At 40.4% G+C, this 136,716-nt stretch overlaps 16 protein-coding genes and 1 long non-coding RNA gene across 33 annotated transcripts; 9 read left to right on the plus strand and 8 right to left on the minus strand.

Moving 5' to 3' along the window:
* Window positions 1-23,410: 23,410 nt before the first annotated feature.
* On the minus strand, window positions 23,411-26,685 carry LOC104454176 (zinc finger CCCH domain-containing protein 21). Its single transcript, XM_010068947.3, has 8 exons — window positions 26,292-26,685; window positions 25,965-26,049; window positions 25,651-25,791; window positions 25,447-25,535; window positions 24,756-24,944; window positions 24,477-24,607; window positions 24,291-24,393; window positions 23,411-23,849 (listed from the first exon to the last, which is right to left on the minus strand). Exons 1-8 carry the CDS (start codon window positions 26,460-26,462, stop codon window positions 23,664-23,666), a joined length of 1,095 nt encoding a protein of 364 aa, XP_010067249.1. The 5' UTR covers window positions 26,463-26,685; the 3' UTR covers window positions 23,411-23,663.
* Window positions 26,686-28,238: 1,553 nt separating this feature from the next.
* Window positions 28,239-31,529, plus strand: LOC104454175 (probable adenylate kinase 6, chloroplastic). Its single transcript, XM_010068946.3, has 4 exons — window positions 28,239-28,772; window positions 28,989-29,129; window positions 30,585-30,857; window positions 31,121-31,529. Exons 1-4 carry the CDS (start codon window positions 28,488-28,490, stop codon window positions 31,262-31,264), a joined length of 843 nt encoding a protein of 280 aa, XP_010067248.2. The 5' UTR covers window positions 28,239-28,487; the 3' UTR covers window positions 31,265-31,529.
* Window positions 31,530-37,262: 5,733 nt separating this feature from the next.
* On the plus strand, window positions 37,263-47,885 carry LOC104454174 (two-component response regulator-like PRR37). 4 transcript variants are annotated; one of them, XM_010068945.3, is made up of 9 exons: window positions 37,263-37,614; window positions 38,842-39,347; window positions 40,162-40,323; window positions 40,439-40,572; window positions 40,859-41,017; window positions 45,449-45,632; window positions 45,752-46,154; window positions 46,239-47,046; window positions 47,524-47,885. In XM_010068945.3, exons 2-9 carry the CDS (start codon window positions 38,975-38,977, stop codon window positions 47,629-47,631), a joined length of 2,331 nt encoding a protein of 776 aa, XP_010067247.2. In that variant the 5' UTR covers window positions 37,263-37,614; window positions 38,842-38,974; the 3' UTR covers window positions 47,632-47,885. The 4 variants fall into 4 exon arrangements, with proteins under 4 accessions (XP_010067247.2, XP_010067243.2, XP_010067245.2 ...); XM_010068941.3 differs by having other exon boundaries at window positions 37,264-37,614; window positions 45,746-46,154; XM_010068943.3 differs by having other exon boundaries at window positions 37,264-37,453; window positions 45,746-46,154.
* A 3,143-nt stretch (window positions 47,886-51,028) lies between these two features.
* LOC104454171 (elongator complex protein 6) lies at window positions 51,029-53,131 on the minus strand. 2 transcript variants are annotated; one of them, XM_010068939.3, is made up of 5 exons: window positions 52,866-53,131; window positions 52,636-52,708; window positions 52,007-52,209; window positions 51,768-51,914; window positions 51,029-51,463 (listed from the first exon to the last, which is right to left on the minus strand). In XM_010068939.3, exons 1-5 carry the CDS (start codon window positions 53,097-53,099, stop codon window positions 51,341-51,343), a joined length of 780 nt encoding a protein of 259 aa, XP_010067241.2. In that variant the 5' UTR covers window positions 53,100-53,131; the 3' UTR covers window positions 51,029-51,340. The 2 variants fall into 2 exon arrangements, with proteins under 2 accessions (XP_010067241.2, XP_039172595.1); XM_039316661.1 differs by having other exon boundaries at window positions 52,007-52,205; window positions 52,623-52,708.
* A 199-nt stretch (window positions 53,132-53,330) lies between these two features.
* On the plus strand, window positions 53,331-56,809 carry LOC104454173 (CDP-diacylglycerol--glycerol-3-phosphate 3-phosphatidyltransferase 2). Of its 3 annotated transcripts, XR_727218.3 has the most exons (8): window positions 53,331-53,868; window positions 54,923-55,020; window positions 55,104-55,154; window positions 55,250-55,363; window positions 55,749-55,805; window positions 55,897-55,982; window positions 56,089-56,303; window positions 56,427-56,809. XR_727218.3 is itself a non-coding variant. In XM_010068940.3 (7 exons), exons 1-7 carry the CDS (start codon window positions 53,364-53,366, stop codon window positions 56,207-56,209), a joined length of 1,032 nt encoding a protein of 343 aa, XP_010067242.2. In that variant the 5' UTR covers window positions 53,331-53,363; the 3' UTR covers window positions 56,210-56,809. The 3 variants fall into 3 exon arrangements, 1 of the variants encoding a protein (XP_010067242.2); XR_727219.3 differs by having other exon boundaries at window positions 55,883-55,982; window positions 56,089-56,809; XM_010068940.3 differs by having other exon boundaries at window positions 56,089-56,809.
* Window positions 56,810-57,197: 388 nt separating this feature from the next.
* On the minus strand, window positions 57,198-62,986 carry LOC104454170 (probable protein phosphatase 2C 38). The gene is made up of 5 exons (XM_010068937.3): window positions 62,539-62,986; window positions 61,641-62,132; window positions 60,569-60,936; window positions 57,904-58,140; window positions 57,198-57,695 (listed from the first exon to the last, which is right to left on the minus strand). The coding sequence occupies exons 2-5, from the start codon at window positions 61,963-61,965 to the stop codon at window positions 57,465-57,467; spliced, it is 1,161 nt and encodes a 386-aa protein (XP_010067239.2). The 5' UTR covers window positions 61,966-62,132; window positions 62,539-62,986; the 3' UTR covers window positions 57,198-57,464.
* Window positions 62,987-64,554: 1,568 nt separating this feature from the next.
* LOC104454169 (deaminated glutathione amidase, chloroplastic/cytosolic) lies at window positions 64,555-68,676 on the plus strand. The gene is made up of 9 exons (XM_010068936.2): window positions 64,555-64,846; window positions 65,274-65,410; window positions 65,605-65,733; window positions 66,495-66,553; window positions 67,094-67,206; window positions 67,282-67,374; window positions 67,479-67,581; window positions 67,906-67,988; window positions 68,231-68,676. Exons 1-9 carry the CDS (start codon window positions 64,571-64,573, stop codon window positions 68,270-68,272), a joined length of 1,035 nt encoding a protein of 344 aa, XP_010067238.2. The 5' UTR covers window positions 64,555-64,570; the 3' UTR covers window positions 68,273-68,676.
* Window positions 68,677-68,797: 121 nt separating this feature from the next.
* LOC104454167 (hypothetical protein) lies at window positions 68,798-70,075 on the plus strand. Its single transcript, XM_010068934.2, has 2 exons — window positions 68,798-69,270; window positions 69,369-70,075. The coding sequence occupies exons 1-2, from the start codon at window positions 69,253-69,255 to the stop codon at window positions 69,849-69,851; spliced, it is 501 nt and encodes a 166-aa protein (XP_010067236.2). The 5' UTR covers window positions 68,798-69,252; the 3' UTR covers window positions 69,852-70,075.
* Window positions 70,076-70,126: 51 nt separating this feature from the next.
* Window positions 70,127-76,510, minus strand: LOC104454168 (protein bicaudal D). Its single transcript, XM_010068935.3, has 6 exons — window positions 76,250-76,510; window positions 75,866-76,010; window positions 73,848-74,308; window positions 71,730-73,719; window positions 70,749-70,955; window positions 70,127-70,630 (listed from the first exon to the last, which is right to left on the minus strand). The coding sequence occupies exons 3-6, from the start codon at window positions 74,204-74,206 to the stop codon at window positions 70,313-70,315; spliced, it is 2,874 nt and encodes a 957-aa protein (XP_010067237.2). The 5' UTR covers window positions 74,207-74,308; window positions 75,866-76,010; window positions 76,250-76,510; the 3' UTR covers window positions 70,127-70,312.
* A 1,886-nt stretch (window positions 76,511-78,396) lies between these two features.
* LOC104454166 (serine/arginine-rich splicing factor RS2Z33) lies at window positions 78,397-82,447 on the minus strand. 5 transcript variants are annotated; one of them, XM_010068929.3, is made up of 7 exons: window positions 82,359-82,447; window positions 81,501-81,612; window positions 80,907-80,946; window positions 80,645-80,740; window positions 79,936-80,132; window positions 79,740-79,820; window positions 78,397-79,115 (listed from the first exon to the last, which is right to left on the minus strand). In XM_010068929.3, the coding sequence occupies exons 2-7, from the start codon at window positions 81,605-81,607 to the stop codon at window positions 78,650-78,652; spliced, it is 987 nt and encodes a 328-aa protein (XP_010067231.1). In that variant the 5' UTR covers window positions 81,608-81,612; window positions 82,359-82,447; the 3' UTR covers window positions 78,397-78,649. The 5 variants fall into 5 exon arrangements, with proteins under 5 accessions (XP_010067231.1, XP_010067230.1, XP_010067229.1 ...); XM_010068928.3 differs by having other exon boundaries at window positions 78,397-79,112; window positions 80,633-80,740; XM_010068927.3 differs by having other exon boundaries at window positions 80,633-80,740.
* A 4,820-nt stretch (window positions 82,448-87,267) lies between these two features.
* Window positions 87,268-94,934, plus strand: LOC104454164 (hypothetical protein). Of its 2 annotated transcripts, XR_727217.3 has the most exons (5): window positions 87,268-87,442; window positions 88,299-88,514; window positions 88,592-91,359; window positions 91,463-92,930; window positions 93,084-94,934. XR_727217.3 is itself a non-coding variant. In XM_010068926.3 (4 exons), the coding sequence occupies exons 2-4, from the start codon at window positions 88,491-88,493 to the stop codon at window positions 92,784-92,786; spliced, it is 4,116 nt and encodes a 1,371-aa protein (XP_010067228.2). In that variant the 5' UTR covers window positions 87,268-87,442; window positions 88,299-88,490; the 3' UTR covers window positions 92,787-92,932. The 2 variants fall into 2 exon arrangements, 1 of the variants encoding a protein (XP_010067228.2); XM_010068926.3 differs by lacking the exon at window positions 93,084-94,934 and having other exon boundaries at window positions 91,463-92,932.
* Window positions 94,935-99,177: 4,243 nt separating this feature from the next.
* Window positions 99,178-107,223, plus strand: LOC104454163 (SAC3 family protein A). The gene is made up of 14 exons (XM_010068925.3): window positions 99,178-99,545; window positions 99,685-99,756; window positions 101,246-102,091; window positions 102,410-102,850; window positions 103,217-103,318; window positions 103,729-103,826; window positions 104,307-104,469; window positions 104,744-105,229; window positions 105,328-105,468; window positions 105,681-105,740; window positions 106,034-106,164; window positions 106,298-106,431; window positions 106,508-106,743; window positions 106,944-107,223. The coding sequence occupies exons 2-14, from the start codon at window positions 99,697-99,699 to the stop codon at window positions 107,043-107,045; spliced, it is 3,000 nt and encodes a 999-aa protein (XP_010067227.1). The 5' UTR covers window positions 99,178-99,545; window positions 99,685-99,696; the 3' UTR covers window positions 107,046-107,223.
* An 884-nt stretch (window positions 107,224-108,107) lies between these two features.
* On the minus strand, window positions 108,108-109,096 carry LOC104454162. Its single transcript, XM_010068924.3, has one exon. The coding sequence runs from the start codon at window positions 109,027-109,029 to the stop codon at window positions 108,412-108,414; it is 618 nt and encodes a 205-aa protein (XP_010067226.2). The 5' UTR covers window positions 109,030-109,096; the 3' UTR covers window positions 108,108-108,411.
* Window positions 109,097-111,487: 2,391 nt separating this feature from the next.
* LOC104455829 (ABC transporter G family member 6) lies at window positions 111,488-113,822 on the minus strand. The gene is given in 3 exon segments (XM_010070553.3): window positions 111,488-112,884; window positions 112,887-113,252; window positions 113,255-113,822. Coding segments are annotated over 3 exon segments (2,073 nt in total). The 5' UTR covers window positions 113,733-113,822; the 3' UTR covers window positions 111,488-111,655.
* Window positions 113,823-117,530: 3,708 nt separating this feature from the next.
* LOC104455828 (ABC transporter G family member 6) lies at window positions 117,531-120,461 on the minus strand. Its single transcript, XM_039317938.1, has one exon. It carries the CDS (start codon window positions 120,459-120,461, stop codon window positions 118,269-118,271), a length of 2,193 nt encoding a protein of 730 aa, XP_039173872.1. The 3' UTR covers window positions 117,531-118,268.
* An 8,946-nt stretch (window positions 120,462-129,407) lies between these two features.
* On the plus strand, window positions 129,408-135,131 carry LOC104454160. Of its 3 annotated transcripts, none has more exons than XR_727213.3 (6): window positions 129,408-129,944; window positions 130,025-130,096; window positions 130,250-130,484; window positions 133,041-133,145; window positions 134,177-134,376; window positions 135,097-135,131. It is a non-coding gene; the product is annotated as an uncharacterized LOC104454160 (long non-coding RNA). The 3 variants fall into 3 exon arrangements; XR_001989128.2 differs by lacking the exon at window positions 135,097-135,131 and adding an exon at window positions 134,470-135,076; XR_001989126.2 differs by lacking the exon at window positions 135,097-135,131 and having other exon boundaries at window positions 129,412-129,944; window positions 134,177-135,076.
* A 12-nt stretch (window positions 135,132-135,143) lies between these two features.
* Window positions 135,144-136,497, plus strand: LOC120295422 (insulin-degrading enzyme-like 1, peroxisomal). Of its 4 annotated transcripts, none has more exons than XR_005552796.1 (3): window positions 135,144-135,454; window positions 135,537-135,677; window positions 135,955-136,497. XR_005552796.1 is itself a non-coding variant. In XM_039316558.1 (3 exons), exons 1-3 carry the CDS (start codon window positions 135,434-135,436, stop codon window positions 136,051-136,053), a joined length of 243 nt encoding a protein of 80 aa, XP_039172492.1. In that variant the 5' UTR covers window positions 135,144-135,433; the 3' UTR covers window positions 136,054-136,497. The 4 variants fall into 4 exon arrangements, 1 of the variants encoding a protein (XP_039172492.1); XM_039316558.1 differs by having other exon boundaries at window positions 135,555-135,677; XR_005552798.1 differs by having other exon boundaries at window positions 135,148-135,219; window positions 135,307-135,677.
* Window positions 136,498-136,716: the final 219 nt, after the last annotated feature.

A 136,716-nucleotide genomic window follows, 5' to 3' on the forward strand; every position in this document is an offset into this window, starting at 1 on the left:
ATGAACTATTGTCAAAAGATATTATACTTGAGATCTCATAATTTCCGCCAAGTATATTGAGGAGAGAATCCCGCGCTAATATGATGTTAGTGATGTAAAGTCCCTTAATATAGACCCACCAACAAGACTTACCGAACAAATCCCCTGAATTATTACTAATTAGTTAAGACATTGAAGCAAGTGACATTCTCATCATCTTTGCAGAGAAAGAGTTCCACGATTCTGTCGCACGTGCTTTCATATCCCCTTGCAACATTTTAAAGTTGAATCTGTGCTGTTCACATTGCATGCGAATGATTGCCATTGGTTCAATTGTCACATCTTGTTTACTCCATTAAAAAAGGAAAAAAGAAAAAGAAAAAGAAATAAAAATCGTAGCAATGGAACTTTGCATTGACCCACCTCTCCTCCCTCTTTCCCAGTCGCCTTCTCTTTTCGTCTCTTTGGTCCATATTGCAACCAACTAATCAATTGTCTTCTTCCGGTGAACACAACAATTATTTAATATAATTCAAAACGCAATCTCCGGCAAAAAAATTCGATTGAATTAAAAATGTGAAAAGTAAGATTGTATTCAGACATGATTTATCGTTATCGTACAATTCAATGGACCTTTCTCTATTAAACTTCGACTTTGCATTCGTCTGGATTAACATTTGAGGTCAAAAAAAAAAAGATTAACATAGATCAATGGTTAACAACATGACAAAATGTTCTTGTGGCCTCAGATATAATCGGCCATAATTTATTTGACTTTGATAAATACAAACTTCATATCCCAAGAGAATGATACCTCGAAAATAATTTCACTAGATAATCAATAGTTGGCAAGCTAATTTTTCATTACTTGCAGCAAATTCGATCTCCATTTAAAACTTCTTATAGACATTCAATTGAATTGAAATTGAAACCATCTATAGCGAAATCATTTGACAATCATGAAACAACTGCATTTCACATCTCTGATCTCAACTTAAAATTGACCTATGTCAACAAAGAATTCTGCTTGGTCCTACGTTGTTGTCAGAAGATCTTTATTAATGTCTGTGAAGGAAATAAAACTGAAGAAAATTATTTTTCTTGGGTTATGAGAATTGTACAAGGTAACGATGAAGGAAATATGGGTAATCTTATTACAATTTTTCGGGGGTAAAAAAGGGAAAGTGGCAAGGGAAGAAGAGCATGCCAGATTACCATTCCATCTTTTACGATTTTATATTTTGGTTTTACATTGAGGGCATATTTGGAACAAACGTGAAATGTTCAATTTTTCTCTCCATTTTTTATTACCTAATCCTAATAATTGAGAATTGTGATCCCGACTGGTTTCGTTTTCTCAAAATCAACACTCACATTCTCTTTACTTCTCCCAAACGGTAAAATCCAAATTTCCTTTTTTAAAGAAATATGTGAAGGATAATATAAACGCATAATGATAAAACTCCACCTTTCATCTAGGAACGTATTCACTTTTTCCTATTAAATTTTCAAGCTTTTAATTTGTCTAATTAAATCTTAAATTTTTATTAATTTTATAATCAATTCTCTCATGTACCAATTTCATTTCTGTTAATTACAGCTGACATGCCTGTCGAAAATGCTAAAATATGGCACGAGAAAAATTTCGTCTCCGTGAACACGCCAATGTGGAAAGATCTTGCCTCCATGAATTTGCATAAATTTTCTTTTCGGTTCCGCGTCGTTTCCCACTATGGCTTGGTCCCCGGTATCATACCATGACATCGTTTGATGACTACGTGGCTTGAATTAATAGGGATCGTTGTGGGAACGAGTTGATTAGAAAATTAATTCAATCAAAGGCGACTTCGCACTGGTTCATTGGTTAAATTATTTTCTCCCTATGGTTGGTGAGTCATGGATGCGATGCTTTCCAATCTTGATCTCCGCTAAAACAATGAAAACTCGACCACGGCAGAAAATATAGTCAGGTCAAGCTTCTTTCGTTCCTGTTTGTTCTACGAAAATTAAAAACATTTCAAATTTTCCGACGTTTAAATTGTTTTTAAAAAATAAATCAACGAAAAATCTAAATTTAAATTTAGAAAACTGACTTCCTCTTTTTAGAATTAAAAATCATTTTCCAAATATTCAATTGAGCCTTGATGTTTGAACACGACATTTGTGGTGCTCGAGCCTGAGGTCCCCCAAGATCAAGCCGTTTCCCTTGAATCTAGGCTAGGATCCTTGAAGCCTTAAGTTTGGGACCCCAGGGCTTGTGCCAGAGTCCTTGGCAGCGAGGCTTGATTCCCGAGCCACCGGGCTAGGGACCTCAATCATGGGGCTAGGTCCCCTAAGGCAAGGGTTGGGTCCCTAATGCCCAAGCTGGGGTTCTAGTCCCTACGGGCCAAGTGCAGGATCTTAGGGCATGAGCCTACAACCCCCAAGTCCCTAATCCTTTTAAGATTTTTTAAGGGTGCGTATAACAAAATTTCTAGAACAAAAGTCAATTTTTGGTCACAAATTGATTTTTCAATTTCTATTTCCTAAACGAGTTTCTGAGTAAAGAAACACATTTGATAATGACTCAAAATTTCTATTTTCAGAATAGAAATCGTTTGATAACATAATAAAATTTATATTTTTAAGGAGAGTGGCGGTTGGCGACCAACATTCGACAGCAGGAGACCAATGGCCAACAACCGGCGATAGGCATTTGGCGTCCCACAGGCAGTGGGTGGGCGGTGACGAGTGAACGATAAAAAGAATTTTCATTTATCACTTTTGTACCCGAAATAAAATAAAATAAAAAAGTTAAAAATTCTAACTTTTGATTTCTGTTTCAAATCTATTTTTAAAACAGAAATCTGTTCTAGAATTAGAAAAATGAAATTGTATTACTAAACAAATTTCTATTAAAAACCTGTTACGAGAACATAAAAACCAATAAATAGAGAAATATAAATTTTGTTATGCGTGCCTTAAGTAATTGGATGAACAGTCAGGTGATTGATGATGCAGAGCACCAAATAGTTTCACCATTTTGTAAATCTTCGGGACGATACTACTTACACAGAGAGCATATTCTCCATTATCTTTGTCTAAGCATGTGACTTGATTAGTTCTTCTGCTTAAATTATTTTCTAGTCGAATTCTTGCATAAACTGCTAAATACTTAGTCACAAGCCATACCTTAATTAGTGTTTTTTCTTGTCTGTTAACTTGAATCGAGTACTGCCTTCTACGTGGGTCCACTTCTTCTGCTCTCTTTTCCATGCCATCGTGATTTCTCTCTCGATTCTACAATCTCGAATCTAATCCAGTTTGCGTGATTCCGTTGGCCTACCCAAATTGTCCGTCATTATCGTATGATCAAATCGTCATCTACCTACATTCCAGCTTTATGAAAAGAATATCTTGGAGAATGATAGCCAGTCCTAGGTGGCCCCAACCATGAATGGAGTTATCCTGTCTCCTGTCGAGATATACTTCAAAATCATACCTCTTCGTCCTGGGAAAAATCTTATCTTTTGGACTCCTTTTGTTTCCCTATGCACACATTCTACTACAACGTCGCAATCAAAAGCGTGTTCTTTAAGCCCGGATTAAGGTTAAATGGATAGTGGAAATCTGTTCAATAAGTCTTTCGAGTTAGTAGGAAAGACAGACCAAAAATCAAATTAAGATCTTCAAAGAGGGCAAATGATCATGAATTTTTTTTGCATGTAAAATTAAAAGATTTATAATCCAATAGATAAAATTATAACAGACTGAGGACTTAGGGGGTAATTTTTCTGGATACAATGTGCCACCCCTGCTGGGTTGGGAAAAAGAGAGAATCATCTCGGCAAAGGCGCCACAGCTCCTGTCCATCCGTTCGTCCTTTATTTCCTTCGACTCCTGAACTGTAGTGCGCAGCTTTATTACAACTTTTTGACTTCAAGTCGTTTGCACCTTCGAATCAGTGGACTCGACTCAAGGGCGGCATCATCATGGGAAATTGGGAATCTCTCGTCGATCAGTGAAAAACTTCTTGCAATTTAATTCTCGAAAGAAATCATTAAAAAGGTCTACTTGGAGACCACCGTTGTTGTCGATAAACTCACGTTATTCACATGGACAAGCATTCCGCAGACAGATGCTTATCTATTAAGGTGTTGCATTTGGGTTCTTTAGGATTTAACTAGCACGGCTACAGTCAACCAAGGACCCAAAAAAAAAAAAAAAATCACGTTAAATATTCAGGTTGCATTTGGGAAAGGTTTTGGGAAGGGACTTTAGATGTCTAAAACTCTTTGGGCCAAATATTGGATGATTGGTAAAAATTTTAAAACCCACCTTTAGAAAAGATTTGTATTTGAAAGGCTGAAAGCCCAAGGGAAGTCTTGGCATGCAAGAAGGCAAGGGGAATCCTCATTGACTTTTTGGTTTTCCAATCTTGCTCTTATTTGCGACTATTCATCTTCTTCTCCATTGGGGTTGGTCGACGTGGTTGATGTGGCTGCAAAGGGCCGACAACCAGCTAAAGAGTGACTGGCGTAGTTACAACGGCCCAAGCGACCATCACCAGTGCAAGCAACTATCATTGGGGGGTCGCACGACCTAGGCGAGTGCCGTTTGGATCACGTGACCCTCGCAGAGCGGGCTAAGGTCACCCGATCCAAACAATAGACGACCCTTGGTGGTTGCGTGCCTAGTGAGGGGCTGCCTAGTGTCACGCGACCCAACTGGCCCTCATTGAGGTCTATGTAGCACTAACACAGACATGCAATGTGACACAATACGACACACCGACAAGACATGCCGACACATCATTTTTCAAAAAATAAAGAATTCCAACACGTTATATATTTTTATATAGAATTTCAAAAATAAATAAATAATAATAAAAAGAGCATATAATTAACTTATACTAAAAATATTAATTCAACATTTGCTAATATCATTTATTGTTTTAATTTGACAGAGATTAAATGAGAAATTCAAATATTGCAAACACAAAAGAGTAAATTTGAATGAACATGTCTAGTTTTCTTACACTTGTCGAAACTTAGTGAGATTTCTTATAATCTCAAACAGAGTTCAAACTTCATGATATAGATTGGCTTGGAGTTCCTCTGCAAAACAAGGTTAGAGAAAAATGAAAATCCAGGACAAGAACTCTCAAAGTACGACCAAAAGAAAAGGAAATAACTAAATTCACCATGGAAAATGTGACCAAAAGAGTTAATTCGGAGGTGATGCCTGCGAGAGGCAAAAAGAAGCAAAAAAAAAATCATAACTTTAAGTCGTGGGGGCAACGGAACGACGCCGGCAAGAAGAGGGGCATTCCATCATCACTCACAGGAATGTCAAAACTTATAAGTGAAAAACTTGAGAGTGAGAATTTTCTTCTTTCCCCTTTATTTTTGTTATTTTCATTATTTTTCATATATTTATATTTTGACCCCTCAAGTATTGAAAATTTTTAAAATTGATCATGTGCGTGTCGAAATCATGTGTCGGAATTTCGAACTCGCATATCAGGAAGAGTTGACCGCATGTCGGATTTCTCGACACTCATTGACCATGTGTCAGAACGTGTCAGAGCATGTCCATGAAGGCTTCCAAAGAGTGTCAGTGGTTATTAGATTGAGGTCAAGCGATCTCCGCAAGGGTCGCGCTAGCGAGGGCTACTTGGGTTTGCGTGACCTAGCTAGCCCTTGTCGAGGTTGAGTGACCTCTACAAAGGTCGCGTCGGTGATGGTTGCTGAGGTTTGCATGACCCAACTGGCCATCACCGAGGTCAAGCAATCTCCATGTGGGGTTGCGCAAGTCGCACAACCTAGGTGGCCCTCATTGAGGTCGAGTGACCTCCGTGAGGGACTACCTAGGTTTGCACGACCCAGCTAACCCTTGCTATGGTCAAGCAACCTTTGTGAGGAGTTGCAAGGGTCATGCAACCCCAAACAACCCTCACCTAGGTCGCGCAATCCTCGTCGAGGGTTGCTCAACCCCAAGCGGCTCTTGCGAGTGGTCTTCGGGGATAGACAATGTCTGCCGGCGACAAATCAGGATCGCCAATGGCCACCTATTTTTAGTCTATTAGGGCCAACTATTTTTTCTTTTCTTTTTTTTAAATAATTGAAGTCAGTTGTAAATATAATTTTTTCAAACATTATTTTACTAAAAATTACTTCACAATGAACTTTTAGATAACAAATACAATTTGCATTTTGAAAGTGTCTTTTAACTTAAAGTCCTTTGCCTTTTGCCAAAGGCTTTCCCCTAAAGTCCAACAAAATGCACTCTCATTGCTCCTTGTGTATGTGCACCCGTCTTTTTATTTTATTGCCTTGTTTCTATATTTTCGAGCTGGATTAAATTCCGACCGAAATTCCATTTGACTAAAGAGACGTCGGATCAATTATGCAAAACGCCCGCCGTAAATTTTCCATAGGTGTTTAATCACCTTATGTCAACACCGAAAAGAGCGCTATAACTCTTATCAGTTGGGAGTTAGATGGAAAATGACGAGCTCAATCGTTGCTTATGCGTTTATCATGGTGTCTTATAATTTCCCATTATCAGAAGTCCCCTATAGATATTCTAGAAATTGCATGGAAACAGACACGGCTCTCCTTCGTACGTCGCACCTCCACATTGCTTAAACACCTCTCAACCGAATATGCTTAACTGCTTATCATGCTGGCTTTCAGTTTCTCATTATCAAAGGCAACCTAAAAAGATCCTAGGAATTGCATGGAAACAAACAGCTTGCCTTCGCATCTTGTGCCACCACATCAATCACTTCCCCAAGTACCACCTAATATAAACCCGAACCCTCTCTTCCTCTCTCTCTTTTTCTTTGAAGAAGGATGAATCATTTTTCTCGGTCGGTGGCTCGTAGATGAATTTAGATGCTCGTTCACGAAATTGGAAGCCCACTTTTTTCTTTTCCTTTGCCTTTTCGCTGAGAAAAGATGTTAATCGTTTACCGTCAGTAGAAAGAAAGGAGGAACCGCATCCTGGATCTCGCACGATGTATGTGTAATTGGGCCGCGTGTCACTTCCATGCAACTTTCCTGTAGTAAAATAGAATCCATTTTGTAGTCGAACGGAATGGATTCTGTCTGACCCACTTTCAAGGACGAACGGAAACAGACCGAAAAAGAATAGGCCGGACACGAAGAGAGGGAAAAAAAGAAAAGAAAACAATAAGAACGCGCACTCCTTTTCACTTCCTTGAAGGACAAGACAGAGTTCGCTGCATTTCCGACATCTATATTATGGACCAAAACAAGAATTTGACCGGCTGAGAATCGAGAATGAGAAAGGTTGGAATAAAGGTTTTGTCTCTTTATTTTATTAAAGGATTAATATTACCAGTGACGCTTCTATTTTTGTCTGAAAATAAAAAATCATCCCTTATATTAAAAAATGCCCCACAATAGTCCTTCTGTTATACTTTTTCTTTTGCTAGTGGATTTTTGTTGATATGAATTGCAAAGTTGATTACACGGATAAATACATGTGTCATACTATGATTTGCTCCACATTATAATCTCCGGCCAAATAGGCGCTGTATCAAACAATATAGAAGAAAACAAAATAAAGAGAGATAGAGATCTGTCATGGCTGCCATAGCCACAAGCTCAAGCTCTAAGCTTGCAAGTAACCTTGAATGTACAAGTTCACGGGCACGAGCTCAACCTGCATTGGTCATGTCTGCCAAATCTTTTCATGCCGCGAAGCTTGAGGCTGCCATGGCCACTCAACTTGAGCTCATGGTCATGGTCACTCGATTGGTGGTAATGAATAGGTCCTAATCAAAAAAAAAAAATTATTGTTGTATATATATAAATGGAAATCCCACCAAAGAAACTAGACAAAGAAGTCGTCCGTTTCCTTAGAAAAAAATTATGGGGTCAAGATTGCACCATTACTCTTAGCGGAGTAAAGGTGGAGTCATCCAAGCCTTTTTCCTTTGGGCAATGATAAAAAAAAAAAAAATTCTTTAGTTATGTCCAATAATAGAAAGCAAAAAGTTCAATTTTCCATTGTATCAGAATATATTAGGTAGTTGCCCTCAATAGATCACTTCCATGCAACTTGGAAGTGACGCAAGTATTAAAATCAGAATTCCGGGAAAAAAAGGATTCAACTCATTTTCATATATTAACATAATTCGAGAGCGTCGGTATTAAATTAGAAGAGCATGTGGGTCTATTTTGTCCCTGGATCTATTCGAAAATTCATATTCTTTCTTTCTAGTTGTTTATTCTATTGGTGATATATGTTCTAGAAAATATCAATGTGGAGCATAACATGAGATCAAATAAAGCTCATGTATATATATGTGTGTGTGTGTGTGTGTGTGTGTGTGTGTGTGTGTGTGTGTGTGTGTGTGTGTATAGTGATAGCAACAAACTATGGAAGGATATAGGCCAACCTTAATTTTTCCATGGATAAAAACCGACTTCAGGCCAATAAAGAAGATGCATCTATTATTTTAGGGGAGATAGTTTGCTTGTTGTCTCAAAATTGGAATGACAAGTGGGGTCAGGACGATAGCAACTGTTTCCCACTTCCCCAGCATTAATTTGACTTGAGTTTTGATTAGAGCAATGTGACTTGATATATAGTTTTAATTAAGGCATTGGAAAATTTCATGTCATTAGCAGAGTTAGGTGGGCAAAAGAGGAGAAAAATATTAACCAACGGACGGGACAGATTTTCGCTGGATCTTGTGTAAGATCTTTCTTTAAGGTGAAAATATATTTTTGTTGTTAGCTTTCAGAGAAAATCAATTGCTTAGTGTCAATATTAAATTAGAGGAGCATGTGGTCTACCATATCCCCCAAAACTAATTTATTTCTTCTTCTTCTTCTTCTTTTTTCATTTTCTTTGTTCTGTAGGTGAAAGTATACTAGAAAATACATATGCGGGGGCACCGATGAGATCGAACAAAGCTCATGTACGTATGTTCTTGAACATGTATGTATATAATGATTGCCAAACATTGCATGAACCTATACGAGCAAATGTTTTTAATTTCATGACACGGGTTCAAAAGGCCCCATAAGATTATTCATAAAGAGGAGATTCGTCTTGATTAGAACGGGTGAACTAATTGGGCAAGCTGCTCTCGCACGATTATTAGTCAAATCTTACCAAAAAATAGATAATTAGTCAAAGATGTAGTAACAAGACATAACAGTTTTTCAACGTGGTCGTTTGTTTTTTTTGGGACATTTTTTCCACTTCTGAAAAGAATTATTCCAGCAATGATACCGAATCATACCCAACTTGCCTTCGACAAGAATTTGTGGGTAAGAGAGAGAGAGAGAGAGAGAGAGAGAGAGAGAGTAAAAAATAATGTCGTTTGATGCAATGCCACGTGAACAGCATTTTTTTCCCCCCAATCATTTGGGGTAAACAAAGAACAAAGATTAGCAACCGCAATCATGATCCAGTAGTGACTTCGTTTATCCCTATGAAGGAAAGTAAGATAGGCAAATGTATAATCTCTTTTATATACATGAATCATGGTGGATAATAATAAAATTGAGACTAGTTAAGATTTAATGATCAAATTCACATTAAATTGAGAAGATGGCTCGGATATTTCGCTTGAAAAATGGGTAAGATCAACGAAACCCCACCCTTAAAAAAAATGGAGATATTCTATTTGTAGATTCGACCCCTGTTAGGAGGAGCCCGTAACACATACTGCACGATTCCATTGAGAGTATACTTCTAGTATCTATTTAAGGTCGGATTACATCAATCATGAATGTTATCACTTAATTGCACTATGCACATAATATTAAACTTTCATTGCATTTTTTTATTGAGTTGCATCTCATTTAAATGAATCACGATTAATCTCAATATCGACAATTTATTTTCAATGACAATAAATGCATGACATTTATGTTCCGCACTAAATTTTATTGACTATGGAGCATATTTACATAGCTAGTACAAGTACTGAGGGGGAATAACGACATTAAAATGGTTTGCCTGCCTTCGATCTTTTTCTGATCCTTGGCTTGATCGGTATATTGCACATTCACATTACAAAATGAAGGACAAATGGTGTGTGAAGGGATCCCAAAGAGTAATGAGACACTCGCAATTTTGGGTCTCCTAATAATCGTCGATTGGTCAATGGGTTGGGTTGAACAATCACGACCATTCGAGTTATAGAGCACATGGCCATGATTGCGAGTTGAGCTCGAGCAACCACACGCTTGAGATCTAATGATGAAATGATGAGAAAACGCATATGTTCTTTTTTTTATTTTTTTTATTTATTCAAGTCGTTTCTTCTCTCTTGTCCTTTCTGGAGACCTTAGACCAAAGAAAGGGGCGAAACTTCTGTGCTGGACTTCCTCGGTTTGAATCCAATCTTGGTCATGCAATCAAAGGCCAGCGCGAATCCTTTAAGGCGTCCTTTTTCGTGTTTGCAATCCGTATCGATTTTCTTTGTCGGTCTAAAATCTCTTGATCTTGAATTCATTTGTCAAATATTTGAATTACGATAAAACTGAATTAATGTGTGTCAATATATAAAATTAAGTTGTTGGGTCGTGTAATATTGAGATTCTCTCTCTGTAATTAACATTTTACTTTGTGCCGGACAAATATATATCTTGGCGCACAATACTCATTTATATTTTATTATTAGATTTTCAAACTAGATAAACAATCAATTGACTAAAGTGAAGCTCAATAAAGTAGCCCACTGTAACACTGAAAATGAGTGTTGAATAATTACCTTTACACCAACACCAAAAAGAGCGGTAAAAAACTCATTTCGACCGTGAAGATGAATGACAAGCTAGAAAAAGGCTTGTATAATGACATTAGATTTTCCAAGTCCCTTTCTTTGCTTATAAGATAAAGTTCTCTTCCTTTTAACCCCCATTTGACTGTAGATGCCGAATTGCTTATTCTGCTTGCTTTTTAAATTCTCATCAGTCATCATCGAACAGTATCCTAAGAAGATCCCAGCAATTGGGCGGAAGCAACAGCTGTTCCTTCGTACCTCGTCCCTCCACATCACTCACTACCACAAGCATCATCTAATTCACTCTCTCTCTCTCTCTCTCTGTTTTCCTCTGAGATCTCTTTCACACTTTTCTGACTATGTATATATGTTAACCAAATGCACATATGTCTCCGCCAAAACACGGTGAAACACACCTCCCCCTCCTCTGCTTCCTTCACCTCTCTCTCCTTCCTCATCTCTGATAACCCTCTTGAGATTTCCGTCTCCTTTTCCTCACAGACAGAGGATCACTGAAAATGGCCGGTGCGTGCTTGACGAGGAAGAGCCCCAAGAAGAACTCGAAGGCAAGGCTGCCCCCGAAGAGAGGGCAGGTCAAAGTCGGGATCTTCAGGTGGGTCGCGAAGAAAGTGGCCTGTATAGCATCGATGGCGAGGCTCGGGAGGAAGAGCAGCTCCGTCCCTGGGGAGCCGGCCTCTGCAACACCGCTCGAGATCAGCACGTGCTCGTTGGCCAAGCAAGACTCGCTCTCACGTTCTTCTGACCCCATGAATGTATGATTCCACTCTCGAATGCACTGAAAAATTTGATAGAAGCAGAGAGAGACTATGGATACGGATGATAGTTATTTCTTCCCGGTGATTATTATTATTTTCTTGCTTCTTATGTTGTGTAGTGCTTCGTGGGTTTGCAGAAGAAAAAGAGAAAAAAGAAACACGGTGATTATGTAGTAAATAATTCATTATGACCATATCAGTCGGTGGATGATAGATTTTCAGTGTCTCTTTCTGATACAAGCACAGGATAGAAGGGATCGAAATGCAGGTCGAGTTCAGGACCCCGTTCTGATTGTGCATGTCAAGCAATAGTGGCTGGCGATAACTTTTATTGTTTTTATATTTCCAAAGGAAGACATCTTGTATCTCTCTTTCTTTTAAAAAAAAATAATAATAATAATATAAATGGTTTCTGAACTTAGACTCAATATACAAAGTGATCCATAAACTTTAATTCGATATGCAATGTTGTCCTTAAATTTTTAATTTGTTCAATTTAATCATTAAATTTATGGTAAATGTTTAATCTAATCTCTAGATTATTGTATCCTTGAATTCAATTTAGTCTTTAAATTATCTAATTCAATGATTAAATTGAACATTTACCATAAATTCGAAGACCATATTGAATAAATGAAAATTTTAAAGACAATATTACATAATAAGTGAAAGTTTATATATCACATTAAATAAATCAAAAGTCTAAGAACCATATTATATATTAGATTTAATTTCATAAATTATTTGTATCATTTTCTCTTTTCTTTTCATTTTGTTTTTCCACTTTGTTTTCTGTTGTTGGAGATTATATGAAGGTCCTACGAACAAACGCGTGTGGTGACGTGTGTTTTTCTCATCCTTTTTTTTTTCTTCTCATAAGTCACATTATGGTGAGAACTCTAAGTGGGCCACTTGTCACTTCTGCGGCACTTTCTTCCAGTAAAACAAAATCCATTTTGAAGTCCTCGTAATCTCGTCCATAAATTAATTTTAAAAAAAAAGTCTTCGTAATCTATGGGTTCTCTCTTATCTCCATGCCCACTTGCCTTTCTTGACTAAATTTTCAAGGAGGGACAGAAAGAAAAGAAAAAGAATATGTCCCTCACGTCTTTGATGAAAAGTCCACCCATTTCCGACAGAGTGGCATATCCTAATGTCGGGGAACAAAATAAGAATTTGATAGGCTGAGAATAGACCCCAATTAGGGCATGATCAAAATGTTTGTGTAGGCAGGAATAACATTAGAAAGAAAAACTTACAATGAAGTCATTATCCTCAATGAATCACTTACATGCAACCCATAAGATCATAATTCTAAAAAATAAGTTTCAACTTGACTTCGTTTATCAACATAATTCAAAATTGTCGATATTAAGCTCGAAGGATCATATGGGTTGACCTTATCTTTAAAGCTAATCAAAAGTTCCTCTCTTAGAAAATAATAATGTGGAGGCACTTATGAGATCAAATAAGGCGCATGTACATATGTTCTTTACCTATATGTTTTTAATGATTTCAACAACTTAAAAAGGATATAGGCCAACTTTAATTTTGTAGAGTTAAAACCCACTTGAGGCCAAATGAGAAATGCATCTACTCTTTTTTATTTCTTTTGTCTTTTCTTATTCTGAAGAGTAGAGGGTTCGCTTGTTGTCTTGCAAAAGAAATAACAAGTGGGGTCAGGTCGATGGCAATTGTCTCCCACTTTCCCAGCATTGACCTGACTAAGGTTGGGAAGACATCAATTTGACTGATGCATAGTTTCCGTTAAGGCTTGAAAAATTTCATGACATCAACTCCAGCTGATGCTTTAGTTTGTTAAAATCAAATAACCGAGGGAGCTAGGCCAGAGGAGAAAATGTGTTCGCTAATGGATGGGAGAGAACCTTGTTAGATCACGTGAACACTTTTCCGTATGCTAAAAGTTTTGATTTCGTTGTTAGCTTTTTAGCAAAAATCGATTGCTACATAAGTAAATAAGGTAGTGGATATGATAGAAAAATGAATTTTTGATAGGTTTCAGTGCATTAGCATTGATCGTACTCTCGAATGACCACTTAACCGAGACTAATTGCTTAGCGGTTAATAATTTCACATGCAAGTAAGTGGAGACCCATCAAGATTTGCTTTTGAGAAAATATGTATATTTTACAAAACATCATATCACCATCTAACCAATCAATAATCGATCACCCTATTGCACGACCTCCCATAACTTTCCTTTAACTAAAAATTGGTCCATACATTTAGGGTTTTTTTCACTAATTGGGTAAATAGCCAAGTGATCAATGATGTGGAGCACCTAAGAGTTTCGTCATTTTGGAAATGTCCAAGACAATGCTACTTACAAGTAGAACACATTCTCTATTACATTTGTCTAAATATGTGACTTGATTAGTTCTTTTGCTTGAAAAAGGTTACTCCACATTATTTTCTGGTTGAAATCTTGCATAAACTGCTAAAAACATAGTTCTACGCCATACCGTAATTAGTGTTTTTTTTTTTTTAACTTTTCGGGCTAACTTCGAATCAAGGATTGAGTTTTACGTGGACCGTCTTCTTCTGCTCTCTCTTGTCCAAGCTAATTGTGATCTCTCCCTTGATTCAACAAATCTCGAATCCAATCTAATTTACGGGATTCCGCTGGCCTGCCCAAATCGCCGTCCAAGCTTTATGAGAAGAAAAATCATGGAAAATGATAGCCAGTCCTCAACTATAAACGGCATTATACTATTGCTTGTCGAGATATACTCCCAAAAAATGGCTTTAAAAAACAATATTTTGCCCAACAATTGTCAACTTTTACTATTTCTTGTCTAGATAAAGTCCCAAAAATGACTTAAAAATAATATTTGCCCGACAATTGTCAACCCTAATGCTCCTTCGTCCGGTAAGAATATCATCTCTTTTGGACTATTTTCAATTTTATTTTTTTTTGAACAGGGACTATTTTCAATTCACTAAGCACATTTTATACTCCACTGTCGCAATCAAAAGCGTGTTCTTCGAAGCAAGATTAAGATTAAATAGATTGTGAAAAATCCGTTCCATCAGTCTTTTCGAGTTCGGGAAAGGCCGACCAAGAATCGAGTTAAGATCATCAAAGAGGGCAAGTGATCCTGATCTGATTACTTTTGGGACGATGATTGTAAAAGACTAGCCACTCAGTCCAGGCAAACTTATCTAATTACCTGCTTTGTCCTAAACTGGGGTCTCTCTCGTCCACTTGACTTTTAAGGCTCAGTTTGGCAACTTTGCCAAACAGTAGTAATTTCTATTTTTTTATTCCGATAGTAGATTTAGAATAGAAATTCATTTGGTAAAAATTTTGTTTTCGGGAATAAATTTTTATTTTTTTGTTCCCAAAAGTAAATTTGGAATAGAATCGAGAAATAAAAAAAGAAAAGTTGATTTTTTGTTCCGGAAACAATTCTAGAATCAACCAACCTATTTTCTCTCTTTTATTTTATTTTTCTTGTTCTTCAACTTCTTTCTTGTTCTTCAACTACTGTTGCCGCAACCATTGCCGTCCGTTACCACTGACGTCAATTGCCGACCCTCCTCTAGCCGGTCACCGGTCATCCCAAGGCCAGCAACCGGTAACCTTGAAGAAGAAGAAGAAGAAGAAGAAGAAAAGAAGAAGAAGAAAAAAAGGGGAAAAAGAAAAAAAAAAAAAAAAAAAAAGGAAAAAGGTAATAAAATTATTTAAAAATTAAAAGAAAATGATTTGAAATATAAATTTTTAGGACCATACCAAACATAATTCTATTCCGAGAATTGAAATTTTGGATAGTTATCAAATGGTTTAAAATGCTTAGAAATTGTTCTTAAGAATAGAATAAAAACGTATCATTTCTAATCAGAAATTGTTCCCGAGAATAAAAGCGTTACCAAATGCACCCTAAGAGTTCAAACTAGGGAAATTCACCTACTTTGTCCTAAACTTATTATATAGATGCCAATTTAGTCTTAAGTTTTTCGATTTTACCAATTTAGTCCTAAATTTTTGCATGAAATCTCAATATAGTCATTCTAGTTAATTTTCGTTAGAATTCACCAATGTGGCAGCCCAATTGTGGCCATCTATCCTTTATGGCAAAGGTCACCAATTTTGGATGAAAATTGGATGAAGAGAGTACATTGGAATTTCATGCAAATGTTTTGGGACAAAATTGAAAAGTTTGATGCTAAATTGACATATATACAATAGGTTTATGATTAACGTGATGATTTTTCTACTCAAACTATTTAAACTGTGTCAACTTGGTGCAATAATCGGCTTCCATGGCGTACTAGATTAGGTTATTGGTCACAAGTTTAATTTGGGTCTCTTGCATGATTTTTAATACACTTGTTCCGCAAATGTCAAAAGATATTAAACTTGAGATTTCCAAACTAATCTGATGTTAGAGATATGAAGTTCACCCACCAATAAAACTTATCAAACAAATCCCCTGAATTATTACTAATAAATTGAGACATAGATGCAAGTGGCATTCTCATCATCCTTGAGGATAAAGAATTTCGTGATTTCGTCGCACGTGCTTTCACATCATCTCGACGTGACCTATTTAGCATCCTAAAATTAAACCTACACAACAAATAAATGATGAAGATTTAAATATAAATTGCATGTAATAAAAGTTGTCGGGAAAAAATCCTGAATACACCACGACGAAGCGGGGAAGTGCGCTCTTGAAGTGGCCTTGGGGTGCGCAAATATTATGTTATTGTTGTACGTGGAAACAGACAAAACTCTGTGCTGTTCACAACGCATGCGAATGCTTGCCATTGGTCCAGTTGTAAAGAAACTAGAGAAAAATCGTAGCATTGTAACTTTGCATTGACCCACCTCTCCTCTCTCTCTTTCTCAGTCACCTTCTCTTTCCATCTCTCTGGCCCATATTGCAGCCAAGGAATCAATAAAATATGTAGAGGGTAAGAGCGTATCCAGACATGTCCGAACTTATGATATGATTTAATAGGCCCTTTTCTATTAAACTTCGACATTGCATTCGTCCAAATTAACATAGATTGACAGGTACTAATAGAAGGACAAAATGTTCGAGTGGCCCTGATTTTGATTTGGTAAAATCATTCAAATCTCATATCCCAAGAGAATGATACCCCAAAAATAATTTCGTTAGGTAATCACTAATTGGCTAGCTAAATTTTTCATTTACTTACAACAAATTCGATCTCCATTTCCAACTTCTTAAAGACATTCAATTGAATTGAAATTGAAATCATCTGTCACTAAATCATTTGATAATCAGGAAACAACTGCATCCCACATCTCTGTCTCATCTTAAAATTGACCAATGTCAACAAAGAATTCTGCTTGGTCCTATATTGTTGTGAGAAGATCTATGTTTACGTCCGTGAAGGAAATAAAACTGAAGAAAATTATTTTTCTTGTGTTATTTATAAATTATAGAAGGTGACAATTAAGGAAATAAGGTTAATTATATTACCATCTTTTGGGGGTTAAAAGGGGGAAATGACAGGTGAAGAAGAGAATGCCAGATTACCATTCCATCCTTTACAATTTTAGATTTTAGATTTACATTGAGAATAGATTTGGAACAAATGTGAAATTTTCAACTTTTCACTCAGTTTTTTTATCACCCAATCTTAATAATTGAGAATTGTATTATGTTTTCTCAAAATCAATGCTCACGTTCTCTTTTCCCCAATAGAAAAATCCAAATTTCCTTTTTTTTTTTAAAAATAAGTGAAGGATAATATATATGAGTAATGATAAATTGACCTTTCATCTCTGAATGTATTCACTTTTTCCTATTAAATTTTTGAACTTTTGATTTGTCTAATCAAGTCTTAGAATTTGCATAAAATTTATAGTTAAGTCTCTCATGTACCAATTTCATTTCAAACCATGTAGAAATATGAGGCAAGAAAAATTTTGTCTCCACGGACAAGCCACCAAGGAAAGACCTTGGCTCCATGAAAATTCATAAATTTTCCTTTCGGTCCACATCATTTTTCACAAGAAAATTATCCAAACGAAAGACAATTCAATCCTAGACTTATCAATTATGTCAATTTAGTCTTAAACATTTTTTGCCAATTTAATTCTAAACATTTCAATTGTATCAATCTAATTCTAAACATTTTGATGATTTGCCAATTTAATTTTAACTTTTTGATAATTTATCAATATAGCCCTTCTAGCCAAACATCCAAGTAGTAGGTTTAAGACTAAATTAATAAATTTTTAAAAGGTTTACGACTAAATTAAGACAAAAAAATATGTATTACTAAATTGGCACATTAAAAGATTTAGGATTGGTTTGACTATTAAAGTTCATGACTTTTTTGACAATTATCTCCATTTCCCACTATGGCTTGCTCGAGTATCATACTTTGACATTGTTTCAATGACTACGCACCTTAACCACTATGGCTCGAGCCTGAGCTCCCTCGAGATTGGGCTGGTTCCCTCGATTCTAGGCCAAGATCCTCGTAGCCCTAAGCCCAGTGCCTATGCTAGAGTCCTTGGTAGCCAAGCTCAATTCCTGGGCAACTAGGCTAGGGACCTCAATGTATGGCCAAAGGCCCCTAGGGCCGAGTCCCCCAAGGTCAGGCTTGGGTCCCTAATGCCCAGGCTTGAGTTTGAGTCCCGTAAGGCCAAGTGTGGGACCTCAAGGCATGAGCCTAGGACATTAGGGTCCCCAATGCTTTTAGGGTTTTTTAAGTAATTGGGTGAATAATCCAATGTTCGATGATGCAGGCACCCAATAGTTTCACCATTTTGTAAATTTTTGGGACGATGCTACTTGCACAAAGAACACATTCTCCAATATGTTTGTCTAAGTATGTGACTGATTAGTTCTTTTGCTTAAATAAGTTACTCCACATTATTTTTCTAGTCGAATTCTTGCATAAACTGCTAAAAACATAGTCCTAGGCCGTATCTTAATTAGTGGTTTTTTTTTAATGTACTTTTTGGATTAACTTCGAACCAAGTATTGAGTTTACGTGGACCGACTTCTTCTGCTCTTTCTTTTCCATGAAAATCGTATCACTCCCTCGATTCAACAAATCTCGAATGCAATTTAATTTACCGATTCCACTGGCCTACCCAAATCGTTTGTCATGATCGTATGATCAAATCATCATTTGCTTAGTGCTTAACAAGTTCGCGTGCAACTAAGAGGAGACCCATCGAGACTTACTTTTCGAGAAAATATCTATTGTTTTTGAAACACTACGTCACCTTCTACCCAATTAGTAATGGATCGCCCTATTATAGGACCTTTCATTGCTTTCCTTTAACGAGAAAAAATCGGTCCCATACTTTTAGGGATTTTTTTTTTTATTAATTGGGTGGTGAATAGTCAAGTGATCAATGATGAGGAGCACCCAAGAGTTTTGCCATTTTGGAAATGTCTGAGACAATTCTACTTACAAAAAGAACAAGTTCTCCATTTTGAATCTTCTTTCGCTTAAAAAAGGTTACTGCACCTTATTTTCTAGTTGAATTTTTGCATAAACTGCTAAAAACATAGTCCTAGGCCATACCTAACTAGTGCTTTATCTTTTCCGTGAACTTTGGATCAAGTATTGAGTTTTATGTGGACTGACTTCTTCTGCCTTCTTTTCCATGCCATCAGTGATTTCTGTCTCGATTCTACAATCTCAAAACTAACCTAGTTTACGTGATTCCGTTGGCCTGCCCGAATCACCTATCATTATCGTATGATCAAATCATCATCTACAATCAAGCTTTATGAAGAGAAAATCTTGGAGATTGATAGCCAGTTCTAGGTGGGCCAATCATGAATGGAATTATCCTAATCTTTGTCGACGTAAACTTCAATCATGCTCCTTCGTCCTAGAAAAAATCATCTCTTTTGGACTCTTTTTGTTTCACTATGCACATGTTACACTTCAGTGTCACACTCGAAAGCGTGCTCTTTAAGGTCTGATTGAGATTAAATAGATCATGTGGAATCTGTTCGATAAGCCTTTTGAGTTCGGGGAAAGACGGACCAAGAATCGAATTAAGACCTCCAAAGAGGGCTGGTAATCATGAATATTTTTGCACGTAAAGCTTCTAAAATTGATTACTTTTGAAAGCATGATTGCAAAAGACTTCCCATTCGGTTTTGGCAGACCTATCTCCTAAAACGAAGGCAACCTTTTGGGATTGGTCTCCCTCGTCCATTATCGGAAAATGACTATTAAGAGCTCAAATTATTTAAACTATGTTAAGTAGGTGCGAGAATCGGCTTCCATGGAGTGCCAAGCTTGGTTATCAATTACTTATCTGAGTCGGGTCTCTTGCACAATTTTATGGACGCAATGGTCTCGCATATGTCAAAAGATATTAAACTTTGAGAGATCTCATAATTTTCGACCTATATATTGAAATAAGAGAGTCCAAACTAATCAGATATTAGATGGATGCTTGAGAACCCAGACATAATTAAAGTGCAATTTCACACTACTTTTGAAGTTATGGCACGATTAAGGATTCTGATCTTCAAAATAATGTCTCAATATTTAATGAAATTAAATTATCCCACTCATTAAAGGTGTAAACTCCCCATATATGTGTGTGTATAATCACTGATATGACTTATCAAATTATTAACGCAAGGGATATACTCATCAGTTTTGTGGTGAAAGGGTTTCTTAATTGCATCAAATGTGCCCTTGTATCTATTTAATGTTTCAGAACTAGACCTACACAACAAATGAGTAAACATGAGTTTATACCCAAACCTTGTGTAATAAAATATTGTTCGGAAAGATAATTCAAGATAAAGCAGGCCAATGTATGGGAGTACATTCTTAAGATAGCTCGAGATGATGGACTAATCGAGGTGCGCGAAAACCAACGTTGACACGACTCGGCCAGCTGTATCCAGAAAATGAAATAGAAAATAAAAAGACCACATATCTCAATTCATAAATTTCTATGTACTGTAGACTAGAATGCGAATGCCAGCGATCGGCTCAATGGTCACATCCTGTTGTCCTCCTTTTGGTTGACCATGACCCACATAAAGAAAATGAAGAAAATTTGTAGCGATGTAACTTCGCATTGATCCACCCCTCCTCTCTGTTTCCCACTCATCTTCTCTTTCCATCTCTCTGACCAACAAAGAAATCAATTAATATCCTCCTCGTCTAAATACACCAACAAAATTTTTAAAATATCCAAATAGGTACTTTGCATAATTTCGATCAAACGAAAAATACGATAAAATTTTATGTGTATTTTAATATGATTCAATGGGAACTTTTTTCTATTAAACTTCGACATTGCGTTGATCCGGATTAACATAGATTAATGAATAATAAAACAACAAGATGCTCAAATGGCCTTGATTTTAATCGGGCTTAGCACACTCGGTTTTTATGGACACAGATCTTGTATCCCAAGAAAATGACGCCTCAAAAATCAATTTGCTAGGTAATCATTGATCGGCTATTTAATTCTTCACTTACTTCCAACAAATTTGATCTCGTTTACAAGTTGCGCAATCATAGATGACCGTAGCTCGAGTCTTGTGGACGTTCGATTGAATTGAAATTTTGTCCATTGACAATCAAGAAACAGCTGCATCCCACTTCTTTGGTCTCAGTTTAAAATTGACCAATGTGAATGCATAATGCCCCTTTGTCCTACAATGTATTTTCAGAAGATGTTCTTTGAAGTCGGTGAAGTAAATTGAAAAGTCAAGAAAATTATTTCTCTTGTCTTATTAGAAATTTATAGAAAGTGAAAAAAGGAGGGAATATTGGTAATTTCATCACCTTTATTGGAGATAAAAAAAAAAAAAAAAAAGGGGAAAGAGCCATTACTTGCTTTACGATTTTATTTTTTGTTATTATGTTGAGGATAAATTTGAAACAGACACAATTCTGAACTTTTCTCTTCATTTGATCTCCTAATAACAATGATTGAGAATTGTGATCTCGATTTTTCACTTTTCCTAGAGTCAACACTCACATTCTCTTTACTTATTCCAAATAGTAAAGAAATTTCGGATCTTATATGCTTATAAAAAAAATACGTGAAAGCTGATATAAATGATCAATAATAAAATTTGACTGTCCATCTTTGCATTTTATGCACTTTCTTCAATAAAATCCTCAAGCTTTTAATTTCTTTAGTCGAGTCTTTGAATTTGAATAAAGTCTTTCACATATTAGTTTCAGTCAATTCGAGCTAACAAGGTCGTCGAATCATTCAACACGGTATAGATTGTCTCTATGAACAAGCCCATTGACGAAAGATGCCTCCGTTAGATTGCATAAATTTTCTTTTCTGTCCATGTCATTTCCCATTATTATCGACCAAAAAAAAAAAAAAAACCCACTATGGCTTGTCCAGGGTATCTTACTCCTATATTTTTTTAAAGTAGAAAATTGCTTAATCAATCTGGTATGCCTGAGCTACAATCCCCAAAGGCCACGCCCGTATCCCAGACACTGGGCCAGGACCTAAACACTTGGGATAAATTTAATTATCCTCCTCATGTTTATACACCAATCGAAACAGGTATACCTCCTAGAATTTCGATTAAACAAAAGATAAAGTATAAGTTATATGAATTTTTAAAAGAATTCAATAGCATTTTTTTTCTAGGTTAGTATTATAAAGAATCTAAATTGATATGCATATGCCAAATTTACCTTAAATTACATTTGTGACTACCAAAAATCTCAAACTAGTATATTCATAACGAATTTACTTTCGGTAAGTTTTCACTAAATTTTACCATTAAATTTCTGAATTAGAAACACGTAATAGTTGATTTTTACTTTTTCATTTATCATTAGTGTACTAATTTATGATTTTTCATGGAATTATTTCAATTTAATGGAAATTGATGGAGGGTAATTTTGTCACAACTACATCAATATGAGATTTTTAGTGGTCAAAAAATTAATTTAGAATAAATTTATAACGGGTTAATTAGTTTAGGATTTTTATAGTAAAAAAATTAGTATGAATAAATTTATCACATGTATACTAGTTTAGGGTTTTTCATAGTATTAGCCAATTTTTTCTATTAAACATCAACCTTGTGTTCGCCCGGATTAACATAGACTAATGAGTAATAAAACATTCATATGCTCAATTGGCCCCTACTTTAATCAGGTTTAGCCCACTCAATTTTTATGAACACGGACCTTGTATCCCAAGAAAAAGACACCCAAAAATAATTTTACTAGATAATCACTAATTGGCTGTCTAATACTTCACTTACTTTCAACAAATTCGATCTCATTTTTGAGTTGCGAAACCCCAGGCGACCTCACGCGGATCTTGTAGACATTCAATTGAATTGAAAGTGAAGAATATTAATGCAATTTAATGGAAGCATCTTTCCTCAATGGGCTTGTTCGCAGAGACAATCTATCCAGTGTTAATTGATTCGATCGACGACCATGTTAGTTCGAATTGACTGAGACCGAGAGGCTTGATTATAAAATGAATTTAAATTCAAAGGCCTGACTAAAGAAATTAAAAGCTCGAGAATTTAATTGAAGAAAGCGTGTAAATGCAAAGATGAAAAGTCGAATTTTACCATCATCACTTACATCGTTTTTCATGCATCTTCTTTTTTTCTTTTAAGCCCATACGATATTTCGGAATAAGTAAAGAGAATGCGAGTGTTGACTCTGAGGGAAAAATCGAGATCACAATTCTCAATCATCCAGATTAGTGTAGGACCAAGAAATAGTCTCTGTTCACATAGGTCCTCCATGCCCTAGCTCAGGTTCGAGTCCCCTAGGGCAGAGCCCGGGACTCCGGCATGCGAGCCGAGGACACCGGATGCCCCAACCTGGGTCCTCGGTTTACCAGGGGCCTATTTTTTTTACCCTCTACAAATAAAAGCATCATTAGGACTGACGAAAACGATAAAAGAAAACAAGACAGCACCCTAAGTACCTTCCCAAATACAACCTTGAGCAGTCGGTCTTTCATATGTGAATAATTACATTATTCAGCTACATCGGGACGACTAAATCAAAACTCGTACCACCCCTAAATCAGAACAATTAATGACGCATAAAACGGGTCCCCAAAAAAGATGAGTTGACCGGCACATTTAATCTCCTCTCGAGTAAATCTAGGGCAAGCTTCCGGAGCAACCTCTCTCCCACTTGATCTTTCAGGATGAAGCTTCAATTCCCGGCTCACGAATTTGAATTGAGGTTTTCGACAAACTAGCTTCAAGTTCATTTAATTCATCCATGTCCAGCTCGTCGTCGTCGTCGTCGTCAAGCAGGACCTCTTCAGATTCGGCCACCGCACTTCTTGATGTGCTTGGTTGCCCCTCTGCTGATTTGCCTCCGGCCTGAAATTGAACCAAGTGCAAAGGTAAGGAGCAAAGATAAAGAACCGTAGGAACTCAAAAGAATAACAAGCACGGATATCTTCAAGCCAGCCTGCACACGTCAAACACCGCTCCCTCCAAAGGGATACTAAATGGTGATGGGTATGCACTAGTTCATGCTTTGGACATACCAATAGCACATTCAACATGTCTAGCAAATTGGTTAATATGAGCAGTTAGTACAAATTACCGCTTCATTACCTGTATATTGTCACAGGGTCAGGTGAATTAAACAGACAAAAGTTTTGCAAATTTAAGAGACCATTTTGATACCACTGCTCTTTTAGCCTACAATCTGCAATTTTCGGTCACACTCCAAAGCTACAAGCAATCTTTAGCTTCCTAGTTGCTAGGAGCCTAAAATACTATATAACGCCTAAATGAAAGGTGAAGAGGGTTTACATTGTCTTTGGCATCTTCCAGTTCTTCCTCTCTCTGGTACTTATCATATGCCTCAGCATCATCCACAAACAAGCTAGCATCCGATAGAAACAGCTCGCGCCCACTGAAGTGACAGAAAACCACATTAGCATCATATCCTACCAACAGGCTTCTCCAAGTTCAGCAGGAAAAAATTAATAAAAATACCTCATGCGGTCATTCTTGGCCCTTTCTGCTCGCTGAGCAGCCAAACCCACTTCCCTTTCTTCAATCTTTTTCTTCTTCCATTGCACGAACAACTCGGGAGTCATTGGAGTCGAAGCAGTCAATTTCGATCGCTGAAGTAATCAAAATGTAAGTAGCAATGGATCTTGATGGATAGTGATGGTACATAGTAAGCAGATACTATCAGGAATAGAAATGAAATCAGTAAAAAAAAATGTCAGTTTTCTTATTATGACGGAAAACATCGTCAATGCTGATAACCTGGTCTTCAATCTGATCTTCAATGGGGGCCTTGTCAGCTTCTTCCTCAATAAGTGCCTTCATTTGTGACTTCAAAACATATCCTGGTGGTAAAGCATGTCTGTAGTGGCAATCTTTTCCACCATTTGGGCACGACCAGAACCAACCATATTGTTTCTTTTCAACTGATTCCAGAAAGTACTTGCAAACCTGTTTACACAAAACCATGATCATATGTTATCCCAGCAACAGGTAAAATATATATCAAGGTTCTTCTGAGAACTTAACAAAGACTTATAATATGATGTTGAGCAGTAATTTCAATTCCTGGAGATTTCCAGAGAACAATAAAGTCAAGCATGGACTGCTGTGAGGGAGAACTCCTGGAAAGATTTTTCCACTAAAGTGAAATACACGTGATGTGTTCAGTCACAAGACAATAAGGAGCATTAAACTGATGGGCAGTCCTTTGTGATTTTTTTGTAGACCAAATCATTAGTTTTGTAAAAAAACTATAGAAATAAACAATCTTAACTATCTAAGGACGAATTATAATGTCCAGATATTGTACATGGCATACAGCAACAGTGAAAGAAGTTTGCCTCGCTTTAAGCGATACAGAGCAGTTGAAAGCCTATAGCTTATTCACACGCGAGCCTGTGTGCATGGATATGAGAGAGAGAGAGAGAGAGAGAGAGAGAGAGAGACATACAATCTCAGTGGGCTTATTCTGATTATATTCTTTCTTCTTTGACTCCACAACCTTCTCCAATGTCTCTTGATCCCAATCCTCCATCGTATCTTAAATCCGAAGTAATCATTATTATCAGACTGTAGGATAGCTCAAATATAGGACACAAGACAGCTAAAGAATGGCATGTGGACGACAATCCACAGAAAAAGCCCAGTGAGCTACCTTCATCGCGTTTATCGCTGTAGATATCTATCTTCTCACCCTTCCTTTGGACATTCAGATCATGGGAAAACTTGCATTTAAACCCTTTAGTACACTGCCCCGCCTTGTAAAATTCGCATAATATAGATTTGGGATCAACACCTATCCACCAAAACAGCATACTATATTGAAGAAAGCAAAATCTACAGATAAGTTATTTTCCACTATTAATCACCAAAAACTACAAGTACAATCCATGGACAAGCCAACGAAGACTACTGCTCCAAAGGGGCTAAAAGTTCGAAGTAATCACAATGCAAGTGCACATTACATACCGACTGGCACTTTCGGCTGACTGACAGCAATCTTGAATAGATCATTTAGCTCCTTCTCTCTGGCCTTCTCTTCCTCCTTCTTCTTCTGCTCAAGAAATGCAAAGCCTCTGCCGTTATTATTCCATTTCACCAAAATCATTAAACACTTGTTGTCCTCAGCATGAAAATGATTAAAATAAAATAAAATAAAATAAAATAAAATAAACCAAGAGCTCTCTCATCCGTAAATTCCACACCCAAAAAAAAGAAAAAAAAATCAGGACCGTTTGCTCTATACCCAATTCGCAAGTCGGCGTTTTTTACAAGATCTAAAGAGAAAAGGATGACCTTGGCGGCGACTTTCGATGCGTCGGGCTTCGGCTGGACCGATTGCTGGAGAGACTGGACGTACTTCTGGACGTTCTTGCTCTTGTTCTTGTTCTTGAGCCCGAACGTCTTGTCCTCCACAACCTTCTGCTTCTTCGCCACGTCCGCCTTGGATTGCTGCTTCGGAGGCATCGTCGCTCGTCCCGCTCGATTCAGAGATCGGAAGAGAGAACGGAAAAACGATCGAATCGATCCGGCGTACAGGGGAGGCCGGCGAAGATCGGATTGGCGAAAGGCGGACCGATTCTTTTTGGGGAGGGGGCGATTAGGGGGAGTCGGGATTAGGGTTGTTCGTCGGGAACGAAGCTTCAGGTTTCGAGCTCGCTCGCGCAGAGAGAGAAGGAGAGATAGAGATAGAGGGAGAGACAGTGGCAAATCGGGAAATAAGTGGCGAAACTTGAAGGCCGAGAGGGAGGGCTTCTCGCTTGGGCCCATTCCTTCCTTTTACAGGCCCATTCCATTATTCTACAGATTAGAAAATAGAGGAAGAAGAAGAAGAAGATTATCAATTTCCACGAAAACTCTCGGAAAAAGGCCCGAAACTTTTTGTAATTACACTATTGCCGAAATTCTAGAGCACTTTTTCGTTTTAATCTATTTATAAATCAACCAAAAAACATACGTGTTTATCTTTTTATTACTCTTTTACCCTTTCGGTCTTTATAAAATTACGAAAGCTCCGTTTAAGATATTTAGCTTATGATCTCAATAATAGTAAGAGTAGAATTTCATTTATAACTGAAATGGATTGATATTCCTGCACTTTTAATTTCCTATTTGACATAGTTGACTAGATTTAACTGATAAATATGAAAAGCAAAAACTTGGAAATTGTTTTTGTAAAAATTTAGGAACAAGATTTAGATTACTATAAGTACGAGAAGTCTATAGATGAATTAATGTTGTTATTAAATATTCTTATGAAAACGTTTACTTTTAAAATAAAACGAGTATAAATTTGACATATCTCTGCATGATGTTAACATACTTAAATGGAACTATAGTAAAAATTATAAAGATAAAAAAGGTAACAAATAGATAACATTTTTTTAGAAAACGGATTGAGATGAAAATTGTTAATAGTACTGAATAATCGATTTAACTTTATTTTAGAAAGTCAAGGAACTCAATTGAACATATTAAAGATTAGGAAAGTCAAGGGATTCAAATGAACAAATTAAAATTTAGAAACTAGATTAAACATTTATGGACAATTTAATGACTATATTTAGCAAATTAAAATTTTAAAGACGAGACTACATATTGGGCCAATGTTTAAGAATTATTTGTATCATTTTTCTATAATTGTAAATAACGAATAGTAGCTTATTAGTAAATAGTCAATTTCTAGGTCGACCGTTCGGATCTATATCTAATAAATCCAAACCCTTGTCCGAATAGACCCAACTCATCAAATAGGCCGTTCTATCTCTCTCTTTTTTCATTTTTTCTTTTTTGTTAAATCACGGAGATTTTTCTTTCCCCTTTCACTGTGCGTATTCACCAATCATCCGACGCGTAGAGTCCTATACCGTGTGCGAGTTTTCCACGCTCGAGAGTTGTTTTGATTTTTATAATGAACGCGTCTCCTTTTACTGTGTGCGAGTTTTCCGACAGAACGTTTCTCTCTCCCCTCATTTTTTATTTATTAATTTGCTTATTTTTCGCGTGCGAGGGGAATTCATTTTTTGGGGTCGGATTATTTATTTGCTGGAAGCGAAACACACGACACGGCCACGTTGTCGTCGTCTTATTGGCAATGATGACAAGTCGAACCCAATGGAGTCAAAGCCGAAAAGGCAAAAAAATAAATATTATAATATATATATATATATGGATTTTTCCAGCCGTTCTCTGTAATTAGTTAAACGGAATCGACCGAAGATACTCGATCGAGAAAGAGAGGAGTAAAAAAAAAATCCAGGGTAGATTCTGGTGCCTACCCACCCGCGAAAGTCCGCCATTAACGAACACGTTTACTTCGTTTTTCCGCTCGTGCAGCCATCTCAGTCCGACGTCACGCGCGACAACAACACGAAGGAGGAGAAGGAGAAGAAGGAGAAGAAGAACCCACGTCACTTCACCACCCCCACGCTACCAGGAAGGCTGGAACCATCCACCGCAATTCTCTCTCTCTCTCGCGCGCGCGCCGACCCAATGGCCGTCTTGAAGCGGCTCATGCTGGCGAGGGCCTCGGCGGTCGTCGCGCGAGGCCTCTGCTCCGGGCGCGAGCTCGGATCGGGCTCCGGCTGCGGCCCGAAGCAGCTCCCGCTGCAGCGGAGCCCCGAGGGGAGGAACCGCCAGTGGGTCTTCCTCGGCTGCCCCGGCGTCGGCAAGGGGACCTACTCCTCCCGGCTGTCGGGCCTCGTCGGCGTCCCGCACATCTCCACCGGCGACCTCGTCCGGGACGAGCTCGCCGCCTCCGGCCCGCTCGCTTCGCAGGTTCGTCTCCCGTTGCGATCCAATCTCGGAATTTGTTGCCGTTAGTGGGCGTGGAGCTTCCTTGAATTCGGTTTAGCGATTCAGCTATAACCGAGCTGATGGGTTTTGTGGAAAGTTTTGGGAGGGAAGTGAAGTGATGCGGTGGGAGTGGAGGCTTCTTAGATCCGCTGCGAAAATGCCTGGTCGTTTTATAGCCGTTGGGTTGATGTTTTGCAGCTTGCAGAGATCGTTAACCATGGGAAATTGGTGCCGGATGAAATCATTATAGATTTACTGTCGAAACGTCTTGAAGCCGGAGAAGCGAAGGGTGAGACTGGATTCATACTCGATGGCTTCCCTCGGACCGTAAGACAGGCGGTGAGAATTTCTGCCGTTTGGCTTTGGATACTACTCAATTTGCTTCTGTAACTTTACTGAAATGACTGTTCCCTGTTGTTGAGGGGCTGATTTTATGCGCAATTTGTTGGTTGAGTTGCTGAGTTATCAGGAAACTTCAGGGGCTAGTAGTGTTAAACATTTCTACGAGCGTAAAAGCTGCAAATAATTCTGTCAAGAAATGTACCAATTAATTTTCCACATCTTTCTTATCCTTTTTTAGTAAATGAGAGAAAATGTTGTTTGTGGTTCCAGTTCTTCTGTACCTTCTCAACAAGAAACTGTCTTTATGTCTAAAGTCCAGGAGCAGTTTTGGTCAAATAGGGCAATGTCCCCAGGCTGTTACCAGAAAGAATCATAAGCCTGATCCAATACCATTTCAGCTCAACAGGCACGTTTGCTGGCTATTATGCATGCCATGTAGTGAGCTCCTTGTGGGCTATGTCCCATATTGACTGCACATGCTAGGATTGAGAGGCTTATATTCCAAGTTCCACAATTCCAAAAACTTACTAAAGGCCCTGCCTAAGCTTTTGGAATTTGGCATGCTTGCTCTCGTAAGCTCTCACTTCCTGTACATGTGCTACTTTTTCTCTTTGTTATTGAGGTAAAGTCAGTCTATGAGATGATACTGAGTGATTTTATAGTAAGGATACCAATGACAGGCACGATCATCGCCCATTTGTGTTCTGCTTCCATTAATTTCCTTCTATAGATTTTATCACATTGATGATGATTACATGCCCAGGGGAGGAGGATAGACCTTTGCAGTAACTAGGTAAAACATCCTGCAGTGATTAGGTAAAACATCACAGGCCATCCCTAGTGTCTTTTTCTTGCTGTCTTTAAATCTTTCACTATCTCAACTCTGTGTCAAAAAGTAAAGGTAGATTGCAATATGAATTTGCTAATCTGCCTTTTTTTAAGAGGTTTTTCGAAGTAGATCTGAGTCTGCCAGTCAGGCATGCCCAGTAGGACAATAACCAACTTTTTGCCTATGAGTACTTATCGTCCAGAGCGTACGTGATTCAGATTGTATGTTACACATGTTTGAATCAATATACTTCTCTGAGTACAAAGGAATCCATATATAAGTTCCTCTGATTGGTGTGTCATGTCAGGTGCGTGTGTGTGCATGGGATCATCCCCAGTTCTTGTTGCTGGGTGATTCTCTGTGTGGCAAACTAGCTTTCAACTGATTGTCCTTACGATTTGTGTTGAAGGACCTTGTGTCTTAAGATGCCTAGCATTGTGCTGGCTTTCCATTGACTTCTACGGTGCTTTCTTAATTATAAAATTTTGTTTATCTATTTAGTGAGGAACTCATCTTATTATGGTAATTTCACTTAAAACTGCTTTTAACGTAGTCATCATAGTTTCTTTATGTTTACAGTCTTTTGTTGGTGCAGTTTGTTTTACATTTTCAGTGATTTTCAGGAGATATTGGAAGGAGTAACTGATATCGACTTAGTGGTCAATTTAAAGCTTCGTGAAGAAGCTCTACTGGCAAAATGCCTTGGAAGGAGGATCTGCAGTCAATGTGGAGGAAATTACAACATCGCCAGCATTGACATCAAGGGTGAGAATGGGCAACCTGGGATGTACATGTCTCCACTCCTTCCCCCTCCACATTGTGCATCGAAGCTGATCACTCGTTCTGATGACACTGAAGAAGTTGTAAAAGAACGGCTTCGCATATACAATGAGCTGGTATGTCTCCACAATTCTAAAACTTCCGAACTTCTTGGAAACTTGCCATTGTCAGTGTCATCTTCGTTATCTGCTTCGATAATTACATGATACTCATGCATTGTCACAGTATCCCCAAAGAGGAGCATAACATTAGCAAAGCTCAAATAGACTTCCCTTTTCTTGTTTCTATATCATCTCTGAAAGAGGGATCAGATTCCTAGTTTGGTTTCTTCTTTGCAATCATGTATACCCTTGTTATCTGTGAATATTTGATTTGGCAGACAAAACCTGTGGAAGACTTTTATAGACAGCGGGGCAAGTTGTTAGAGTTTGATCTACCAGGAGGGATCCCAGAGTCATGGCCAAAGCTGCTTCAAGCTTTGAACCTTGGAGACAATGCTAATAAAAAATCTGCAGCAGCATAATTTCTGACGTATTGTATCTAGAAGATGGGAGTTGGTTCATTCTTTGTATGCCAAAGGTGTCATTGCTATTTATTTCAAATGGTGTAGCGGGATGTATAGAAAATAAGCACGAGTCTGCCGGAGCAATTTAACGTAACCAGTTGCAGGTGAACGTCTCTAGAATCATCATGGCATTTGGATGCTAAAGGATTAACTGTATAAGTTATATAATTGATTGATGATTCATTCTCACTTGAAGCATATTCCAGTTGAGATTGGCAGGAAATGAATTACCTGGTGGATTTCACATGCCAACATTAAGTGTGAATACTTAGTCAAAAAATATCTAGTATGAACAGAAATGGAGCGACGTCTCTACTGCTTATTTCTCGTGCTCTTAGTACGCTACTGTCATGTTTTTGCCTTCAGTTGCAAAAATTCCGGATCTGTCTATAGCAGTGAGTTTTTTTTTGGTTGGTCCACGATGTAGGTGGTGCAACTTCGCAGCTGGTCTGCGAATTCTGGTTAAAGCATATGAGTTCCTCTGCATTGATCTTTCTGGTTGAGCCCCCCTCAGTAGGATAAGGCCATTTCGTTAGTTATTGTTGTTGATCTTGCTTGATGGGAATGCTTCAGCTAAGATGTCCAATGAAAGTGTGGGTGTGCTAGGGATTTGTTTATTACAGCAATTCGAGATTATTGTGTTTTCATTCCCCTGTTCTGGCATCGCATTGTTGTGTCTTCAACCTTTGTTTTGAGGGTCATTCCTTTGATGGTCACTGTAATTTTGTGATTAATGTCCGGTCAGTGAGCTCTTTCACCAGACACGTTAACTTATCTGCAATCGGTGCAGCCACGTCGGGATTCTTGCCTGAAACATGCAGTGCGGCGATTGCAAGGAGAGTTCATTGTATTCGAAAAAACGAAATTTGAAGTGCCGGGAGCGAACATAAGTCGCTCCAGAGTCGAGGGATTTCCATTGTTGTGTATCGCCTAGTTTGAGGAATCTTGTTTGCCTGTGTCTCTCAGGGGCGGTGTCTCTGACCCAGGATGCATCATCAGATCATTTGCTGGAGAGAAACGACTCCAATTTCCGAGAGCACTTGAACGATCGTGCTCCATTGGGGGAAATTCTAGTTTCTTTCTTCTTTGCAAGAAAGTATGACGCTTGAATAAAATCGGTTTAAAATCGCTGAACAAAAGAAATTAACGTGATGGTATTGATCTTTTAATTAAACAACAATTGAATAAAAAATTACTCATTTGAAATAAAACAAGACCTTTTTAATTCAAGTCAGTTTAGAATAAAAGCAGTCAAATGTGTCACATGCAATAATTTAATATAGCTTACACATTAGCATTCAATGTAGCTAATTCAAAACAAATAGCGTGTTGGTCAAGCCATATGATGCAATGACAATTTTTAATACCCACATTTGTGGAGCACGCAACAAATCTTTTTCTCTACGACACTCACGTGTTATTCATCAATGAATAATTCCTATAGAGAAATCAGCCGCAATCTATAACATCACTTATAGTGGTGATGTTACAAAAACTTATATGTAATTCGGTGTAACCCAATATTATTTTTAAGGAGGATCTTGGTCCTTGGCGTGTGCATTCACCAATACCCCAACCACAAGAGGCTTCCGACCAAAAAAAAAAAAAAAAAAAAACCACAAGAGGCTAGAGCCGAACGGGACAAATGAATCCCCGGAAATTCCGGAGAGCAAAATAAATTGTCTCCCAGACGCGGGAATCACGTGATCAGGCGGCCCCCCCAACCAATGCCACGCTTGCTCTTTTAGTGGTTTCACATGGTCCAAGATATTTTGGGCGTCTCTTTTGTTACCCCCGGTCCACTTTATAATACAGATAAAATCCACTTTATAATACAGAGAGAATGATGCAAATAATCTTTAAACTATGGCTCTATCTCTAATGCGAATCCTAAATATTTAATTTTTTATGTGCCATTTGAATCTTTGCCCATGTATAATGTCATCCTTAAACTTTTAATTTGTTTGATGCAATTTCTTAATTTTTGGTACATATTCAAACTAATATCTAAATAATATGAAAATGTTTATTATTATCCTTAAATTTAAATTGATGGAATGACAGCTTTGTTTATGTTCATATAGTTTGGGACTAATTTGAATATATACCGAAAATTCAAAAATCATATCGAATAAATGATATTATTGTATATTTGATCAAAGTGTAGAGACCATATTGTATAAATTGAAAGTTTGGAGATGACATTAAGTTCGTAGACCATCAATGTCATTATCCTTGTAATATACCTCTCTCTCTGGACAACCTACTTATCACCTCATAATAAACAAATCAAACCTACTTATCACCTCATAGTAAACAAATAAAAGTTGGAATTTCCAGACACTACAATGAAATAGCACAAATAAAGAGCAAAACATGGAAAGTCACTCGCCAACACATATATTTGGCTACGTTTATTTTGTGAACAATAAATGATTATATACAAACCATTGTTTATATCACTTACATAATTGAATGAATGAAATATATTTTCACCATCCATAAAAATATTTAGACATATATTATTATTGACAATGAAAAAAATTATTGACTAATTATGTCAAGAGAAATAAGTGATTATTTTCAGCAAAATATTTTTCAAATTATTCCCATTAAGCGAAACAAAATGGTGCCTTCTTGTATTGCACAAAAATGAGAATAATAGGCGGATGACATATATGCCCCTCTCTCTCCTATCTCGATGTTATCTAGCTTGTGGTATGTGGAGTCTTCAAACCCCGTTCATAAGCTTCTCGCAAAAAGCAAAAGGCACAATGCTCAAAGAATAAAAATACTATATTTATGCCCGTTCTCTACATCTCTAGACCACCTTAGTTTTTCTTTTTTCTTTTTTTCCATTTCTTTTGGTCCCCCCGGGGGATCTTGACGTCCCAGGTTAAAATTGTTTTTATCTCTTAGATGGCACAAAATTTAGGGAAAATAAAAGGGTAATTGGGAAAGTTAATTTCCATTTTTTCACTTATAAATTATCTAGTAACACAAAGTGTCTGCCAGAAAACTATTGATATTTTCATCCGGCTAAAGATGCAAGTACATAAGTCGTCAATTTTCTAAGAGTTATGGAGAACCCCTTAATACTTCATTTCAAAGAGCGTAAAGATAGGCATGCGATTATTCTCTAAGATTAAACGGGCCTTTGCATTAGTCCGATCTTCTCTATTCGAGCAAAGCAAGACTAGCCAAAAATGTCAAAATAATAGAGAGAATAAGACAATAGAGCATTTCGTGTGTCTTTTCTGGCGTGTAGAATGACAAAGAACACGTCGATATTTATAGGAGAAATAAACTGACAAATAATTTAAACTATGAGGAAAGAACCAACAGAACGGCTACTCTTTTGAAATACTTGTCTACAACAAATATCTCATTGAACTCTATCGCATCATCTCAACAAAATGAAAACAAATTAAACGACCTAAGCTCAGTCCATCGCCGGCCCGATGGATTCAGCAAATCACAGCAGAAATCCAAGCGTGTTCCGTGTCTCTTTCATTCATCGAGTCCGAATCGCGAGCCCACGTCAGTGATTTCCAGGAAAACCTTGTTGATTCAATCTCACACCGCCAAATTCAGACGAGTTCTCCCGTCCGATACGAGAACGGAAAAGGAACCACGAACTCGGCCTAGGAAGGACACGAATCTCGCGCAGAAAGTCGAGCAGCGAACGAGAGGCGCAGAGCAAAGAGAGACCTCTCGCAAAAGAGAAAAAGCCGCGGAATCAGGCGCCCCTTTTCACACTCGGAACTTTTTCTCCGCTTTATTCAGAAGGCTCGATTATGTGTATGAGGCGGCCATGAAACGAGGGCCACGAAGACGGCATGAGATTCAAAGCACAACTCCCAAGACGTAGACCATCGCAAAAAGGCAGGAAACTCATGGCCTCAGAAAGGGCATTTTTCACCTTCGCACCATCTTTTGTTTTACCTTTTTACGAAATCCTCGTGCTCCGTCGTCGTCGCTAATTTAGAAGCAGCGGTCGAAATCGATGAACAAACAGAGAAAAACACCGGGAGTATTTCTAAATCAAGCAACATCAATATCTCGAGCTTTGCCTTTATTTTGGCAAATCCCAGTGCGACAGAACTACCTTCCGTCTACCATGAAAAAGATTTTTGCCCACCATCGTCCTAAACTTGTACCGGTTTGATAAAAAAAAAACACATTTTGTTATGTGAGTACAAGTTGAAAAGGTTTTGGTGACATGGAAATTTTTTTCTTTTCTGGGGTATTGAGTTTACATTGGCACAATTTAGGAATTTTGGAGGGAATAAAAAGTATGAGATATTAATGTCATGCTAGGCAAAATTTAGATTTGGTGGAATTAACCATAAAAAGAAAGAGTTTGCTTTTCCAAGAAGTGCAGGCAATGTAAGATGAGGTCATGATCAACCTTGAGTTCATAGAGTATCCATGAAAGTTGAATACGAACTTGAAATTATCAATACTCCATTTGTTATATGAAAAATGGACAATTTGTGATAAGAATTTCCTAAGCGAAATAAGTGATCGCTTTACAAATCGTTCATTTTTTACGAAATAAACTGAGTTTATATAATTTTTTTTTTTTTATGGGGGAGGGGAGGGGCGAGATTGCTAAATCAAACTAATTATTTGTCATGAACAATTTAACATGCCGTGGTAAATTTGTCGCATCAAGTTGCATCCTAGAGTGGACCATATCCAACCAGGACCACGACTAAACATAAAGTACCATTAGCCATCGAATTCCGGATAAAATTCTGTCCTCTACTCCACGTGATCAAACAACGTCTCCACCTTGGACGTTCCCACACAAGAACAGGAGAACACGAAAGGCATCAGTATTCCAACTTCTTAATTGTGTTACTAAAAATCCTAAACCGTGTCTATCATGATATCAAAATTCTATCTTTTTTCATTTACTAATATCTACATGATAAAGTTTGGCAAAAAAATCAATTAAGGGTATTTACGACAAAAAAAATTTGGTGTGTTGGTGTTGTAGTGGATAAAGTTTAGAATTTATTTTTACGGTACACATATGATATTTTTTTCACATATGCATAAAGTCAATGTTAAATAGCCACATTAGCATCTAATTGAGTAATCCAAAGAAAATACTTCAAAGTGTCCAATCTTTACCAAATGTTATATAATAAGTTTCGTCTCATATACTTATGACGAGTGAACCGGTACATAAAAGTGCTACTTAAAAAGACAAGGGATTAAGGATGCGTTTGTTTTGTAAAAAGTAAATTATCTGAAAAATATTTCAATAAAACATAATCTCTCATATCACTTGAAATAATGTCAATAAAAAATATTTTTGTTATTAATAATAATTAATTTCTAAATATTTACATTGACGATGGAAATAATTTTTTATTAATTTATTTTTAAAAGTGACATAAATGATGATTTTGGAATTTTTTTCAGATAATTTATTTTTGGCGAAACAAATAAAGATTAATAATAAGATACTTATCCCTGTTGAGGAAATTCGAGCGTGAATGGTTAGATATTTGTCCCTGTCATCGTTACCAACATCCAGTGATGGTGGCGGCCGGCCGTGCCAACTTGCCAGGCTCCAGCGCAGATATTTTCCTAAACGCACCCCCCCGACCGAGGGCAGTCTCGTCATTTGGCCAGTCTCGAAATTAGTCCGAGCTGTCCCAAAACGACGCCGTCCCGCGGTAGCATCTTTTGCTCGCCCAGCGACGCGCCACGTTCCCCTGGGGCGGATCTTTTCAGATCCGATCCGCCCCCATCAGATCCGCCCTCCCTCCGAAGATCTATCGGGCGACAACTCGCGCCCCGGCTTTTGATTTGATCCTCCGCCCGGCTCCCCCCCGCGGGGCCCGCGGCCGACGTGGCGTGCCGACGTGGCGCTTGTTGAGGCCCTTCTTCGTTCTTACCCTCTTCCGTTTCTTAACCAGTCAAAACCTCCCCCTGCTCCTTCCCCTTTTTCGTCCCCCCATTTCTTCTCCTCCTCCTCCTTCTTCTTCTTCTCCATCCATCATCATCTTCAACGCCAAATACTCGAAGGTCCTCCTTTTTCCCCCAAATATCTCGCGAAACCCTAGCTCGATCACGATGGCCTGAAGAAGAGCGCGCGAGCTCCGTTCTTGTTGAGTCGAACAGGCGAAAGTGAGTCGAACAGTCGCATGGATCGATTGAGCTCGAAGCGCCTCTTTTTTCTCGTCTTCTTAATTGAAGAGCTCTGCTGAAATGAGCCTTCTGATGTCCGAATTTCCTTTTCGCGAGCGGCCGTTCTCCTGATTTTTGTCGGTGGAAGAATAGGAAGCTAGGTGGGGGATTGAATTTGGTTCCGCGTGCGTGATAATTTTTCCGGTTCTGCTGTCCGAGAGTTTTCGCTTTGCTAATCCGTTTCTTCGCCAGGAGATTGGTGTTGCTTAGTTACGAGCTGTAGTAGTTGAGGAAAAGATGTCGTTTTAGTTTGTAGATCTGAAGTTCTGTTCTTCTTCTGTTCGCTTCTTTCTATTTTCGGCACGATATTTTGTAGTTATATGGCTGCATATCGCTGGCGTATGACTTATGAGGCTAATCACTCTGGTTGACGAGAAAATCATGGGGAGGAACAGAATGAAATTTTTTTTATTTATTTTTTTTTTTGGGCAGTGATGCTACAGGCTCGTTGTTGTTTAAAGTTTCCGAGGAACTAAAACTTTGAGTGCTTGCAATGTAAAGACTCAGTGAATACATAAGTCAATGCTTCTTTTTGTGAACTCTGTTATGTCGGACCTCTCCTTCCTTTACGTGCCGAATGCGGGTTCGTCATCACATGGATGGATGAGAAAATTCGTCCTTGTTGGTAGGCTCAGTGATAGTGGGAACAGAGGGTCCATTTTATTCTTTTCATTCTCGATCTGAGCTGGTTCGCTTCTCTTTAAGTTTCACATGAGCCGAGATACTAATGTTCTTGACCAAGTACCCGTTATTGTTTTTATAAGTAAAGTGTAGATGAGAGAGAACAGAGAAGTAAGTGGGCTTATCGTGAAAGTACCTCGTCATTCTGCTGGCTAGTAGATTGGTACTCGTTTTATGTTCTCACGATAGAGAATTTTAAGCTGAATTTTAACATTTTATGAGTTGTCAAAGGAGAGGTTATCACTATGGTCGTAGAGATGGTGGAGAATATCACTTTCTTGTGAAAATTGTGGACAATAAATCTGACTCTGCACCTTTTAGTGGATTTATTAAGTTCATGGTCAGTTCTTTCACTAATTAAACTTACTGGTCTGAGTCAATTTGATCGTGTTTCCCTTCTGTTCCTAGCTGGATAATTTTGTCAGTACTTTTTTCTATGATTGGATTCACCCTGTTGAACTCTTATATTACTCTAATTGGCGATAGAACAGTCATTCAAAACTTGACAATATCTTAAATGGACTATTAACGGTTCTTATCAATGTGGGGTGTTTTCTCCTTTCGTGTATGATTCTATTTACTGGGTTTTAAGTTATATGTTCTATTTCTGGTTGATCTTCTAATGGTAGTTTGCTTTTTGGTTTTAGATTTTTTGAGGTCGCCATAATTTCGGGTTCTTCATACTGACGAGAACGGGATGTGCAGTCTTATTACTAAACTTGGGGAGGTTTCTTTGCGCACTAAATCCAGTATTATTGTTGGGCTTTTTGAATCTGGTTGATGCCGATTGTTCAGATGACCAATAATAGACCTGGGACTGAGGGGCTTGCAGAACAAAATCACCACAAAAATGACGATAACAAGGATATAAGGGATGGAGTCAGAGGCGATGGTCAGGAACTGGCAGAGGAAGATGAGTTACAGATCTACGGGGATGTGGAAGGTGCATCAGATAGGAAGGTCGAAGCAACAGAACCACAGGATTTTGTGCATGCGCATTCTGTTATTCCAAGGTCACAGCAGCAGTCAGAAGAGCCATCGGTTCACTGGGAAAGGTTTCTACCATTGAGGTCTCTGAAGGTACTGCTGGTGGAAAATGATGATTCAACTAGACAAGTCGTTGGTGCACTACTTCGAAATTGTGGTTACGAAGGTAAAAGCATAATCCTCACAGTCAGAGCTCTTACTTGATATAAAAATTCTAGCATATGAACATGAATATGTTCATCAAGATGGACTCTTGCAGGCATGAAGATGGAAAAGAATATGCTCTAAGTCATGTAAAAAATCATGTCAGGAAATAATTGGGTGATTATGATAGAATACTTATTACTTTAAGTGACATCTGCAACTTGAATTAGTGCTCATGAAACCATGTCACATGGAGAAAATTACAATCAAAGGCCACGTTGCCTATCAACGGAAATTTGTTAAAGTTAAGAATGTCTATACCTCAGGTTTCTATCGAACTAAAGTCGAAGTGATATTCTGGTTGTTGTTTGACCTGCTCTAAATAGAAATGACAATGATAAGGTGAGATGAACTACTCTGGTCATCCTCTTCCCCTTTGTCCTAGAGATACAGATTTTGTACATACATTTACTAGCTCTTTTGTTCATAGTAGAGTCACTCATACTAACCTTTAGAAATCACGCACTGGCTAGATGCATTCTTCGTGTATGAAATAGCAGATAACAGTAGAAGAATTATAGTGCAATCCCCTATTTCATGGTGACTGATAACGATGAAATTACAAAAGAGCATGTCATTCATTGACAAACATGAAAATTTGACAGGAGATGGATATTCTGCCTGCTGTGTAATTAAACATGTTTCTTCTTTTTCGTTTCTTCTCTTTGTTGTCTTCTTTGAAAAAATGTCGGTATGTTATGGTATTTTCTGTATTGCACACTTTGAATTACTTATTTTCTGTAAATTAACAATTTAACATAGAAATATTCTTGCAGTTACAGCTGCAGCCAATGGTCTACAGGCATGGAAAATCTTGGAAGATCTGACCAATCGCATAGACCTTGTTTTGACTGAGGTTGTAATGCCTTGTGTAACCGGCATTGGACTTCTATGCAAGATTATGAGTCACAAAACCTGGAAAAACGTTCCTGTGATTAGTGAGTATATTACTGATAATTTCCTGATACTCTTTCCAAATTATAATCTTTTTCCACCTGTTATCTTATTGGTTAGATACTTTTAACTGCTACACCTGGTGAGTTTCTTGTGCAGTGATGTCATCTCATGATTCCATGAATATAGTCTTCCAATGTTTATCGAAGGGTGCAGTTGATTTCTTAGTGAAGCCTATAAGAAAGAATGAGCTCAAAAATCTCTGGCAGCATGTTTGGAGAAAATGCCACAGCGTGAGTCACTCGAATATCTCAGTTCCTTTTCATGACATTACATAATAGACCAGCTTTGACTTCCCTTTGTATTATTCTATATGCGTATGAGTTATGACATTTAGTTTTGGCTCCAAATGCCTGAACTCTTTGATTTGAAAATACTCGGACCACAGTTGAAACTTATTTAACTGTGAGTTTTTGTTCTTTACACTCAAATTGCAAGTATGTTACTGTGTAATGATTGAAGGGCATTAAAGTGCGGTCCCCTTGACTTCTGTTTTGCATTCATTGCTCGTGCTCTTAGCAGTCTAGTGGTAGCGGAAGTGAAAGTGGTATAAGGACTCAAAAATCTACCAAGTCAAAAAGTTGTGAGGACTCTGACAACAACACGGGCAGCAATGATGAGGATGATAGTGAGAGCATCGGTGTTAGGGATGGAAGTGACAATGGAAGTGGCACTCAGGTAATGAAATTCTCCCTTTCTAGAGTACAAATAGAAGGTTGCTTTCTTCATTTTCTCTTTCTTTTGGAATTCAATGCATTATCTAAGCCCATATCTGATTAGTTTAATATATACATGTTGAGGGGATAGTTTTTTTCGAGCATAAGGTCATTGTAGTTCTTGAGCATAGAGTTCATCGTAGTTTTACTTATAGATCCGAATCGATGCACTATGGTTAGTCACTTAAAATCTGCATACCCTGTTAAAGTCCCCACACACTCACTTGCTTTATGTAGGATAAGTGCATCTTGATGCCACTTTAGTTGCGATTGCTAATTTGTTGAGGGCAAGGATACTCTAAGATAGAATAAGGGGCATTTGGAACCAAATAATTAGCTTTTCTAATATGCCCCTTTTTCTATATATATTGTACAAAGATTATAAAGATCCGATTCCACAAAGATTGAGTCTAACCCTATATTGCTAATTGCAAAGAGGTCTCTCAACACTCTGCCTCAAGTTGGAGCTTGGATCTTGTATGTCATATGTGCAAGCTTGTTATGAAGATTAACTTATCCTTCAATAAAAAATGACCATCACTGATTTGTTTAGTAGTCTCGCAAAACATGGGTTTAGAAGTTGTGTGTAGTGCTATAAAGACGCAACCTGATCCATGTGGGCGAAACAACCCCCTACCCCCCCCAAAAAAAAAAAAAAAAAAAAAGTTCATGAACACTCTAGGTTACCATTTGGAGGTGAGTCTTACTTATGAATTACTTCTTGAGGTATCTTCAGACTGATGTAGAACCTTGATCACAAACTCCTCTATCAAGGCACTATCGTTCTCATTAGTGTCTGCCTATGTCGGCTTGTGGTGCTCCCCCTGTCCACTATGTAACCTGATCCATCCCTGCCCCCTAGGAATTCTGCCAGTTATCACACCTTGTTCAAGCCCTGGACATGGCGGTCACTCCCTGGCCTCATCAGATCTGTTAGGGGCTAGCCCGTCCTTCAATAACACACCTACTAGAGAGGGTTCTGCTCTATACCATCTACTATTTCCTGGCTTGGTTCATGTGGCCAAGCCCAAAAAGGAGTAAGTCAAGATGTGTCCACTCAAGGTAGTGGGGGGTGGGTCTTGCTTATTAATCATTTCATAGGGAACTTCAGCCTGAAGAAGTAATCCCATGGCCTCTGTCTACAGAAATCCCAAAGCAAAGCCATAGCTTTATATTTGCCTCTGCATTACATCTAGCCATGATCATTTGCTTCTTATTCTTTTACGACATAAAGAGTTCCTCCAATAAAAACGTAGCATACTTGATTTGCTACAGAGCACATTTAATTTGAGTTGATGTATGTCAAAATACACTTATTCCCTAATCTGGCCATCACATTTGGAGCTTTATTGTACCTAACAATATGAACCATTCTTTCTAATGTCTCAGTTGCAATGAATCAAGAAGCTGACTAATAGCAGTTACGGAAAGGTTACATCTGTATGAGTAACAGTAAGGTAGTTTGATTTACTAATTGGTTTGCAAAGATGCCTTGGGGTAAAAAGTTCACCCTCTATTACTAGGGTCGGCACTTTGGGCCAACGCCCTGTGTCGACACGACACGACACGAATACAACAAGGTTATGGACACAGGATCCGTGTTAGACTCACCATCTGAGCAGTAGACACTGCTTGCTTGGCTGTTGAGTTACACCTCTGTGTTTTTGTCCTCTTTTTCTTCTCTGTTTTCTTTTTATTGTTTATTATATGAAGAAGAAAAAGAAGACCAGATGAAGAGAGAGAAAGAGAGTGCAGGCAGTGTCCTTTCATCTTGTCTCTCTCTCTCTCAAGCTGTGCCCTTTTTTTAATCTTTATTTTGACTAAGTCCTTGCTGTGCTGTCTTCATTTAATAGCTTTAAGTGGTTAACTGGGCCACCAAATAAGAGAAGGCGGCGCAAGAAAGGCACAAGCAGTAGCATAAGCTTTTTGGCCCAAGTTGTGCTCAGTGAAATGTTAAAAAAGGTAATTGTTTTTCAAACAGAAAACCACCTAAAAAATGTCTGTATCAAGGAAAAAAATTGAAAATTGAACAAAAATTTGTTCTCTTAAGCCTTTTAATAAATTGAAGATATGTGAAAATAAATTATAGGACATATCTCTGTACCCCTTTCCAATTTTTGGATCCTTTTTAGATGAGTCCAGCACATGGAACTGTACCCACACCCAGGTCCAGGTAAAGTAGAGTTCCCCCAATCTGCTACTAATCTCACCCTAGGAATAGCAGGAGTATCAATTGGTCTTGATGTAAGAATACCAATTTCCTCTAGAATGTCTGATGCAAATGTGCTACCTCGATATGAAGGAAATATGGGAACTTGCCCATGTCCTTGGGTTGAAAGCATTGATGGAAATTTGTTGTTTGTTGAGCAGTAATACCTATGTCACCCCCTTTAATGATAAAATATTAAAGCATTATGTAAAGGTTCCATAGAAAATTAAATGAAATGTAGCATACCGATTCATTTCAAACTCCAGGTTTACTGAACTAAGTTTTCCAAACCATGTTCATGGAGACCTTTTCCAGCCATACAAATCCTTATATAGTTTATAGATCATTCCACCATGCCTTCACAGTCTGCATTTAGTCTTCAAGTTCTAGAAGCTCCATGTTAGATGTTTTGGACCATTGGATCATGTTCTGGCCGAATTTCCCTTTGCTTGTGTGATTAACAAATGGGCTTAATTGATGAGGCTTTAGTCGGCTTGTGAGTTAATCAATAGAAATTCCACGCTCTGATGCTCCTGACACCAGCAAGAGAAAACAAGATCTCTAACATTGAGAAAAAAATATCAAGCTTAGAGAGAGGGAGAGAGCACCAATAGGCGCACTGGTGAACAGATCCGTAGAGCATAACAATGTCAGAGAGAGAGAGAGACAGAGATTTCTATGAGGTTAGAGTTTATGAGGTGATGGAGAGGTTGGCTGTACAAAATGAAAACATTAGATGATATTATTAGGGTCTTTTCCCTGAAAGAAGTATGCCAGGTTATGTAATAAAATTCCTTTTATATGAGTTTTAGAGCCTTTTTTTCCTTCACAAGATGGAATGTTTGATGAGAGTAGCGTGCCTGTTGATCATCCAGCTCGAGGCTGACATTCAGTCCTGCTTGACTGTCAATATTGATAAGTTTTACAAAAGGAAAAGGAACAATAACAATTAGATTCATAAAACTTGTTAAAATAATGCACTTCCCAAAGACTTTGTGCATTTAAGTCCTAAAACTTGTTACAGTCAATCACTTCAGTCATTCTGTTACCTCCGTTAGGTTTTAGTGGACGGAAAATTTCTGGGCCTTTTTTTATTAACTGCCATATAAGATTGAATAACTAGGAAAAAGAACCACATGATATTTTGCATCCTTTAAAACTGACGGAGTTAATGGAAGGACTCAAATGCGTTGAAGTTGCAAGTGTTAAAAATTGAATGCACAAAATGGAAGTTTTAGGACCCAATAGCATTATTGCAACAAGTTTTAAAATTTGCCTTGTAATCATCCTAAAAGAAATCAACCAGTTCAAAGGTGGTTCAAACTAGTTTGAACCCTGGAAATGGGTACCTACCCTGCAAGAGACCGTTTCCATGTCTCTAGAACCAGGAGCTGGACTACTTCATAGGTTGACAATCCCAGAAGGCATTGACCAGGCTCCTTCCAACAGGTTCCTGGGTTGAACTGGGCCAAACGCTCACCTCTACTGCTCTTAGTTCACCCTTTGGGTTAGAAATGAGCTGAATTCAGTGTTTGGCACCATATCCCTTTAAACCATAACCAGTTTTATGTTTAAGCCATAAAGTTAATTTATGATACTACCACATGCTATAATGCGGATGTCTTAGAAATTCACACTTGCTGTGATCATTATCAGCTATTTGGCCTCTATGCCCATAGTATCAACTAGTCTAGGCCATCTTGGTAGCAATTTAAAACCCTGAATCACTTAAAGTGGAAGTCACATCTAGACATCACTGGCATGAATGGTGTCATTTGCTTTGTGAGTGCATCTGTGCTATGTTTGGCTCCACTTCTTGGCTCCATCTTGTTGACTCAGTCAAGAATTTCGGCGAAAGTCTGTCTGTTCTTGATCCCAATGAACATAATATCTAATATCTGAAGGGCATATATCAAGATTACATCTAACATTAGGAAAAAAACATACTCTACGTGTTATCTTATGGGCAACTTTGATCTCTGGTTTGCTCAAATACAACTAATCCTCTAGAAATTAGACTATGGTGTTGCTGAAAATTTCTATTTTGGGCTTGTAGGCATTGTTATTGACTCACTCTTGTTCATATCAGCATGCAGATTTGAGTTTTTGCATTCTTCTGTATAATATTTTGACATTATTTAGAAAAATCAAACGGCATATACTCTGACAATTTTCTCTTTGCAGAGCTCTTGGACGAAAAGGGCAGTGGAAATTGACAGTCCTCGGAAAGCGTCCTCTTGGGAGCAGTTGGCTGATCCTCCAGATAGCACCTGTGCACAAGTTATCCACGCAAGGCCTGATACGCGCAGCAGTAACTGGGTGCCTATGACTGCAATGAGGAATGCTAAGGGAAAATATGATGAACTTGGTATGTCCAGCTCTGTTTGCAGCATCTATAGTTGGATATTATAGCGTCAGATGACTGATGTCATTTTCCATTTGTATTTCTTTTCACGATCTCATGCTTGGTTCCTTTTTAAGATAAAGACATGATGGGCAAAGACTTGGAGATAGGAGCACCTGATCTGCAGATTGAAGAACCAAGTAAAAATGATAAAATTACCACAGATCCTACTGCCAACGAAATCTCTGAGATTGAGTACCAAAAAAATGATGAGCAATTGGGGGATAAACAGTTGGAGCTCAACGGTGAGAAACTAAATGCCAAAACAGGTGCTGTCACTAGTAGTAGCAACCCTCCAATGGAAAGAGTCAATTTTGATATCGCCAATGGCTCATCCAAAATGTCTGACATGAAAGATAAGGCTGCATATGATATCAAGGAGATGCCGTCTCTTGAGCTCAGTTTGAAGAGGATGAAAGATGATGTTGAGAGCAAATCCCATGACAAAAAAATTCTGAGACATTCTGACCTCTCAGCTTTCTCAAGGCAAGAAAATCCAATTACACTGAACTCAAGGCAAAATGAAAACCATTACTTGTTGCTGTGTTAAGTACTATTATTCTTCTGCAGGTACAACTCTTCTACTCCCAATCAAACTCCAACCGGAAATGTCAGTAGCTGTTCCCCAGCTGACAATAGCTCAGAGGTAGACAAAACAGAGTATGTGCAGAATTTCCAGTCCAATTCGAGCAGCCCTCAGCTGAATCAAGGTTCCAATGGAAGCAGTAACTATAATGATGTGGGTTCGACCACTAACAATGCTTTCATGAAGCTAGAAAATGTCACTGACAAACCACCTTCTAAGTCTATTTTAAAATATCTCCATCAATCTTCTGCTTTCCAACCAGTGCAACATGGTGGTGCATGTCCTCAGCCTACAGTACAGGGTAAAGTAGACCCAGCAATGGCTCACGTGATTATGACACAAGCTAGGGGTGTGAAGCATCATGTTCAAGTGCAGCACCACCACCACCATTACCATCTCCACCACCACCACCATGCGCAGAATGTAACTCAAATGCAGGAACCAGCTGAGGATCATGACAATGCTTCAAAAAGCACAGCAGCTGCTGCTCCACAGTGTGGGTCATCCAACATCTTGAGTACACCATATGAAGGCATTGTTACCAATAACAGCTGCAATGGGAGTGCCTCTGGCAGTAATCATGCAAGCAATGGGCAGAACGGGGGGAACTTCCCCACAAATGATCAAGAAACAAACGTGGATGGAGACAATACGATACCATGTGAAAGTGGAGCCAATGGTGGGATTGGATATACGAACAGGAATGGAGTTGAACAAAGTCGGAATGCCCAAAGAGAAGCTGCTCTGAACAAATTTCGGCAAAAGAGAAAAGAAAGGTGTTTTGAGAAAAAGGTAATAAGAAAGCAGTCCTGTTAAATGTGCCATAAAAAAAAATCATATTTGTTGTCAAGACATTGAAGATAAGTAATACGTAGTAACCTTACACAGGACTAGAATATCAACTTCATAAATTAAGTGCACATATATAGTAGCTTGTCCAGTGTCCTTACAGTACCTCTTAATAATGAATTACAAACCTCTACTGAGGCGTGCATCGCTTCTGCATTCTGATTTGTGAGAAGAGAGATGAACATAAAGTATCAGGTAGGAGTTATGCCGTCCTTTCAGAATCATGTAGTCCTGATGCTCATAAAAGGAGTGCTAATGAAGTCAGTGAATCAATGATTGTGCGGGAGTATAGTTACTTGTAATGGAAGAAAATGACATTGGCATAGTAGCATGGTTGTGTTCTTGGTTTCTTGTTTTGTTTCTCTAATTATAAGGGAAAGAGGAGGAAGAATTGAACCCTTCAAGTTTATGCTTTCTTAGGTTCGATACCACAGCAGGAAGAAACTGGCAGAACAGAGACCGCGTGTTCGTGGACAATTTGTGCGGCAGGCTGTCAATGAGATCAAAGATGAGGAGGCAGATTCCTGACCTATTATCCTGATGAAGATATAGGATTTCGTGGTCGATCTGATCTGCTCATTGCTCACAACATTTATTATGTGAATTGAAGACATTCAGAAGACACTGCGTTACTATATTTATATTGTGGACTCATGTTGCTACTGGTATGCTACTAGGAGATGGTATGCTGGGCCCTAATCTAGGTCACCTCTAAAGACATTGTGTGCTGTTTGTTTCTGTAAGACATTCTGCACAAATAAATGCTAGAAGTCTGATCTTCACATGGTGGTCTTCCCTATGATTGAAGGTGGGTCATTTAGGGCCCAACCTGAGAAGTGAAGCATCTTTTGCAATCTTTGAGTCCTCGACCAGGTGCTGCCTTAAAACTCACATCCAAACAAAAGCATTCTGTGCGAGAATCCAGTGATGCTAAAATCAGTCGGGAACCATGTCCGCTCTCATCCAAGACAACTGAATTACGCGTAATATCAACTCACACTATTATTCATCACGTGTGAATATTGAGGAAACCGTCGATAAATATTGGTGATGCAAAGCACCTCCGATGTGTTCTTTTCCATCTGAGTTTTCTTTCTTGAGAGGAGGAGGAGGAGGAAGGGGGGGACCTAACCTTCAGAAGATGAACTCTTGTATGAATTCCCAGCTGCTCCTACGCAAGTTCTTTAAAACAATCCGAAAATGGAGAATTAGAAACAGAGCACTTCCTCAATTCCCTGTCCCTACTGTCAAGGGTGCTTGTGACAGTGATTCTTAACAATCGGCTATTCAAAGGCAATACATTCGGATCACACACTCTTTGGCGATAACGTTAGCACTTACGAGCCACATTCAAGCAGATAGCGGAATTTTCTTTTGACCCAGCATCACCTTTTTAACAGCTATGGCCCCCGATGATTAGGCAGCCACATTCAAGCATTTCCTTTGCCCATGAGCTGCATGTGAGGATGTCCTCAGAATCTGGTCCTTTTCATCGTCCTACTAATTAGGCAGATTGGGTGTGTCTAGTAACATTTCTATTTAAAAATTATTTAATGAAATAAAAAAAGTATTTATTCTTGAGGAACAATTTTTTAACAAAAACACGTTTAGTAAATATATTTCAGAAATATAAAAAGAATAGAAACACGTTTGGTAAATTTGTATAATTTTTTTATTTCTTTTAATTTTTTAATATTTTTATTTTATTTTTCTATTTTCTTTCTTATTTATATTTTATATTTTATTTTTTCTTCTTTTGGCTGTCGCCGGCCTTGGCCATGGCTAGCGACCGGCTAACGAGGCCCGGCAGCCTTGCCCGACCATAGCAAGGCTCACTTAGGCCCCAGGGAGGCCGAGCCTCGCCGTAGGCCGGGGGTGGTCGGCCTCACCTTGGGTTTGCGACTCGAGCTCGCCTAGATCCGCCGAGGCTGAGCTCGTGTGAGATCGAGCTCGCCCAGCCCGACCCGGCCTCTCAGAGGCCGGCGAGGTCGCCGGCCAAAGAAAAAGAAGAAGAAGAGAAGAAGAAAAAGAGAGAAAAAGTGTTCTTAAAATGTGTTCTAGAAACAAGAAATAACTTTTCTTTTTTTTTTCGTTCAGATGTATTTCTAGGAACAAAAATAATTTTGGAACAAAACGCAAACAAACGCGTTTCTATTCCTTTTTGTTCCTAGAAAAAAAAAAATAGAAAAATTGTTTAAAACGGAAAAAGAAATCAAAACAAACGCAGCCATTGTAACTACCAAAATGGCACATGGCCCGTCATTTGGGAGCCAATGTTTGTGGCAGCAAGATTGACTGAATAATCAGGTGAGCAATTGATATCTCCCCTCTTGAGATTAAAATGGCGCCATGCACTCAAAACCACAATTAATTTATTTTGGTTCCAATGTATATCGACAGAAAAGTGAATAGAATTTCTTATGTTCATGTTGCGAAAATTATTGTTTCTTGAATAACAAACTTCTTAAGTTAAGAAAACTTAAATAATGATTAAATTTAACTATATTTAAATTTTAATATAAAAAATTAAAACAAAATATTCACTTTTATTTATTCCTATTTTTATTTAAATATTTGAATTCTTTTCTATTCTATATTGTAGATGGTATATATATTTAGTATTTATAATCACTACATCTCTTAGGTATATTAGTATAGCAAACTATTTAATAAAATATTTATTAAGGAAGGATGGTGGGAAAAAAATTACTAAAATGGGGGAGGGCAAAATAACAAAAAAAAAAATTAGTAAAAAAATGAAGTAGAACAACCTAAATTTCAAATGAACTAATTTAAACTTGAAAAAATTAGCTCCCTTGAAACATCACAATCTCCTCCTCTAACTTTCTAATTTAAGTTGAAGCTCCATGAAAACGGTAAGAGAGTCAAAGCTCATTTTCCTTTGTAATTCTTTGGTTCACATTGATGATTCACAAAAGTGACAAGAGAGTCAAAACTCTATCTCTGTAGTTCCCGATTTACATTCAAGCTTCACAAAAGGGATAAGAGAGTCAAAATACTAATCCTTAAATGATCATGCTATTTCTCTATTACTAAATTTGGCATTTGTCAGTTGATACATATCGTCGATTTTTCGTCATAGTTGAACCTCTAAAATGCTGCAATGGGGTCTTTTGTCATCTATGATTTTGATAGTACAATAGTCATGGATCTGTGAATTTTTAAACAATGAATTGCGACTCTAATTATCTCCCTTTGCGCATTTTCGGATTCATCTACACTAATAGGGACATAATAGAATATGAAATTATCCAATATTATTTATTACAATTCGCCAAATAGTGATAGAATTTAATAAAATCTTTAGATTTTATATCTCATCCTTTTAATCCGATCTTAGAAATCCACGACCAAACACAGCCGAAGGACTGCGGCAATTCTTTCACCTCACGTCATGAACTATTAGTAAAACCTTATTTGGATGTCTTAGAATATCTTCATACTGACATACTCATGAAAGAATTGCGCAAACTTGAATCTTTGGGAATGACATATACTTCTCAAAATTCCTAGGTCACTCCGCCAGCCTTTTGATCACGAGACCCATCACTAAAGCAGGGAAGACAAGTAGCCGAATGAAAGGGGATTCAAATCGATTTGAACAAAAATGGTCACCAATCACATATCAAGTGTTATGATCACCCCCAAAAACTGTCACAGAGAACAAATTAATGCACAGAACAGATGAGGGACCGCATCAAAGACCGATCTGCCAAAAGTCGACTACTTTCCATGATGGGCGGAAGTTCGAAACAAATAAACAGTGGTGCAGCAAGACCAGATTATAAGAGCAAATAAACCGTGTCGAACCATCGAAGAATACGATACAGGAGAGCCGTCTCAGACTGCATTACTAGTTGGCACTCCCATTCTCACCGGGAAGAGCAGCAAGAACACCAAGTCATGGAGATGCAAACAGGGGATTATAGTTCCTTTATAAATTTAGAATGGTCCATCGACAAAGATATTGTCAAAGGCGGTTAGATTCCATGACAGGTCTGACTAGAACATATGCAAAAGAAGACCTTCCCATCAAGTCAGCTTATAGATCTATCTAATTTGCTGTTATCACGAGTTTCCCGTAACCATTTTTTCGCATTCTAGCAAAAAACAGCTTTTGTGCATCAGATAGGTAACAAAAATTGCCAAAGTGGCCCCTTCGTCGCACATGTGAAGGATAATATTTGTTTCCTTCATCCAACAGCTGCAGCTCTTATCAGCCACGGCCTCCGGGATAGAAAAAGTCCACACTATTTTCCTTGACCCTGAAATGGAAGTTATGTACCTTGCTGCCCGGAGTCCCCTGCCCGTCATGCTCACCCTTATTGAAAACCATCAACTGCAAATGAATCATGAAAAAGTCATGACAAAATCATATGAAGGCTCATGATTCATCATACACATTAGGATACAGAAAAAGGTCTAGAAATCCATCAAGATCGTCCTTTTATTCTTTGAACTGATATAATTCATTACTTCACTATCATCATTAGGAAGAAAATCTATTCTACAAAATAGACCACCAATATTCAATATACTTCAGCCGCAAAAGGAGTTCCCTGATACAAGCAGGTAATATTTTCAGCAACTAGCAGAACTTCATCTGGATAGAGGAAATCCCAGATGCTGCAGTAGAGAAATACCTGTCCGTGCACGTCAACTGCTGAACCAGTAGCCAAAGGTTCTGCTCTCACCAAAATATTAGATAGGTACTCTAGATTCAACATAAGCATAGGCTTTTCCGTGGTCGAGTAGATATCCCCATGATTGAGAGCAACTACCGAACAATCCTGAGACATAAATGAAGAGCAAAATAATTACATAAGGAGTATATGTATTGTGCAAGGAGAAAATGCATTGTAACAGCAGCCCAGTGTCTTACAAATTCTGACGTTAAAGTGCGGCAGTAGTGCAGGAAGTCCAAGACACTATCTGAAGAACCATTAGCCACCACCTCCATAAGGGCAATATCATCTATCACGATGGTAATGCAGTTCTTCTCTGCAGATAAGGCACGGACAGCATTGTATATTTTCTCAAACAGGGAAACAAGAACGCTGCTTCCAGTTTTCACATCATCTCTGTCTACCAAAAAAAAGAAATATTGCATATGTCAAAATTATGTCCCACCAAACACATATACTACAGGGAAAACATGCATGGTATGCACACACCCTCATACACCCCGAACAAAAAAATTTATACATTAAACAAAACTTCCTGGAACAAATCAAGACTACATTTGTCAGAGCGGACTTTCATCAAAGGGATGAAGTCCATTCCGTCTTTCAGCTGAAGTCCTTACACGATCAGACTAAATCAAAATCAAAAGGCTCTTGTCACTAGTGGAAACCTGAACTTAGGGTCTAAAACCATTACGCCTGAGTTAGGGACTTCAATCCAACATACGAAATTCTGATTCCGAGATGATTAATCACACTACACTCGACTGAACATTTGAAAGGTCAATGATATTTCACAATGGAGCTGATTTTTACCTGAATTCCTCACCTGGGAAGCGGAGATTGAGCATGTCAAAGAACAAAAATCTATCGTGATCCCTTTGAGCAACTAAATTGCAGCCCTGCCACCCAAAAAAAAAGGATAAATTTGCGGCGACCAATGCCAGTAACTCATCAAAGAAAACAAAATCATTCCGAAACAAGCAAAAGGCCAGGACTTTCCACACCGAGACCATCACTAGCACCAACCCATTGCCAGTAGAGAGAGAGAGAGAGTACCAGTTTTCGGAGGACACGATCGTAGTGCGAGAGGGGCTGAGAGAAGGCGACCAAGATGAGGGAATGGTTGGAAGCGGCGGCGGGCTGAGGAGAGAGAAAGCGCTTGATGATGTGGTGGACGACGAAAGCGCCGCCCGTCTCCACGCAGTCTTCGACGAGGACCACCTTGCCAAGGAGAGGCCACCGGTCGCCGCGCCCGTCCAGCCCCAGCGCTCGGTCGAGCAGGTTGTCCATCTCTCTCTCTCTCTCTCTCTCTCTCTAGGTTCTCTCTCTAGGGTTTTCAGGGAGCGCTCCCCGCGGAGGAAGACGACCGAGAAAAAAGACGAAACATTTTCCCGGGAAAGATAAAAGGAAAAAGAAAAAAACGGGTTTTCGACACGTGGCAATTACACTAGAGAAAGCAAAGGAGTCAGCTTTCGAGCTCGAAGATCGCCCGGAGATAGCTTCGGGTCCGCCGCCGTCGAGCCCGCTCCGCCGCCGCCGCCGCCGCTAACCGCCATGCCGAGCGTCAACCTGAGATTCTCGGCCTCCCTTCGCGGCCCCCACCCGCACAAATTGATCCGATTCCTCGCGAGCGGCGCTACCGCCTCCGCGATTCCGTCTGCTCGGGGCCGTTCGTCGCCCCTCACGAAACCTAGCGCGAACGCGCGGCCATCGCCGGCGGCGGCGGCACTGCCGCGCGCGTGGGTCGCGGCGCCGTTGAACGGTCGCTACGGAAGCCTTCGCGGAAGGACCTCGAATGGCGTCGGACCGTACCTTGTCCGGCGGGCGGGCGGCGGCTGTAAGTGCGTCTCTAGTTCCAGCTCGTCCGGCCTCGAGGGCGGCAAAAGTGAGGGCTTGTTGCGTGATGATGATGGAAAGAGCAGCTCGCAATCGGAAAGCGGGAATCATCGGCCGCCAGCGCCGCCGGTGCAGAATCAGGAAGAAAAGGCTGATCAGCTGTTGACGTTGCCGACGATTTTAACGCTTGCTCGTGTCGCCGCCGTGCCCCTTCTTGTTAGTAGTGAGTTTCATTTTACTTGAAAGTGAATTCTGTTTCTATTCTTTTTCATTTTCTCTGTCTTCCTCGTCGTCCTTGTGGAATGGTGATTCGCTTGCTGCTTTTAGGTGGAGAGGAAATGTCTTTTGAACTCGTGTGTTATCAGTTCAAACAATTTCAAATTTTTTTTTCCAGTTTTATTTTGGTTTCGGCCATATGAACTGAGTTTGTTCCATTTTTTGCTCTCCTCGTGGAATAGAATTTACATTGGAAGTTTTCGTGCTCTTTATCATGGAGTAGTGCTACTGGTGGGATGTTAGTTTTTCTATCGGGCTTCCAACTGCCACCGCCGCAGCCAGCAGTGGCTGATGCGAGATTTTAGGTTGTCAGATGCAGAAGTGATTAGTTCACAGGGACGAGATGAGAAATTCTTCTATCTTTAAGAGAACAGAAATAGATTTTGTTTCTAGAGGGCCGTTGGTTCCTTGTGCTAGGATTCTTTGATCGGTTTTCTGCAGAACTGGTGAGCCTTGCTTACTTGGATATCCTACAATCGAAGCGCATGTGCATGATGCGTTAAAGAAATGCTGGGCTTAATTGTCTTCATATTGGACGCCTCATCTTCGTGCTAAAAGCCATGATCCAACTGGAGCATTAAGCTTAGAAGTGGCTTTGGTCTGACTTTATGTTTGAGAGAGAAATGAAGAGAGAAAAAGAGAAGGGGGGAGGGGGGGATAAATTGAGTAGATATTTTATGCCCATGCATTTCATGTGCAATTGTTTGGAGTGGATTTGCATCTTGTCTTAGAAACATATAGCTTGGTTGCTCATTACTCCCTTGTAATCTTTGAGTGTGTTTAGCCCCACAAGACATTTTGAGTTTCTGCAGTTTATGGGTCCGTGAGCTGTGTTAAAAGGGTACTCCTTTTGCTGCTTGACATTTGTGCTAGCCATGGCACCATGGCAGAATTCTAATCTTCCTAGCATGCATTCCCTGTGCAGTATTGTTCATTGGAGTATTTGTTGTATGATAAATTGGAAGAGTTGTATAACTAAGATTCCTAACATCGCTTTGTAGCCTTTTATGTGGATACAAGGTGGGGTACTACAGCTACAACAGGCATTTTCATTGCAGCAGCAATTACGGATTGGCTCGATGGATACCTTGCTCGTAAGGTATAATTTTATCTGGAATGATGAAATTGTAACAATTCTTTACATGAAGTATGTAACTTCTATTTTTTTCACCTTCATTTCAGATGGGTTCAGGCTCTGCATTTGGTGCTTTTCTAGACCCTGTAGCTGATAAGGTGTGGTTGATCATTGTGTTTTTAACAATTGAGATGCTTATTGTCAGGTCAACGTGCACGAGCTCTTCATTAATACTCATGCTCACTGATTGCAGCTTATGGTCGCAGCCATATTGATCCTGCTGTGTAGCAGACCTTTGGAAATTTCTGTGTTTGGACAGCTGCCGTGGCTAATCACTGCTCCTGCTATTGCTATCATAGGTAGAGAGGTGAGTTCACGGAATCTGTATCTAAAATCTATTTGCACTTCTATCATGATCTACCTCTGAATGATCTGATTGGTGACAATATATCCATTAGTATGTCTAATTAACAGTTCGATCCTTTTTTTTTTTTGGCTCCAATCAGACTAATCCACACAGCCATAATGCTTTCAAAATTGATTTTTAAAATTGTCAACAGCTTTCAATAGTGCAAATATCAGCATTTTCGTTTAATTTGTAGAAGTCTTGAAGGATTATGAATTATGATTGCAAATTGTTGCTCTGGGTGCAAAATGATGTCTCCTCTTTCTTCCAGTTCATTCTATGTTGATCTTGTTTGATTTGGATACCCTGGTAAATTATTTGAACAAACATTTGTACTCGTTTTCAGATAACTATGTCTGCTGTGAGAGAATGGGCTGCCTCTCAAGATAGTAAGCTTTTAGAGGTAAATTCTACGTATACTGCTGTAGTAAAATTGCTATGAAGAATCAAAGCTGTTATAAAATTGCGCCATAAGAATAGCAAAAATATCTCAGGCTGTTGCTGTAAATAAATTGGGGAAGTGGAAAACTGCTGCTCAGATGACAGCACTTACCATTTTACTGGCTACTCGAGACAGCAGGTCAGCTTCTAGCTTCTTTTTGTTCTTTTCTATGATGCATACTTTTAGCACGAGGTTGATCATTGAATACAATCATAATCCTTTTGTGCTAACTACGTTTCTGCAGTCTCAGAGGAGCTGAATCTTTAGTGGCTTCTGGAGTTGTGTTGCTCTACACCTCAGCAGGGCTAGCATTATGGTCTCTGGTAGTGTATATGAAGAAGATATGGAAAGTGTTACTCAAATAGCATTCTTAGCCTTCAGAACGCTTTTTTTGGCCAACCTTACCTTTTACTTGTCTGGTGCCTGCACGGTGCTCCTCAGCTAAGGTTTTGAATGGCGGTAAACTAGACTCTTAACACTGTTCCTCAGTACACTAACTTAGTGATTTTCTCTCCTTGGAATTTGTGCAAAGGTCAGTAACAGATATCATCGGCGTTCTTGTTTTCCCTCCTGTAAATTTGGCGTGTTCACCAGCATCCTTATCGCAAATCCTGGAAATTCTGCCTATCAAGGATGGTGTAAAGGGCCAACAATTCGATATCTTCATCTTTCGGAAGACCTCTCTCATGGGGATGCATATAGGGTGTGTGGGGTTCTCCCTTGGGTTTTTCTTTCCCCTGCTAGCATTTTTTAGTGTTGTCAAAGTTGCTGGTGTCCAGGATCATGTTTGATTAAGCATTAATTTGTTGGATTCACATTCTTGACTTAAGAAAGTGCTGAATCAGTTGTTATATTGGTTGAATTTTGTAGCCTTTGAGGGGTATGTCAACTTTGCGAACATTGCTAATCTTATTCAGGTTTTGCCTGACTGAGGTATATACATGTCCACTTTACAGTCTGCATTAGATGGCTTTTTGGCCAATTGCCGTTTGGACATATTTGCAGAGGGGTAAGGCTGGTCTTCACCGTCACCTTCTCGACAATGCCACATCAGCCTTTCGCCATTAACACCACTGCCATCACTCTCCCTCTTGCCTCAGTCTCCCTAATTCTCTCACTCACTCGAGCACTAGAGAGAGAGAGAGAGAGAGAGAGAGGCCGTGATGTGGGAGAGAGGTGAGCGGGAAAACAGAAGATTAAAGTCATGACACCAAAAGAACAAGTCTCTTCCAATTGAGATAAGACGGTAGAACCTGTTAACTCATTGGCGGCATACGCACAACTACACCTGATGTATATTTGGAAAAGCATAGTTTGACGTTTAAAAGGAGGATCGTGTGCAACCTTCAGGGATTTGCTTGGCCAAGGGACTAATACCACCTAATGAATGGATACATCGTTCTGTGTGTAAAAAATACTTCACTGATGCAATGTCCTGCCAAATACAAGGAGCTGGGCATTATAGCATCGTGGGAGGAAGATCAAGTGCCTATACAACATTACAACCACCATTTTCGAATTTTGCAGACTTTAAAACTATAGAAATCTTTCTCATACCCAAAAAAAGAGAAAAAAGCGATCTGAAAGTCTTTAATTTGATGGATTCTGTGATCTCTTCGACTAGGTCTTCCCATTTGCAGGGGGACTGCTGCCTCCTCGGAGCGAGAGCAGAGGCCCCCGCCAGGAGCTGCGACGGATCAAATGCGAATCCAGAAACAAAACTACGACAGTGATATCATCATGAAAATGTCTCCTCACCCCGCGATCTATCTTCTTCAAGTCGGAGTAACGCATCTCCCTCTTCTTTGCCGCTTCACGGAGTGCGGTTTTGACAAGCTTCCTCGCAACACCCTGCACAGACATGAAAACTCAGATGGGGATCTCGAAAGCACAGCATAAGATAGGAAGGAAAAACAAAAACCGACTCCCACCACAGACTTCGAGAAGCAAATCCACCAATGTCTGACTCGATAATTGCAGAAGAATCACCCCAAGCAAATTTAGCAAAATTTTGTCACTCGCAAATAACAAAATTCAAAAAATGTGGTAGATATCCTACATTTCGTGGACAGTTTTGGACAATGTCAACTGCCTCCTGATTGCTAAGATGCTCCCATAAGCCATCCGATGCAAATATAAGAAACTGGTCTTCAGGGTAAATCTGTTGAACTAGAACAGAAGGCTCAGCTTTGAGGATCGGTCGGTGAAATGGTTCCGGAAGCCTAAATTTTGCCAAGAGAGGTTCCTTATTGAACTCTGCCTTCTTCAAATAAGCATCACCGATGGATCTTGAAACCTGCAAAACAAAAAAAAAAAAAAAATTAATTAGCAAAAATATCATCAACCGCTCACAGACTGGTATTTTCTAGGAACTTTGCTGATTATCTACCATCACCATGATTAAGTAAAACATCAAACGGAACATCAAACTACTTGTCTGCGAAGAAAATGAGGTCATGAATTTTCTTCTTTTGTATATTTTCTGCAAAAGCTTGACGCCACGAATTCTACTCATCCTACGAAAGTTTGCAGGCATAGCACCACAAGACACATGCCATCAACACTACTAAAACTCTGTTATATGTGTCTAGATACAGACACCAGAACTTCATACTTGATAAAATCTCACTTAAGCTGGAAGAAAATCCACAAGGAACCATATGTAGCTTTGTTAGGATTTTATAGCTTTCTACAGCTCCAAACAAGTATGGAAAAGTCTTAACCAAAAAAATTTTTTACTTAACCAAAAAAAAAAAAAAAAAAACAAGTATGGAAAAGTCCTTTACCAAAAAAAAAAAAAAAAAAAGTAAGGAAAAGTCAGTATGTTGGCACAGAAAAGTCCTAGAATAAAAATGACAACCGCATCATTTATACTGAGTTAAAAATGACCCAGGAAATAATGCTCTAAAAACTTATGGATATCTGTCTGTCGAAGCCATATTCAAAACAGTATGTAATGAAAAAGTAACTTGTATATGCCACATGGACCTCCCCTCATAAGGCAATTGTATAACACGGCCTTTTGGTTTCCAAACTCATTGTTCGATTGATTAAGTAGCATGCCTCCCATGTACATTGTAGGCCAAGAAGGTGCATATCTTTTGAAATTTTCATCAATAAAATAAAATTTATAATCAATAGAAAACATAACCTTTCAGTCAAATCAAAACCTAAATTAAACTAAACATACTTCGGCTGCACAGTTCCAGCAACTTCCCACATTCTCTTTTAAGGACCACATTAACAAATGTCCTTGAGCAAAAATGGCTACAGAATGCAAAACACTGTTTAAGCATACTTGACTGAAAGGTCATGATTATTTCATGTGGGTCTTGTTAACAAGTCGCCCTACAGCACTAATTAAGTAAAAATGGAAACAACACTTTGCAAGACATTTTGAAAATAAAAAAGTCACACATTTAATAAAGTCACTTACTTCAAAAAGTAAATCCCAAATTTCCAAAGCATGTTTGGTAAGGCTTAACAAGTGCCCAAGGGGCACTCTTTAACATTCCCCTTTTCAAATTACTGGCCATGCAAATCACAATAAAAGTGAGTGTCTCAAAAATTGAGATTTCTCTTCTTTTTTTTTTTGATTATTAAAGAAAGTGCACACTAAATCAACAAATCCTTTTTATTGTGATTTGCGTAAGGCTTTTAGATACCAAATTGTCAGCTTGTTAGACGAAAATTGATCAGCTGGCATGAGATAACAGTAATTTTTTTACCTTTCAGATCGGTTGGTAAAATTGAGAAGTAATTTTCCAGTTGTGTCATTTTAGGTTTTGAAGTACAATAGTTAGGCCAGAAACATGTAACCATCATCAGTCAACACGCACTAATGGTGGAGACACTGTGCTAATGGAAATTTCAAATTGGATATATCAACCAACTTCAAGTCAGACAATTTTGGAGCATATTGGAAGCACAAACATACAAACTAGTTCACGTGTATTTATTTATCATCTTTTTGGCCAACAGCCTTAGATGCATTTTAAAATCTGTTTTAAAGTAACCTCTGTCTGGGATCTAAAACCCAGCTCCAGAAGTACCACCATTCAAAGTTACAATTAGTACCTACTAATTAAGATGAGAAACCGCCAAGGGACATCAAAAATCCTTAATTCCTTATGGAGGAATGGAAGGAGGGGAAAAGGAAGAGCAATTTGAAAAATGACAAACAAGTTTTCTACATAACATGCTTTTAAGTATTGCATTGCTGCATATCATAAATGACAATGGAAAGCATCCCTGTATTGACAGAATCATTTGCCTATGCTACATCAGCTGAAAGGGGGAAGGGGGGTCAACAATATTTTCTGTGAGAGCCCCCTAAGTTAAATGGGGTAACCGACATTCAAATTATAGCCAGCAAAATGTTGCAAGTAACAAATATAATGAAAAGAAAAAGACTACTTTTCTCACTCTACAGAAGGGACTTAAGTTCTATAACTTCCAATATGCCATAAGCGAGAACAATTACTGAATTCAAAGAAACTCAAGAAGAAGATGGAAAATGTTAAAAAACCATGAACACAAACAGTATGTTAACTTAAAAACTACCAAAAGGAAGAAACCATTTATCTGACATGGAAAAGTCATGCATTCCCACAATGCAAGCGCAATGACTGTAAAGTTACATTTGTCACAAACTAAGTCTGCAAAAGATTTAAAAAAAAAAAAAAAAATCATGCGATAAGATGTTCTATTCAGTAAAAGATTACCTGAATCACACCCTTCACACGCCAAACGTTGTGCTTTAAAACCACAATCTGTGGATCATCGGGATGCAATAGACGCAATTCCTCTCTCACAGATTCAAAACTGGCATTATGCTCGTATGACAGTTGAATTGCTTTGACCTCCTTGACAGTCTTTTCCATTCGTCCTAACACGACCCTTGAGTCTCCAGCATTTGCAATGTATAGCTGGCCACCGCAAACGATGCCCACCAAACAACATGAGCCAACTGATGCAATCTGTGGCTTAATCGGCCATTGCTTCTTTACCATCGAGAGAAATTCCTCCTCCGTGGCTAAAAAAGCTTTCTTGATAACATCAGCAGACATTCCCTGGTTCTCTGACGTGTATTCTGCAAATAAACAGCTGTCAATTGAGGAGGAGGATATTGAAACAAACAAAAAACAGCATACACAATATTGCAGGAAGTTTTCGTGCTCACTAACATGGATGAATTGGTTTGCAGTTCCTGGAAACCCTCTATTACTCCCTGAAACACACCTATCTTTCCTAAGATGATCTAACTGCAACTTGCTGCATATATTTGTAAAGTAGAAGCTCAAACGAGCTAAAAAATTGCAAATATCTCGATGTTCAAATGAAGAACAATGCAAAGGTTATAATCCATCTGTAGTTTCTAGTTTGCCAGCAACTATTCACAGATCTTCTCATAGTTTGCATTATATACTACAGGGATTGCAGCAGAAATGGAGAAAGTGCTTGCTTCTGAATTCACGCCACACTTCAATTCACTCAAATCTCACTTAGCTCTTCTCAGTTTCATCTACTTGAAAATGCGACTACAATCAAACAGAAGTGAAGCATAGGTAAAAGAACGGCCCTACACATCAAAATGATGGTTCACAGCCATTTACATAGTTATCCTATATTTTAGTCATGATTCCAAAACCTAACAGGTTTATTTACTAGACTGATAAATTATGACACTGAAAATACCGTCTGGCTTTTTTCTTTTCCATGTGAAAATAACTGCAATGGCTAAATATCTTTGCTAGTGTGTAAAAGTCCAGATGCAGCAACGGCAAGAAAACATACTTTTAACATAGTCGAAAAGCCGGTCATTGACAAACCGGGAAGCTTCAGGGCCTCCATGGCCATCGTAGACTCCAACAAATGTTCCTTGAGGACCAGATTCAAGGGAGCTCATCGGCCCTGATTCAACTTGACTCTGGTCTTCTAGTAGAGTATTTGCTTGAATTACCGCCATTGAAAATTCACCATTTACAAGGTGCCCTGAATCTTTATACCATAACAAGCCATCGACACGGCCGCTCGCATCTCCGCTTTTTCCTGAGTCATCACCCTCGACCGAAGGTTTCCAACAAGGCGATACAATTCTCATCAATGATCCGGTTACCATAACTTACATGTTCTCACCCAAATGATCCAGCAATCAATGTATTCCTAAGGTAGTTATCGAAAATGATACCAAAGCCCAAGTTCTGCTCTAGTTTCTTTGCAATTCTCAAAGCCACGCCACAAGTGCCAGAAGTCAGATTTGCACTGATTAACACAGACACCATTAATCTGCGAAATGTCAAGAACATAGGAAACATCAATTGGTGGTATCTGCAAAGATTGCATGAACCTAAACCATATAATTTATACAAAGCATATGATAATGCACAAACGGGCTTATACGAAAATTGCAAATTGAAACAAAAACGATATAGTGGATCAAGCAAGAGGCGCGGTAAACCGAGGAAACAAGATCCAGGAAATAAATAGAAACCATAAGAACAGAGGGAAAAGCACATATACGAAACTGAACGTTCTCTGATTCACATTTTCATCTATCCAGAATCCAATGCATTGAAATATAACCCGTATGGAGGAAAAACCACGTTCTAGAGAGACCCAAGAAATGCACGAATCGGTCAGATCGCGGTAAAGATCAAAACTTTCGGGCAACGTTCACGTACCCATCACGTACCTTTAATCAATGACCAAAATGTTCCCGAAAGACCCAACAAGAATCCGAATCACAGCCCTCAGTGGCCACAACCCATCTCGGAGAACAAAAAGAAATCGAATTTCCAATCGGTGGATGCAACGAACCGGGTAATATTCGGCAGGAACGATGGAAAGAAATGCCAGATCGCCGGGATAAATGAATGGGGGCGAGACAAATCGTGGGTCTTTTTCTTCCTCCCCTTTTCACCTTTTCGAGTTGGTTTCGAAGACAGAGCTGATACAACAAAGCTTTGAGAGGAAGGGGTTTCTAGTCCATCACAGAGAAGAGAGCTTTTCCTTCTTCTTTCTCTTTCTCTGTGGGCAAATGGGAAAGAAAGTTTCAGCTTTTTCCGCTCATTTTCTCTTCTTTTTTTTCTGTTTTCCTCTGATATATATATACGGTGATTTCGGCAGGTTTTCTTCCCCTTTGACCTTTCAACGGACCACCATTTTAGGCAACATTTGCTCGTCTGTAGACCGCGACGGAAAGAGCCAAGAAAACGAGACTCGGAACTGCAAGATTCCTTTTTTTCTTTGTTCCCTTTTTTTCCCGTATTTATTCTACGGACTTTGCCCTTTAATTCTTTTAGTTTTCGATTCCCTCGAAGGTTCTGGTCATTTTAAACGAGTGATCCTGCTCAAAGATATGATTTTTATCGAGGAAAGAAACGAAAGTTTCGATTTTTCACGGTAATAGGCTTGTGGAATGCGTGCATATTGATTCTTTTGCACTTTCGAATCAAAACCACGGGCAAAGCTTTAGACATTCTGATACATTTTGTCCTCTTATTAGGCGAGAATTTTACATAAATAGAAATACGGCATGGCCCTCTTTGAATCGATCATCCCATGTCAAAATCAAGCAAATTTCAATATTCTTTTTCTTAAAATGGTCAAACGTAACATTTGATAAATTGGGTTGGAAAGAGAGCAATATCGCATTTTTTGTATTCAAATTCCACTACAGTTCATTCATTTGCACTACCAAATTATTAACTTTTTGTCTTATTCAAGTTATAACTAATTTGCAAGAAATCCTTTACCAAAAAAAAAACTAATTTGCAAGAAATCACCTTCTCATGACCTAATTTTTGAACACACATAGTCAAATGAAACTTAAAACCTCACGTCGTGGAAGGAATTAAAGGGGTTTTCATATGCGCTAGCTAAAGCAAATATAATTTATCTTATGATTTTATACGTGATAGGTCCGTACAATTTAAGAATGGAGAGCATCATGAGTATATGTAACCACAAGCAAGCAATATTTTTCTAGAGAATTAAGATGGCACTTCTTACTATATATGAAGCTAATACTCTTCCGACATGATTGTGGTTATATCCTAGAGAGGTAGAGAGTAGCTATGCAATGGGAAGTGGAACCCACAAAAACAAATCCTCAATACTTACAAAACGATTGACTCCCCAAGAAGTTCTGAAAACAAGTTTTACTAGAAAATGACATAGTTGGAATCGTGTTAGTCATTTATCAACAAAAGTAAATTCCAAGAAGAATGCTGTCAAACTTTCCTTATTTTACTAAGAGAAAGCAAGACAAATCAAATATTTCTCTTTCTCCTTCTTGATAGCTTACCCTAATTAAATAAATTCTTAGATGAAATCACTCGATGTTTATACTAAAACCTCATGAATTATGAATGTTAAAGAGATCATCACACTTGAAATTATTAAATGTTATGTTGCAACTCCAAAGATTTGATTTTACACCATAAGCAGTTAAATTTATGTAAAACATGAAATCCAAATTCCAAACTTAAATGCTTAAACTGAAAAATGTCACAGGATTACTTTTTAAAAAGTTAATGGCTATAGTGACATAATTGAATATCAAATCTTTAGGACTTTCTTGATACATGAATTATTATGGGATGCTTAACAAAATGATGCAAAATGCAAGGTTTTTCTTTTTTTTCCCCTCTATTTTTCATATTTTCTCAAAATGCAACAACTTCAAGCCAAAAAAAAAAAAGGACAGACAGGGACAAAAATTTATGGTGGCAGCTTGCGAGTCTGGTCCGAAACAAACGATGCCACTTGGTCTCTCCTTCCATCCCGCGCCCACCCTTCTACTCCGACCAATTACATCGTCCACCCACCTCGCCATCTCCTCTCCCCAACCGCGGTCCTGGTCCTCGATCTCACGCGCCGCCGCCGCCGCCGCCGCCGACTCAACCATGGCCGCCGGCTCAGTCCGAGTCGCCGCCGCCCAGATGACCTCCATCAACGACCTCGCTGCCAATTTCGCCACCTGCTCTCGCCTCGTCCAGGTAACTCTCATGCTCTCGCTTTTCTTTCCTCTCTTTTGTTATTGCATCTCGGTTCCTAATCGTTTCATTGCACTCTTATTTACGCTTTATCGATCGGTTATCATGCTGAAGGATTGAAGAATTTCGTTTTTCAGCTTCCTCGTTCATCTATCTATCAAAAGTTCCGTTTTTTCTATGAATTATGTGAACTTAACTCTCGTGGCAATGAATTTTAGGTAATTGATTAGATGTTTGATGATTATCTCTGCTTATGAGCAATTTTTCTCCGATGGTGGTGAATTGTAGTGAGCTTGATGCTGCTGTTGTTTGTGGTTGACTCTGATTAACTTCCGTGAAAGCTGATTCGTATGGACAACCATTACGGTTTATACTGTTAATGTCGCATGTGTGGTTTGTTCTTATGTTAATTGGGTTGGTGTTGGTAAAGGAAGCAGCTTCTGCAGGGGCTAAATTGCTTTGCTTTCCGGAAAGCTTCTCCTTCATTGGCGCCAACGATGGGGACAGTGTTAAGATTGCGGAACCGTTGGATGGACCGATCATGCAGCAATACCAATCTCTTGCAAGGTGATGGATGGCGTGGATGCTTTGTTGCTTGATTATGTGAACTCCAGTATCCATTTGGTCACGAACCCTGTCCTGTTGTTTTGCCGTTCTGTCACATCTCTTTTCCTATTGGATCACGGAGTCACAGCTTCGATTTGCTCGTCTATTATTTTTGTCGTGTGCTAAAGTGTGTTCATTTGATCTCTCAATTGAAGGGAGTCGAAGATCTGGCTGTCACTTGGAGGATTCCAAGAAAAGGGATCAGAGGAGGCACATATCTGCAACACACATGTTGTGATCGATGATGCTGGTAATATTAGGAGCACTTATCGGAAGATACACTTGTACGGTTATCAACTCAACACCCTTTGATATAATGTCATGTGATAAGTTTCCTTCAACTTATATGCCTATTGCGTTGCATTAATGTATTATAGACCGCCAGATCAGATTGTGTTTGACTTTCATCACTGGATTATAATTAAACACAGCTAATGCACATGCTCCTAGGATGATAGATGTCTTGAGCAGTCTTTGCCTACCGTGCACCCTCATGATTATGCTTTCTTAACTTACTCATAGAAGATGTATATTTGCTTCTTGCCCCCTCCCCTTCCCCATATACATGTGCGCATGCATGCACAAGCACGACTGTCATGTTCCAGTCATCTGTTGACAGCATGAACATGGCAGAAGCATCTGCAAGCACGCGCACGTATGAGAGAGAGAGAGAGAGAGAGAAAGAGAGATGCAATTTTAGACGAGATGAATTCCCAATGCAAATGAATCTAGAATCGAACCCGATCTTCGTCTCTGTCTACTCAATATATGGCAGATCCCTGTTCAGAACTGTGTCTCTGGTTGCCAAATTTATCTTGTCGGTTGAATTGGGAAGCAGCAGACCACTGTGAATTTTTTTATTAGGAAGAAAAAGAGCTAGCTCAAATTAAAGTGATTTTCTATTGAATCTTGCTTGCACTTACAAGACTTTTTTGTTGGATATTTTTGCATTTGTTATGGGAATGCTTCCTTCCAGTTGAGCTACAATTTGCCCGTTGCGTTGGCATCAATCACAAAATGAATTGTGCTTTTCCTTTTGCCTAAGGTTTGACGTGGATGTTCCGGGCGGAAGGTCATACAAAGAGAGCAGCTTCACAGAACCAGGTACATTTGTTTTGCTCGTTCAAGTCAGGGATAGTATTTTCTGTTTAAGTATGTTGCTTTGTGCAATTGTCACCTTTGGTTTGTGATGATACTCTGATGAGATCACTGAGTAATATTCCATTACAATAGCGAGTTACATTTTATACACCTTCTGTAAGCACCTTTATGCTGATTCAGAAAATCATATGATTCTTTACTCTGTTCAAATTACTGTGCATCAAGAAATGTATTTCTATGCTTAGAGAAAAGGCCACTTCAATTATTCAAATGCTATTTTTAGAGAGCGGTTTAAGTTGGAAACCACAGTCCTCAGTCTTTCTTTTCTTTTATTTTCTGTCACATAGTGAGCCTTTTATTTAATTTCTCCTTCTGCTTAGGTGGTGTACTATCATACGAGTGACTGGTCTTATTTCTCTCTATGTAGTATAGTCTTTGATTGTTGTTTCTCTATCTTGGTGGATCATGCTTGTTACTTCTTAGTTCTTACATAAATGCCTGGATTCTATACTTCTTCACCAGTTCAATTTTTATTTCTTACAGGAAAAGATATAGTAGCTCTAGACAGCCCCGTCGGACGTCTGGGGCTGACAGTTTGCTATGATTTGAGATTTCCAGAGCTTTACCAACAGCTAAGGTTCCAACATGAAGCACAGGTACCAAGCGTCCTGATTTGTTGGATGTACATATGTAGGTTCTTCTAAATCTGACATCTCTATTACCATCTTTAGGTTCTTTTGGTGCCTGCAGCTTTCACAAAGATAACGGGTCAGGCACACTGGGAAATTCTGCTTCGTGCTCGTGCAATAGAGACTCAATGCTATGTATGTAATTGTTTTACTCTACTTAGTGCAAAGCTACTGAAACAGAAGCACTGTCTGAGTCACTGTGTTTTGTTTTGTGAAACTCTGCCTTGATGCATCATTAGGTAATCGCTGCTGCACAAGCTGGAAAGCATAACGACAAGAGAGAGAGCTATGGCGACACACTAATCATTGATCCGTGGGGCACCGTAGTTGGTCGTCTACCTGGTTAGGACAAATTCCACTTCTTTTTTTTTCTGACTAATCTGTTATTGGGAATTCTAAGCAGGAAAGCAACGTGCTCAGCCTTATTTCATTCATTAAGATCGCTATACAGGCCTTTTTTCACACCATTGCTCTCTTTTAATATTAACTTCCATACCAAAGAGAAGACTATATCTAGTTATGTCAGTCTGCATAGACTGGAGATTCCATTATATACACTGATCTGCACGAATTTATGCTCCATTGTAGCCACAGAAATATTCTTCCTTCACTTTTGGGCAATTGCAACCCTGAATTGAAAAGTAACATTTTTGCTCTCTATTTCAGATCGTGTGTCAACAGGGATTGCAGTAGCTGATATTGACCTTTCATTAGTCGATTCAGTGAGAACAAAGATGCCAATAGCCAAGGTGCTTTCTGCTCTATAGTCACCATATCTACATGTACAAAAGTGACGATGCCTGAAAGCTTGATCGCTCGTTGTATTGTGAATTGCGATGACTTAACGCATATCGCCAACCGTATCGACTCCACTCTCTAGTCTTGTCTCGAGCTCGGGAGACGATAGGAAAGCGTACTCTCTAGACAAGCTTGCAATGCTGCCTATGGTTTTATTGTATGTCTAATCTTTGTTGTTTGCCTGTGCCTTCAGCATCGGATGCCGTTCGACTTCTGGAGACCTGCGTCCTTGTGATTCTCTTTGCCGTGCATGTCCAAGCTGAATAAAGTTCGCCAGAGTCACGTGCGCTTCGTGTTGCTCAGAGATTGATTCACTTTCGCGTCGGTTGGCTTCAGAGACGGAGTCCATGCAACGTTTCGGGAGTTCCGGTGGAGCGATGGTGAAATTGGACGGAGACAGTAACATACTGTACTTTATCATTTTGGCTCGCGTGGTACCTGGTTTTCCATACCTGTTTATCTCGAGCAGCACTTGTCATATGTGCATGAAAAGCAACGTCTGCAGGCGTTTGGCCTTCCGAACGTGGTCAGTCGTTTTGAAGCGTTGAATCTACTGATGCGATTCTGGGTAGAATTGAATGAATTTGATATTGACATTGAGATTCTGTCCGTTGGCGAGTGATGATGTTTGGTTGGATCTGCAGTATTTCCATGTTTTTTTCCTGCATTTCATTTTCCTTCTCGCTCGGGGGAAGAAGAAAACCGTGGCTCGGCTCAACTAGTTTCTGCTAGGTGCGACCATGGTTCCAAATTCTCGCTCACCCCTAGTTTCTAGTTTCCGCAGAAATGGCTAACGATTAAAATTAGCGTGTCGTCAAAGCCGTTTGAAAAGTCGTGAGATGTCCGAGAATTGCCGATCGATGCATAGTACGAAATCGTGCGTCGGTTTATGTTGTGAACTGGTTAACCTGTGGTCGTTTCCCCCGGCAACTGACTGGCGACGTGGCGCTCCTAGAAGCTCCCACGTTGATCCTGTCCCCTCTGCAGCATCGCCAAGTGCCGACTCCCGCTCTTCTCCATTGCGCTACGTGTCTCCAGAGCTCTCTCCTCTCTTTCCTCGTGTCAGCCCTTCAAATTCAACTCGAATCAACCCAAAATCCATGCAACTGCTGCAGCATATCCGCAATCCTGATTCGAAAAGCTAGACGAGCGTCGCACATTGCCATTATCATCAACTCCGTCTGATCTCTGGCTGCACAGTACAGCACGTCTGCCATGGCTTTCCGGTCACCGGTACGTCGCGCCGACGGTCTCTTCTAATGCTCTCTTTCCACTCCTTTTCTGACCCAGCTCGAATAGCGAACTATACTCGTTGCATTTTCATCTTGCAGAGCCGCTTGTACTTGATGCTGCACCGCGCAAGGGGCGTCAGTGCTGGCACGTCCTACGCCACTGCCACTGCGCCAAAGCTAAAGGCCTATGCTCCATCTGCGCCAGCGGACGTTGGGCGGGCCGAGCAGAGGGCAGGCAAGCCGTGGGGAAGCTATGTGCCGGTATGTGTGGCAGCGGGGATGATACTGCTAGCGGCAACCCTGGGACTGCACACGATGAAGCAGCAGATAATGCACTCGCCAGCGGTGCGGGTGAACAAGTCGAGACGGGAGACGGTGCCGGAGGTGGTGGAGCCGGAGCGGGTGGTGGAGGAGTCGGAGAACTTCCTGACCCGATCCTTCTTTAGGAAGGTGGCACACGTGCAGGACGTCAACCCCGGGGAGGCCGTCCCCGACCCGATCAGGAAGGACGCCTTCGCCCACCCCCCAAAGGCCGAGACACTCCGGTCAGTCGGAGTCGATCCTGTGCCCAAGCACCCTTGAAACCTCCACACAACCACCCTCTCCGCTTCCTGTCGGGGGAGGAATTTGATTAGCCACCGTGTTTTGTGATGTACATAGAAAGACGAGGTTGTCTTCTCTTTCAGCAGAGCAATAGGGTGACTTTTGTCCGTCAACGTGACCGAGAAAGTCAACAGAATAAGGTCATTGCTCCCACTTTATGATCTCATGTGTGTTTTCCTGCATTGAGACGGGCTTAGACTAAATTGGAAGAATGTTATAAAGGTTTTCACTTTGCAGACGGAACTGAGTAGTAATGAACAAAAGAATCGCTTCATTCTTTTCGTTCACTTCCCACAAACCAACAACAGGCAAGAAAAGAAAGATGTACCAAATTTCTTTGGAATCAAACCAATCCCTAGTATAAAGATTCGAAAAAAAAAACAAAATGTAAGCATATATATTCACAGTGTGAATCGCGGTCGCCGCATGACGATCGCGCATCACTCGAGCAAGAACCCCCGGGTGAAGTCGGGGCTGGCGAGGAGGTCGAACGGCTTGCTGCCCAACGAGTCCTTCAAGATCGTGATCTGGCCTTCCTTCATGAGTATGTCCTCGTCGAGGACGTCGATCTTCTTCTTCAGCATCGAGATCTCGGAGTTCAGGAGCATGTTCTTCTCGCTGTACTGCTTCACCTCATCCCACATCAGATCTCTCTCCTGGGTCACCTTCGGCAGGATCCCCCTCATGACGCCCATCTCCTTCCTAGCGTCCTGCAGGTTGTTCTCGAGCTCGCTCATCTTCTCGTCCTTCTTCAGCATCTGTTCAGAATTCACATGCAGAAGTTTTTGGGTAAGTAAATCAAATGCTCAGGAGTGATAAACAAAGACGATGGCCTGATGAAATCCGATAAGTTGATCGTTCACACAAGTGGAATACCTGAAGTTCCAGGTCCTTGAACTTGTGGGTAACGCAGGAAAGATTGTCTAATGCGTTCTGAACTTCGTATTTGACGATATCAGCGCTCCTTACTGCTGTTGCAACTTCGGCTTGGAGCTGCTCAACTTCCAGCTCTTTACAGTAGAGCTTCTCTCTCAATAAGCTCGTCATTAAACTCTCTGCTTTAAGCTCTGACATCAAAGTATCCTGTGGTAGGAACAGAAAAATTCATTAGGACTCTACGGGGAAGTTGTAGAGCAACAGTTTTGGGTTGCAACGGAGAGTAAAACCCTTTCAAATGAATGCGCCTCTAATATAGAAACTGTCCGACTGGATGTTCAAACTAAAGTCGGATCTTGGGGATAATTACACGCCGTTGTGCATCGAGTATGAGCGGGCGAATAACATGCGTAACGTCATTTATAGACCACAATTGAAAGCAGTAAAAGATGTGGTGGGAAGGGACAAATCAGAACAAACTAAACGGACGACAAGGAAGAAAGTAAAAGATGCGTTGGGAAGGGACAAATCAGAACAAACTAAATGGATGATAAGGAAGAAAGTATCGTACTGCCGGAGATGCTAAACCAACGTTTGGAAAAGGGTATGGACCTCAGAAAATATCAAGAACCGCAGAGGGATTTTCATGAAAGTTGCTCCAGAACAACACCCTTAAGGGGGACTAAATTCTCTCGACAAAGGAAAAGAATTACGAAGGATTAAGCTTACATAATGCGAAAAGAATGAATGCGCGCGTCCATGGAGAACAAGGCCACATAAACATAAATAGGTGGCAGAATGTGTTCTCCGAATTGGGGTTTACCGGTAGATGCTCCATGAAAGATATGTTTACACAGGTAAATAACGGTAGAGAGACCAGCTCAATAAATAGGCTAATCGCAGCACATACATGAGCCTTCATCTAAAGTCCACCAATATCAGATCGATCTGTTGATTAGTAACTACTGATTAGTAACTTACCTCGCAAGTTTGATCAATTAGCTGCTGCATTGAACCTTGAGAATCAGCACTCTGTCTATTTTTCAAAGAAAATGGTTTTGCCTTCTCATGAAGCAAGCCAGCCATTGCTTGCAGACTCCTCATTAAGCTTTCAGTTCTACGCTTGACCCCATGCACTTTCATGTCTGATTCAACAATAAATTGCTCATCTAGACTATGTTTGATAGCTTCCACACCCTGCTTGGTCACATTATTGTGGCTGAATTCCAACTTAATGAAGTCTAGTAACTTTGAACATAAATGGGAGCTGTCATTTAACGCTGACAAAGCTTCGTTTTGCAAGCAGCAAAGACGAGCTGAGATTTCCTGGTCTAGCTGAAACATCAAGTCACCAAAATCTTTCCCATTGCAGTTCAAGCGGCTTAACAAGCTGATATTCTCTCGTCGAAGAGAATCCTTCTCTCGTCTAGTCGATTCCAACTCTCTTCTTAAGGCCAATTCAATTCCTGTCAGTCTGATTTGCTCCGTCCTCAATTTCGCCAAGTGCTTATCAGTCATTTCCGGAGATCGCTGCTTTCCAAATTCATCACTGAATCCCTCTCGAAGCGCTTCGATTGTTTTTTCTTGGTCACTGCAGGTTCTCATTAATCTCGCTGTTGATTTGTGCAACTCCTTACACTCCTTCTCCTTCTCTTGAAAATTTCTTTTAAGTAGCTCTCCATTCTCCTTCGTTGCTACGTACTTTTCTTGTAACTCAGAGATTGTTCGCTCAAACTCATGATTATTCGTGCTAAGTACCTCCAGTTTTTCCATTAGCTCTTTAACTTTCTGTTCTGAATATGTCATCGAACTTCTGCACTCTGTTTCCTTTTCACTGATTAAACAGACTTCCCTCTGGAGTGAAACATTCTGCTCTGCTAGCTCTCTAACACGATCACGGAGCCTCTGCTCTTCTAGCTGGAATTTCTCAAGCTTGGATGACCAGTCACTTGACCTTCTGTCGAGTTCCTTCTCCAAACCCGACTGCAGCTCCTTCTTCTCCTTTTCCAGTCTCCTGGTTTTTGATTCAAGCTCTATCTTTGCCAGCCTAAGTTCTTCTTTGAGAGAAGCCCTGTCAGAAATTTTAGATTGTAAAAGTTCAGAAACCTCGACGGCCAAGCTCATTCTGTCTTCTGAAAGGTTTCTAACTGTCCGGATGAGTGTTGGCACATCAAAACTAATGTCAATAAGAAAGTGACCCTGTTCGAATTCCTGAGAAAGGAATGCAACCCTTTGCTGTGCTCCCTCAAGCCTACTTTGCAGTTCAAAGTCCATGTCGTCTCCAATTACATCAGTGCACAAAGGTTCACATTTTTCCATATGGCAGACATGCGGCATTTGGAAACCAGAGGAATTCTCGCTATGGTACCTTTTGGTAGTTTCATCAGTTTCATGAGAAGGAATGTCATCATGAATAACTACCTCCCCATTAGAGCATTTCTTCAAGGAATCACCATAGATATCTTCAATTGTTATAGGAATGTCATGGTCGAACTCCTTTGAACTTATTTTAGGGAAAACTGTAGTTTGGGAGAGTCTCTCAATCACATTCTTAGCAAGCCTTCTAGGGGATTCATGGCCAAAACCACTCTCTACCCAATCTCCAGAGGAATAGTGAAGGCAAGCACTTTTAACTTCTCTAAATGACTGAGCCCTTGGTTTACATTTCACGCTATCAGTTGGTGAAGTGGGAGCGGTATACTGGACACGTGGGGGACGATTCCCACCATCCCTACCAGTATGTATCTTTTGAAAGGTTTTCTTGGGCCTGCTCCTCTCCTGGTGCTGCTCACCATCGATATAGCGGTCCACGACCTTATTTGAAACTCTACTAGAGCAATTAGAAGAGAGTGATGCATCATCATATGAGACAATGTAACCTGGCTTCTTGAACCCATTTCCATTTCTGTAAGCTGTCTCATCAAACTCTTTCAGCTTGGATGACTGCTTCTCTGGAGTAATGGTCCGACGACTGACAGAAACCCATTAAATTAGACTCTTGCGAATATTAAAAGGAAAGAACATTGCACACAAGGATGTATAGATCATTAACAAGTTCTTAAAATTAGCTTCAAAGTCTCAATGAACCAAGTCACTTACCAAGGCGAATATTCAGAATGCTGATGTCGAGCAGGAGATCTGCTCTGATCACTCAAAGAGGAAGACGAGTTCTTTCGCTCCAAAGCTTCTGCAAGGAAGTTAGCAGAAGATAAAGAGCGGCTCTTCCTAAGTCCCGAACCTGAACAAGTGCTTGAGCTTTGACTGTCAGATGCTTGATTCCGAGATTTGGTGAACAGACCTCTAGGGCTTCGTAAATTATTCGCACACCTCTCTCCGACTGGATCAGTCAACCTGTTGTCGAACGGGGGGTAACATGTCTTATCCGTCGACGGTGGAGAATTCCCAACACTATTAGCACTGCCAGAAGCAGATGAGCGAAAAAAGAAAAGCTTTTTCATCTGCAAATCTTTAATAGGACGCGTCAAGCTGGCTCATTAAGGATCTTGGCATATGATAACCACCTCGTCCTAAACGTCGCAATGACCCAAGGCTCAGGGAACCTGGAACACAACATAACAAACCATTATTCTGCTAATCATAAGATGGTAGGAGAAATGAGTAGCTTGCATACAGCAAATAACAGTTTAAGAGAGAAATAAATAAAGCATTGTAGAGAAACATAGGATGCACCTAGCATGAAGATAATCATGAGAGGCACCTGAGATATTTAAAAATATGCCACTGCATTAAAAAGGATGACAGTCCGCACTTATTATTCGAGTCACTTACATAAATTAAATATAGAAAAATTTCAAGATCCTAGATCTAAGTCGAGACCAAAAAGATTCCCATTATCAGTTAGAAGAATCAAACTGCATCGCTCACTTTTCAGAATGACTGAGAAATAATTTCAGGCCACATGTTGAATCTGACAATCAGCTCACTCTAATAATCCCACTGATAAACAAGCATAGAATAAGGCTCACCAAAAGGAACCACATAAAGGGTTATACTAATTACCCCGTCCTGCACTATAAAGTTGAATAATCAAATGAATGTTTAAATAATCAAATGCTAAGTTATATTTCAGAGGACAACAATGTCGAAATAGAAAATTTCAACAAATTAGAGTTTATTTAGCCATCGGGTGGCGTCTGCACCAGCTTTCACGCACCTCGACTGATTCACCTCCCCAAACATCTTAGTAAAGCAGACTCCCCACATCTTTTAGAGTTTAATAGTAGCTATCTGATAAGATAGAATGCCCAGGTATCCCAACGACTAGTTTAGACTTTAAAAAATTATGGGAAAGGGAAAGCAGCAAGAACGTTCCGGGATTAAAAATTAGAAAAAAAGTTACAGTCAGCAATTTAAAATTCAAGAGGCAAATTAACAAAATGATTTCAGCAACGGGAGTGTCAGGGCTTCCGATCTACTCCTCTTGCGAGGATCCTATGATTAACCCGGGTTTCAAAGACGGAAGCAACCGTAATGACTCTTGACAGTTTCCCTAAACCCTAGAACCCCAAAGGCACAGACACAACGAGCAGAGAGAGGATTAAAGAGGAGAACACACGAAGCATCGAATCAAAATGCATCTAGCTAAATCGACCAAACCGGAGCACGCGAAATCCCCGTAAACAGAATCGACATTGCATAAAGCTGGCCATACAATTCGATCGAGAAAAATCAGAACGAACCGAATCAGGCAGGGAAAATGAGGAGAAAAAGCAGAATCAACGAAAATCACAAGCCCCGGCCGGAGACGAAGCATCGAATCAAAATGCATCTAGCTAAATCGACGGAACCGGAGCACGCGAAATCCCCGTTAACCGAGCGAAACAATCCCGAGAGTCGACATTAGATAAAGCCGACCATACAATTCGATCGAGAAAAAACAGAGCGAACCAAATCAGGCAGGAGAAATGAGGAGAGAAAGGCAGAATCGACGGAAAATCACAAGCCCCGGCGGCCGACGAAATCCAGCAGTAGCAGCAGCGGAAGAAGAAGAAGAAGCACAGAAATCCAACTGAAATGAGAAGAACAAAGAACACCACGCCCACCGATTTTCATTAAAAAAAAAAAACTCAAGAGGTAGAAGATACTGAAGAACTCACCGAGCGCGACGCACGCGCCTCCCGACGCCGATCGTCTTCCCCCCAACGGTCGAAAAACCGAGCGCCGCCTCCGTCGAGCGCTTCGCAATTTGGACTGGAATTCTGGACTCGAAGAAAGGCGGAGCAGGCCGGAAGGCAAAAGAATCTGGCCCCAGGAAGTAGACGTTACGAACTTACCATACGAGCAAACTAAAAACGCAAACGCTTCGGATAGAACCAAAAGACCCCAAAAAAAAAAAAGATCGTTCGAAATTTGAAAAGACAAAAAAGGAAAGGGAAAAAAAAAATCCAGTGCGATCCAGGCTGCGAGATTTCAGCGCGCCGGAAATCAACCGGCGCGAGCCGGGCACTGAGAGAACAAGAAGAGGAGTTGGCGTTCGTTACCGAGTCTTGGAATCGGACCGTGTCAGAGCCAGGGGGCCGGCGAGGAAAGGAGCGGGGGCGCCGAAATGAATGCGAGGTGGCGATCGATGGGAGAGCAATGATTGTGCTTTTAAGAAAGGGGGAAGGGAAGTGATGGGCGGGTGGGAATTGGGATTGGGCCTTTTCGGCGTACAGAATTTAGTGAACGTAGTAATGATGATGGCTCCAGTAGAGAGAGAGGAGACGGGAGGAACGAGAGAAGGAGGGCGGGGGGGGCTACCTCGCTCTGTGATTTTCGCGTGGGGACGGAGGGCAGTTTCGTCAGGAGGGCGGGGCTTTTTTAAATTTCGAGGACGCGGATGTTGCGGGGGAAGAAGGGGGAGGAGCGGGGCTTTTGAGGGGGAGGGATCGGGAGAGGGAGAGCGCACGGAATTTTAGGATGTTTCCCCCCTTTTGGTTTGTTTTTTTCTTCCTTGTTCTTTTTCAACGGAGTTGACGAGAGAAGCGAGTATGTATGCGCACGAACAGAATGAAAAGGGGAGATTAGGCTTTAAATTTATTTTAGAATCATGAGTGGCGGTTTGAAATTAATTTGGCGAGGTTTTTCCAAAGCTTAGAACCCTTTTTCTTCTTCGATTTCAAATTTTAGAAGAAAACTGGTGAGGGAGAAGTTTTCTTTTATGACCGAGACTTCACCACGAGCCCTCATGTCCGGGCGACACTGTGAGAAGCTAATCGGTGAGGGAAAAGTTTGTATTGAGAATTCTTGATATGTTGGTAGTATTTTTCTTTTCGTTTGGTTGATAATACTAGTGGATTTTTTCAAAAGTATATTGAGTAATATCCGGAGCCGTTGGCTGAACAACCAAATAAATAAATAAAAAATTATGATTTTCAAATGGTTGTCTTTGTCATGATCTGCAATCAATGTATTAAAACTGAAAATTTTTCTTAATTAATTATGGTTAATCAATGCCTTGGACACTCATTAACAGTAACATTTTTTTTGGCCAAAAAAAACGATCATTTTTTTTAAAACATCATTTTGTCCTTTTATTATTATATACCTATGTTTATTATATTAATTTTTTAATGTCATACGCGCATGAATCTTATTACAAACTTTCATTTATGCAATCTAACCGATTGGCTTTTCAGTTTTCTCATCAACACGGCACAATTGAGTCTTTGACTCAACTAATTCCCACCAATGGACGCATATCACTCACATTCATAGGTGTTGAGTAAAGCTCCCTCCACAAAATAGCAAGCACAGGCTTCGCGACTTATTTTCTACGGGTGACTTTAAGATTCAAGGACGGAAGATGTTGCAGACTCGTATATATAAACGAACATTTAACCTCTCAAAGCTGCTTTGCCTCCGGTGATCCTGCAAAACTTCTCATCAACGAGAAAGGCCCAAAAGCAAAAAAAAAAAAAATTTTGCCGACTCCATCACAAAAGTTCATGCTTGAGCTTGTGCATTGCGACTTCAAGCCATTCGTGAAAAGGCTCGAATCTAGCTCACCGATGGGAGAGATAAAACAGATTTTCAATGCTTAGCCCGAGGAAGAGGCGCAGCAATTTTACAAAAGATTTATGTCCTCAGCATAAACTTCATATAAATTGCGCTAACTGCAAATGGGCGAGGAGAAAGGCCTCCCGCTTCTCATTGCTTGAATTTTTGTTTTTTCCTGCTTTTAGCTTAAAAGAACGAATAACAATGATGAAAGGCTCGCTATCATGTTTGCCAATGTAGGTCCAGATTATCGGTACTTGCAAAAGCTAAGCTAACTTAACCCGCCCACGTACGTTGCCCTATTATACCCGATTTTAATAAGAGATGTAGACGTCTGAAAAGCTTTAGAGAAATGGACAAATCTCCATCGGCAAGTAAAGTAGGCAGGAGCGTCCACCTTTTTCCGAGAAAGGGATCCATCCTTAAACCTACTCCACCTGGACCATCACTAGCAAAGTAGGCAATGGGAAAAGTCTCTGTACGACTGAAACATTGTCGTTGTTAGAACTTCTTCCATGGAGAAATTGACAGGCGAATGTCCCCATTCACACAGCAACACGCGTTCGGCTCTTTCTAAGAAGCCACTTCGATAGGACTTTACAAATGCATATGCACATGCTCGCCCGCATCAACAGCAACAAAGATACCAGAGAGAAACTACGGAAGATCCATCCAGAACACATGAGAAAACAAGAGAGCGTTACAAAATATTTTTAAGGTCTAAACCCAAATCATCCCTGATAAATACGAAGGCCCTTCCGGAAAGAAAAACAAAAAAGAAAAGCTTAAGGCAAATTATGAATGTTGTCGGTAAAATCTAAGCAAGCAGCGGAACTCCACCATAAGTTCTATCCATACAAGACCAGAAATTACGAGCGGATGTCGCACATCACAGGCGATGCTCACTCACTGCCTCTCGGAGAATCGCGATTATCATCATCTTCAGCCATTGGCTCTTCGTCCCTAGGCATGGGGCTGGGGCTGCGACTGCGGCCATTCTCCTCAGCAGGGCTTCTGTAATTTCTTGGGCCATCAGCTTCAGCATCATTGACAGGGCTCATGCTCTTCCTCCTGGGACTGTTGCTATAATCCGACCCATTAGCATATTTCTTATCTTCGGGAGATTGATCAACTTTGGCTCTCGGGGGGCTTCTCTCATCAGCAGCTGGGCTGTAATCTCTTGCTCTGGATGGTGGACTCCTTCCCCGCTTAGGGCTCCGACTAGCGATTGGGCTCCGCCCCCGCTTGGGGCTGCGACTACCCATAGGACTCCTTCCCCGCTTAGGGCTCCGACTACCAATGGGGCTCCTTGGCCTTCTATCGACGTCATCAAAACTTCGCTCCCTCTTTGCCGGAGAGATTGACCTACTACAAAAATTGATACTAATCACATAACCACAATATTCAACAGAATCCACCTACATCTTAATGTGAAAAGTGCAAGTTTATCTTAATCAACTAACTAGCTCAAGAAAGAGCGAATTCTTTAACATGGCATGCAGTCAGGCACACTGCATGTCCCGTTTGCATGCAGGCAAACCTTAATAGATAGCCTGCAACCTTCATCTCAGCAGTGTCTGTTTAAAAGGTAGGAGCTAAGCTTAAAGCATAATACAAGCAATGAATTTGAAAGAGGGAATTATCCTCATTGAAAACTAAACAGTAGTGAAAGTCTGAGGCCAAGTAAATAGCCTGCAACCTTGCTAGCTAAACACAAGGAGACCTACACTCCACATCCTGTGCCTGCAGCAGGGAATGGGCATGCAGCATGCTAACGACTATGATCAACTCCTTTTTGACAAATTAGAAAAAAAAGTCGACCCTAGCAAATCAAGATGTAACGCTGATAAACAAGGAAATTCCACACAAGCGAAATAGGGGAAATGATCAAAGTATCATACTCCATATCATTATAGTCTACACCTAGTCTTCAACAGGAATCTCCAAGAAAGGGGAAATACAAAAGACAGATAAAGAGGGCAATGAACAGACCTGTAACTACGACTGCGGCTGTAACTTCGGCTCCTACTCCGACCACGGCGAGGACTAGGTGAACGTGAGTAATCCTCACGTCTACACAAAAAACAAAAAAGAGCCATGTAAGCAAGTAGCGGATTGAAGCAATATTGCCTTCCTTGCCTCTCCCTAAACATCATCAGCACCAAATGAGACAACATCACGAGAGTACCTTAATTTCCTTGGACTGTTCTGACAATTTCTTTCTATATGGCCCCTTTCCCCACATCGATAGCATTTATTCTTCCAGTCCCCAGCTTTGCAATCTCGAGCCCAGTGGCCATCAATTCCACAATTAAAACAGCGCCCAGAACCAGGAGGAGGACCCCTACCCATATAATCACGAGATCCTCCAGGAGCACGTGGTGTCTGCATGTGAAGATGAGCAATTACTCCCCTTAAGAACAAGCTAATTCCACTCCCTCATTACCAGTGCCAAATGTGCAGTAATATCATAATTCAATGGACAAGGCAAAACATAAGGTATACCAGGATCGTCAAAACAAAGCAGGCAGATGGGACAACCCCCACCACCCCTACCCTCCCCCCACCCACCCAAAAAAAAAAAAAAAAAGAACGACTCACTTCCCACCGTGCATAAAGCAGAAATTTTCAAAAAAGCACGGTGACAGAACATCAGCCAACCAAGGGATGGCTGTGATGGATCTGAGACAAGGGGCAAAGTGAAATTAATTTGGTAGTTTTTTTCCTTCAACATGAAAGGGTAAAATATCCCAAGAAAAGTTACAATAAGTTAATCCACCATTTTAAAGTACAAGCAGCTCATCCTAGAAATCCCATAGATAAGAGTAAGAAATTATAGCAGAGCAAGAAATTGCACAAAAAATAAAGGAGTCAAGAATGTTTACCAAATCACTCACCCCCTTCGAGAATTCCACAATAATACGGCTTCCTTTAAAATCCCTTCCATCCAAGCTATATCTTGCATCATCAGCATCCCGAGGATCACTGAACTCCTGTAATTTTTCATCAAAGGGAACAAGCAAAACATAGACACATTTTGCATTTTATCATTTCGTGAAGGCATACATTAAATATACTTCCCAAAAAGTAGTTCTGGCCTTTCTGCGAAACACCTAGAAGACAGTTGTAACTTATAAGAATGGGTAAGAAAGAACGTACAACAAAGGCGTAGTCTCGCTTCATATCCACAGCACGAATTCTGCGTAAACGGTTTGCCACAAACAGTAAGGCCATCAGGATATCAGGAAGGTTTGATACTTCGCCCCTCAAAGGTTAACAAAACACCACTTTGGAATCTTGCCATTTCCACTAATATATGCATAAATACTATAAACACTGGCCAGTCCACCAAGGGTGTCCTCTTACGACAGAAAGAAACCTTCAACAAGATCATCCAAGTTAACCACATGGACAGGCCGAGGCGTGGAACACTCTTGCAGAGAAAATAGAGTAAAAAATACAGGTCAAGAACATTAAAGGGATTGGCCAAAAGCTTTAAGGTCCCTATGTACTTCCACCACAAAGACCCTACTCAAACAACCACTAATAATACAAAAATAAATTCCACCATGTGAACTTACCAAGTTGAATGAACAAAAAACCAGGAATCATGGTTCAATAACACTAAAACTTCAGACTTCATATGCTCAATGGAAATGAATATAAATCTAGACACGCATTCTTTAAATTTGACAAAAGTCACAACTCTAAACATTACAAGGATGATTATTAGATTGAACTTCAACTGGATACCTTCCATATCTAGCAAAGAGATCCTCCAAGTCACGTGTCTTTGTTCGCGAAGACAGGTGACCTACATAGAGTCGCGTATTGCTGCGGCGGTCATCATAGCGAGGCATATTTCCTGCAATTTGGCAAAAGGGTAAATCACCATGTAATCCCTGCATCAACCGAACTAAAAGCGCATTTCAGCTGCACCAACATCGAAATCAACCAGTATTGAGACAATCGAGACAGAAAGTTCGTTAATTGAGCCTCTAACCAAATCAAATTTACAAAAAACAAAAGGCACCAACTTCACTCGTCCGCGCACACCAAGCGCTCGATAAGAAATCAAGATTACAGAAAAACCACTCCAATCGACACAAAAGCTAAATCAAAAGGCACCAACTTCAGTACTTCGGGGGCACCCCAGGCGCTCATTAGCAAATCAAGATTAAGGACAGCCGTTCCAGCGGACGCAAAACCCAAATCCCATCACACCGACTTAACAATCGAAAGTTCCTCCACCGTCTCGAAACAAACGAGCCCGTTTCCCCAACCTTTTAACAGCCTCCAGAACAAATTGAGTTTATTCCGCCAACATGTCACAGAAAACCTCCTAACCGGAAGGTACCGAAGGAACTGAAGAAGGACCGGATAACTACGATTACAGTAAACTCGATCCTACGCAGACAACCTCGAGCAGCGCGGGACGCATCGAAACGGCGAAAAAGATCCTCCGACGGCAAAACGAGAATGCATGCGCGCGAAGTTTTCTCAGATCCGCCGCTTCAATCGAACAGTCCGCGACTCGAAGGACCGAACGGAGCCCTAGATGCATCGAACGCGACCTAGATCGAGAATTCGAATGGGAAGACGGGCACGAACCTGCGGGGACTCCGAGCTCTCTCCGGCCAAGCGCGATTCAAAAACCCTAATTCTGCCGTTCGCTCCTGCTGAGAAGTGCCTATCCACCCGGCCCGTCCAGTCTTTATATATGGCCAGCTAACGGCGTCGCATTGGTGGGGCCAAATCGCGTCCCCGATGGCAAAAAATCTGCGCGCGCGCCTCTGGTTTTACGGAACTGCCCCTCGATTGGCCTTTCCGATTCGTCGATCCTCTCGTCGGTGATTTACCACCCGGCCTTAGGCATGGACACTGGGCCGAACTGGCCCAAGTATAGCATGGCCCAGGACCCTTTGAATAATGGGCCCAAGCCAATTTTTGGACTCGATCGGGCCCGGATTGTTTTGGGCCCAGATCTGTGGCTCTTCTGGGGCCTTTGAGACACCTTCACCGGCCCAGGAACACAACTGACTCCGTACGCACTTGCTCCGCCCAACCCGCAAGGACAACCCGACGATGACGGCAGAGACGCCGGCCATGCACAATGACCCATCGATTATACGGAAAGGCAGTATTAAGTCCAGAATTGCCTTAGAAACATATCTGAATATTAGCCGGACCAATCGGACCCGTTGATCAAATAGTTACTTGATTTGGTCCAGTTATAACTGAGATGTTTGTGAATTTGCAAGTGATGCATAGCGCAGGATTGATGAAGTGTCTATTGATATGCCATCCCTCCAATCAAAAGAACGTACCCGAAATTCCCTTAAAAATGTGTTCGATATTAGCAAATCTGGTCAAACACGTTAATCACATAACCAAGTCATCTTGTCAAGTCATGGGCTGAGATAGATGCTAGTTTGCATGTTATGTGTAGCACAAGACCCATCGAAATCTATACGTGGTTGAGTAAGTGTCCATCGACACATCTTACTAATGCAAGGCACCACCCTCCAGTAAATAAATAAAGCATGTCTGAATAGTAATAAGTCCGATAGGCCATTAATTAATTAGTTAATTGATTTTGTCATATTATGATTGAAATAACTGCACGCGACATGTAGTACAAGACCCATCAAATTATTGAGGTGATTGGTAAAGTGTCCATTGACACATTTACTAGTGTTGACAGATGCATACTAATGACACTGGAGCGGAGGTAATTGGATGATAAGATAGGTAAAAACTGAACCAAGTTGCAGCAACAACGCAAGAGGGCGCGGAACAGCATAACCCGGACATACAAAACCCGATTGGCATGATTGATTTATTCGGGTTAAAACCTCGGCAAGGCTACTGCACAACTGTTACAGTGGGCATTGGTAGTTGTTTTGCTGTCTTTCATGCTCCTAGGTTACTGATTCGAGCTGATGAATTGGTTGACTTTTGTTCTTAAAATAGCAATGTGAACAGATGCATTACACCACGGTGGCAATATTGAAAGAGGATTATTAAGGCGCTGTTTGATAATATTTCTATTTCTCTTCATTTTTGTTCTTTTATTCCTCACAAAAAAAAAAAAAAAAACAGAAATCCGTTTGGTAACGCCAACTTATTTTTCTATTCCTTATAATAGAAAAATAACCAGGAAATAGATTTGGAAAATAAACAATAAACAAAAAAAAAAGTAGTTTATTTTTCCCGATAACAATTTCTAGAAATAAGTTAATTTTCTATTTTATTTTTCTTTTGTTATTCTCTCTCACCGCAGCCACCACAGGCCACCGGGGCCATTGCCGGCCACCATTGTCCTCCAACCACCAATCGCCACCTGCTACCCGCTACTGCCCGACTGCCTGTTGTCGTTGCTCATCGCCACCTGACCACCGCCCATAGCCCACAGGCCGTCGGCCGCCGACGGCAACAGGCGTGCAGGCGGCGGTCGAGCAGTAGTAGGTGGCGATCGACGGTCGCGTTAGGCCATCTGTGACTAAGAAGAAAACGAAAAAATACAAAAATTTGTGAATTGTACAAAACATATTCCTATTCTTTTTTCATTCAAATAATAAAATTTTGTGTAGTTACTAAACACCTTATTTTACTTAGAAATTGTCGTGAGTATAAATAGAAAAAAACTATTTCTCAAAATAAATTGTTTTCCATAACAAAAGCGTTGCCAGACATACCATGATTGCCCCAGTGTGAACACATACATTTGAGTTTGATATTACACCACGATGGCAAAATTGAAAGAGGATTACTCATTGCCCAATGTGAACGCATGCATTTGAGTTTGACTATGATATTACACCATAGTGACAAAATTGAAAGAGGATTACTAATTTCTATTGGGCAATGCTATTTCCACGCTTATTCATTCAATTGCGATTTAAAATAGTGTTCTCAAATTTATTTACTTTCCCTTTTTAAAATTTTGTATTTCCATGTGAGATTTATTTACCAAAAAGACAAAATTTCCATGTATATTATAATGTGCTATTTTTTTTATTTGTTAGATTTTACTTCCATCAAAATTAGTTTGGAAAAATTCCGAATAAGGACTTGAAATGCTATTGTTTTCTCAAATAAATGCTAGAAATGGAACTCGTTTGAATTGATAGCTTGAAGTGGTCATGGTTGTTTTAAATAAAGACCTAGAGTGACCATGGTTGTTTCGAATATGAATCTGACCTTACTAGTTGCTGATCAACTAAATAATCTAGTCAGTCAATGGCATTTTCATCTAATTACAATTTTAATTTTTAACCTTTTTTCATTATTTTCTTCTTCTTTTTTCACTTTTTTTTTTCTTATCGACAAGGGCCAATGATCGTCGATGAGGGCTTGGCAACTGGGTTGACGAGGGCTCAACCACCTTTGCCCATTGCTAATAAGAGCTAGGAGGTCACAAGGGAGGGTGGCCTCCCAAGGAAGGTAGAGGTCGCCTCACTGGCACCGCCGGGGGCAACCCTCGCTTAGCCCTTTCTAACATCACCGATACCTGATCAGCCATTGATGAAGAATAAAGAAAAACTAGAAAAAAAAGGAAATAAATAAATAAAAAGAAATAGAAAAGGAAAATTTTCAAAAGAGGGGAAAATTTTCAAAAGAGAGGTAAATAACTAAATTGCCATTTGGCCAGTCGGAAAATTGGGCCTTTGTTTAAACTAGATATAGTCTCTTAAGGATCTTCTTTGAAAGAGATCTACTTCAAGCCCTTATTTAAGAAAGTGAAGGTACTTCGCGCTTTTATTTAAAATTTTCTCGATTAATTTTGTTGAAAGGAAAAATTTCCAAGGAACCTAATTCCTTTTGACGTTGTTAATCAAATCTATGGGCAAATTATTCAGTGGAGTCTAGAAATAATTTAACATGAATTTTTGCTTTTATCTTTTGTGCGTGTATAAATTTTCTTTGAAAATTTTTCAAAAATAAAATCACAATTAAATTCCCTAATATAGAACTTTAAAGATAAAATTTAATTAAATCAAAATGTTGCATAAAATAAAAAATGATAAATGCGCGTTATTTTTAGTGTATTCCTAGATTTTTCTATAACGACTTACATGCTTCGAAGAGATAAAAGATATATATTTTTAATATAGTTAGTAAAGAGACTTGAAATGTATTTTAGACCAATATATTCAAAATAAAAAATTCACCAAGAAAGCGAGCCTTTGGGACGAGATGAAGAACTAATAAATTATTATAAAAGAAATGATAAAAGAAGATTTTGAAGTTTTTCCCATATTAAAGTATTTATCTTTTTATTCATCACTAGTGAGATACTTTTACATGGAACATGTAAAATGTTATCGGAATATTTATGAATACGCTAACAAAATCCTTTAATACATGAAAGAAGCAAAAAGGCAAAAAGTTTACTCTACATAGGAAAAAAAAAAGAATGAGACCATCACTTTTACAATTGAATGATTGAGGGTATTTTTTTTTTAGTGTATACATTTAGTTATACATAGAGTAGAAATAGTGTTGACCTTTCCTTTATGGCTATTGAGATCGAGAACTACCATACCTTTATTCCCCTACCAAAAAAAACTGCCCTACCTTTATTGCTATCGCATGACTAGTCATAATGTCTCCGAGCATATCCGAATAAGTATGCCAAGATACTGATGTATATCCCAGGCGTCATGTTTGACTATTTGCGATATATACCAATACAAACAAGAATTGCGATTTGACTAATTTATAAAATGAACAATAATATAGTTGCCAATATTTACCGTATATCTAGCGATCAAATAAAGTAAATATATTGAACCCATCTCTGCTAAATAAGAACACGCCAAACCATTTTTTTAATCTCGAAATTCAATATCCACTCGATCAATCAAATCTCGTATAATTGGATGAATATTTAAAGAAATTTCTGGTGAAATACATATGGTCACATGAAATTCAGACGATAGGGCCGGTCGCGGCGGGCCCCGATTTCCGCGTCAATTATTCCGTCCTTTCTTTATTCGATATGTTTTTTTTGAGAGGCCCATAATTACGGAAAAGTGAAATCAAAGGGAAAGGACGAAGGTGGGAAGGAAAGCATCGGCGAAAGCGACCATTTTTCAACAGAGCAGAAAGTCTATACGGGAGGACAAAAGGAAAAGCGAGGACAGAAGGGAAAGGCAAGAGGCCAGCCCGTCCCCACACGGCACGAAAGAGGAAGAGGACAAAAAACCGAATTGGAGGGGGGGAATGGCGAAATGGAAAATTCCCCCGGGGAGCGGAAGGAGGAGGGAGGAGGGGCCACGCGTCGGGACGCGACTGGGCGGGGCCGGGGCGGGTCGGCTAAGGGTGACAAAGACTCCTGAGCGAGCAAGCAACCAAGCGAGCACCCAAAAGTCAAGCCTGGGGAAGGATCGTATTCACCTCCCCACCTCCCGAATTTTCCCCCTTTTCTTTTTTAATTAAAACTCCACCCCCACCAAAAAAAAAAAAAAAAAAAAAAAACTCCACCACCACCGCCCCCTTCTTCTTCCCCTTCCCCAACGCCAAACCCTAATCAGCAGACATAACTAGACTTCCTCCCTACTCTCTCTTTAACTTTTTTTCTCTCTTTCTCTCTCTCTCTCTCTCGTGTCACTTCCTCCCTTCTTCCGCGAGGCTCCAGAGTCGCCTCGCCTCGCCTCGCCTCCTCCGGCCTCCTCCTCGATCGCCATCGGGTCAGTCTCTCTCTCTCTCTCTCCGGCAGCGGTCGAGTCCGTGAATCCGGCCGTCCTCCGATCTGCGTCCTCCTGCTTGCGTGTGCTGTCGGTCTTTCTGTCCCGGTCGGATTTCCTGCGTGCGCGTGCTCTCTCTCTCTCTCTCTCTCTCCCGGGCGTCTCCGTTCGGTCCCTCTTTCGGCGCGGTTCTTCTTCTTCTTCTTCTTCTTCTTCTTTTTGGGGGCAATCGGAGCCGGTTCGGGATATTTGCGCGTCGATCTCGATTGCACAGTGTCAGAGTCCACGTCTCGCCGATCTCGGCCTGGATCTGGCGCGATCGTCTCGGGGAGTCGTGTTGATCGGACGACGCCGTCGTCTAGGCTTGATTTTTTCTTCCTAGGGTTTGGTTCGCGTCGTCTGGGTAGGTGTGAAAAGGCCGATTGGCCCCTTTTTTTATTTTATTTTTTTGACCTTTGGCGCGTGTGGTGTGGAGGAATACGTGGTTGTGGAGGTTTCTTGGAGACGAAGCACGATGTGCGCACCGAGGGGTTTCGGTGGAGTAGAAAAAGAATCTTCTTTTCCTAGTCCTCCCGTCTCGTCACGGTCTGTGCGGAGTTTATTCGGTTCTTCTTAGCTTTTAGAGGTCTCTCGGCTTTATTCTACTGTCATCTCCTACTAATTGCTCACGTCTGTGCATACCTTCGTCGCTTGTTTCTCCTGTGTATGGATCTCCTTTCCCCTCTGAACTCCGTGTCATCACTTGAAGTTCGCATCCTCTTTCTTTGACGCCTTTTTTTTTTTTTTTTTGGGTCAAAATAAGATACTCTTTCTTTGACGCCTTTGATCTTATTGTTTACCCGTTCCTTTCTCCGTGCAGGTATCGAGGACGACAGCCAAGAGCAAGAGCAGCCTGCGATTCCGGGAGTGGTAATTTCGAGTAGCTAATACGGTGTTTAGAGTACTCTGTATAAGCTTTCAGGGATCATCGAGGATTGAGGTTCTCGTATGGTCAGACGGACAGGACAGTAAGTTTGTAAAATATAGAGAAAGGCTATAAGGACCTTGAGCTATGCCCGTCTCAGAGAGCAAAGAGGTGTTGATTTCATTCATGAATTGTCCTTTGCTAGTACCAATATTTGAAATCTCCATTGATTCAGTCTTTGTTGGCAGACTGGGGTTAGATCAGCTACCCCACCTTCTAGTGATTATGGTGCAGGAGTTCCCATCAAGAAACGAAGGTTTCCATTTGTCCGTCCACCATCACCACCACCTAGGGAGCCATCACCGCCGCCACCACCTAAGGAGCCATCACCGCCGCTGCCACCACCACCTAAGGAGCCATCTCCTCCACTACCTCAGCAACCATCTCTGCCACCTCATGAACCACCATTGCCAGAGAAAATTGATGAACAGCTGCAGATGGGACATATTGCTACATTTCAAGGGCCTGTCCCCTCAAATTCTAGCGTTGCTGGGGCCCTGGGAAGTGAGAAGCAAGAATCCGACATACTTGAAGCTAATGTGAGCAGTGTTAGTATAAGGGAGCGGGTTAGTCTTAAGGAGAAGAACGATTGCATGGACAAGGGAAACTCTGAGCTTGCTACAGCAGTTGTCCAAGAACCGACATTGGTTTTTGCTTCAGGTTCCTCAGATGACAAGGATAGAAGGGACAAGCCCATGATGGATGAAAACCTTGAGGGACATGATCGAATGCTGGGAAGATCTGATTTGCCAATGGCTTTGAGTGGAAGTCTTAATTCAATAGTAGGAGGATCTTGTACCAAACACAAACTTGAAGTAGATGACAAATCCAGTAAGACAGATGCTTCGTCAATGATGGATGCGGGCCTTGCTTGCCACAAGAGTGAAGGGACTTGCCTGGATCAAGAGAAATTTGAAAGCATCTCTTTAGATTTGTCTCTGACCGATGAAAAAAGCAGTCCATCTACTGGCAGTGGGAAAAGATCAAATAGCGATGCTACTACTCTTTGTGCTAACAGGTCAAATTGGGATCTTAACACGACGATGGATGCATGGGAAGATTCTGCAAGCGATTCAGTCTGTGTCAGTGCTGATTCTGTCCATGGTGAGATGAATGCCACCGCTGGCAACTATGACATGAAGCCTTCTACTCAGGCGCCTATAAAATCATTAGAACAGAGTACTTTGGGGGGCAAAGGTAAGGGAGGTGCTCTTTCCATGCCTTTGCCTTCTAGAGCAATTGGTGATAATTATATATCGGAAAATTCTCTTAATTTAGGCCTTCAACCATCATATCTTCAATCAAATCTCTTTCGACACCCAACTTCATCTGCTAGCATTTATTCAGGGGTGAAATATGTCCAGATGTTGGCGTCAACTTGCAAGCCGAATGTTGTTGCTCCATCGATTGTAAAACCGGAACCCGTTGATGAGTCTGTTAAACAGTCTTTCAGTGCTTTGAAGACAGCAGACAATAGAACTGTCAAGTGCGAGTCCAAAGATGAGCAATTTCGGGTAGCCCATGAGAGTCCAATCTGTACGACCCTACGGACTGTTAATTCCAAATCGATAAAAGCCGAGCCAGGTTGTGAGGGTATGGAAGCATCCAGAACCAATGAGGATGCATGTCTTAGGTCTTGCGAACAGATGTCAAATGGTTCTGAGTTATGCTCACTGGTAAAACAAGGCTCACTGGTGAAACAAGGTGGAGACATGGATCACTTGTTGGAAACTGAACCTTGTCCTTCTGAATCAGCTGTAGATCGTGATACGGTTGGCACTAGCAAACATCCTGCAGAAGGGGGTCATCATGAGGGGGAATCATCTGCAGGAGGTCATCATGAGGGGGAATCATCTGCTGGAGGTTATCATGAGGGGGAATCATCTCAGATTCGGGAAACTTCTGAAAATGCCATGAAGATTGGGTCAGATACTATTGCAACAAATATTGGTCCTGGTAGTAACGAACTACCTCCTAGCGTGGAGAATGCACTAGAAGCGGAGAACACTGAGGTTGCACAACACGAAGAACGTGGCCTCGAAGTGACTGACAAGATCCCTCCAAGTTTGGAGGAAAATGCTGAGGATGCTGCAAGTGATGGAGAAAAGATTGAAATATCTGCCTGCAACATGGAAGAGGATTCTGATTCTGAGTATTATTCAGATGGAAACCATGGTCCTCCTGTGGCTGTAGATGCGGAACATTTCCATCGAGAAGATAATGAGTATGAGGATGGCGAGGTTCGGGAACAAGTCTTGCTCGGTACATCAGAGGGAAACACTGGGAAGACGGAAGTTGAGAATGTCAGCAATTGTGAATCTGAGCTAAATAGAATTGATTTTGGTGAGAGCTCCTGTCATAATTGTGCTACTCTTCCCCGAGAGGGGGATGATGCTAGAACCCAGGTTGATGGCCAAATGAATGAGAGCCTTATGACAGTATTTTCTACAGCTAATGTGGACAAAAATCAAAAAATTGTTGATGAAGTTTCCCATTTGCAAGAATTATCTCCAATTGAAACAGTTGCTGTTAATTCTGAAATGATGAATCCAGTGAATACACCTGGGAGAAAGGCGCTTGATGATTTGGTGAGCCGAAGTCCATCTAAGGACCTGGGATCAGATCCATCATATAGTCAAGCCATTGAACTTCACCCTGCAGTTGTCGCCACCACTAATCTTGTTGATGAAGAGGCTGCAAAAACTGACAGTATTGTGTCTACTGGAAATGGTGATGAGACTGATACGGGTTTGCCCATGGCAGAAGCATCTTTGAACAGTGAAGTTGTAGATGGAAAATCTGAGGGCAGTAAGCGGCGGATTATAAATTTGTCTCGGCCTAATGTTTCATCTCCTGACAAAGCAAGATCTATACCCGATAAATCTATACCGCTACGAGCTGGAAGGAAAAGATTACCAGATATTGCCCTTGAGGGAGATAAGCCACCCAGAGGGAGGTGATTAACTTTATTTTGCTAGTTCTACTGGCTTATTTCTTTTTATTTTGCATATGTAAATTGTTGTAGGAGGTTTAATTTTCTTACCCGCTACCTTCACCAGGGACGAATATCGTGATGATGGGTTAAACAAATTTCCGAGAGAGAGGAATCAAGATATGTTTTCTCGAAACTCTAGATCAAACTTTGCACGGGATAGGGCGAGAGTTTCCAATGACTGTGGCAATTGGGATGCTGAGCAGGAATTGGGTCCAAAAGTTTATAATCGTTTTCCAGAGTTTCCTCCTGGCAGATACAATAGATATCCTTCAGATTTTAGAAATTACAATGGTGCAACAGAGGATGGTGTTGGTGGTGCAGGGCGGGGAGGAAGAAAGCTTTTGACTGATGATGCACAGAATTTCCGTCATCTGTCCTCTAGGAGGCGCTCGCCCGGAGGAAGAGATGGACATGCAGCTCGAGGCCAACCTATGATTGGTGGAATATCGAGAAACATTAGCCCTGCGAGATGTATGGATGTGTCTGATTCTGAAATTGTCGGATTGAGGCATGGAAACAAGTTCATGAGAGACTTCGAGGATGATAATATGGAACCAATGTTTGCTTGTCAACCTTCGTATGGAGAAGCTGAAGGTTTTATTCGGGGGGATAGGAATATCACATCTTTCAAGGAAAAAGTTTTTCATCGTGTTCGTTCGAAATCTCCTTTAAGATTAAGAAGTAGGTCTCCTGTTGAATGGCCACCCAGGAGAAGATCTCCAGAAGGATTTGGTGGCCATCAGCCAATGACTCATAGGAGATCTCCGGCATTGTACAGAAGGAATAGGATGAGATCACCTGAGCGCACTTGCTTCCATAGTGGCATGATGATTAGAAGGCAGAATTCTCCTCCTTTTGCGACCCAACCGCTTGATGAGTTGAGAGAGATGAATTCTGGAAGGGACCATGGTTTTCCTCGGCCTATCATGTCCAACAGAAGCCCATCTGGGAGGATTCCACTGAGAAATCGAAGATATGATATTATTAATTCACGAGAAAGAACACAGGGCGAGTACTTTAGGGTGCCTATGCGCTCTAGCCGTTTCCATGAACTAGGTGGAGATGGAGACACTGATGAGAGGAGAAGGTTGGGTGAAAAGCATGGACCTGTTCGCCATCTTAGGTCTCCTTTTGGTGCTAATGGTGAGAGTTTTATGTACAATACAGATGAAGCGTCTAGGTCATATAGGCTTTGTGCAGAAGATGATCCAGCATATCATAAAAGAGGCAGCTCAAGGGAAACACAGTTAGACAGAAGGAATAAAAATCGGGCTGGAGATGTGCATAAAGCAAGAACAGTTGATGAGCCGGATGGCAATTACAGGCATGGAGGACTGTCGTCTGATGACTTTGATGATCCTTCTCGAAGTAAAAGAAAAAGGTTTTGATCAGGTCCTAGTATGGGTTTGCATGAGGATGGCATATCTTGCTGGGGATGATGACTAATGTACAGAAACATCTTTTGACAAATGGTGTCCTAACTATTGATGCATGTGGCTTCAGCAGCGAGTTGAGGGGACGTGATCTTCCAAGTGAGTACCAGAGGCAATGTTGGATCTGCATACTTTTGATAATGGAAATGGGTGTCTCTCACCTCGTACATTCAATGGATTGTTATGCTTTCCTGTTTGCATCATTTGAACTAATTTCCTACAATTCCTTTCTGTTTTTTTTGGGCAATGCAGGTAATAACTCCGTTGTCAGATTCATCATGCAAATTTTTGAGCTGACATGAATTTTGTGAATCGAGTAGGGGACATTTTGATGAATCAGACCTTGTATAAACTGGGAGGCCCCTTTCAGATGTTGATTTGGCTCAATGAAGAAGATAGTTAACATCAAGCATTCCCTACCTGATGTGGAATCATTAGATCGTCAGTAACTACCAGCTAGTCATTGTCGCTACAAGGATGAAATCCAATGAGTTCTTTAGCAGTCCTAGTACATGTAAGGCTGTTAAAAGAAATCCATTTTGATGAATTGTCTATCTCGCGTTAAAGCTTTCTTGGAGACTTCTCTGCATGGTCAACTTGGATAAACACAAAGTATATGATTCCTTGCTTGTGAAGATGCATGCTTCTTAGTCCAGTTCGTCTATGCTGGCACCAGGAGCTAATATTGTCTAGGGCCTTTAGATGTTTTGGATATTTGGCTTAAGAATCAAGTTTCTCTTTCTTCTCTTGCTGCAACTCCTGCTTGGGGTTAAAGAATTACTGCATTAGTCTCATTTTAATAGAGAAGCTGGTGGAGTAGATACTGTTGAGTGTGCTTGTGGAAGACTTGCTACCTTAAGGTTCTGGAGAGAAAATACACTAGCATTTCGGTATTTTCAGCTCGTTACCAATGTGAGAGATGCCATTGAGTCCAAGGCAGTGGTTCGCTGGGGATTGCTTGGAGGCATTTTTTCGCTGCAGAGTCAATGGCATGGGTTTGGATGCTCTTCGTTTGCCACTTGATTGAAAAATGGAGATGGTTGATTTGTTTATCAGCATTCATCTGTCACGAGGACATGTTTTTTGTGTTCGTCTGAAGAGAAGTCCTCCACTGACTTCAAATTTCGAAGTGCTCAAAGTGGTCTCTCTAAGCTGTTCTGACTTATTTTTAGGAAGCCAACTTCTCTGATCATCTGGTCAACCTTTCAGTGGACATCTTTGTCTTTTTGCATAGTCGTCGGGATCGGCCAAGATCGGGTGCATCAATGGATAATAGAATGTGGCTTCGAAGTGTCGATTGCCCTCTTGTGAATTTGCTGAACAGGTGATTGCTGGAGGGAGTCTTTTTTTGACCATGAGGCTTGTTGACTCGATCCTCTCCGCTTCAGTTGGCAAATGATGGGTCCATGAGACAGTATTTGGCTCGTCATGTGTGTGTGGTTCCCAAACTATGACTGCAAATTTGTCTAGGTTTCTGCTCTTATTTCTATGGGTACGACAACATCACAAAGGGCAGTGATGTTCCAATTCTGACAAAGGGCGGTGGTGTTCCGAATCTGGGTGGATAACGAAGTTTAGTCATTCTTGCCAATCCCATATGGCTCAGTTCAGTGCACCATATGTTAGGAACCTGGATTGCTTTTTGTTTCATCCATGATTTTCAAGGCCATAGCTTGTTTCAGCCTCCTGGACTTGATGATGGTAGTGATAGGAATTGAACTTCAAACAACACTACCTATTGACAACAGCAAGACCGAGACTGAATGTGAAGATGGTTCTGGAGATCTCTAGATATCACCCACTGTGTTGATTACTTTCTCCCTAGAGAACACTCTACCCTAAGCTACAGCAGCTGCTGTATGACCTCCGTACTCCTGGTTCTTATAGAACATCTGAGCATGCAAAGACCCAACTGAATTTCCATACCCAGAAGGGTGTGACTTAGAATTTTCTTTTTCCTAACTATGCTTAAGAAAAGAGAATAAGTAAAATCTTCAATTCTCTGTCAAACAGGGCAGAGACTAAGCGAGTAAAAAGGCTGCGTAAAGTATGGATTGACCTCTGAACATAGAATGGAAAATGAACCCGAACCAGTTGTGCAAATTGTAATCGGTTAACTTGTGTGGCTTCAGTCTTCTTGCCAAAATTCAGAAAAGAGTGCCATTCTGGAGTGAGTGAGATGCTTCTTTGGTTTTGTTGTGTGCGAGTGACCGTTACGCCTCTAAACGCGCTCGGAATTGGTTGGACGGATGCGTTGAATGGCAAGCAACCTCCGATGCGCTTAGAAGCGAGAACTCGCCGGTGCCATGCAAATGATAGATGTCACTTTCGTTTGTCTTGAGCACGCAAATAAAATGGGTCTACCTCTCATAGGCTGCGCTGATGAATACTAAAGCTTTTACGGGAGGGACGGTGATGATGTGACCAGGATGGATAAACTAATGATGACTAAAACTTAATTAAGGGGACTCCTCTGGCGCATGTCGTTTTCTATTGCGGAGCGATCGAGTTCATACCCTCCCGTTTTGGGGAGACCTTGACTTAAAAACTAAGATGGGCCAGCTTCGGTCTTCGTCCATGGCTTTTTGTTTTTTCCTTTTTTTGGGGTTCTATTTGGCCCGAGGTGACGCCAGTCATTGCCAAGTCAAAATCTTTGCGAATCACCAATACGACTTCAATCGAGACGGGATGTAGCGATTGGTTTATGTTTGCAATCATTACAGTTTGAATCCCCATGATTTTTTTATTTATTGTACCTCTACCGATTGAGACTGACTTGGGGTATTGAATTATAAATCGGTATGTTTTCTATGATTGACTTGACTTGATGAAAATCGGAAATACTAAATTCCCGTTTCGTTTTTTATCGAAGGAGCAAGAGAATGTAGGCATGAAATACTGTAACTCTTTAAATTGCTTTTAAACATAAAAACAAAAAAAAATTAAGCATTTGCTAACTTAAGTTCATAAATTGATCTAAGGTCAATTCTGTTTATTGTTCAAGGAGACTTCCTTATTTTGACAGCTATAAGTCGGGATAAAGCATGTGAAGAATATGAGTGTAGACCTTGAAACGGTATTTGAATATGCAATGATAGCACCATAAGTTTCAGTTTGAGTGATGTTGATAACTGGAAAATTGTTGAAAATGTCGCAAATCTATTGTATGATGGCTAAGTTAGTGCTAAATTTTTTGACAATTTGCCAACATTATCCTTTTGGCTAATTTTATTTGGAAATCGTTGATGTGGATGCTCGGCTTCCGATGTGGTATGGTATGATCGACTCTGCTAGCCCTAGGACTTGCAAGCTCTTGTCCCAGTTATCCCTTAACAACCAAAAAGAGAGAGAGAGAGAGAGAAAAATAATTTAAAAATTTTCAATGTTAGCGCCAATCATGCTATGTGAAACGTTCGACATCTAAGTTTGCAATTTTTGACCAAATTTGGCTGGGGATTACGTTAGCAAATTGTCAAAAACTTTATGATTAAGTTAACATAATTGAAATGTTCAACACTTTTTGGACAATTGTTTCTTCATGTTGCATTTGGCCCTTTGGATTTCTAGTTATTATTTAATTAGATATGATAAGATATAATATCTAGATATTTTGTTATATCTTATCTACTTAGTTGGTAAATTACAATATAAAATCAAACATTTTCACATCTTACCATATCTTAATGTAAATGAATATGAAAATGTGCAAATGATCACTATTAGAATATTCCACAATACGCTTCTAAAGAAACTATAAATGTACATACAGGGGTACCTCCATCAATCAATATGTGATTACAGTACCGTGTAAATTTTAAATAGCAAAGAGCTCATTGAAGCATTTCAGAGCCAAGGGTTCGATTATGATAACAAATGTAAACAAGTTACAGCGACGCAAATGCCAAATCTACTTAGAGAGAGAAAACGTGATCATTCATATTTGCAATTCTGAAAAGATATTGATTTGACTATCTCACCAGTTTTCTCAAATTTTGTGAATTGCAGAGTTATAGAGGAGAAAGGGTCTCAACTCTCTTGTTGCTTTTGTGAATTTTTACGTTAAGTAGAGAACTACAAAAGTGAAGAAGTTTAAGATCTCTCGTCATTCTTTGTAGAGCTTTGACTTGAACTAAAGAATTATGGATGAATCATGAAGTTTCCTCATAAAACCAAAGATACAAAGGAGAAGGATGTGGAGGGGTATTTTTTTTCGTTTAGAAATCCCATCGCCCCTCTTTCTTCAAGAATTATAAAGTTATTTTCAAGTTTGAATTTGCTCATTTAAAATTTAAGTTCTTCCGCTTCATATTTATTTAATTATTTATTCAAACTTTTTTTATTACTTTTCTTTTTATTTTCTTCCATCATTTCATAATAAAAGAACTATTAAATAATAAATTATACCAATATACCTAAAATATATAATAAATATTGATACTAGATATTTACATATTATATGTTATAAAGTACAAAGAAATTCAAAATATAAAATAGGAATAAATAAAAAATACAATTATTGTTATTTTTTGTTATTTCGATTTTTTTTAATTTTAAATTCCTATTTTTATTAATTATTTATTAATCTAAGAATTTTGTGATTTGAAAACAATAACTTTTACATCATGAATATAACAAATCCCATCCACCTTTAACTTACCTTTTTATGAGATATTTTTATCTATGCCATATCCCCTTATATCATATTTTATATTATTTCAAGCAGGAACCAAATATAGAACATGATGGGATAATTTTATCCTATCCCGATCTTTATCATGGCTACCAAATATAGCCTAATAACTTAATTTGGTATACTAAATGGAGACGGGATAAGTGCAAAATCACGAATCAACATTTTAGTTGTTGGTCAATTAGGGACTTAAGAAATTTTATTTTGGTCAATTGAGGACCCAAGGTTTTATTGAATCCTAATCGGGTCATGAGCTAGTCGTCGGTAAAATTCAAGCATCGGAAATCGAATGCGGCTTCCTTGTAAATGCATTTGATCATTCACCATGTGTCGTTTTCAACGCTTTGAATGCAACCCACGGTGAGTCAAACATCTAATTGGGTTTTTTTTTTTTTCCTTTTTTTCTTGAAACCGCAATTCCTCACTTGACGAAAATTAAGTCTTAAATCATCAATCGACCATGACAAAAATCTCAAGTCATATTTCCAAAGTAAAAAAAAAAAAAAAAAACAAAGATTTCATATGGTTTTTGGCCATTCTTAATGACTATCTAAGTATGAAATACCATGTAGAGTGAAAAATAAATAATGTAGAATTTGTTTATACTATCCTTGGCGGCTAGCTAATTATGGAATCATATTAGATGCTAGATGTGTAACGTACCAAACATGTGCTTATCATCTAATTCATTAAAGACTCACACCAATCATCGGATTCCGTATTTTGGAAAATCTCTTCACACTATTGTTATTAATCGACTTATTGGGAAATTGCATCACGTGTCGGAACCGAAAACTTCTTATCTAAGAAGTCCTCCCGCGCCACTTCACTCTCAATGTCTAGCTAATTACAGGAACATATTGAATATCATTAAAAAAATGGCATTCCCATTTGGAAAAAAAATCGCAATAAAAACATTAAATCTCGACAAAAAGAAGAAGAAGAAGAAGTCACGAACTCCCTCCCTTTTCATAAAAAAGAAAAGGGGTATTATTTTTATCGTCTTTTTTCTGAAAAAGGAAGAACGGAGTGTAATAACAAGCCCCAATAAAAAGGAGGGGAACGAAAAAAGAAGGGAGAAAAAGGAATATTGCTTTTGCCCTTTTCGTTTCTTTTTTCCCGCAAATAAAAGAACGTTTTATAAAAAGAAGAAAATCCATAAAATATGGGTCTCCTCTCCGAGCCGGTCAGCTCCGTACGCAGGCCCCAAGTCCAAAAACGAGGCCGCTTGGATCTTCAAAATTCATTTATCTTTATATAACGAGATAACTAATTAAAAATCCTAAAATTTATCATGAAAAATAATTAAATCATAAAATTTTGAAAAAATGCAATTAAGTCCTAAAACTTATTAAAGTGGTTCAATTTAAGTTCTTCTATTAATTATACTTTTGAAAGTTTTACGATTCGATTACACTTTTGAAACAAGTTTTAGAATTTTGTTGAATTTTTTGAAAGTTTTAGGATTTGATTGAATTTTCGTGATAAGTTTTAAGATTTAATTGTACTTTTTGAAAATTTTAAGATTTAATTACATTTTCTTGATAAGTTTTAGGGTTTCTAATGCACTTATCTCGTATATAATTTATAAATATGAATATAAATATATATATTCGATTATTTTTATTTATTTATAAACCCCCATCAACCTGTTAATTTCTCCATACATACATCCGATTCATGTAGTCGAGTCCGTTCTTCGTTCGCGCTCCGCTTCAATCCGTTCTCTCCCCCGTCGAATTCGATCCTCTTTCCTCCTTCTCGCGACGAATCGATTGGGGGATTTGATTTCGTTTCTCTAATCAATACGAACACGCATGCTCGCGAGAATTCGTGCTCCCAGGGTGATTTTGCGCTGATTCCTGTGTTTTTTTTTTTTTTGTGTCCTCCCTCTTTTTCTTGTGGCTTTTTTTTGTTCGGTTCGAATTCGCTTTCCGATCTCTCGAATCGGGCGTGCGCGGTGCCGGCGCGGTCGGTCGGCCGTGATTCCGCGAACTCGGTCGCCGGGGGCGTGTTGTCCGCAGGTACGGGCTCCGGTGATCCGGTTAGGGTTTTTCCCGTTTTAGCTGCTGCATTACGGGTTCCTTTTTTCTTTTTCTTTTTTTGATTTAGTTCGGCTGCGGATGTTTGTGCTGACCGTGTGGGCTTTGATGTGTGGACCAGTATGCTTAGGGAATGATGAATCGAGGAGGAATTACGGAGACGTTGGCTCCGCCCGGGACGAACTCGCTGGAGGTAATTTTTGCTTTTGATTCTTTGTTCCGCGGGGGAGCTGTTGTTGAGTTTGGGGTAATGCTTGGAATTACTTACAACTAGATAGTGGGGTTTAATCGGTCACGGGAGTGCTGATAATGCTTAAAAAAGATTTGAAAGCTTATGAGCCTGCTTGAATTATCCCGGGTCTTGTTGGTTTTTATCCCCGTTTTGCCTTAATGTTCTTTCCTTCGTGGTTTTATGATTTTCGGTAGGCGGGTTTTTGGGAAAATCGGATTTTTATGTATCCGTCTTGCATATCGGGGTTTCTTTTGGCATTTTCCGTCTTGGATTGTTTGTTCGTGTCATTGATACGTCGTCTTTTACTGTCTGGTCTTGCTGTTGCGGTTGCTTCTTATCCTTTTTTGGTTTCGGTTACATGATCCTCTTGATTTAATGCGTCCAATTCAGCGCTCCATCTTCAAATGTTCCCTAGCACCAAAAGTTGACCTGCCATGTCTGCTTAGGTCTTCCCCATTCCTATGGTGCTGGTATTATGTCATTGGAAGTAATTATTAGAGCATCTTGAGTACATCATTACGCCCAAGTATGTTAGGTTCCAACCTCTCGTATGAGCTCTGCAAAATGCCTTTTGGTCTCATCACTCTGCCAATCTTTTGCACGGTGGATGACCGAGTGAATTTTGAGATCTTGGTGCTGGTCTTCAAATGTGGAAGTTTCTGAATCATTGCTGGTCTGCAAAATGCCTTTTGGTCTCATCACTCTGCCAATCTTTTGCACGGTGGATGACCGAGTGAATTTTGAGATCTTGGTGCTGGTCTTCAAATGTGGAAATTTCTGAATCATTGCTGTAATAGTGTTTTTTCTATTACAATAAAGAAAATGTCCAAATCAGGCCTATCGTAGCAAAGCAGGGTGAGCATGTAATATCCATTACAAGCTTTTGAGATCTCAAAAACTTGAGTCGCCTACCATGCCTTGGTCCACCACATGTTTTCCATAGATTGTATGACACAATTCCACCTCCATTTTCTTGGAAGGATTTCCTTTAGGATTTCGGTATCTATGAACCATAGAATATCATACTTGTCTATCACTCACTTTTGCTGTCTGATATCTGACTTACATCACATGGAAGACAGAATCAATCTTTAGTACATGTATAATGAATCAAAATTAGAACTACACATCTTTTGTGTTAGTTGTCTCTTCATTGCCTTCTCATATTTCGTCATAAGACTCTTATAATATCCATTGCGACCTCTCTTGGAAAAAAGAAATTTTAATGAGGCTTTGAACAAAAAATGTTGTCATATCCCCTTTTATGTTCTTATGATAGTCTAGACATGCTTCAACTTTGATGCATTCAATGGATTGCAAGCGTTCAATTTTTTTTGGGGGTTTGTTTCTCCTATTGCCAACTTATGTAACTTTTGTTGACAGCCAGCTACATTATGTGATTTCTTCCCTTGAAGATTTGGTGTTAATTTGCATTGCTTATGTTGTTTAGGATCGACATGTAGTTGATGCAAGGCATGGGCAGCCGAGTTCATATTCTACCTCAACTGCTGGGTCTGAAGCATCATCTTGGATCCCACAGAGTGTAAATAATAGCTTCACAGGAAATGGGTATTCTGCTAGTTCAACATATGGTTATGAGCAGCAAACACAACCGCCTCGGAGAGATGACATGAATGGTGCAACCGAGGCAAGTTCATTGAGTTTAGGTTCAACGAGTGTACCGCAAGATTACAATGGTTATATGACATACCAGAACCCCACTAATTCATATGGGTATGGAACTACCGGATACACAGGTTACTATAGTGGCTATCAGCAACAAACTAATCCTTCGTACTCACAGCCAGCGGGAGCATATCAAAGCACGAGCTCCCCTTATCAGCCTGTTTCTTCGTTTCAGAATACTGGGTCTTATCCTGTCCCACCGAGTTATTCAAACTCATATTATGGTTCTGGTGATTACCAGACAGCTGGAACATATCCAAATAGTAATTACAGTACTCAGACAACGTGGAATGACGGAAATTATGCAAATTACAGCACTTATCAGTATTCAAACTACCCTTCAACTACCAGTGCTTATGGTTCTGGTAATTCTGCAGCTACTTCAGTGCAGTATCAACCACAATTTAAGCAATGGACAGATTATCATGCTCCATCAGAAGTTAGCTGTGCTCCTGGGATGGAAAATCTGTCTGTTGCTAGTTCATCTAACCCCGCATGTCCAACTCCTGGAGTTCCAAATGGGACCCAAGCTTCAAATAGCCAGCCACCACCAACTGCAGTCCCATCGTGGAGGCCGGAACCGGGACTTTCGGGATTGCCTTCCCAGCAGGTTTGTAATTCACTTATGTACAATGATGCAATTTTGACTCCCCTGAATCTTCTTATATTATTTCTGATTGGGTGCTTTATGGTTATGTACTGCTGTTAATGTCGCCGTTCACCATGGCAGAGAAGCACAGAAATGTATTACTTGTGCTAAGTTCTTCTTTCAACTTTTCCCTGCGAAAGATTTGAGAAGACATTTTTTACCTTATTGTTGAGATAAGACAGATGTAGTTTGGTTGTCCATATTGATTCTGGCAATTAGTTCTTTCAATATTGTACACAAAACTTTTAACATAATTCTTTGACTCTGCTCGTTGTTCAGCCTAGTGTCGTTGCTGGTGCTGGTCACGATAATTATTGGAAACAACATGCTGCTCCAGGATTCCAAAACCAGAACAGTGCTGCTGGACAATCAGCCTTTTATCAGCCTATGGAGTCAAAAAATGCCTATGGAAGCTATATGGATGAACAAAGGAGTACCTCTGATCAAGGGTCCAACTTGCAATATCCAGTTGTTCATCAGGCTCCTCAGATTCATCAAGCACCCCAACAAATTTCCCCGGCATTAGATCCTCGAAGAGGTAGCAGAGTACAGATTCAGACAAACCCTAGAATAGTTTCGAACTTGGCTTTGGGATTAACAAAAACCGAGAAAGCTGGCTCTGGGACTACAGCAGCGGCAAAGCCTGCATATATTGGTGTTTCACTACCAAAGCCAAGTGACAAAGCAATGTCTGATGATGCTTCTGATCCTGCACTTAAGGTGAACCGTTTGCTCCTAATGCATATCTGTTTGTCTTGAAGTCTTCTGAGCCTGACTGCTCTGTCATTTATGCCTGTTCCTAGGCACTGGTTGATTTTGATGTTGGTGATGCCTCAGTTTTAATGCTGTTGTCATTGTTACTGGGCTTTTTATGAAGCTTTCATCACATCTTGAAATGGAATTTTATCTGAAATAATAGACCTTCCTTAAACAGATTCTAGAAATTTTCCATCTCAATACCTGTCAATTTATGAGCAATTAAAAGTGGCATATGTCAAACTATCGGAAAGTTTCGTTTATTGGACTTTCTACTGATCTTGAAGAATTTGTGATGATTTATGCTGAAGTAGATTTTCTTTTGCGCAGCATGCGGCTTTCCCTAAGTCGTTGCGTGGTTACGTTGAGAGGGCTTTAGCTCGCTGTAAAGATGAAGCACAAATCGCTACTTCTCAAGAGGTGTTAAAGGAGGTTAGTCTGATAGAAATTCCCTCTTCTTAAAAGGAATTGCTTGTTCTTAATGGAATTTTACTCTGAAAATTGGAAGATAAAACTCCTCCTAGATGGCTAAAATTATCTGCTTAGAAGTGGATCAGAGAAACTTATCTTCCATCCCATGCGATTCATGTGATGGTGGAATATTCAAGACCACTGGAAATACATATTATGATTTTACTTTGACATCTGATTTACCAGTTACGGGGTTTCTGGATAGAACATCCCTCTTGTACCCGAAGCAAATTTTCTTCTAACTTATTGATTGTGTTTTTCTTTCTTTGTTTTTGGGTGGTCATTGTTGTTATTGATATAGTGAATTTGTATGCTCTATTACACTTTCCATGTAACAACCTGCAACTTTTGTATGTGGACTCTGTTTTCAGTTGATTACTAGTGCAACTGCTGATGGGACTCTTTATACACAAGATTGGGATGCTAAGCCTCTTTTCCCTCTACCGGACATGGATGGACTCAGTAACACGTATGATCACACTGCTTATCTACGCATTGTCATTACTTGTAGCATTATTATGCCTTCATATTCTATCTGTGGTCATTACTTCGTTTAGAGTACCATCATATAATGTACTGTCATACATTTGAAAATGCTAAATAAAAGTTTGGAAATTGTACTAATTAGTCCCTGCAACATACACCCTTAAACAGTGACTTATATACATCTAAGCCATGCTACTACTATCCCCAATCTTGTATGATCCAGGATATTATTGCTGTACTCCCCCACACTCGCCAGCACATTGCTTCTTGGCTTTGCTCAATTAGGCATAGGATGAGTTACTATTCATATTATGAAGCTACATCTTTTCTTTCTTCTATTTGTAAATCAGATTTGAATAACACATATCATTTTTGCGCTTTCTCTTTATTTCTGTTAAGGCGCATTTGTTGGCCCTACATTCCTATACATTTTGTGGGTTATGATAATTACCTTCTGATACAGCCTCCAAACTCCTCCACCGTTACCGACATTCAGAAGAAGTCCAGGCAGAAGAACCAAAAGTAGGTGGGAGCCTTTACCAGAGGAAAAGTCAGTTAATAAAATGCCGCCACTTATGACTGAACCAGTAAAATATGGTGGATATATGAACGATAGGAACAGAAAGGTACTATTTATCTAACTTGTCAGTTTGGCCTTTCACTAATCGGTTTTCAGTTACTGGATGCTTCTTCAGTAGTTATCTTTTTCATTTCTCTCCTACATATCCAAATCACACTTGTTTATGCTGCTTAATTGTTACTACGAGTTGTTGCATATTTCCCATTTCACGAGTCCGAGTGATTTCATTGGTCATTTTGATGTGAGAAGCAGGTTTTAGTGCATGTATGATCATTCTGATTTTTTTTTTTTTAATATATATTGAAAATAACATTTTACAGCCATATGTTGGCAATTCGGAGAGCAAGGATGGGTTGAACACCAAAAACTTTTTGACGGCGGAGCAAAAAACCGGTAGTTTTCAGAAGCCATTCAAGAGACAGCGTCTGTCCGACAGCCTGACAACTGCTGATAATGGTGACGCATCAAGTGATAGTGACAAGGAATCAAGCTTGACAGCCTTTTATTCTGGTGCAATAGGTTTTTCCAATACACCAGAGGAAAGGAAGAAGCGTGAGAGGCGCTCTAAGCGTTTTGAAAAAGCACATGGCAATCGTGTAGAGATCAACCATTTTAAACCAAAGTCTGCTGTATCTGCAAATCTATATGCTAGAAGGGCAACTGCCATTGTGCTAAGCAAAACCTTTGAAGAAAGTGGCAGCAAAGCTGTTGAAGATATTGATTGGGATGCCTTAACTGTCAGGGGGACCTGTCAGGAAATTGAAAAACGTTATTTGCGTCTCACCTCTGCACCTGATCCTGCAACTGTGAGTTTGGCATCTTACTTATAGTGCTGTGTAATTTGTATAGAAATGACCGACTTTGGGGAGGAAAATTAATTGGGGAATTTCCTGATTTTGTACAGGTAAGACCAGAAGAAGTTCTGGAGAAAGCTCTTACTATGGTTCAGAACTCACAGAAGAACTACCTCTATAAATGTGATCAGTTGAAGTCCATTCGTCAAGACTTAACCGTTCAACGGATTCGCAATAAGCTTACGGTCAAGGTACTCAATACTTCATTTTGCTGCGTATGAGCATAATATTTTGTGATTATTTTCAAATTCTGTTTCTTTCCTTACCTTGAAAGTCATAATTTCATGTGGAAATTTAGATGACTCTTCTTTTTTGTGGCCATTTCTCCCAAACACAATTTGTTCTCAATTGTAATTTCGTTTGGATGTGAATGTCACCTAATATTTGTGCTAATTTGTTGCAGGTCTATGAAACTCATGCTCGTTTAGCTCTGGAAGTTGGTGATCTGCCAGAGTATAACCAGGTCATTGTTTGATACAGTGAAATTAGCTTAATTTATGGTATAGTGCTATTTCAATATCTCATTAGAAGAGGTTACTTAAGGACTAAGATTAATTTACAAAATACCTTTTAGTTGGAGAAATTATTTAGTGGTCAACTTTTTGAGGTGTATTAAGCAAGGGAATGGACAAAGAAAGCATACTTCTCTGTACAGGGTCATCATGTAGAGCACGTTAGAGGATGTATTACCTAGGCCTTATCTATAAGTCATTTATCAGTCTTATAAAATGTTTTTGATGTCCTTTGTATTTCCAGTGCCAATCACAGCTGAAGACTCTTTATGCAGAAGGTATTGAAGGTTGTCATATGGAGTTTTCTGCTTACAATTTGCTTTGTGTCATCTTGCATTCCAACAACTACAGAGATCTCTTATCCTCAATGTCAAGGTCAGTGATCTATGACAACCATGGATTGTGTTAGGAGGAAGAATCCGTAACATTTTTGCTTGTTTCTTATAATGTGCATGCTTGTGTTCTCTGATTGCCTTGAAACCTAAGAGGTAGTTTTCCTGTATATCAGATTGTCAAATGATGCAAAGAATGACAAAGCTGTAAAGCATGCTCTTGCAGTCCGCAGAGCTGTGACAACAGGGAACTACGTCATGTTCTTTGGACTGTATAGGACAGCGCCTAATTTGAACTCGTGCCTTATGGGTAGGTGAAATATATGTTTGTTTTTGTGAATTATCTATATGAAAATGCTATGGACTTAATGACAATGTACCTGCAGATTTATTTGTTGACAAGATGCGGTATAAGGCTGTAAATTGCATGTGCCGGTCGTATCGACCAACAGTTCCTGTTTCTTATGTTGCAAAGGTTCTGGGCTTTGCATATGCTTCATCTGTAAATGGGGGAAGTGAGGAGAAGGATTCAGTTGGATTAGAGGAGTGTGTGGATTGGTTAAAAGCTCATGGTGCATGCCTTGTTGCAGATAACAATGGAGAGATGCAGCTTGATACTAAGGTACTGAAAGCTGTTACCAACTCTATGTGTCTGACCATAGACTAACCCTAGTGAGATCCAAAAGAGGTTCCATCTGACGCCTTTGGTTTTGCTTTGTACGATAGAATCCCAGCCTTGCCTAACCAAAGCCAATTCTCTGTGTTGAGCACGTGTGACTCATGCTTATCTGCTTTGCTTAGTTTACCCTTCGTTGTTTGCAGGCTTCTTCTTCCAGTCTCTACATCCCAGAGCCTGGGGGTGCAGTGGCTCATGGAGATACTAGTCTAGCCGTCAATGATTTTCTGACGCGGGCGTCCTCATAGAGAAGTTGACTGCAATGGGTTGCAACTGTCGCAGCCATTGAGAAGAAATGGCGTGGAAAACCGGCCCATTCTTGACCCCCTATGTGTAACAGGTAGGGCATGTTTTTTTTTTGTATCTTTTTCTTTTTTCCTTTTTGGAGCAGCTCAAGATTGTGACGAGCCAGGGCCGGCGAGCCACCAGGGGTGGAAGAATTGAAGAAGGGGTGGGAGGGGGTGGGGCGCGCTAAGATTCTTGTTGTGCAATGGAATTTTGTTGGTGGAAAGAAAGTGTAAATTCCTCATAAAAGGTGCTCTCTCCCGGATCGATTGGACGAGCGCTTGGCATTAGGGGTTTTAGCATCTGAGCCGAGCGGAGCTCCTCCAGTGTAACATATGAATTCATTCTTTTTATAACAGATATTGGGGTAGAAGTGGAGGAATACCGCCAGGGTACATGTTCTACATTTGCTTTCAAGACGATAGTTTTGCTACATTTACCGACTTATTTGGTTTCGTGGATGGTAATTTTGTTTGGTCCTTGCGCAATGCGAGCGACTATTTAATCCTTCTGATGAATTTGTTGGGCGAATATCAGGCTTTCTGATTCCGAGCTCTTGACGAGGATTGATTGTCCATCATTGGTCTAAGACTATAAGGATCTTAATTCTGTTAATGATTTACGCCTGTTGATGTCCTCTTATTATCCTCTTTATCCTCTTATGGTAGTCAAGTCAGAACTCTCTGTGGATGTGAGTAGAATTATCAAATTCGATCATAATATCATTTCTTAATTTATATTTAGTTGGCCGAGCTATTATATGAATTAATTATATTCATTAAGTGTGTTTAGGATCGTACAATCTAAAATAATACAGGTGTCAAATAGGTCAAAATTTATTTAGATTTAACCCACATTTCCCCAACTCATTGAATTCATGCTCGCGCAAGCCATGTTATTACCTCAAATAATGATATAATTTTTCCTATACTGAGTTAAAATGGGTTAAATAAGTCAATTTGAAGTGGTTGGATGGATCTGGATGCGAGCATGATATGCATAAGCAGCCTTACTTTCATAGTATCTTCTCAAAGGAATCACCCTCGAATTTCTGGAAAACTATACATCTTAATAGAATCAGCTTCAATGGTAGTTTTCGTCATCATCGTGGTCTTCGTTACTCGACATTGACACGGCAAGAGCAGCCCACAGAAAAAAAGTTAACTCGGTATTGAATATCCGTTCACCCTCATGAAAGTAGAATCTCAAAAGCCACCCGATGAGTCAATTCCCAAAATCAAAAGAAGAAAGCGCAAAAACAGAATGTGCAGTGTAAACACAGGAGAAACGAAGCATCGACCGCCGCCGCCGCCGCCGCCGTCGCCGTCGTCATTTGTCGGAGGAAGATCGAGGCCAGACGCTGACTCTCTCTTTCTCGTACTTCAAGTACAGAGCCGCCACCGCGGCCACGAAGTACACCTGGATCAGCACGATCGCCGGCGTGTGGTAGCCGATCACGCTCTTCCCCGTCGCCAGCTCCACCAGCAGCAGCGCGGTCAGCCCCAGGGCCGCGATCCTCCCGTTCGCCCTCTCGCTGTAGGGGCTGAACCCGAACTCCACCTTCAGCCCCTCCGACACCGGCTCCTGCAGCGCCACCGGGGGCAGGTACATCCCGCCCGACGGCGCGGACGGTCCCCGCTTCGACTTCTTCACCTTGCGGACCTCCGCCTTCTTGCCGGTCCCGCTCCGGTACCGGAGCCGGACCTGCGAGAGCCGGTTCTCGAACGCGTCGTCCTCGGGCCCCGGCCCGGGCGCGGATCCGGAGTCGGTGGCGGTGGAGGCGGAGGCCTCCTCGGAGGGAGGAGTGTCGGAGTCGGCGGCTCGGGCGGGGAAGGGGAGGCGGCGGCGGGGGCTCGGGCTCGGCGCGTGGGGTGTACGCGGGGAGGAGAAGGGCGTGGAGAGGCGGAGGGAGGAGGAAGGGAAGGGAACGGTGGTGGGTATAGCCATGGCTGGCGGCTGCTGCAGCTTGATTCTCTCGTTTTTGTTTCAAATGGATCAGTATTTCCCTTTTTTTCTTTTTTTCTTATTGAATTTTTTAGCAATTCTTTCGAAGTGTGATATTATACTTTTTGTGGCCTTCGAAATTCTATTTTTATTTTTTATTTATAATATTTTTGCTGGAACGAGTCCTTCTGAGGCTGACAATCGTCCACGCCTCCGAGTGTTTGAGTGCGCGCGTGCGCCACGACCCCGTTTGAGTGGGCTTGTGGGAAAGTACCATTATCGCCCTAGGGCTTACTCTCAGAAAACTTTAAAAGTCGTTAGCTTTGACCGCGTATGGTTTATTCCTTTTCCTCTTTTCTTTTTCCTAACGTCCAAGAGAGAAAATTTATGTTCACAGCAGGCTGTCCCTCTCTCTCTTAACTCGCAATCATGAAAACCAGATCTAATGTGCTCCAAGTTATGATTGCTCTAACTTCAAGCTCAACGCTCAACGCTATCGCTCGACCTCCGAGCTCTCGGCCATGACCACCGCCGCTTCAAGAGCTTCCACATATCGCTGAGCCTCCACATCTTGACCATGGAGGTGGCAGACCCCATGTAACCACATATCTATCGTTATGCCAGGCTAGCGATCTCCATTAGAGTGAGAATTAACGAAGATCACAACTTCCCCAAACACTCTTAACTCCATGGCTCTATTTAAAATTTCCCTAAGCACCACAAACCTATCAAGAGCATCGGTCTTTTCTTGTGATCGGGGAACTATAACAATAAACATCTATTTCAATTATTAATTAATATTTAATGTGAACAATGTTCATATGATCTATTATTTAGAAGAATAGAAGGAAAATATAGTCCATAAAAAGATTTATGTTGACCTCATCTATTAAAAATTTCACTTGATAAGTTTGTTAGAATATTTAAACAATAAACATCACCTTCGTTTAATAACTTAAGTTTTTAGAATAAATGAGACAATTCCTACATGGTATCAGAATTGGAGATCCTGATTTCAAATCTTTCCGGATCTAATTTGTCTCTCCAATTAAATCACACTTAGTACTATGTAAAATGATTAGATTATGTGTGAAGGGGGAATGTTAGAATATTTAAATAATGAACAATTGGCTATGATTTCATAAATTCCTATAGAGCTCTTTTGAAGAAACACTCCAACTCTATGACTCTATTTAAAATTTCCCTAACCACTAAAAAAAAAGGGATACATGTTTTCCTTCAAACCTGTCAAGAGCATCAATCTTTTCTTGTGATTAGGGAACTATATCTAATTTGAGCCATTTTCACCAAAAAACTTGAGTAAAGTTTTAGGCCAATTAATATATATTAATTGCCCTATTTGACGCTACTTATCTAATGTAGAATTTTCCAATACAATTCACACATACATTCTAACAAACAATATACCACCACATGTTAAAACAAGTTTTGTCTTCTTTTTATTTATTTATTTTCCTTATCTTACTCTAGAAGATGATAATTCCGGATTAATTACAATCACTGCACAGAGCAGATCAAGAACAGCCTCAAAGATGCAACAAAGTCACCGAACCAATCTCCTGCGGATCTCACGAAGTACAAAGGACCACACGACATCAAACAAATCTCTCGATGAGTACCACCTACTCGGTCAGGCGACATCGACATCGAACGTGCTGTGTTTCCAACGAAGCGCAGCGTGGACGCTACTTACTGGAGACGGCTGTGTCGTTTCGTTGACCCAAGTCGTCTGTGTCCGCATCCCGATGCCAGAAATCAATGGCCGCACGTCACGATGAGTTACTGGAGACGGCTTGGGAAAATGCGGCGTGCGGGGGGCGAACTACCGCAACCGCAACCGATTCCGGTCCTCTTGCATGAACTTCCTCCCTCCTCGGCACCTAGAAACGTGTGCGCTTGTCGCTTCCCACTAACCCCCACGATTAATGTCTAAAATCCCAGATTTGCACAAAGCTGTCCGTCTTTTCCCACTAACCCCCACGACCCCCTAGCGGGCGGGCCGCGACCCTCGCTCCAGATTTGGGTGAGGGCCTGCGTGCCCTCGTTGCCGATCGGCTGGGGCCGTCGGCCCCCAATTAGAGCTCAGCGGCCCCGGCCGACACTCCCCACCTTCCCGGTGATGGAGGGGAGGCGGCGGCAGCGAGGGCTGAGCCGGTTGCCACCCTCCTCCTCCTTTCCCCTTTTATTTTTTTGTTTTATTTGTAAATAAATAAATAAATTAAAATTTAGTTTAATTAATTATTATATAAAAATTCAAATTATATCAAAACAATCTCATTTTGTTTACTCCTAACGATGGCAGCATGATTCAATCACAAGCATGTAATTTGATCGTAAACGATGTTGGATTTTGTGTAATGGAACAAACATTAGCATATACGCAACAGTTTCACATCCATCCACCCATACCCTCTACAAACGTCTTCAAATTCGAGCCCAACTTCATTTTATAACAACAAAAGAAAAAAGAAAAAAAAAGCCACGAAAGAAAAAGAATAAGAACAAAAAATAGGAAAAACCAAGTGTGCTTCCCGCCAATTTTGAATCTTGGCAATCGGGGAAGAGAGAGAGAGGAACTCCAGCGACCCACCACCGAGAAGAGATCCCTTTACCTCCTCTTGTTCTTGCTTCCTAGCAACAGGGAGAAGTAGAACAAGATGCGGAACAAGAATCCCCACGCCACCGTCACCCACAGGCAGCTCCACTTGCTCAGGTCCGTCACCCCCTGCTGCTGCAGGATGCCGGTCCCCGTCGTCAGGCACGTCGAGGCCGTGATCTTCCTCCCGAGCGTGCTGCTGATCGTCGACAGCAGCTTCAGCTTCAAGGCATCCGGCACCGCCCCGAGCGGCATGTTGTCGAAGATCTGGACCCCCTTCACGAAGCACTTGGCCGGGTCCTGGAACTCGTTCCGCAGCACCCCCTCGTACGGGTACTTCACCAGGGACAGGTAGTGGAACCAGATCCAGTAGGGCGGGATGCGGTCGCGGTTGATGAAGAAGCCGCTGAAGAGGAGGAAGTAGGCGAGGATCGCCACAACGATGGTGTACCCGAGCATCACGTGCGGGACGACCCCCGACAGGAAGGTCACGAAGGAGCTGCCCGCCCAGAAGGAGGCGAAGATGATGAGGAAGTAGAAGAGGAAGCCCGAGAGGCCCCCGTCGAGCCCCACCGGGAAGAAGGTCGTGGCCGAAAAGGCGAGCGCGAGGATTACCAGCGCGGGCAGCGCGGTGAGCGAGTGGGAAAGCACGTAGGACCACCGCCTGTACGCGTTGTGCGCCGTCTCCCTCATGAAGATGTACCTCTCCTGGAGGAACACGGGGAGCGCGTCAGCGCAGGTGTAGAAGGTCGTGGACATGGCGAAGGCAATGAAGCCGAGCCGCTCCTGGACGCCCTTGGGGGAGTTGTCTAGTTGCCAGAACATGGTGGCGAGGATGAACCCGGTGACGAGGACCGCACCGAGCCGGATCCCGAAAAGCTCCGGCATCCGCCGCGAGTTGGTAATGGACCGTTTGGACAGGATCGCCATCTCGATCCAGAAGGGGTTGGCGAAGGTGGGGACCATGGAGGCCGGGCTCGGGTCGTTCGTCGCGCCGGAGAGCAGCTTCCCCCTCGAGATGCTGACGCCGATCGCCTCCTTCAGGGACAGCCCGTTGCGGTCGGGCTCCGAGTTCCGGGCATCCTGCTTCCTGCTCTGCCACGACTTGTTGAACTCGACGAGGCTCCTGGTGCCGCCAGGGGAACCCTCGAGCTCCCGGATCAGGTCGAGCGCGAACTCAGTCCGGTTCTCGTTTTCCGGGATTGGGTGGCCGAACTCCGAAAAGAAGAGCGGCAGGCTCGTGGGGAGCCGCTGTACACGGTCTGGCCGCGGGAGAGGAAGAGCAGGCGGTCGAGGAGGCCGAGGATGCGGTAGCTCGGCTGGTGCACCGTCATGACCACGATGCTCCCTCTCTGGGCGATCCGCTGCAGCACCTTGACCACCATGTAGGCGCTGGTGGAGTCGAGCCCCGAGGTCGGCTCATCGAGGAAGAGGATAATCGGGTCGTGGATGATGTCGATCCCGATGGAGACGCGCCGCCGCTCCCCGCCAGAGACGCCGCGGTGGCCCTCGTCGCCGATCACCGTCTTCGCCGCGTTCTGAAGGCCCAGCTGGTCGATCAGGGCTTGGACCCGCATCCGCTTCTTCGACTTGGACAGCGTCCGGGGAGGCGGAACTCGGCCGCGAACATCAGCGTCTCCTCCACCGTGAGCATCGGGAAGAGGAGGTCGTCCTGCATCACGTACGCCGATATCACCTTCAACAGCCTCGACTCGAGCGGCTCCCCGTTCAGCGTCACGCTCCCCTTCAGGCTCCCCTTCGCGATCCGGTTCGCAAGCGCGTCGACCAGCGTCGACTTCCCGGAGCCGCTGGCCCCGAGGACGGCGAGGATCTCGCCATCGCGGGCCTCCCCGGAGATGTCGTTGAGCAGGACCTTGGTCCGGGTGAAGAGGCTCTCCCCGGCGACGGGCTCCTCCACGGCGGCCGAGCTGAGGCAGCTGCGGCGCCAGGGGAGGAGCGAGGAGAGCGCGACCTTGCGGTGGACCTTGACGCTGTAGTTGAGGTTATTGAACTGGAGGACGAATGGGAGGGAGCGGGGCTCGAGGCTGGCGTCGCTGAGGTCGACGTCGAGGGCGTGGTGGTGGTGCATGGGGGTCTCGCCGCCGTCGCCGGTGGCCCCCTTGCAGGCGTCGCCGACGCGCTTGAGGAGCTGAGCTGAGCTGAGCGTCGGTGAGCTAAAGATGTGTTCTGAGATTGAGTTGTCCATTGCAGAAATCTTATTTTTAAGGCAAATTTCACTCAATGAGCTCTTTTGAAGAAACACTCCAACTCGATGGCTCTATTTAAAGTTTCCTTAAGCACAATTAAAAAAACAGAGGAGTCATGTTTTCCTTCAAACCTATCAAGAGCATCAATTTTTCTTGTGACTGGGGAATTATAACGATAGATATCTATTTCCATTATTAATTATTATTTTATGTGAATGTTGTTCTTGTGATCCATTATTTAGAAGGGTAGAAGGAAAATATAGTCCATAAAAAGATCTGTGCTGACCTCACCTATTAAAAATTTCACTCGATAAGCTTGTTAGAATATTTAAGTAATAAACAACACATTCATCTAACCATTTAAGTTTTTAGAACAATTGACTATGATTCCACAAATTTCTACATAATATTAGAGCTAGAAGTCCCAAGTTCAAATTTTTTCAAGCTCTATTTATCTCCTCAATTAAATTTTCATGCTTATTACTAAGCAAGAAGACCAAATTAAGCATGAAATGGGAGTATTATAATATTTAAATAATAAGCTAGACTTTCTTCTAATAGTTTAAGCTTTTAGAATAGTTATTTGTGGTCCCACAAATTCCTATAGAGCTCTTTTGAAGAAACACTCCAACTCCATGGCTCCATTTAAAATTTACCTAAGAACAATAAAAAGAGAGTCATGTTTTCCTTCTAACCTATCAAGATTGGGGAAATATAACGATAGACATTTATTTCAATTATTAATCACTATTTAATGTGAATGATGTTCTTGTGATCCATTTTTAGAAGGATAGAAGGAAAAAATAATCCATAAAAAGATTTGTGTTGACCTCACCTATTAAAAATTTTACTTGATGAGCTTATTAGAGTATTTAAATAATAAACAACACCTTCATCTAAGAGTTTAAGTTTTAAAATAGTTGATTGTGGTCCCACAAATTCCTATATGGTATCAAAGATGGAGGTCTCGAGTTTCTTTTCAGGTCCCATTTGTCTTCCCAATTATAATTTCAAACTTAATACTAGGCAAAAAAAACTAGAATAAGCATGATAGTGAGTGTTAGAATATTTAAATAATAACTAAAAATTCTTCTAATAACTTTAGTTTTTAAAACAATTGGTTGTAGTCTCACAGATTCCTATGGAGTTCTTTCGAAGAAACACTCCAACTCCATGGCTCTATTTAAAATTTCTTAAGCACAATAAAGAAAAGGAGTTGTGCTTACCCTCAAACCTATCAAGATTGTGGAACTATAATAATAGATATCAATTTCAATTTTTAATTAGTATTTAATGTGAACAATGTTCATGTGTTCCATTATTTAGAAGGATAGAAGATAGATATAGTCCATAAAAAGATTTGTGCTGACCTCACCTATTAAAAATTTCACTCGATAAGCTTGTTACAATATTTAAGGATTAATATCCTAAAAAACCCCAAACTGATACATTTGTGACAAATTTACCCAAAACTATTTTTTTTACAATAAAAAATTTCCAAACTGATATATCTGTCACAAATTTACCCCGACTAACCATAAAAAATCATAAACTGATACATTTATGACAAATTTACCATAAGTTAATTTATTCGATCGCAAAAAACCCAAAACTGGTAAATTTATGACAAATACACCACCGCTAAATTGGATTAATACCACCAAAAAATCACAAAAATTGTAAACTGTGACAAATGGAGCGTAAAATCCCATATGTGTACCATTCTACTATTACGTATCATTTAATTTGATAATTTAAAGATAAAATTTAACGAAAACTAATAGAGGGTAAATTTGTCATAAGTATACCAGTTAGGGTTTTTCTTGGTATTAACCCAATATTTAAATAATAAACATCACCTTCATCAAATAACTTAAGTTTTTAGAATAAATGGGACAAATTCCTCCATGGTATCAGAGCTGGATGTCTTGATTTCAAATTTTTCTAGATTTCATTTGTCTCTCTAATTAAATCACACTTAGTACTAGGTAAAAGGATTATATTAATAAATTAGGGGAGTGTTAGAATATTTAAATGATAAATAGTTGGCTATAATCCCATAAATTCCTATAGAGCTCTTTTGAAGAAATACTCCAACTCTATGACTCTATTTAAAATTTCCCTAAGCACAAAAAAAAAAAAAAAACATGTTTTCCTTAAAAACCTATCAAAAGCATTGATCTTTTCTTGTGATTAGGGAACTATAACGATAGACATCTATATCAATTATTAATTAGTATATAATGTGCACGATGTTCTTGTGATCCTTTATTTAGAAGGATAGAAGGAAAATATAATCCATAAAAATGATCGTGCTGACCTCACCTACTAAAGTTCTTGTCCTATAAGAAACCAAGTACAGACTCAGACTTAAGACACAAGGAAAACTGCAATCTCAAAAAGCAACCCTAATTCCGACCCGCAAATAGCTGCTGGTTCGGAGCCGAAAGCTCATCAAATCAAATTGAAAGGAGGGGCACCCCGTTCGGCGTCGGTCCAAAACGATTCGAGGATTCAATGTGTACGCAGAGGTGCGTTACGAGTTGAACCGACCCCCACATGCCTATCACTAATACTCTACTTTACACATTATTGATTTCCCCTCGCACAATTAAGTTTTCTTTAAATAGTTGCTGGGGAGGTCGGACGAGAATAGGATGAACGTACCGGAGCTCGTAATCAATGCCTTCGCATTGATCGGCCGTGCCATGTCCCTTGACCGAGGGAGGATAGCGTACGTGCATGAACAAGCGACTCTAGGTACTTCGCTCCCATCGTTTTCGATAACAACCTTGCGAAACATATTAGCACTGTGACTAAGACACGCAACCCTAGCACAAGTCAAAAAGAAAAGGACATAATAAATCAGATGCAAAATGGGTCACCCAAGCTGGTCTACATAGAGAGACACGATACGTATGGACGACCTGATCGTTCCCATGTATCATTAACGTACGTGATTTACGAGGTAGGATAGGGATAGGTTTCGGGGCATCTGGTTTTCTTGCGACGTGTGAATATTGTCATGGTTTTTAAACATCAAGGACGTATTGGAGGCGCCCGCCATGTGGTCCTTTGGTCGAAATTTCCAAGATTTGAGAATTACAAGTTGTCGACCTATCATTAGCTGTTGTACACATAAGTTTTGTGAGCAAAACTAGCAAACAGCGTCTACATATAAACGCCCATGCATCTATATGTATAATTTGCATATATAGTCACATGGAAGTGATAGGGCAAGTAAAGCTGTCAAAGAGATGCAAACTTACCGGAACAAGAAAATTCGGATGGTTTCGAATCGGTTCTCAATATTGTTTGAAGAAAAAGTCATATAATGAGTTTTCTAAATGTTTCGATTAGGTTTTCGGTCATAAACCCAAAAACAGGACCGAAACACAGTACCCTACGACCTCCTAATTTTAATCTTGTTTACTGCTAACGATGGCAGCATGATTCGACCACAAGCATGTAATTTGATCATAAACAATGTTGGATTTTGGAGTAATGGAACAAACATTAGCATATATGCAACAGTTTCACATCCATCCACCTGTGAAGATGAAGAAACAGAACTGAAGAACTAGAGAATGTGAAGCTGAAGAGATATGTCGAAGAACTGAAGATCAATCAAGAAGCTTTGAATTCTTCTGTTTCAATGAGATTGTAATACAAAGTCTGTATATCTCGGATCATCAATGAACAAAGAAGATTTTCACTTCTAAATTTCTCACATTCTTTCTCTCTCTCTCTCTCTACTGTAAAATACAGAGCATTAGTTTATAGGAATTCTCTATCTGTTTTCCTCAACAACAAAGATGATCCTGCTAAGACTTCTTTTATATCTTTTCCTATCGAAGAAGATGAAGATACAACAGAAAAATTGATTTTAACAAGACTGTTTCTCAATCTGTTTCAATCCTCAACTGAATAATTGCTCACGTGTCTTCATGAGTTGGCAATCCGTGTCAGTCTTTATCACAAACTCTTCACCATTGATGACGATCCATATCAACCTTCATCGCGATCGTTTATTTGAGTTGTCGTGTCTTCCCCAGTCTGTGTTACTCACTTTGTTGCTTTGCAGCTCTTCCTTCTCTCTAATATCAGCCTCTGTTCTTTCTCTTTTAATATCAGTCTTCGCCCTCTTTTCTCTATTATCAATATCAGCAGCATAGATAGTTGGTACAGTTGGTGTTTTTGATTTATACTCCTTAACACCACCCACACCCTCTGCAAACGTCTTCAAATTCGAGCCCAACTTCATTTTATAATAACAAAAGAGAAAAAAAAACCACGAAAGAAAAAGAAAAAGAACAAAAGATAGGAAAAACCAAGTGTGCTTCCCGCCAATTTTGAATCTTGGCAATCGAGGAAGAGGGAGAGGAACTCCAGCGACCCACCACCGAGATGAGATCCCCTTACCTCCTCTTGTTCTTGCTTCCCAGCAAGAGGGAGAAGTAGAACAAGATGCGGAACAAGAATCCCCACGCCACCGTCACCCACAGGCAGCTCCACTTGCTCAGGTCCGTCACCCCCTGCTGCCGCAGGATGCCGGTCCCCGTCGTCAGGCACGTCGAGGCCGTGATCTTCATCCCGAGTGTGCTGCTGATCGTCGACAGCAGCTTCAGCTTCAAGGCATCCGGCACCACCCCGAGCGGCGTGTTGTCGAAGATCTGGACCCCCTTCACGAAGCACTTGGCCGGGTCCTGGAACTCGTTCTGCAGCACCCCCTCGTACGGGTACTTCACCAGGGACAGGTAGTGGAACCAGATCCAGTACGAGGGGATGCGGTCGCGGTTGATGAAGAAACCGCAGAAGAGGAGGAAGTAGGCGAGGATCCCCACCACGATGGTGTACCCGAGCATCACGTGCGGGACGACCCCCGACAGGAAGATCACGAAGGAGCTGCCCGCCCAGAAGGAGGCGAAGATGATGAGGAAGTAGAAGAGGAAGCCCGAGAGGCCCCCGTCGAGCCCCACCGCGAAGAAGGTCGTGGCCGAGAAGGCGAGCGCGAGGAGCACCAGAGCGGGCAGCGCGGTGAGTGAGTGGGAAAGCACGTAGGACCACCGCCGGTACGCGTTGTACGCCGTCTCCCTCATGAAGATGTACCGCTCCTGGAGGAACACGGAGAGCGCGTCGGCGCAGGTGTAGAAGATCGTGGACATGGAGAAGGCGAAGAAGCCGAGCCTCTCCTGGACGCCCTTGGGGGAGTTGTCTAGCTGCCAGAACATGGTGGCTAGTATGAACCCGGTGACGAGGACCGCACCGAGCCGGATCCCGAAATGCCCCGGCATCCGCCGCGAGTTGGTAATGGACCGCTTGGACAGGACCGCCATCTCGATCCAGAAGGGGTTGGCGAAGGTGGGGACCATGGAGGCCGGGCTCGCGTCGTTCGTCGCGCCGGAGACCAGCTTCCCCGAGATGCTGGCGCCGATCGCCTCCTTCAGGGACAGCCCGTTCCGGTCGGGCTCCGAGTTCCGGGCACCCTGCTTCATGCTCTGCCACGACTTGTTGAACTCGACGAGGCTCCTGGTGCCGCCAGGGGAACCCTCGAGCTCCCGGATCAGGTCGAGCGCGAACTCAGTCCGGTTCTCGTTTTCCGGGATTGGGTGGCCGAACTCGGAAAAGAAGAGCGGCAGGCTCATGGGGGAGCCGCTGTACACGGTCTGGCCGCGGGAGAGGAAGAGCAGGCGGTCGAAGAGGCCGAGGATGCGGTAGCTCGGCTGGTGCACCGTCATGACCACGATGCTCCCGCTCTGGGCGATCCGCTGCAGCACCTTGACCACCATGTAGGCGCTGGTGGAGTCGAGCCCCGAGGTCGGCTCGTCGAGGAAGAGGATGATCGGGTCGTGGATGATGTCGATCCCGATGGAGACGCGCCGCCGCTCCCCGCCAGAGACGCCGCGGTGGCCCTCGTCGCCGATCACCGTCTTCGCCGCGTTCCAGAGGCCCAGCTGGTCGATCAGGGCTTGGACCCGCATCCGCTTCTTCGACTTGGACAGCGTCCGGGGGAGGCGGAACTCGGCCGCGAACATCAGCGTCTCCTCCACCGTGAGCAGCGGGAAGAGGAGGTCGTCCTGCATCACGTACGCTGATATCACCTTCAACAGCCTCGACTCGAGCGGCTCCCCGTTCAGCGTCACGCTCCCCTTGAGGCTCCCCTTCGCGATCCGGTTTGCGAGCGCGTCGACCAGCGTCGACTTCCCGGAGCCGCTGGCCCCTAGGACGGCGAGGATCTCGCCGTCGTGGGCCTCCCAGGAGATGTCGTTGAGCAGGACCTTGGTCCGGGTGAAGAGGCTCTCCCCGGCGATGGGCTCCTCCACGGCGGCAGAGCCGAGGCAGCTGCAGAGCCGGGGGAGGAGCGAGGAGAGCGCGACCTTGCGGCGGACCTTGACGCTGTAGTTGAGGTTATTGAACTGGAGGACGAAGGGGAGGGAGCGGGGCTCGAGGCTGGCGTTGCTGAGGTTGACGGCGAGGGCCTGGTGGTGGTGGACGGGGGTCTCGCCGCCGTCACCGGTAACCACCTTGCGGGCGTCGCCGACGCGCTTGAGGAGCTGAGCTGAGCTGAGCGTCGATGGGCTAAAGATGTGTTCTGAGATTGAATTGTCCATTGCAGAAATCTTATTTAAGGCAAATTTCACTCAATGAGCTCTTTTGAAGAAACACTCCAACTCCATTGCTCTTATAACGATAGATATCTATTTCAATTATTAATTATTATTTAATGTGAATGTTGTTCTTGCGATATATTATTTAGAAGGATAGAAGGAAAATATAGTACATAAAAAGATCTGTGCTAACGTCACCTATTAAAAATTTCACTCAATGAGCTTACTAGAATATTTAAATAATAAACAACACATTCATATAACCATTTAAGTTTTTAGAGCAATTGACTATAATTCCACAAATTTCTACATAGTATTAGAGCTAGAGGTCCCAAGTTTAAATTTTTTCAAGCTCCATTTATCTCCTCAATTAAATTTCCATGCTTAGTACTAAACAAGAAGACCAAATTAAGCATGAAAGGGGAGTATTATAATATTTAAATAATAAGCTAGACATTCTTCTAATAGTTTAAACTTTTAGAACAGTTATCTATGATCCTACAAATTCCTATAAAGCTCTTTTGAAGAAACAATCCAACTCCATGGCTCCATTTAAAATTTCCCTAAGAACAATAAAAAAAAAGTCATGTTTTCCTTCTAACCTATCAAGTTGGGGAAATATAACGATAGATATTTATTTCAATTATTAATTAGTATTTAATGTGAATGATGTTCTTGTGATCCATTTTTTAGAAGGATAGAAGGAAAAAAATAATCCATAAAAAGATTTGTGTTGACGTCACCTATTAAAAATTTCACTCAATGAGCTTGTTAGAATAAATAAATAATAAACAACACCTTCATCTAAGAGTTTAAGTTTTTAAAATAGTTGATTGTGGTCCCACAAATTCCTACATGGTATCAAAGATGGAGGTCTCGAGTTTCTTTTCAGGTCCCATTTGTCTTCCCAATTATAATTTCATACTTAATACTAGGCAAAAAAATTAGACTAAGCATGAATGTGAGTGTTGGAATATTTAAATAATAACTCACAAATTCTTCTAATAACTTTAGTTTTTAAAACAATTGGTTGTAGTCTCACAAATTCCTATGGAGCTTTTTCGAAAGAAACACTCCAACTCCATGGCTCTATTTAAAATTTCTTTAAGCACAATAAAGAAAATGAATTGTGCTTTCGTTCAAACCTATCAAGATTGGGGAACTATAATGATAGATATCAATTTCAATTATTAATTAGTATTTAATGTGAACAATGTTCATGTGATCCATTATTTAGAAGGATAAAAGATAGATATAGTCCATAAAAAGATCTGTGCTGACCTCACCTATTAAAAATTTCACTTAATGAGCTTATTAGAATATTTAAGTAGTAAACAACACATTCATCTAATAACTTAATCTTTTGGAATAGTTGGTTGTAATCTCACAAATTTTTACATGATATCAAAACTGGAGGTCTTGAATTCAAATATTTACAAGCCCGATTTATCTCCTCAATTAAATTTTTATGCTTAGAACTAGGCAAAAAGATCAGACTAAGTATGAGGGGGTGTTAGAATATTTAAACAATAAATCACACATTCTTATAATAGTTTAAGATTTTAGAATAGTTGGATGTGATCTTACAAATCTTTCAAGAGCTCATATGAAGAAACACTCTAACTCCATGGCTCTATTTAAAATTTCCCTAAGCACAAAAAAAGAAAAAAAGAAAAAAAGAAAAAAAAAAAGGAGTCATGTTTTCCTTCAAACCTATCAAAAGCATCAATCTTTTCTTGTGATCGGGGAACTATGACGATAGACATCTATTTCAATTATTGATTAGTGTTTAATGTGAACGATGTTCTTGTGATCCATTATTTAGAAGGATAGAAGATAGATATAGTCCATATAGTCCATAAAAAGATTTGTGCTGACCTCACCTATTAAAAATTTCACTCAATGAGCTTATTGGAATATTTAAGTAGTAAACAACACATTCATCTAATAACTTAATCTTTTAGAATAGTTGGTTGTGATCTCACAAATTTTTACATGATATCAAAACTGGAGGTCCTGAATTCAAATCTTTACAAGCCTCTCCTCAATTAAATTTTTTATGCTTAGAACTAGGCAAAAAGACTAGACTAAGTATGAGGGGGTGTTAGAATATTTAAACAATAAATCACACATTCTTATAATCGTTTAAGAATTTAGAATAGTTAGATGTGATCATACAAATCTTTCAAGAGCTCATTTGAAGAAACACTCTAACTCCATGGCTCTATTTAAAATTTCCCTGAGCACAAAAAAAAAAAAAGGAGTAATGTTTTCCTTCAAACCTATCAAGAGCATTATGATCGGGGAACTATGACGATAGACATCTATTTCAATTATTAATTAGTATTTAATGTGAACGATGTTCTTGTGATCCATTATTTAGAAGGATAGAAGGAAAATATAGTCCATAACAAGATTTGTGCTGATCTCACCTATAAAAAATTTCACACAATGAACTTGTTAGAATATTTAAATAATAAACAACACATTTATCTAATAGCTTTAGCTTTTAGAATAATTGAAACAAATTCTTACATGATTTCGGAGTTGGAGGGCTTGAATTCAAATCTTTCCGGACCCTATTTATCTCTCCAATTAAATCACACTCAGTACTAGAAAAAAGGACTAGACTAAGCGCAAGGGGGGATGTTAAAATATTTAAATAAGAAATAGTTGGCAATGATTCCATAAATTCCTATAAAACTCTTTTGAAGAAACACTCCAACTCCATGGCCTTATTTAAAATTTCCCTAAGCACAATAAATAAAAAGGAGTCATGTTTTCCTTCAAACCTATCACGAGCATCAATCTTTTCTTGTGATGAGGGAACTATAACGATAGACATCTATTTCAATTGTTAATTAATATTTAATGTGAACGAGGATCTTGTGATCCATTATTTAGAAGGATAGAAGGAAAATATAGTCCATAAAAACATTTGTGCTGACCTCACCTATTAAAAATTTCACTGGATAAGCTTGTTAGAATATTTAAATAATAAACATCACATTCGTCTAATAGCTTAAGTTTTTCGAATAAATGGGACAAATTTCTACATGGTATCAGAGCTAGAGGTCTTGATTTCAAATTTTTCTAGATCTCATTTGTCTCTCTAATTAAATCACGCTTAGTACTAGGTAAATTGATTACTTTAAGCATTAGGAGAGTGTTAGAATATTTAAATAATAAAAAAGTTGGCTATAATCCCATAAATTCCTATGGAGCTCTTTGAAGAAACACTCCAACTATATGACTCTATTTAAAATTTCCTTAAGCACGATAAAAAGAAAAAAAGAAATACACGTTTTCCTTCAAACCTATCAAAAGCATTGATCTTTTCTTGTGATTAGGCATATAACGATAGACATCTATTTCAATTATTAATTAGTATATAATGTGCATGATGTGTGAAATTATGTCTCGAGTTTGAGCATTTACAAAACATGATTTGCTGGACTCTTGAAACTGCACAAAAGAGAAAATATAAGAAAAGAAAAAAAAAAGGCTGAGCAAAGTTTCTTCTTCTATTTTGTGGAACAGAAGCCCAACACAATATAAAGCTACAGTGATGTCCTGCACGTGAAGAATCCCTCTTCCAATGAAGGAAAGAAAGGTGGGCCCTTTGACCTTGGGCACACACATGTATAAAACTTCTTCCTAGAAGGAAGAAAGGAGCAGCCGAACTCCTCTGCACGCGTATCAATTCTTGGTGGGCCCAGGTCAAACTTTGACCTGAGCGCACATATAAAAATAGAAGTGTTTTACGCAAGGTTTTTTTTTTCTCCTTTCGGTGTGTTGCTGCTGCACCCATACGAGAGAAATGGAGGAGCTGCACGTCGTCAAGCTGAAGCGCAATCAAGAAAAGTAGTTCTTTTTCAGCGTTGTGTTTTGAGTTTGTGCAATAATTTGTGCCGTGAGTTTATATTCAGTGAGTTATATATTTATAAATATTTTGGGTTTTGTGTTAAATCTAGGTGTAGGAAATACTTGAACGTTTGAGTGATTGTAAATTCTGATTCTCCGATTATAGTGGATTATTTGCTACTAGCTCTCCTCGTGGACATAAGTACCGATATTCGGACCGAACCACATAAATTTCTGATGTCCTTATTTTTCTCGTTTATTTCTCTAGTGATTTCACGTTGACATAAATTGCAAGATCGTGTCGACTCTACGTATTATATCCAAACAATTGGTATAAGAGCTTGGGGTTGGATTTCTTGATTGTGATTTGAAGCTCTTACTCGTCTGATTATTATCTGAATATTTTGTTATTGCAATTATGTCTGAGAGGAAATCTGAAATTGAGAAATTTGACGGGAACAATAACTTTGTGTTATGGAGCGTCAAGATGTGGGCTTTACTAACAACACAAGGCTTGGCCAAGGCACTGAATGGTAAATATGAGTTGCCGATTATAATGAAAGCTTCTAAGAGGGTAGAGTTAATGGAAAAAGCAAAAAGCACAATCTTGTTAAATTTGTTGGATTACCTCTTAATAGAGGTTGCTGAGGAGAAGGATGCCGTAACATTATGGGCAAAACTTCAAGCACTGTGAAGAAATGTTTAAACAATCGCTTGTACATATTGAAGAAGATGTTACTTTGTTAGGAGACGAATGGATGCTAGATTCGGGGGTGTCCTTATCATATGACGCCTCATAAGAATTGGTTTACTACTTACCAAGCTGCAGATGGTGGTAGGGTTCTTTTGGGGAATAATGCAGTTTGTAAGGCTGTGGGGATAGGGACAATTCGGATTCGGATGCATGATGGTTAGGTGCGCACATTGACAGATGTGAGGCATGTACTAGAGCTCAAGAAAAACCTTATTTCTCTGGGGACACTCGATGACATCAGGTGTAGGTACACCGCTGAAGGTGGAGTACTGAAGATCTCTCAAGGTGCCATGACAGTGATGAAGGGGAAGAAAGTGAATACTCTCTATCATCTATTGGGAGAGACTGTGATCGGAACTGCTGCAATTTCATTAAGTTGACTCAGTTATGGCATATGCATTTGGGGCACATAAGTAAGGCAACAATGCTAAGTGAAAGGGGTTGTTGAATGGTCAAAAGACAGGGAAGCTAGACTTATGTGAGCACTGCCGTCCTCAGTTCCTTTGAAAGGAGGTGCCTGATATATGTGATATATGTTGACATTTATCGATGATTCTTTGAGGAAGATATGTGTATACTTTCTGAAGCACAAATATGAAGTGTTTGATCGGTTCAAGAAATTTGAGGCATTGATTGAGAAACAGTTAGATAAACAAATCAAGTGCCTGAGAATCGATAATGACATGAAGTTTTGTGGTAAAGATTTTATCAAGTTCTGCGAGAAAGAATGTATTGTAAGACACCGCATAGTACCTAGGACACCACGGTAGGATGGTGTAATAGAACGGAAGAACATAACTTTGCTTGAGCGAGCTCGATGCATGCTTTCGCATGTAGGACTTGGTAAGGAATTTTGGGCCGAAACAGTAAACATGGCACATTACCTGGTTAATCGATCTCCATCATCGGCTATTGAGTGGAAGACTCATGAAGAAGTATGGTCGGGAAACCTGTTAATTATTTCGGATTACGTATATTCGGATATCCTGCGTATGCTCATGTGAGTGATGGTAAGCTTGAGCCGAGGGCGAAGAAGTGCATATTTCTGGGTTATGCACATGAGGTGAAAGGCTACCGGTTGTGATGCATCGATCCCAGAACACCCGGTTTTCTAATCAATAGAGATGTGATCTTCAACGAGACTACAATGCTTCAACGGAGGAGTTTTGAGACACAACTAGCAGAGAAGACAGTTCATGGTGTCATTAGTGAGGTGGAGTTTCAGGTGGAGACTCCGGAGACCTCGAAGGTAACTGACATTGAGACTACAAATAAAGCCACAGTTCTTGAAGTCGGTGATAGTGAACAACCAGCAAAACCGCAGCACATTATAGCCGCATATAGATAGAGAATGCATATTAAATCACCGGTACATTATGGTTATACAGATATTGCTTATGCATTAACTATAGATGATAAGGTGGAGACAAATGAGCCTTCGTCTTACTCTGAGGCGATGGCTAGTTCGGAGTCGTCGCAGTGGCTAGGGTTATGAGTGAAGAGATGGAATTTCTCCATTGAAATCAAACATGGGGGATGGTCAAAGTATCCAAGAGCTAAAAGATTGTTGGAAGTAAATGGGTATTTAAACGGAAAGAGGGCATTTCTGATGTCAAGGCAGCGAAGTATAGGGCGAGACTTGTGGTGAAGGGATATACATAGCGTGAGAGCATTGATTATAATGAGGTGTTCTCTCCTGTGGTAAGACATATTTCTATTTGTGTTTTACTTGCCTTAGTTGCTTCGCAGAATCTCGAGTTAGAACAGTTAGATGTGAAAATTGCATTTCTTCATGGTGAGTTGGAAGAGTAGATTTACATGAGGTAACCAGAGGGATTTGCTATTCCGAGTAAGGAAAATCATGTTTGCTTGTTAAAGAAATCTTTGTATAACTAAAACAGTCTCCTAAGCAGTGGTATAAACGTTTTGATGCTTTCATGGCTAGTCAAGGCTATTCAAAAAGTCAGATGGATATATGTGTTTACTTTAGGAGATTGGAGAATGGTTCTTTGATTTTTCTACTATTATATGTTGATGATATGCTGATAGCAACTAAGAATATGTATGATATTGATGTGCTGAAGATGTGGTTAAATGCTGAATTTGAGATGAAAAATTTAGGTGCTGCAAAGAAAATTTTGAGTATGGAGATTTTGTGTGACAGAGCTGCCGGAGTTTTATGTCTATCTCAGAAGAAAAATATTCAAAAGATCGTAGCAAGTTTTAATATACAGTTAGCAAAATTTGTAAGTACACTTTTAGTGAAACACTTTAAATTTTCAGATAAATTATTACCGCAGACTGAGGAAGAGGAGGAGCATATGTCCCGTGTTCCTTATTCTAGTGCCGTGGGTAGTATTATGTATGATATGGTGTGCACTATGCCTACGTGGTTAGTCGCTATATGAAGCATCTTGGTGAAACTCATTGGGAAGCTATGAAATGGATCCTCAAATATTTGAAGGGGATAATAGACGACAACAATGGTAGTGAGACCACTGGTTTTGTGGATTCTAATCACGCCGGTGACTTGGATGATTACAAGTCTTTAACAGGGTACGTGTTTACGCTAGCGGATGATGCAGTTAGTTGGAAAGCATCCTTACAGGATCACATTGCCTTATCTTCGACTGAGGTAGAATACATGACACTAACCTTTGTAGCAAAAGAGACGATATAGTTACAAAGTTTGCTCTTGGACTTTGAGTTAGAACAAAAAAGTGTGGATATACACTGTGATAATCAATGTGAGATATATTTGTCATATAATCCAGTTTATCACGAGCAAACAAAGCATATCAACATTATGTACCACTTTATCCATAGCTAAGGGTAACATTACTGTTAAAAAAATTGCTACAGCAGATAACCCGGCAGACATGATGACTAAGTCTATTCCTTTGACAAAGTTCAAAGCTCTGCTTGAGCTCTATTAGCATCTGTGGAGGGTGAGTGCTCGTCAAGGTGCAGCATAGATGATGAGCACTATAACTTAGCTACAAATATCGAGCCAAGGTGGAGAATTGTGAAATTATGTCTCGAGTTTGAGCATTTACAAACATGATTCGTTAGACTCTTGAAGTTGCACAAAAGAGGAAATATAAGGAAAGAAAAAAAAAGTTGAGGATAGTTTCTTCTTCTATTTTGCATAACAGAAGCCCAACACAATATAAAGCTACGGTGATGTCTTGCACGAGAAGAATCCCTCTTCCAATGAAGGAAAGAAAGGTGGGCCCAAGGTCAAACCTTTGACTTTGGGCGCACACACGTATAAAACTTTTTCCTAGAAGAAAGAAATGAGCGGCCGAACTCCTCTGCACGCGTATCGATTTTTGGTGGACCCAGGTCAAACTTTGACTTGGGCACATGTATAAAAACAGAAGTGTTTTATGCGAGTTTTTTTTTCTCCTTTCGGTGTGTTGTTGCTGCACCCGTACAAGTGGAAAGGAGGAGCCGCACGTTGTCAAGCTTGAAGAGCGATCAAGAAAAGGAGTTCTTTTTCAGCGTCTTGTTTTGAGCTTGTGCGGTAATTTGTGCCTTTTATATCCAGTGAATTATTTATTTATAAACACTTTGAATTTATGGTTAAATTTAAGTGTGGAAAACACTTGAACATTTGAGCGATTGTAAACTTTGATTCTCCGATTATAGTGAATTATTTACTGCTGGCTTTTCCCGTGGACATAAGTACCAATACTCGGATCGAACCACGTAAATTTCTAGTGTATTTATTTTTCTCGTTTATTTCTCTGGTGATTTCGCGTTTACATAAATTATAAGATCCTATCGTTTCCGCGTATTATATCTCAACACAATGTTCTTGTGATCCTTTATTTAGAAGGATAGGAGAAAAATATAATCCATAAAAATGATTTGTGCTGACCTCACCTACTAAAGTTCTTGTCCTATAGGAAACCAAGTACAGACTCAGACTTAAGACACAAGGAAAACTGCAATCTCAGAAAGCAACCCCAATTCCAGCCCGCAAATAGCTGCTGGTTTGGAGCCGAAAGCTCATGAAATCTCATTGACAGGAGAGGCACGAGAAAATATTGGGTGGTCCGGGACCTCCACGTCAGCGTGGTCCCCGGCCACTCACGAGGTGCCATGTGGAGGGGTGGGCCCCACTTGGTGTCCTCTTCGCTTTTTCTCTTGCTCCTCGACGCAGCGCTCCTCTCTCTCTCCTCTCGCGTCTCTCCATCTTCTGCGCTTCTGTCTCTCTCTCTCTCCTCTCTCCGAAATAACTCTGGGCTGGTGGCTCGGCTCGGCTCGGCTCGGCTGGCAGAAGAAGAAAGGACGACTCCCGCTTAAAATTTCTCTCTCCTCACTTGAATATTTTGGGTTTCGTCTCTCTCTCTCCTCATGAAGAGCAGAGAACGAGCTGCACCTCCTCTCTGTTTCCTTTTCTCAGCGCATCCCACCCCCACCCCACGAGCGGCCCCCGCCTCCGGAGGGGGAACGCCCAAGCCGCGCGGCCGGCGGAGGAGGCGGCGGCGGCGCAAGCGAGGACGGGAAGGCGGAGGAGGCCGAAGCGGCGCGGCGACCGTGGAATCTGAGGCCGAGGAGGGCGGTGAACCCTCCGCCGCTGTCGTTGAGGAACGGCGAGGCGTTTCACGACGCCGCGGGCGACGCGCTCGGCGGGGACAAGGAGAATTACGCCGCGCAGCGGCAGCAGCAGTTGCAGCCGCAGTCGAAATCCGTGCGGTTACAAGGGCTTCTTGGGGGAGGGCGAGAGGAAGGAGAAGAAGATGAAGTTCTGGATATCGCCGTTGAAGGAGGAGATCGAGGAGGACATTTTCATCAAGACGGGGTCGAGGCCTGCCCGGAGGCCAAGGAGGAGGCCCAAGAACGAGCAGAAGCAGCTTGATGTATGTTCTTCCATGTGGGATATTCATTCCTCTTTCGTACGATGAATTTTCTCTTTGTTTCATTTTGTTTTCGCTTGCAGATTGTCTTTCCTGGTTTATGGTTGGTGGGGCTCACACCGGATGCTTACCGTGTGGCCGAAGCTCTGGCCAAGGTCTCTCTCTCTCTCTCTCTCTCTCTCTCTCTCTGTGTTCTAGAACTTAGGATTATGTTGCTGTCTCTGTATGAACTTGCCATGTTCGAAAGTTAATGAGTTTCGTGGCCTATTTTGTTTCGACAACGAAATTTGTGTTTATCACTTCTGCAGAGATAGTTTGCGCTGAGGTAGAACATCTTGCCCGTTTTCTGAGCCGGAGGTCTCTCTGTCTCTCTCTCTCAACCAAATTGTCATGCTCTGGAAGTTCTCGGTGTCTTCACCCTGAGAACTTTGATATTGAAGGCGTACGTCCCGGAGATAGAAGGTGTTCCCGAGCCGGAAGTCGTGATGCTTGAAGGCCTATGGAGGCTCGTAAGCATCGGGCGCTTTCACACATCAACTAGAGGTAAAATTTGGTTAGTAGGTACCGGAAAGCGAAAAGTATTGAATTGGGAAAAGGGACAAAGTTATTGTTCGATTTTTTTTGTTTGTTGATCTAAATTTACTTTCCCTGCTGGGTGTTTGCTTTGTAAATAAGTTTGGTTTTCTAATTGTTCGGCAATTGCAAGTAGTACATGTAAATCTGAAAATAGGGGCCGAAGATGAACCGGCAGAGCATATTTTGGGTAATTTATGCTATGCTTCGTGCATTATGATCTCCTTTAATTGTGTTTCGAGATACCATACTCGGTTGAATAGATTAAACTTCTTTACAGGCTTCTTCATATGACTACGTATGCTGACAACAAAGCAGAGTAGCGAGGTGTAGTTCGGAAAATAAAACACCGTCCGCGCTTACTGCATTTAACTTGACTGGGCAATGCAGACCCATCGCAATTAGATTGTTGTTATGTATATGTGTAGGCTGTTGTATGTATTTTCTGTCTTGCATACATGAAATGGGTGATCATGTTTGTATTTAGATGTGCCCATCACACAATTAGAATAATCTCCCATGTGTCAATGTTCTTCATGTGCTTTAAATGCTTAGGAGATTTTTTGTCTGTGGTTCTGTTGTTATCAGAAGTACTGCTCATTAGAAAATTATTGCCTTTCGGGATAATTTTTTAGACGTCTATTAGGCATTCTCTTTTGCACAATTCCCTTTGATTTAATCCTGAGGTTCACTAACCTGCAGAAACTCTCTTCAACTTTTGCAAATAGTTTTGCAAACTTTTGGCATCTATCGGTAGATATGATGACCATCTAATGATCTTAAGGCACTCTTAGCTGTTTTGACCTCTTTCAGCTCTGTCTCTACTCATTTGATATTGGAAATATTGTGTCGATGATCACAAATGAGTTTAGTCATGGGCATGGATACGTTCATGTGCACAACACTGTATTAAAGCTTTTTCTTCTGCTGAAAAACACTTGCTTAAGAAAATATACATACAACGGCACTTTTCAACTTCCATTGCTTTCCTTTAATCCGTTTCAGTTAAGAATTTTCCAATAAATCCGATTCCGCTTTATTGGAAGGCATATTCTTATATTTCCTTATGCCGGGGTTTGCTTAACATCGGCTGTTTTGTGTTGGAGCTTATTGAGCAACCAATAACCATGCTTGGAAATAGTGATGAACTTCAGGATCTTACCTTATTTGCTGGCTCTAGGGACAGCAGTTTTCATTCAGTCTCATATTTCGGTGAGCTCGTGTCATGATGCCTTTTGAGGCCATGGATTCTCTCGAGGTCCTTCCTTATCCTGCTGGAGTACAAAATCCATCACGCGTGGTGTCTTGATTACGTCCATGAATAGTTGAACTGTAGCTAGCTTTGCTAGAAGTGTTCTTGAATTTTAGACTTTTTCGAGTGCGAACCCGGTTCAGCCGGCTTGACTATTTTTTCAGAGCAGTTTCCTGCAGTGGGACATTTCCCTAAGAGGCAAAATTAATGCTCCTTTCATTATCCAAAAGATAGATGATCCTCTGTCTCATCTTCACCATGTGATTCCTCCATGCTTGATCTGAATCGTTTATGGCATGCGCACCCGATTGCTGAGCTATTCATCTGTTTATTTAGCTGGAGATCTGAATCACTGTGATGACATGTGCCATCGAGGCTTGAGTATCGGTTGCACATGTCGGTGTCTGTAACTTAATCGATTACTATGTGGAGAAATAAACTCCTTTTGTTCTTGTGCTTCCTCAAAATCTTGCTGAACTAAGCACATTCCTTGTCGGCAAGATTTTGTTGTCTGTTTTAGGTTTTGGCAGCGCTGGAAGAGTTGTAATTTGCAAGAGTTGACCCTTCTTCATTTCATACCATTATTTTAGTGTATTAGGGATTGATGAGCATCTTCGTGAAAATAACTAAAAAAGACAGCTGAGTATCTAGAGTGCAGGTTCAATATGTGCCCGATTTCCTATAAGTTAATAAATAAGTTGCACAGTTCTCTATTATATTTGTGTCAATTTCCTATCTGTGGCCTCATTTTGTCATGCATGATTGCCGTCAAACTAGTTTCATTTTCTATCAATAACTGCTGATTCCTGGTTAGTTTTAGCACATTCATCAACTGAGGTAAGAGTGGAATGATATACAATGCCTGCATCAACCTATAGATTTTTTGCTTGTGGCTATTGGTTAGTCATTCGTTTTTTGTCCCATGCCAGCATATAGATACTTTATCTTGCTACAGAAGGCCCCAGCGCACTACCCATCCAAGGTTTCTTGAATGTGTTATAAATTATTCTGATTATCTGATTTGCCTGCCTGGGTGAAAGAATCAGCTTCTTTTATGCAAAGAGTTCTGGCCATAGGAAAAAAATACACACATATATGTACATTTATTTTGTGTGTGTATTATATGTACATTTATTTTGTGTGTGTATTTACATACATATACAAATTGGGCATTGATTCGATGCAGAAATATTTTCCTTTTTCACATCCTTATTCCTCCAGTAAGTGGGGTTCTCCATTTACAACATGCTCACTCTTTTTATGATTTTCTTAAGCTGGAAGTCAGTGGCTATTATCACAAGTTGCGGGTATTATTGGATACCATCCTGAAAGCAATGGCAGATTTTACAGTGAAGCCAGAAAGATTTTCTGTGATCAAGGTAATCATGAAATTTATGCTGCAGAAAGAAGCTTATAACAGTTCCTGTGTATCAATAATCTTTCATACACTTTTGAGGAAAGCTAGATAAGTGCAGGCCAGAAGCAGCAACTACTTTTTACATTTTTTGACTATTGTTATATGATCTACCAAAACATTTGCATTAGTTCCTGTAAGTACTGCAAAATAATTTTTTTTGGGGGGGGGCGTCAGGACTGCAGAACAATAGGAGAAGCATCCTGTTATGTGGGTTTTTTGTTGGTGGAAATTGTGGATACTTCTGCTAATTGATCTAAAAGCTCAAGCTTTTATTTGAAGGAGTATTTTACTGTTTAAATGTTTCAACAACCCCACATGCATAGGCTAAACTTTGACCTAAGACTGAGGCGTGGAAATTGACTACGATTGGGGGGTGCAGGAAAGGTTTGTCATGACCTATTATAATACCATGTTGAAATTGCAGGACCATGTAAGTTCAAGCTATCAGATGGAGACATAACTTAAAATTTTAAAATTCTGACCAGTTTAATGTATTGAAATACTTTAAGAAATGTTGATATTATCTTTGCTTTATTCATACTCTCAAAGTGCATCTTGGCACAAAGTGCCATAAACTTGACAATCCATGTTCTCTTCGAGATCAAATAGCTTGGAGAAGACCAATTAATTGTGAACTCTGGTCAACTTTTCTCAAGAAGCTTCTACGACATTAGGCAAAAATGCCAATCATTTTGCAGAGTAATGTTTTTATCTGGTCATATAATAGATTATTATTATTTTGAGTATGCCGAATCTAATTAGGAAATCTCTTCGTACATGACTAAGTTGTGAAATTGCAAAGGGTCCAAATACACTTTGCTGATTTAAGCAATACCTCTTAAAAAGAGCCGCCACTAGCACAGTAGTTTCCAGATTGGTTCTGTTATGCTTTGACATAAAAAACATCATAAAGTAATCTTATATGTCAAGTTTCCTGAGCTATGTGCCGGCTGCACCAATTACTATTATGACTCATCTTTTATTGTCTTCCAGGAGAAGTTGACAAAAAGTTATCAGAATTTCAAGTTTGATGAGCCAAGATATCATGCCTCATATTATCGCTCTTTAATATTAAATGACCATTCATGCCCTTGGGAGGAAGATCTAGAAATACTTGACTCTTCAGCCTGAAGACCTTTCTTGGTTTGCACCTATAATGCTCTCGAGAGCATTCTTAGAGTGTTACATAGCAGGTTCAGTGATTTTAGAAGTTATCCCTTTCTTTTTTAAGTTAACTCTCTCATATTTGAATCTTGATCTACTTTTATTTTGTCATCACTCACTAGGGAATATAGAATGTGATGAAGCAGAGTCAATTGTTTATCATGTCGAAGATGTTTTCTTTAATAGTTCTCATCCTATATGCAAGCCTGTGCTCCAATCCAGCTCATGACAAGCAGACTCGTCACACTTGACGAGGGTGTAAGTTACATACTCAACTGAAGGCCTAAACCCAAATGATGAGAATTCTGCATTGCTTCACTATATTCAAGTACTTTTACTCAACAATATTAATGAAAAGAACAAATTTCTGTCCGCATAACTTTGTCATAAAATCTTCTGGCCTGTCTTTTGCCTGAATAGACGTTCAAGATGGCTCCCGGCTCCAATGAACTTAATTGGCCTAGGCCACCTTTGATCTGCTAGTATGTTTCTCTGGGTATGTAAGGTTGTGTTTTGCTTGTAATTTCAACCAAAAATCTATCTGGTGACACATTGCGCATGGTTTACCCCCTTGGGATGGTTGATTTCTGACATGCCAATTCACTTTGAGAAAGTATATGTTTGTACATTAGCAAAGACAAAAAGTTCATCAGATTACAAGCATTAAAAATCATGGGGTAACTCATTTTGGTAGGTCTACTTAGTCTTTTTCTGTATGTATTTGATTACAATCCCATGGATAATTGCAGATCCATCAAGATGACATTACTTTGAACGTACAACTGCTTTTTGGCTTTTATTGCAAGGCATGAAGCCTTCCACCAGCTCAGAACAGTTGAGCAACTTGGTTATGTCTGTTTGCTCACACATCGGTAAAACCATTTCATTTCTCCTTTCTTCTCCCCAGATATGACTTCGGTGTGCATGGCCTGCAGTTCACTGTTCTGTCTACTGTGAAGGTATACCACAAGGTTCTCTGTGTTCTGACTGCCTCATCACCTTTAACTCCTTCACTTTGTTAATCTTAATTACATCGACACATGGGTCCAGAGCTTTCTTGAGTCTTTCGAAAGTAAACTCCTTAAGATGAGTGAGGTTGATTTCAAGGTGAGTTGTTTCTCCCGTGTTCCATCATGAGAATTATGTTAGCTTGTCAAATAATCTTTAAACCATTACATCGAGCCTGCAGAATTTCTGCCTATGACAGAGCCATTTAAACACACTAATTGAATCAAAGATGGAGAAGGACAAGAATTTGTGGGAAGAATCTGAGCGTCACTGGAAAGAGATAATTGATAGAACTTTCCTATTTGATCGAATAGAAACTGAGGTACAAGATATTGCCTCTCTCTCTCTCTCTCTCTATTGCAGACATCAAATCCTAGTCTTCTCAGTAGGGACTGACCAGATCGACACTTTTTTTCATCTGCTATTGGTTTCGCCTACATTCATCTTCTGCTTGATCTATTTTTATGGAAGTAAAATTACCTGTATACAATTGGCAGTATGCCCTTTCCCTCCTCTTAGCTGAAACTACCTAATTTATCTTCATAAAGCTGGACATGCAAAGCAAGTCACAAAAATTCACTTCGTTTGCATTGGATCAGGTCGCAGCATTAAGGAAGTTGGCAAAACAAGAATTGATAACTTTCTTCAACAGGCACATACGAATTGGAGCGCCCAAGAGGAAGGTGCTTAGCGTATGAGTTTATGGGAGCAAGCATTCGTCAAATTTTGAAGTGGATAACAATGAAGCAGTTGGACCAAACACAGTATGAATAGATGACATTTTCAGCTTCAGGGCATCGTAACCTCTTTACGGTTCACATAGAAGAGGGTATGAACATATGGAAGTTCACAGCAGTTCTAAATAAGCTAGAAATGAGGATCTTGGATAATGTACTCCTGAAATTTTTCTCCAAAATCTATACTACTACGCCACACCAACCCTGTGGCATTTGTACCTTATAGCGTTTTAGTGTTTGGTGTGTGTAAATGACTAAAGGTATTACTTGGGATTTTACTAGACAACGGAACACAAGAATAGGTGTTTGCTCCAGCTCAATGTTCCTAACCAAGTGAGTAAAACTGCTGGTGCTGGAGTTAGGGTGTAATGCATATACAGATCTATACCATTGAGAGTTTCATAGCAAAACAAGCTCATAAACTATGAGAATTTTCAAATTAAAGAATGCCCTAGTTGCCAATTCTCCATAAAAGCATACTTGCTCTGTAATGAAATGCGGGCTCTCCCCACAATTAAGTACTAGAGGCATCTAGAAATAATGAGAGCTTGGCCTCTTAGCTCCATAAAACATTATCCAATTCATGTTGAGGATGTCTGTCAAGAGGCTGCATAACCTCGAAGC

This window comes from Eucalyptus grandis, chromosome 7 (assembly GCF_016545825.1).
Source record: "Eucalyptus grandis isolate ANBG69807.140 chromosome 7, ASM1654582v1, whole genome shotgun sequence".
NCBI classification, from domain to species: domain Eukaryota; kingdom Viridiplantae; phylum Streptophyta; class Magnoliopsida; order Myrtales; family Myrtaceae; genus Eucalyptus; species Eucalyptus grandis.

Coding starts and splice junctions, on each gene's coding strand:
- LOC104454176 (XM_010068947.3), bottom strand. CDS start 26,462: ATGCCTCCGAAGCAGCAATCCAAGGCGGACGTGGCGAAGAAGCAGAAG. Junction 25,792..25,964: donor TCAGCCGAAAGTGCCAGTCG/GTATGTAATGTG, acceptor TTTGGTGGATAG/GTGTTGATCCCAAATCTATA. Junction 25,536..25,650: donor CAGCGATAAACGCGATGAAG/GTAGCTCACTGG, acceptor TTCGGATTTAAG/ATACGATGGAGGATTGGGAT.
- LOC104454175 (XM_010068946.3), top strand. CDS start 28,488: ATGGCCGTCTTGAAGCGGCTCATGCTGGCGAGGGCCTCGGCGGTCGTC. Junction 28,773..28,988: donor CCGGCCCGCTCGCTTCGCAG/GTTCGTCTCCCG, acceptor GATGTTTTGCAG/CTTGCAGAGATCGTTAACCA. Junction 29,130..30,584: donor CTCGGACCGTAAGACAGGCG/GTGAGAATTTCT, acceptor AGTGATTTTCAG/GAGATATTGGAAGGAGTAAC.
- LOC104454174 (XM_010068941.3), top strand. CDS start 38,975: ATGCCGATTGTTCAGATGACCAATAATAGACCTGGGACTGAGGGGCTT. Junction 39,348..40,161: donor TCGAAATTGTGGTTACGAAG/GTAAAAGCATAA, acceptor ATATTCTTGCAG/TTACAGCTGCAGCCAATGGT. Junction 41,018..45,448: donor ACAATGGAAGTGGCACTCAG/GTAATGAAATTC, acceptor TTCTCTTTGCAG/AGCTCTTGGACGAAAAGGGC.
- LOC104454171 (XM_039316661.1), bottom strand. CDS start 53,099: ATGGACAACCTGCTCGACCGAGCGCTGGGGCTGGACGGGCGCGGCGAC. Junction 52,709..52,865: donor ATCGTGTCCTCCGAAAACTG/GTACTCTCTCTC, acceptor TTTGGGTGGCAG/GGCTGCAATTTAGTTGCTCA. Junction 52,206..52,622: donor TTCCCAGGTGAGGAATTCAG/GTAAAAATCAGC, acceptor TTTGGTAGACAG/AGATGATGTGAAAACTGGAA.
- LOC104454173 (XM_010068940.3), top strand. CDS start 53,364: ATGCCGAGCGTCAACCTGAGATTCTCGGCCTCCCTTCGCGGCCCCCAC. Junction 53,869..54,922: donor CGTGCCCCTTCTTGTTAGTA/GTGAGTTTCATT, acceptor ATCGCTTTGTAG/CCTTTTATGTGGATACAAGG. Junction 55,364..55,748: donor TTGCTATCATAGGTAGAGAG/GTGAGTTCACGG, acceptor ACTCGTTTTCAG/ATAACTATGTCTGCTGTGAG.
- LOC104454170 (XM_010068937.3), bottom strand. CDS start 61,965: ATGGTAACCGGATCATTGATGAGAATTGTATCGCCTTGTTGGAAACCT. Junction 58,141..60,568: donor GTGTGAAGGGTGTGATTCAG/GTAATCTTTTAC, acceptor TTTGTTTTGCAG/GTTTCAAGATCCATCGGTGA. Junction 57,696..57,903: donor TCCAAAACTGTCCACGAAAT/GTAGGATATCTA, acceptor ATGTCTGTGCAG/GGTGTTGCGAGGAAGCTTGT.
- LOC104454169 (XM_010068936.2), top strand. CDS start 64,571: ATGGTGGCAGCTTGCGAGTCTGGTCCGAAACAAACGATGCCACTTGGT. Junction 64,847..65,273: donor CCTGCTCTCGCCTCGTCCAG/GTAACTCTCATG, acceptor GTGTTGGTAAAG/GAAGCAGCTTCTGCAGGGGC. Junction 65,734..66,494: donor ACTTATCGGAAGATACACTT/GTACGGTTATCA, acceptor CTTTTGCCTAAG/GTTTGACGTGGATGTTCCGG.
- LOC104454168 (XM_010068935.3), bottom strand. CDS start 74,206: ATGAAAAAGCTTTTCTTTTTTCGCTCATCTGCTTCTGGCAGTGCTAAT. Junction 73,720..73,847: donor CATTCTGAATATTCGCCTTG/GTAAGTGACTTG, acceptor GGTTTCTGTCAG/TCGTCGGACCATTACTCCAG. Junction 70,631..70,748: donor TCAAGGACCTGGAACTTCAG/GTATTCCACTTG, acceptor AATTCTGAACAG/ATGCTGAAGAAGGACGAGAA.
- LOC104454166 (XM_010068927.3), bottom strand. CDS start 81,607: ATGCCTCGCTATGATGACCGCCGCAGCAATACGCGACTCTATGTAGGT. Junction 80,741..80,906: donor AGCGAGACTACGCCTTTGTT/GTACGTTCTTTC, acceptor GAAAAATTACAG/GAGTTCAGTGATCCTCGGGA. Junction 80,133..80,632: donor CGAAGGGGGTGAGTGATTTG/GTAAACATTCTT, acceptor CTTCACATGCAG/ACACCACGTGCTCCTGGAGG.
- LOC104454164 (XM_010068926.3), top strand. CDS start 88,491: ATGCCCGTCTCAGAGAGCAAAGAG. Junction 88,515..88,591: donor CCGTCTCAGAGAGCAAAGAG/GTGTTGATTTCA, acceptor CTTTGTTGGCAG/ACTGGGGTTAGATCAGCTAC. Junction 91,360..91,462: donor GATAAGCCACCCAGAGGGAG/GTGATTAACTTT, acceptor TACCTTCACCAG/GGACGAATATCGTGATGATG.
- LOC104454163 (XM_010068925.3), top strand. CDS start 99,697: ATGATGAATCGAGGAGGAATTACGGAGACGTTGGCTCCGCCCGGGACG. Junction 103,827..104,306: donor ATGGATGGACTCAGTAACAC/GTATGATCACAC, acceptor CTTCTGATACAG/CCTCCAAACTCCTCCACCGT. Junction 105,469..105,680: donor GCAATAAGCTTACGGTCAAG/GTACTCAATACT, acceptor AATTTGTTGCAG/GTCTATGAAACTCATGCTCG.
- LOC104454162 (XM_010068924.3), bottom strand. CDS start 109,029: ATGGCTATACCCACCACCGTTCCCTTCCCTTCCTCCTCCCTCCGCCTC.
- LOC104455828 (XM_039317938.1), bottom strand. CDS start 120,461: ATGGACAATTCAATCTCAGAACACATCTTTAGCCCATCGACGCTCAGC.
- LOC120295422 (XM_039316558.1), top strand. CDS start 135,434: ATGAGTGAGGTTGATTTCAAG. Junction 135,455..135,554: donor TGAGTGAGGTTGATTTCAAG/GTGAGTTGTTTC, acceptor TGCCTATGACAG/AGCCATTTAAACACACTAAT. Junction 135,678..135,954: donor TTGATCGAATAGAAACTGAG/GTACAAGATATT, acceptor GCATTGGATCAG/GTCGCAGCATTAAGGAAGTT.